Raw genomic sequence first — 144,179 nt, 5'->3', positions numbered from 1 at the left:
AACAGATTTAAAAAAAAAATAAAAAAAGGAAAAGGAAAAGAAAAACAAAAAGCTGCTTTACTGCAAGGATAGTTAAACTTTAGCTGCAAAAGAAAACTGAACCACAGTTCATCTGTGAAAAGATAAACATAAAATGAAGTGCTGTAGCAATTAGTATGTCAGATTCTTTTTTACGGTGTCTGGAGTTGCCCGTTCTTCTCTAGGTCAGATTATGCCAAGAGAGGGTCTTCAGAAGAAATGGTCTAACTTTCAGTTGTTAGTTAATGAGGACGGTTTAGAGAGATTTGATCCAGTTCCATTCAACTTCCTATGATACAATTTGCTCATTCTGGAAAAGTATATTTGCCTGTAGCTTCCAAACATTTAGAAACAGTGGCTGGATGTCCAGTCTGCAGGACCATGGGTGCTGATTGCATGCAGTTGGTCTACGTGTACACAAATTTTAGCACATCAGCAGCCTCCCTGCATGTGTGATAGATGATGCATGCGTACATATTTCTGCAAAGATTTTCATAGATATAAATACAGGAATCCTAAGTGCAATTCCCAGCATTATGAGATGAGACTGGCAGTGTGTGGTTGCATATTCACCCCTTCTTTAAATCAGATGGCAACCACAACTACTGTTATGAAAAGCTGCAGCAGCAGTAAATGCTTCTTGCACTTACCTTGAAAATTGCACTTTACCTCTTCATCCAGTGCAGGCAAACTTGGGATTAGTTGTACCTTCCTGTAAGGCAGCTAAAAGCAAAGCATCTAATTTCTCTGTGTCAAGTTCTGAAGTGAACTTTGTATTCATTTCAGCCCCACTAAATGTTTCCAATTACTGTGAAACAGTATTTTCAGTATCTTCATTACTAAAATAAATAAATCGTTATTCCAACTGAACCAAATCTGGTTTGTTTTCATCATTTCTTTCTTATTTTGTCTTGAAATGAAAATAGCAAGTTTTGACCTGCTCTAGTTACATTATTTCTTGCTTTTGTATTTAAACTTTGTTTCCCAATCACCATAAAATATGACCATTGCAAATACCATGATTTATAACTCCTGCTATGGAAACTTTCAGCTAAGAAGGTTTTCCTTTTTGAAATGTCTTGTATTTCAGTCTCTTTACTACAGGATAATTTGAAGTGACATTACCTCATTTCAGTTCCCTTCTATACATGTTACTCTTTTCTATAATAGCTTGAATGCTACCAAATGTTGACAATATTTATTTATTCCCATTTTCTGCAAGTTGTATAAGGCAAACCCAATGTTGTATGACATGTATAAGCCTAACTGTTGCAGCAGATGGATATTCAAGAAGCTTTAACATATTCAGTGAACGTGATAGAGTACAACTCTCTTTCCAAGAGATGCCAAAAACTGTGCAGGACCATGAATTCAGCGTGGATTCCGTATGTCAGATAGAACATTTGTACATGACTGCACATCTGCAATTCTAGCTTCAACCTACACAGACTTTGAGGTATTTCTCTTCTGGCCTACAAGATGGCACTGAGATCTGCCTTGTCTGAGGGAACCAGCTCACACCTCAGCTGAATTGCTATGTCAATTTTCAAGTTATGTGCTTCAAGTAACACATAATGGACAAACAGGGAAAAAAAAGGTAATGGTCAAAGGTTCAGTCTGACTGAAAAGTCTGGGTTTATTCAACATTAGGGAGAACTGAAATGAGATATGCTATGAGGTTCTTTGTACCTGCCCTTAAGCATAAATTTCTGAACTTCAGTCCTATAATTTTCTTTTTCTGAGCAGTTTAGAGCAACACTTGTTCCTTTCCTTGCAACTTAGTATCTTCAAAGTCCATTGAGGAATGCATATTTTACAGCTGGTCTGTGCCAAGCCACCAGTCCAAAACCTGCTGTTGCCTGCCCCAGAAGGAATAATTCTGCTCTCTGGAGTCAGTGTAGGCTGTGATGCTCTAGCATCTCCTTTGTTTTCTTCACCATTTCTCCTTCTAAGCCCTATTCTCCTCCAGATAATCCATCTCCAAAAAAAAAAAAAAAACTCCACGTATGGTTGACTAATTGTCATTCTTGCTTTAAAAAAAAAAAGGGCAATTCCTTTACGTTTATCTAGCACAAAGTTGTCCGTGATTCCCCCATACTCCAATTCCAACTTCAACAGTATAGGAAAAATAAATTATATATAGAAAAAATGGCATATGTATCTGGTTACAAGAGGAAGTACAAAAGTTATTGATGAAGCAAGCCCTAGATTATCTTAAGAACACCCACGGGATGGTGCTGAGACTGTAATAGACTGTGCTGAGCACATCCTGCCAGGAAGGAAAACAGTGCAAAATACCCTAGATCTTGTTCGGCAGGGTGCTGAGCACTCTTATTTCTTGCTGGAGGTAATGGGAAAGTACATAGAACTTAGCATCTCACGCACATGGGCCTGACACAACTCTCTGCTGACAGTAACTCAGAAAATCCTTCTCATCTTGGCTCAGTAGCTCTATCCGCATACCAACTGTTGTCTCTTTTGAGACACTACTCTGAGCATGCACTCACTGTGATCAGTCCACTGACTTCAGTTTTATATATGCGAAAATTAGAGCAGAACTGGAATAAAGCCTTCATATAAGTCTTTTGAGCAGACAGTTCTGCTACTGGGCCACTATTCAAAGACCACGTCATTTTGGGGAAAATTCATCGTCTTGGAAGAGTGTGCAACATTTAATTGTAGTGAAAAACAAGGGAGTACATTACCTTGGACTCCTCAGTCCTTGTCTGGACTTCTCTGTCTTTGGACACATTTTTGCCTTCATTTCACTGATGTTTGCCAATTTATTTAAGAATGTTTTCCTGTGCTTGCAAATTGTTTTAGGTTCAAATTACCCTTGTCTAAGTTCTGCTAAACACAATAAGAAAATTACTCACTCATCGGGTGTTCATTACCTACCCTGTGGTTTGGGGTTAGCTTTAGTAAATCATCTAACTATTTTCAAGGTGTTTTTTAACCTAAGTTTTCCTTAGATTTGTGCATCTGCATTACTTAAAAAGAAACCATTCCGCATACATGGACAAACAAATGAATGCCAGCAGTCATTCTCTAAATAGCCTTTTAGGGCAATCAGAAAAGTGTTATCATTATACTTCTGGAAATATATGAAAAGCAACCCCTAATGCAACCCTGACATGAAGGAAAGAAATCCACAGTCAACACTGCATTCTTTCTTGTAAAGACTTTGTCAGGCTGATAAGTTGCTGTAATGGCACAGAGAAAGGATGAATATAATTCTGGGAAAAGGAGTGTATAGTAGAAGCTTTGCATATAATAATGGAATTGAAATGCATTATAAAAAGCAATGAGCGACAGATAATTTTGTCTATATGAGGACCATTGTAACAGCATAAAATAACTGCTTGCATTTTGATAAGGCTGTTAAAAATCTGAAGAAAGTAACAACAGCAATAATTCTTTTTAAATACCTAACTTTTTGGTAGCCCATTACAAAACTCTGTCCAAAGCAAAAGTGCAATAGGACACTAGGATGATCAGGAGGGCAGCTAACAAAGTTTGAATTGAACTAATGAAGTCTGGATGGAACTAAGCTCTGGCTTTGCGGTGTCTGGTGGGTTCATCAAAGACATCCAGCAAACTCTGACAGAGACAGTGTCCTTGCACTTACATGGCCTGCCTCCTCCATGTTTAGAAAGCGTGAAACACTTCTGAATTGAGCTCTGCTGCATGCTTTGTTCCTACAGCTTCTTTTTAAAATAAGCCCACAATCAATGCAATTAGTGTAACAGAGGAAAGGTTGCTTAGAAGATTTAAATACCAGAAGCCCTCCAGATAGACTTTGACTCACTAGTGAACATGACAGGGGAAGTTTCCCTCTATGATGCTATAATGGTGAGATTAACATTTTCCTCTTTGACATTCTGGATTTATTGCCTTTAGGGTGTTGGCATATGTTTTAGAGTAAATTCCCAAAAGTGAGGTTATGCTGCAGCAGCTCCAGTGGTCTGGGGTTTATTGGGAGAGGTGATGCTAATTAAAAGGATAAACTAAAATATATAGCCTTCCCAAATGTGGCAAGACTTTTATGATAACAGTTGGTCAAAGTGCATTCTTTATGAGCCCACAATGTGCTTGACATTGTGCAAGGCATATCTTCCGGCAGAGTAACAGCTTATTACAATTAACAGATCACAGTTCAGCTCCAACAGTTGACCTCTGTGTTTCAGGTCAAAGCATTTTAGATCACTCTCTGCAATGGCTTGAATTTTATATTAAACAAAGCAAGAAAACAAAAAACTGAGGAAGTCTGTCATTGAGAAAGATGGTTTGACGCAAGAATAAGTCCTGCAGAAACTTTAAAAGCAGAGGACCACATTCTTAAGTAACAGAGAAAGCAAGGTTAGTATGAAACATAGAGCAAGGAGCTGTGAGCAGGGCTAAGATGACCTTGTGTCATTGGTACCAATAGCTCTATCCCACCCTCCAAGTGTTCCAGAAGAAAGAATTCTCCTCCCCACTGATATGGAGTTACCCTTCTCACCCAGCTCACACACAGAACTGTTCATCCCCCTACTAAAGGTAAAAGAAGAATCATAGAATCCTAGAATGATTTGGGTACAGCTCTTTCAGTTACAACCTTCCACTAGACCAGGTTGCTCAAAGCCCTGTTCAATCTGGCCTTGAACACTGCCAGGGATGGGGCAGCCACAGCTTCTCTGGGCAACCTGTGCCAGGACCTCACCACCCTCACAGGGAAGAACTTCATAATATCTAATCCAAATCTACTCCCTATCAGTTTCCTCAGTAAATCTGCACACTCTGAGACCCATGTGGCCTTTGAAATAGTTACTGCCCTCCTCCAAAGGGGACTTGGAGCTGGGCAACATGCAACTGGTTCATCCATCCCATGAGCTGTAGGGATCCTACAGTCATCACTAAACCTGCTGCAGGGCACAAGTGGTCAAAACAGAGCTCTTTGGAAATGTCAAAAAATAGAAAAGCTTCTAGTTATAAAAGCTTTTAAAAGAGATTTCATCCATTACCCTTCAGTGGAGTTTCACTAAACCTTTGGGTTTTTCTCCCTTGCCTGTGCAATCAGAGTAGGATCATAGAGGAAAGCATTTCACTTCTGCATGATACATTTCTGTTCAAAAGGAAAAAAAGAATCCCAGGGGCATTAGCCTGTACCATACTCATGGTAGGATTTTGCTTACTCTTAAGTGGTTCTTCCCTTTGGGACTCTTGGCTAATAACAGACCATACATTCATTCATTTCTGATAAGGAAAACTGTGCTCTTTCTTTTTCATCCTCCTCAGCAGGGAAGGGGACGCCATGGGCCATAAACTTCCTAGTACTTCACAAGCACCCTGGGATTTCAAAACTGCTTGTCACAATATCGTAACAGCTTTGCAGCTATAGCGTGTATCATGTATCCAACAGTTCAGGTAACTTCCCACAGCATTTACTCCAGAGAAATTGCTACAGTGCTTACGTCTGCATCTTTGGCATGATTTCCCTCAGAAAATCCAACCACTTAACTCCCTAAAATAGTTGCTTAAGAACAGAGGCAGAAAGAACATCTCTTCCCCTAAGATACAGGTTGTTTCACTCCAGATTACATTTTGCCCTTAGTGCAAGCCCATGTATTTTCAAATGACCTCACCAGTGAAGGTTCCTTGAAATCCAAGACATGCTTGTCTATGAACTCTCCTGCCTTTGAACTCAATGAACCAAGGGGGTGGAAAAATATTTTCTTTTTATCAGTTTTCAATGTTTGGCTTCCACAGCATTGTCCTTAACCCTTGTGTTATTTAGGAGTTGCATATGACAGAGGAGTGTGCCGAGGAAAGACAAGGGTTACTACTATGAAGTAATGCACTATTCTGGATTCATCATTATATCTCTGCTGATGGCTTCCTCATAAAATGAGCAAAACACATCTCTAAGGAGAAGCACATCTGAAGGTCTAAATGAAGCCTGCAGTCTGGTCTATACCACCCTTTGTGATGGCTGCTGCTGGTCCCTGCTTTCATCTCTTTTCAATAGCTGAGTTTTCAAAAACTTGGCATTTTCTCGGGTTTCTTGGGACTTGTCCACATGGGGAGGCAGATTGAAGTAGCTCCAGGATCACAACTCTGGTGACTGAAATTTCGTGCCTGGTGCCATCTGAGATCCACTTAAGGGATCTTAAGGCATTTTCTCAGCATGAGAAAATAACCCTGATAAGAACAGATCTAAATTCACCAAAAGGTAAAAACGTCCCACTAAGGCATCCATAGAAGGCCTTCTATGTCACTTCCAAAAGACAGATAATCACAATAATTTCAATTCTTCTGTTTAATATACTCATGAAAAAAGCCTATCATGACTTTGTAATTACGTATCCTACAACGCAGTTTGTGGACTTGGATATGTTACTAGCTTGCTTTGGACAGGACTTTTTTTCTTTCCCCCAAGACATATCAAATCCTGCTTCCTAGAAAATGAGGTCAGTAGGTATCCCTGGAAGTACACGGTCACCACCAGATGAAGGCCAAGTCTAATAAGCCCTTCCCACCATATCTACCTCTCTGTTTTTATGACTCATAGTGACAGAAGCTATGTGGTCCTCTCCTCAGTTTTGGTATTTCATTATTCTTTTGTTAGAATGTTTTCCTGATCTTGAATTCAAATCTTCTTTGTTACAGCTGAAGTTCATTGTTCATCATTCACATTGAGAAACATGGTGATGGGACTATTTCAAACACATCATTTAAATAGTTGCATGCTCTTCTGATCCCAGACAAAATCAGACTCACAAAAACCTTGCTCAGGCCAAAAATGCACAGAGGTATTTTGACAGGAAAGATATCACAGCAGTACTGCATTTATTACAGAAAGAAAAACAACCCCAAAACAAAAAACCAAAGAAACTCTTCCAAAACCAACCAAACAAGGAAAAAAAATCCAACAACAACAACAACAAAAAACCCACAAAACTGAAAAACTGAAAAACAACCCTGAAATAAAATCAACCTAGTGACCTTGTGAGGTCCTATTGTTAAACTCTACAAGTATAATCTGTTAATATATAGCACTAAAACAACCTTAAGTCTGCCTTATATGAGCAGTAAGCATCTACTTCTGTTTAAGGTGTGTTTTGAGTTTAAGGTGTCCCTTCCCCTCCATTTCCTTCCCTTTTCTTTTTCCTTTTCTTCCTTTCCTTCCTATAACAGTCTTCTTGTCAGGGAAACCTTTTATAGTTAGACTTTCTCAAAAGCCTTCACACCACACACACTCACAATTTCCATCTGGGTGAACTTCAGTTGCTGAAATCAACATTGCAAACATAGGTGACCGCTAAAAAAAATACTACAAAATATGTTTAAGTAAATTTCATTATAGGATTGGGATTTTGGGCTTCTCTAATTTTCTTTTATAACATGGTTCTAAATTAGGCTTTCTCCACTCCCAAGTCAGCAGACCACATTGCAGTGCCATGATTACAGCTTATACATCCTTCAAAATAAATAAATTTTATTTAACTTTGGCATGGATGTAAGAAAACGATGTCTGCTTTAATCAAAAGAGACATAAAAAGAAAAGAAGATCTTCAGACAGTAGAAGTTACAAACTTCTGTTTCCTGCAGTTCCATCCTATAGTTTCTTTAGTGTCTTATTTTACGTTGCAGCCCCTCACTTGAGGGTGGTTCTTGTCTGGATTATTTCCTCTCCACTCAGGCAACCTATTTTCACAAATCTTACAATGGCTTAATATTTACAGGACTTTCATCCACCTGTTAAATTTATTTAAAATTGAGCAACAGGTTCAAAAGTTACTGGGGCAGGGACTGAGGGACCTGACAAGCAGACAGATGGATGGGGAAAACCACATTTTGAACAGAATATGTGCAGAATTATAAAAAACTGTGATAAACCCCATTGTTTTGATGAGAAAGGATAATTGATACATATATTTCTTGTATTCATGAATGCTCTAAGGAATTTTCCCTTAATTTTTTAACCAGTCCTTTCCAGTCTTTGCTATTTATGAGTCCTTGCCTCATTTTTTGATCCATCAGCAGAGTAATGGCAATAGGATTCTTTCATCAGCATATAAATGTCCCCACCATCCTTGGGTTTCACTAATCACACCAGTTTTTTCACAGCAGCCTCTCACCCAAGCATATATAGAACACCACTGGAACTGCACAGCTTCCAAGACTGAGTGTTGTGTTTTGCTGAAATAGTGAAATGCAATACCAACTGCTAGATATAAAACAGAGATGTCAGAATTTGAATCACCTCATTTAGCTGTCTAGAAATCACATATCTCCTCTAAAGCAGTCATCCAGGCTCCCTCTAGAGTTCACGAAGAGAGATCAGCTTCTTCACAGAGCAGCCCATCCAATGCAAGGGTAGGTTTGTAGGGTGAATCTCCCTCTGGTACAATACCTACATAACAAGTTTAGACTAGATGCCAATATTTAATAGTTTAAATTTAAGTGAGTTGAATCCCATTTACTAAAAGTGAACACTGTAAAACCCTATAAAACATGGGTATCAGAGATACTGTGAAACCTAAGGTCGAGAAATCAGTGACTTGGCCAATTGATTATCCAAGCCTGTTGGACCTGTACTTTATTCAGGCAAGGGGAGAGAAATGACTGGCACAACTGCTGTTGGGTACCCAAGTAATCAGTTCAAATATGAGACTTAGTGATGAATCTTGAGCATTTTCTGTATTCGGGCCAGAGCCTTAATCACAAAGTGGTCCATCCCTAGGAAATTAAGTCATGAATGCTCCTCTTAAGTGGAAAGGATGAGTATATTTATTTAAAAATCAGAGTGACATCAGGATAGCACTCATGCCTTACTCAACCTTGCAAGTGTATTTCCTCTTAGGACAATGAGTCACTTTTGGAAAATGACCATAGATGTTCCTTTCAGGTAGGCTACAGAGAGGTGTCATGTTAGGTATGCAGGAACCACATACATCCTGTGTCTCCAGCACTAAAAACTCACTTGGATGAGAAATCAAAATGCATCGTCTACTAGCACACAGTAGCCTCAGTTGCAAGAAGGCTGGATGATTCCCACGTTAACTCACTGGGTAACATAAATTGGGCATTATGCTGGGATGGTCAACAAATAGTAAGGAACTGGGGGGTGGGGGTTATAGGGTTTTCTAATACAGAGTCATTGCTTTAAGAAACCAGGCTAAAAGCTACGGTAAATAAAAACTGAAATAGAATAAAATAGTTTTCACAGAAGCTGCCACACAGGATTCACTGAACTGAATATTAGTTGTCTAAAATACAAGCTTCTCCTTTCTGCAAATTGTGCAGATTACGTGCTCAAAGGTATTGCCAAAACATTATGCCTCACCAAGTCACCTTCTAGAAATGCTGACTCTCTCCACCAACTTGAGAGCCTAGAGTTACATCTGCCACTTTACCTGGAGATGTAACTTTTAGACATAATCTCAAGTGAGATAGACTAATCTTTGTGTAGTAGCATCACATCAGTGAATGAAGACCAAAAAGACTCTTCCTTTGGTGGTTTTAAATCTGTTGGTAAACAACGTCTTCTTTTCCACCTTCCGGAATGCTGTGGCTGTTGCAGGAGAAAGAGCTGCCCAGCCTTTCATTTGTGGTTAATTCCACGTGAAGAAATCAAGCCATGCAGAGACTACAACTTCATTTTAGATGCCTGAATCTCAGATTGAATGTCACCTCTAATTTTAGGTGTCTTAATATGCAAGTTGAATCCCACCTAGTCCTACAGGTAGTCTTCCAGGAAGGGGGGTTCTTAGTTTTTTGGGTTTAAAGTCATTAAAAATCCTAAAGAAGGGGTTTAGTTTCTTGGCTGACCTTTGTGTTCCAGGAAGATAAATGACCTGAATAACCTCCATACTCATTCAGTAAGCTGGCGGCAATTCTCTGCAGTCTCTGACCATAACTCAATCCAATACAAACAAGTTTTTCTCTACCATTTAATACAGCTTCCCTCTTCTCTCTGGAAATTTTTTTACATTATGCATAAGGAAATATATATGACTCTGTATTCAAGTAATAATCTAAACTTCTGCTTTCACTATGCCTAATGGAGTTAATTTGGGACCCACTCCCCTTGAATGGACCACTGTGGCCCAAATCTGCTCAAGGCCAATTTATACTCATCAGTGACAAAACTGTTCTTTAGCTCACACAGCACTTTTCCCTTTCACCCCTCACTGACTCCCCTTGTCTCATCTCAAACCCACAAAGGTTTATGGTCTAGCCTGAGATGTTCTGCTTGACAGCCACAGTTCCAGTACTCACCAGCTTAAGCAAGTTTTTAGAGCTGCCTCCCTGGATGCACTTGTGTGTGCTGGTGGACTCTACCCTCAGGAAGGCAATGAAATGCAGATTTTTAGCAACCAGTGCAGATTTTTAGCAACCAGCACAGATTTTCAGCAACCAGGACTTGGACAAGTGGTTTAGTGAATTGCTAGACACTGATTCACCTCTTCTGGAAATGGCTTAGTTCCAACCAGTTGAACATCTCCAGCAAAGCTTAGTTAAAAATTGCTGTCATCTCCTAGAAATGCTGGACCAGCTTGCTGTTTCAAGACTCCTCTGTCCATGTAGCATTTTCCCTACTGACTTCCTTCTGGGTTTTTTCAAGGCTATCTCCTGGGAATAAGGATCTTGATCTTTATCATCTTCTGTAGTCAGAAACCCTCTTGAAGTTAATAAGCATGCAGTGTCTTCAGCTGGAGCCTGAGCAGCAGCAAGGGACAGACAGTAAAAATAGGATTAATTTCACCAAACTTCAGCCATTGACTTGTCTAGCTGAGACTAATCTTCTAGTCTCCCCCTAGAGTCATGAGAGAAAGAAGACAACACTCTCTTTCATTCCCATCCAAAGATAACCATCTGAAATATCCTACGGAAGTATTTTCAAATATCTGAATTTAAAGAGATAAGTATTACTATATGTTGGCCAATCTTCATATAATTTTCTGTACTCCAGGAAGTCTCTTTCCTCTCAGCTAAACATTTGTTCCTCTCTGAAAGTTAGGCATGTAGCAAACTCGCTTTTATGTTAAACACATTTCCCCCTCACGCACATTTCTGGCGTGGTGAATTTGGGGTTTTCTCCCTATTCCCTGCTCTCTACCAATACTATTTGGCATAAACAAGGTTCTGTTTGTCCTTAATATCTTCTTGCCACTGCACATGCATAAGTTTATACAAATGGATGTTCACATGCGAATAAAATCTAGACATATGCATCCGGAAACTAGACATGACTCAGTTTATCACATTATTTGGCAAAGGAAGAGAAGGAGAAAAGAAATCCTAAAGAAGTATTTTCAACCTTGTCCCAGTCTTCAGAACCAACCCAAAACATCTCCACTTAAAACTTTCCACTGAAAAAATATCAACTGCAATATATAAACAAACCAATAAATGCAACTGCACAGCACATCGGGCAATGACATTGCTCTTGCACAAGGAGACTCTGAAATTTTAACATTTGTTTTCCTCTCAAACTGGAACAAAGTCAACATATTTAAACTTTCCTGGGAAACATTTCAGTTTAGAAAGGTCAACTTTTCATCTCAACACGCGAGATTGACATCAACAGACCGATGAAATGCTTCCCTTTCATTTCACATTACCCACTGAGTCAAGCTAACGCTACATAGAAGATGTTGCTTTGAGACTCTCATTCTGCTATGAGCCTTCTGGACCCAGTTCTTTGGCAGGGCTCCTTCTCCAACGATGCGTAACATTTTTTGCTTTAATTTCTTTGTTGCCCCAAATGGCCAGAGCTCAGACAATAGCACAGTGCTGCCAATATGACTAAAAATTTTCTGTGACTTTATGTATATAATAACGGGATACAGTGCTGGCTTCTTGCCTAATTCTGACCATCCACAGTCTTCTGCTATGAGCAGCTGCCATTTCACTGAAGGATCAATTTTCCTGTACCAGAGGGATTCAGTGGTTTGAACACAATTCTATAGTCTACAATGACAGTGCTGCAAGGCACTCCAAAAGGCATGGGTCTCCCTTAAACCCAATGTCCCACCTGCTAGCCTGTTGTGGATATATTGAATAGCACAAGATACCCCAGAAAGCACTGCCTACATTTTGAAAAATTAATTCTGCTCCTACTGTGAATGGATATTATTTAGGATAAACAATTAATAAAACCTGCTCTAGACAAAGAGAGGGAAAGTTTGACTTAGAGGGGAGAGAAAGTAATGCTTGAGCTGCAGCTGCATGAATCTTTTGTGGCTTCTTCCCTTCCTCACCATACTTCCACAAAACAGGTCACTTGTCTCTTTATTGACCCTCTCTTTATTGACCCACATGGAAAAGGACTCCATTTGTTTCATTGCTTCTGGCAGGGCAAGGCACACAAATCCATCCTTCTTTACCTGTTTTGACATTAATGAGCATTTATTCATTTACATTTACTGGGAGATGAGAGTTAACCTAGTTGGCTTACAAAGTCCTAAGTTCCTAAGTCCTGTGACACCCGCAGCTTTTTTTCATTATCTCCTTTAGCTCTCCCATCCATTCTCTGATATGTGAAATAATTATATCCTGAAAGTGTGAAACCAGAAGATAATTCACTGCTTAGTTCACTAGATCCAGACCATGCACCATGCAGGGTTCTGTAAACAGCTTTTACTGGACTGGTTCAGCCTCTGGTCAATGCTGGGCATCCAGCTCTTCCACAGACCTTCATGGACATGGCGAAATATCACCTAAAAAGAGGCTTTGAAAAAGGCTTCACTTCAGTGAAGCAAAACTGCAAAAATTTAATGACTTGCTTGAGTCTTGGGACAGGACATGATTTTTAAATACAAGCTTGCAAAAAAACAAACAAAATTATAATTTATCAAGTGAAAACCCAGTGGAGAGAAGGGGAGATTGTTATGGAAATAGTCTCCTGCTACAGTGGTCAAACAATGTACTTTTTAATTAAAATCTACCATATGATCCAATCTGGTGCTCAAAAGAACCAATAAATGGATAAGCTGTATGACTGCCCACAGACTAGGTTCCCTGCCTGTGCTCCAGCATCACTTCAGCATCGCTGAATCACTAGAAAAGTAGATATGAAAGGGACCTTACAGCATCATCTGATCCCCCCTCAAGCTAAGAACAACCATACCTCAGCTATCCCCAAACAGATTTATCTTTTTGTCCATAACATCCTAAATTTAGATTAGTACCTACCTCTTAGGCAGAAGAGGATAAATTTCCACCAGCTGAGAAGCTGAAAGACTGTCTCTCAACTAGGATCACATGGAGAAAATTGGAGAAAAGAAAGAGGAAGCATGAATCTTCACCAGTCCTCAACATGCTCAGTTATAACATTAAGACTGATGATTCAAATACAATATATGTATTTATTGTTTTCACAGTCCTGTACACAGAGAGCAAGCCCAGAACACACTGGCAAAGACAGTTCTGTGAGAACAGATTTGTCTTTGAGATATGAGAGTTTGTAAGAAGAGTTCTCATCTTTTTGAAAGGTAGGACCTTGCTTCTGACTACATGAATGCTGAAAGAACAGGAATTCCTGCTTTGGAAATTTTATTATAAAATGAAATTTAATTTTTCACTCACTTCTGCTAAAGTAGCACTATTTATAACCGAGAAAAAGTTTTTAATAGAGAAGCTGGAAAATGTTCCTAAACTGTAAATATCTAAAATCCTGGAAAAAAAGTAAATGTTCCAAAGACTGGTGTGTTTCTTTTCTTTTCATTCTTTCCCTTTTTTTTTTTTTTTTTACTTTCCATTCTGGTCACTTATTCTTATGCTTGGCTGAGTTACCTTGTTGAAACATGCAAGAGCCAACTTCCACTATTTCCTCATGCAGCAAAAAATGTTTATGGGCTGTAACCATACAGTATCCTGGTGTATTTCATAGATGGCCTTTAGGTACACAGTTCATGCAAGTGTAGAGCAAGCTAAAGGAACATGAGGATGTCTCCAAGTTCTGTCTGAAGAAAACAAGTTTAAGGAAAACCCTAATTCACAGCTGTCAGGTGTGAAAGAAAATAAAGTTTTCAGGAATAATATTAAAAACATTTGCATTTCACACATGTTAAACAAAATCTTTTCTGTTTCTCATTATTTTATAACATTTCTATCTCTGCTGAAGGAAAGAAAAAAATCCACAACTTTATTCAAAGTCTGTTTTTGTAGTACAGAGACTTTTAGGAATTGTACTGTGACCTTTTACCTTTTAATACATGATTTTAAAAGTAGTGAAAAACATAAAAACAAGAACTCTAAGAACAATAGGAAGTGCTGAATAACATTCAGAGGTTCATTTTAAGAGGCACTTTTGCCAGGAAAATTAATTTGTTTGTAAAATATTATCTTCCTAACTGTTGACTAACTACTTCTATCTACTGAAGGGGATGGATCCTTGAATCCCCTTAAGGCTCACAAATTCCTAGGGAACATGACTGAAGCTGGTTTGGAGTATTCCTAATAAGATCTTTGGTGTTTCTTTATTAAACAAATGTATTGTCCTTTTGAAATGGAAGAAGTTGGTGGAAATATATCAATTTGGAGAAGGTGCTGCTGGATGGAGGAGACATTTTGTTCAGAATCAGTCGTCTGAACTCCTCCTATAGCCAATCAAGGCACCCATGAGAAGCACAGGTTCAAGCCTTCGCATTAAAGGACAGAAAACCAGCCTCTCTGGTCAGGGAATAGGGTTCTCCTTGATTTTTACCAGTTCTTCTTAGGTTCTGCACATGTAGGATGAAATGCACAGCACAGAAATGCATATGAGTATTCCCACTGCTATACGCAGTTACAAGGGGCATCTAACTCTCAAGAAAATTTACTCCAAAGCTTGGTTCGGTAATGTAGATAGTTAAAAAACTCATGCATCCTCCTTCAATGTGTTTTTCCCAGATTTGGTTCATGAGATGCTAAGCCATCCCCGGCTCAGTTTCCTTGTTCAACAAAGCTGTGAATACTCTCAAGAAAGACTCCTTATGCACAAATGAAAAAGTTATGAGTGTAATAAAACAGTATATTGGTGTGGATGGGGATGAAGGTTGTTGGAGGCTTTGTTTGCTCTTTTGGGTTGGTTTTTTTTTAGGAGATTTTACCTTTATTAGCCCTTGGCTTGAAACAATAGGCACAACTGAAAGTCACAAAAGACAAATAACATAACCTGCTTTCTCATTAACAGATGATAATGGCTGAAAAACTGCCCAGCAGATGCTCTAAAAACTACTTGCAGTCTTGAAGATATCAGAAAAGTGCATGAAATTTCTCCTTTGGGAACTCCCACCCAGGTGACAGGTGTGTGTCAGTGACCGTACAAAGGCAGAAAAACTTCCCAGCTTTTTCAATTAAAATATTCCTAATTAATGCTGTAAGAAATTATTTTGTAATCATTCTATTTATTTTGGCTAAAGGAGCTTATTAACTTAATTTTTTCATCCATCACAATTCATTCATTCCCAGCTAGCTTTCATTCCCAGCTAGCAGACAAAAAAGTAACACAAGATGAGCCATTTTTCTGTGTTTCTAACTTAGAAGGTTAGGAGGACCACTGATTGAAAAAGGATGAGAAAATATTGCTGTCCAGGCTGAGCAATCAGAAATCAGAGAAGAATAGGTGCTTTTCAGCTGGAGAATGTAACTTCATTAGAACTGAGCATGCAGATACTGTTTCAGTCCAAGAACTCTGTGGAAATAAAAATAATAGATTTCCATTCTTGATATACACCATTAGTTCACTTATTTCTGGATATCCTGTCTCTTAACATCTTCCTTGACTAGTAATTGCAAATCAAGAACCTACAAGGGCCTGTTCCCAGGATGTGGAGTACGCAGTTCAACATATATTCTCATAAATGTCATCTGGACATTCATGGATTAATTTTCTAAGCACCATCATGATTCATTAAATAATCAAGAAGGATTTTAATAAGAAAGTTTGAGGTTTAGTTTAGTAAAAGAAAAAAAGTATAAGCTACTCCATATAAAAATTTGGAGGTTGTACAGCTTTGCTCAAAATTGGAAAACAAAAAATGATCAACCCCATTTTCCTTCATAGAAAACAGCTGCCTTTCTCCTCATTCTTCAGTTCTAAAAGTCCCTCTGGAAACTTGAAAGACAATGTCTCTGAAGAACTTAATTTTATTTTAGAGATACTTAATGAAGGGCTCTTGTCAGTTAACATTGAAGTGATTGAAAATTTGAGGTCTGACTTAGCTGAATGACTTTGGTTCTTAGTTCAGTGGAGAGATATGGATATCCCTGAAAGGAGATTCATCTCATCATAGGATGAGCTACCTTTATTTTGATAAAGGAACCAAACAGCCACCTTTGAAAGGGGGGAAAGGGGAGTGGTGGTATTTGTCTAGCTAAATACAGGCATTTGCAAGGTGAAGTGTCTTCACCTGAACTGGTCTCTCAGGGCTCCCTCTGAGAGACCTGGAGTACATTACCCCATTTTTCTCACTTCCTAAAAGCTGACCTCTAAAAAGATGAATCACAACCCTGAATTCCTGTTTTAAACTATGGAAAAAAATCAGTGCCCTCGCAGGTGGGTTCATGCATCCCAAGTGTCCATGCACAGACCATGGGAAGCTCCTATGCATCACAGATATCTGACTTTCATAAAGCTGGAGTGGGATATGGTCTGCCATAAGCAATATGGTGTGAATCCCACAGAAAATCTTCTTTTACACTGCATTTCTTAGAATAGCAGTTATGAATTAGATGGGGGAAAAAACAACGTCCAAAATAAATAAAGAAAAAAAAGATGAAAGAAAGAAAAAAAATCTCAAAGAAATAGCAAGTGTCAGGGTACAACTAGTGTATATGGTCCCCCCCTGAAAGAAAAGTTTATTTTAATATAACATTCTTGACCAGGAACTGGATAAGGCTTTCTAGAGTAAAGATGTGTTTAAAAACTTCTTTTGAGAAAAAAAAATAACTGTTTACATTGTTGGAGAACCAAGATGAGCTTCCAGGGGAAAGAGGAAGGGTCTTAGCTTTAAGTGGTTTTTATTCTGATCAGAAACATTACTCTTATGGGAGATCTTGCTGAGTGCACAAAATTCCTCTGCCACACATTATAGGAAGAAGTAAAGCTGGTATATTAGGTATTGCAGGTTCTCACCACGTTCCAACAGAGAACGAAGGGAGACAGTACCTGGACACATGGATGCTGTCTCAGAGAGAACAAAATGGAATAAGACATCTGAGAAAAAGGAAAGGGAAGGGGAGGAAGATGGGGAAGTGGAAAGAGAAAAGGAAGGGGATGAAGAAGGGAAAGGAATGGTAAAGGGAAAGGACCTGTGAGATTTAGATTCAGTCTCTTACACTGGCATTTCTATGTGATGTTTAGCAGATTCACATACCATTAAACAAGATCATTACTGTTTTTCTTCCCACACTGTCTCATTTCAAAGTAAAGATGTCAGACCCCTCTCTTTCCCTCTTGCTCTGTTCTTTGTCTTTGCATTTTACATTACTGAATTTGACCTTTTTGCTTAGGGACAGCTCTTCCAGGTGATGACTATTACTCTGAATTCTTCTGTGATTTCTCTCCTTCCAAATTTGGTGTTGCATTAAATTTTAGATGTTTAATTTGCTCAGAAAAACACTAGATTAGTCTTTCCTGCAAGAAGATTATTTGATCTTCCGTCCTGGTTTGTAGCAAACCTGTATTAAGTTGTCACTACAATTATTTTCAATCCAGTGGAAATATTTAAGTGCCAAAAAATATGAATTTTAACCGATGATTTAGATTCTAAGTAAAATTTATCTTCTCTAAGTTGAGTGCCTAAAAAGATAGATGAAAAATGCTGAGCTGATAACCCCAGATTATCTTTATAGTAAGGGGAAAGAAACAGGCACCTGCAGAGCACAATTTGTCCCATCATTGTCTAGGTTGGCTGAGATTAATTACTTCAAGACAGACACTTCTCTTTATCTACCTAGGGGTGACTGGCTCAGAGGCAAATGCCCAAAACACATCTAATATAGGAAAGATTAATACAATTTTAATATTTCCTAGTTTGCTTATGATATTTTCATTAAAAGGCATTGCCAAATGCTTTGTCAGAACCAAAACACAGCACAGTCTCCTAATTTTCCCTGATCCTATTATCTTGTCAAAACTGAAAGTATTGACAAGTAGTTTGACATGATTTGTTCTTGACAGATCACTAGTGGTTGTTTTTCATTACCAAATTAATACTTCCAGGTGTTCATTAATTTATGATTAATTCATTCCAGTATACTCCCAAAACCTGAAGCTGGACAACATCATCTGCACCTTCCATAGTCCTCCTTTCTTTTTCCTCTGCATGAACATCAGTTGTATCTCTGCCTTCCTCCAGGCAACTGAGATTTCTGTCTAATCTAATATATCAAAGTACTCTTTATCTAACTGTCTTCTTACAACATCTTCTTTTATAATCCTCTAGGGAAAAAAAAGGGGGTTTGAAGAATCTTATCAGAAAAACACTGGGCTTTTATTCAAATAAAATGCAAAGAAGCTTAAGAATATTTCAGTCTTCTGGAGTCTCATTTCAGTGACGTAATGAGCTTATCCTAACTGCTTATTTTCTTATTGCTTACATATCTACAGATTCTTCCCTAGCATTTTTATTTTTAGGACATATGGGGACACACACCATATAAATGGAAATTCACTTTTCAGCTCTATCTTTCCCATTTGTATCCTAAAATGCTTTCACAACTCAAGTATGTTCAAACATTTACCTTTGCTCCCACTCCAAGTATCTCTGGAGACAATCTAATTCTCACACTAAAAGGCTTTTAAAAAGGAAAAAAAAAATATATATTTCTACCACAGAGACAAACTTACTAATGCTTCTCAAAACTTGTTTTCCATTGTCTTCAAACTGTCTCACATGAATGCTCATGCCAGAGATTTGTAAACCTGCAAAAGAATCTAAAAATGGCATGACAGATTTTACACTGGACTCTAAATGGATTTTTGCTCAAGATTCCACATCAAAATGATTTAATGAAACAGAAGAGTGCAACAGCAGATTTCTATTACGTTGCTATTTCAGGGTCCTGGCAGTCATATTACTAGGTATAGTGCACACAGGCAGAAAGACACTTCCAACTTTAAACTATTTTTATACTGCACAAGATCAAATCAGCTAGCATTTTTCTGTGCTTAACAACTTTGAGCTGAGGTACAAGAAATTCAAGCGATTAACTGCAGGTATCTCTTTCCTGCTGTGAATGTACCAGTATTTAAAGGGTGGCTTAACAAGAAGATAGAGACTCCTTTTTTACAAGGAGTCGCACGGAAAAATGGGGGGTTCTGGGCACAAGTTACTCCCAGGAAGATTCCGAATGGACACAAGAAGAAAATGTTCCACCACGAGAACAATCAAACATAGAAATAATCTCCCCAGGGAAGTGGTGACTCTCCAGCGATGGACACTGTTAAGATTGGGCTTGGACAGGGTGCTGGGCCATCTAGTCTGGGTTATGCTTTGCCTGGAAAGGTTGGACCAGGTGATCCTTGAGGTCCCTTCCAACCTGGGATTGTAGTATTCTATGATTGTATGTTTCTATGAATGTCCTTCTGAGTATGTCATAGGAGTCCTGAAGCAGTCAGCTATTATTCCCCTGTAAATGAAGGGAAGGTTGCTACTGTCTCTCACTCTTGAAAAAAAATATAAAAAATTGTTTCATTTTCTCCTCCCAGACTGTGTTTAAAATCTCTCAAGTTTTCTGCTGGCCTTCCTCCAGGCACTTTCTGGTTTGCTTGAGTGTTATCCTGCAGTCTTTCCCTAAGAGCAGGCACTCCACTCAGATTGAGAGTCAAAGACTGTTGGGACCATCTTTAGTATCTCACTTAGCTAATGATAGCTTGGAGGTGCCATAGCAGGACTCAGAGCACTCAGTAATGATCTATGGGAAGCCCAGAGCATTCAAGTGTCCCTTGAGAGATTCCCAACTTATTGCCACTTCTGTGCTACGGTGTTGGAAAAGGATCTCCTACTGGAGATCCTACTTTTTGAACTCGAAACCACACTCTGAAGACTGACCTGTTGTGTTTCATGTGAGTGAGTCCAGAGGAGGCCACAAAGATGCTCTGAAAGCTGGAACACCTCAGCTATGGAGACAGGCTGAGAGAGCTGGGCTTGTTCAGCCTGGAAAAGAGAAAGCTCAAGGTAAGACTTTACAATAATTTCTATATTTAAAAGTCCTATTTTGTATATTAAAATCAGAACTGCACAGAGATTAAATTACAGACCTTCCTTAGTATGTAGGATTCAAAATCATCTTTCCTGATTTTAGAGGTGGAAGCAATTTTATTTAACCTTAGGGTCTTGAGTCAGTTTGTTCAACACAGGTGCTTTCTTACACCCAAGATGCGTTGGACACCAGTAGTGTTGGCAGATATAACAGGCATGTACACCATCCCACTTTCTTGAGTAAAGTACATACTTTTCTCAAAAGTTACAATTTTATCTCCATTATGGAGATAAATGTTGACAAAATAAAGGCAATTTTCTTTGGTGCCAACATGTTCCAGAACAGGTTTTGGCTAACTGTCATCATTTGACACTCAGTAGAAGCAAGACTGCCAAGTGCTGGCTTTCTGAATTTTCAGCTTGGAATTGGTGTGAGAGAGGAGCAGATGTACTGTTCTGGTTCCTCTCTGCAAAGTGCACCTTCAGCAGAAAAGCAAGCCAGCCTGCTCATGAACCCAGCCACAGCTGACACAACTGGTAATCTTCTTCTTCTTATGCCTCTGTCATTTTCCTAGTTTCTTTATTTTTATTCAGGAGGAAAACAGGAAGAATGGCAAACTTTAGGGAAATTTTTAACAAAGATGCAAGAGGACCATCATTCATTGCATTCATCTAGCAGGGGGAAAAAATTTTGTTGCTTCATTAGCTAAGAAAATAAACCCAGAGTTATTTTAAGAAGAGGAAAATGCACAGAATTATGACCTAACCACAGAGTTTCACTGTGTTTCTTCTAGTGTGTAAGTGCTGGTATTTTTGCTTTATTGCTGTACCACAGAATGCTTTATTTCAGAGTTTATGTTACAGGACAGTAAGAAAACAGCCCATAATCATGTGTTGCTTAGAATAATTGAATACTTCATTGAGTCTGTAGTGACTGACAGTGAAAATATACAGGCGGGGTTTTTTTGTTTGTTTGTCTCCAATATTTCCTGATGCAGCCTGGAAGCTTCAATCAGAGATGACTTATAAAAAGCCATCCACTTTGATAAAGTAGACTTTATAAGGACTGAAAGACCAGACAAGCCTTTTCTCTGTTCATGAAAGAAAGGCATTCTGTAGTTCAAGAACTGGAAACAAAAGCCATGTGAGCTGAACGCCAAAACGCAGCTAAACCTTTTTCTAGCAGTGAGCCAGATATGAGAAGTAATAGATTTTTAGACACTCAAGACTCCATATTGAGAGGTAAAACCTTGCTCTCAATCAGATGCTTTTCCCACACCTCAAAAAGAGCGGGTGATCAGTGCTGTGGTAACAAGGGGAAATACTTCAGGCTTTGATAGCAGGGGCAAGCAATATAAACAGGCTCCATGACTCTCAGGATACTTCACAAGACCACCTCCAGGCTTTGTGGGAGCAGATATAACACTAAGATTGCCTGTTTCAAAGAATAGGAGCCAGGTTCAGACTGGTCCTGCCAAAACACAGGGAAAATGAAGAAAATGATGACTCCTGAGACTACAGCTTTTGATACTGCTGGGCTATCCTACCCCTCCAAGACCTGACTCTCCAGCTAAGCAGCCAGAGGAGTTCACTCATGGTATGGGGCAGATCCAGAGGAACTGACTGCACATAGGCACAGCTTGGGCTGCTGGAAGAGAGGCAGTGAAGATAAACAGGGGCATGGGGGACCAGGAGCATGTTCACACTCACAGTTATCCAAAGATCAGTCTTTCAGAGAGATAGGGACCTGGTCAGAGGCAGACTTGCCATCTGTGTGACTGGAAAAAAAACCTTCTGCTGTTTTGTTTGGGTATTTTTTTAACCACAGAATTGCTGATCCAGTTCAGATTAAAAATCCACCCGCTGGAGTACCCTAGCTCCAACGGTATTCGTAACTGATAGTGACTGAACAATGTGCTGTACTGGTAACTATTAGTAGCACTGCTACTACCGTAATTAACAGTGCTAACAAGTACTGAGGGTTTCCCACATACCTTCTCAGCCCTCAGTAACTCAGTTACTCCTCAGTAACTCCTCAGAGACCTCCAAGGGCACAGATGTCACATTAATGTTTAAAAGTCCTGATTTTTTTTGCTTTTGCTAATTCATTAAATCACATTTTGAATCCAAGGAGCTTCATAGCTTCAATGCCCACTTGTGAAAAGCCATCTCCTTTTGTTTGCTTTGCACCTACCCTGAAATTTTCAGTCTCATGTTCCAATCTTTGTATTAGGAGAGATACCAGATCAGTTGGATGGGGCTTTGAGCAACCCGCTCTAGTGAAAGGTGTCCCTGCCCATGGCAGAGGGATTGGAAGTGGATGAGCTTTAAGATCCCTTCCAGCTCAAACTATTCTATGACTGTTTCTATTTCCCAGTGGCCCTCTTAATGATTTTCACAGATCTATGTCCTACCTATCACCCTTCTCTTCTTCACTACCCTCTTTTCTAGGTTGAAAAGTCCAAGTCTACAGCAAGCTTGTGTTGACAAGCCAGGATTCAACCCAATTAACATAAAAATTACCAGGGCTTGAAGTCACTGACATTTGCAGTCAGTGTTTTCCTAGATAGAGATGCAGTTCTGTTCAGGATAAAGGTTGAAGATCTTCCTAGATAGTTTGCAGAATCAAATGAAATATTTAATTCAATGCACCAAGCACAGACATCCTGGCAAGCTGCAGCTTTCCGTTGTCTCCAGTGTGCAGCAGTAAGCTTAAACAGCCTCACAAAGAGAGCTTGTTTCCTAGTTGCCAGCACTGCAGGTTTCAGGCCATCACCTTTGAACACTTATCAGAGCTGTAATGGACTGTGAACTCCAGGGCAAGCTCATGCCAAGGCTGTTCATGAGAGCTGCTCACATGCTCCCTGAATGCTCAGCCAAACAGACATATCAGAGATAAATAGAGATTTATGAGGGTGAGACGCCTTATACTGGTTTATGGTCCCAGGGAACAGGTTACAAGCTCAGGAACTGTAAAGAAAAGGTACATCCCTCATCATTCCCCTCTCTGACTCAGCAAGGAGCTCTCTTACAGTTAGTGATAAGGTGATTCTAGCTTCTTTCATTGCACTTACATAGGCTCTTTGCATGCTGACTCTGAGCACATTACAGCCACTGCAGCAGAGTCTGCTAGCTCAGTTTCATACCTGTGATAAAAAAAATAAGTATTACTTACCAAGACCACCTTGTCCATCAGCAATTGGATGCAATCAAAGTTTAGAGGGTCCCTGCAGCTGTAGTGTGCTGTGGTTTTGATGCTGTTGAAGGTGTCCCATTCTGCAATATGTGGGAAGCTCTGTTTCAGGCTCCCTCATCCACAAGCTCCAGAAGAAGTCTGAGAAGCTAGTCAGATTCCCCACTATAGCCAGACTTCTCCAGCTGTTTCAGCTCCATGACGGTCCATCAAAGCTGCTTCAACCCATGCCAGCAAAGTATCTGGCCCACTTATTTACATGCATGACTCCATGGTGCAGCTGGCAACTGTGAAAGGGCTCATTTGGAAGGCAGCGTGGCTGGGATCAACATCACTTAAGCGATAATCTGCTAATCAGAGCTTCTTCTGTTGCAGTAATGCTCCCATCTCGTCATTCCATGCTGGCAGTTTTCTTCTGCAAAGCTTGCCAAGTTTTTTCAGCCCCTGGTAGTTTTTCTTGCTTACCTCTGAACTGCAGTTTGCTCGTGGTTCTGACTGTAGGCTGGATGGCAACACGAAGAAAGGACAATTTGATTCAAGCTCAGAGACATCCAGGCTGTCACGCACATCACAGGGGAGAGGGAAAGTAATCTTTAAACAGAGTAAAAGAAGACCTTGTGCATATGGAAAAATTATGCAGGCTTGAAGCATTTGGTTCTCCCTTAGGGTAAGAATGAGATTGCTCAGTGGTGTTCAGAAATCACTGAAATAGCTAACCTGTGATGAACAGCAGGGAGGGTAACTACATGTGAAATCTAATGTAAAACCTCTCAACTCACATCACTATTTTGGAAGATGGAGCTGGTAAATCAAAGAAGACTCTCCCTAGGAAGGAAATAAGAGTGCAAGCCAGAAGTGTCATCAGTTGCTGCTCTGCACAGAAGATAAAGCCATGGTGAATGACGTGAAAGGCAAATCAGTCGCTGGCATGGGGAAAACCTCACCTGGGAAAGAGATGAGTTTACCCCTTTCCTTCTTGTGCTCGCCTACCTATCAGGGGTTTTTTTCCACAGCAGAAGAGTGAAGAATCAGAGTAGACAGTGCTGAATGCCGATGACTTCTGCCCAGCTCTAAGACTGAGGGACTGACACAAAACTGTGCAAGTTAGAGCTGTGTTTCCCAGCCCTACCCTTGCTTCAGAGCTCATACTCTGATCTCCATCCTTCCCATGTCCATCTGGGCTTATAGCACCAGCTCAGACCACGCCAACAGCAAGGAGAGCAACAGAAGGGGAGTAAAAATAAAACCCAGGATGCTTTGCAGAGCTTATCTGTCCCACCTTCACTTCAACAAATGCTGGCATTTTCAGGGCTGCTTAGAAGAGAAGCTGGGAGACAGTCAACCACATCACCTGGCTATTCCAAAAATGTAACTAAATGGAAACTAAGTCCATTGCTTAGGAAGGTGGTCCATGCACACCTTCAGTCTTGTTTCATGGAATTGCTTGGAAAAGCTTAAAAAGGACTGAATCAAATCTGTTTCATAATGAAAAATAGAGGAGTGCAGCTTTTTTTCAGCTGATGGTCACTGCCTGAAGCCACTGGCTACTGCCTCTGCTGCTGGTTTCTTTGGTAGCCCAACTGTTAATTTACCAGGCTTGTTTACATTAGAAAATGCCTATGGATCTGACTGTTTTCAGGGGAGAACTCTTCTTCACCTCCAGTACTCCTTTGTCTGCTCTAATGTAAGCTCTCAACTCCACACATCTCATTTCCCTCTTCTCCCAAACCAGAGTCTGGGAGAAGATATTCCTATTTTACACAGCAGTAAGAAGTTTTGATCTTCCTATTGCTACACTTTCCGCATCTTCTCATGCAGGGCAACCAACCCCATGGAGATGACTAACTGCCACCTACCCAGACCAGAACCTCCTGCTTTGGCATGACACAGAAACCTCGTCTCTCATCAATCTAGCTGTTGGTGGCTTGATGCACCACTTCCCATGTGTGGCCCAATTTCTATGTACACAGGTAGAGGTACCCTGCTGACTGGAGATATTCAAGGTCTTGGCTGTACATTTCCAATTGGAAGGAGTTACCACTGAGAATAAAGGCCATAGGTGAAGTCAACATAAATGACTCATCCCATGAATTGCAGGTTCATCAGACATTCATCCGCTCTCGTGGTCTTCCTGAATACATAAACCTTTTCACATGTTTGAAGGCCCTGGGTAATAGCTCAGGAATGGACACAAGTGTAAAAGAAGATGGACATGGCTGCTATAGCAACTTGTAAACCATTACCACAGAATGTTATAAGAGGTGTCCAGGCTCTTTAGTTCACTTCTGACTACAGATCACAAGCAGATCACAAGCAGTCCTTCATACTCCTACCTAAAGAGATAAAAAGATTTTGCAGAGAAAAGTAAGCTACTTTCTAGAATTTATCTTTAGATTTCTTCCATAAATACAATTTTTTTTTTACCAAGATTAATATTTTTGCATAAATTGATTTCCTATTACATGAAGACAGGGAAGCAGGAGGAAGCAAAACAAACCAGAAAACTGCTGAAAACTGAAACATTGTTCTAGGAAGTGTTTTAGCAATTTAGACTCTCACCTCCAGTTCATCATGAGGGTTTATTGGTTGCTCACTCAGGCTGCACGAGAAAAAGAAGCATATTTTCCCTGTCCTGCTCCTCTCTTGCAGGGCAGCCCTGATCCTGGAGTGCTAAATACTGATTAAGAAATTCATAACAAGTACTAGAAAGACAGCTTAAAAAATAAAAAATTGATTGTTTTTCTTAAATTTTGGGTGATTAACCAATGGTTGATGCTATCTTTCAAATAGAGGACAGGGAGAATGTAATCTGCCACCCCTGGAAGCCTTGACACCAAGATGGTCTGGCTTTCTGGAGAATATCTCCCAGGGAAAACCCCCTTTGAAGCTGACAGTGGTGCTGACTGAAAGGTTGTGAGTGGAGCAGTAGCAGAGAGCAGAGCAGAAACCCACTTGTATCTAACAGCCTACCCACCCATCTACTGGACAAAAATGCTCAAAACTTGCCTCACTTCATCCAACTGCATTGCACCTACTGGTGATAATGATGGGCAGATGCACGTGCAAATCCAAATATAACATATGCAGCAGAAACTGCTAGATAAAAGAGACCCCACCTTTCTTCAGTTTACCTAATTGGGTCTGTGTTTTGTCTGGAGCTACTGAGTGAGAACATCTCTAATAGTGTTTTCAGTGTTGTGGCACCTCTTAGGTGTCACTGTTCTTGAGTCCAACTGCACAAACTCATTTCTGACCTCTTCTATTTCACCCCTTTTCTCACACCTCCTCATTGATGATGTGGAAGCTGCTCTCCCCCTGCAATGCAGCTTCAACAGAGACACTGGTTTTGGCACTGAATACCCAGCCTTGCCTTTCCTTTCCCACAAGGCAGATCTTCAAGCAAGACTATCCAAGGTACAAGGAGCAGGAGATTTGAAGCAAGACAGTCTCATCCAGGTCACAGAGGCATTTGACAGCAAGGATGCAGAGGTCCTGATCATCGCTGGCAATAACAATATGGGCTGCTCACTACGGTAACATTGCACCAAGGCTAAAATGAGGCACCAGGAGCTAAACCATGGAGGGACTCATTACTTACTCTCAGGACCCTTATATGTATGTTAATTTTGCTTTGACAGAGATTTCCACCTTCGATTTTGTCCATAAGACCCAGAGCACATGTTTCCCTAAAGAGCCAGCAAGGAAGCCATCACACACTTCTTTCATAGTCATCCCAGCCAAGAGTTACAACTTTAACCTTGTGCAAGCAGCACCAGGTGTGAAGTATCAGGCCTTGTTTTCACTCCTTTTCTCTGCTCACATTGGAAGAAAGCAATGGCATCAAAACTCTCTTCTTTGCAATCCATACAAAACATACAGCAAATATAGCCAGAAATCCATGGTGGCCATTTTGCCCAATGCACAAACTTAATTTAGCCAAAGTTCCTTCTTGTATATTTTGGCCTTGACTTTGCCAACAAAACATGAGCAATAGCCAGGAGGAACACAGGGCAGGAAAGGCCTCTTACCCTCTGCAGTACTTGGTCATTGGACCTGCTTCTTACACAGTGTGGGATTTTTGTAGTGTTGCTGCCAGCACCAGGCATGTCAGACCTTTGCCTTCCCAGTCAATGGCTTTGGTTGATGTAAGTCATGATGTTTTGCTGAACCTGAGTGACCCAGGAGAGAAAGGACAGGAGGCTTTTTATCCAGGATGGGATTCCAGCTCCTGCAGAAGGGAAGGATTCACCCAACTGGGAAGAAAACAATCCAGGGAGAGGATAAGTTTATTATTAGGCTGTGTAAAAGTTAGCTACAAAATAAAGCCAGTTGCCAATAGCAATCATTTCTGGCAGAAACCTTAGCCCGTTCAAACTGGGCGCTACTTTTTGGGGGGTGGGAGTTTGCTGTTTTACATCAGTAGACGGATATAAACACTTGGAAAGTTTTGTTGTAAGAAGCTGGAGAAACTAATTTCATCCCATGCCATCCCCAAGGGTCTCCTTAAAATAGCAACATTACAAAGACTTCTTTCAGCACCACATTCCTTCTTGGTTCAATATCCACACGTCCATGGATGCAACCTGAAAGAAAACCAAAACAAAACTTAGCTGTGCAAACTGCCTTTGCCGTGACGAGAAAGAAGCCTGGGACCTTATAACAGCCCTCCAATATCCAAAAAGCACCTACAAGAAATCTGGAGAGGAACGTTTTACAAGGGCATGTAGGGTCAGGACAAGGGGGAATGGCTTTAAACTAACAGAGGGGAGATTGAGATGAGATCTGAGGAAGAAGTTCTTCCCTGTGAGGGTGGTGAGGCCATGGCACAGGTTGCACAGAGAAGCTGTGGCTGCCCCATCCCTGGCAGTCTTCAAGGCCAGGTTGGATGGGGCTTGGAGCAACCTGGTCTAGTTGAAAGTGTCCCTGCCCATGGAAGGGGATTGGAACTGGATGAGCTTAAAGTTCTCTTCCAACACAAACCATCCTCTGATTCTGTCACTGATCTGCTAAGGAGAATGTCCTTAGCATTAGTCACCTGGTGGAAAGACTTCCAAGCAGGGATCTCATTCATCATTCCAAACAAAAGCATGTATCTGGAAATGCAGAATACATAATCTTGCCCTCAAAAGACTGTACAGAGAGAAAGGATCCTCTTGTAACCAGGCCAGAGAGAATACACAGTGTTTGGGGATGGTGGGTGTTAAGAAAATCATTTTTCCTGTGGCACCTGCTCAAAAAAAAAACTTACAGCAGTAGAGCTGTTTCTTGCCTGACTTTTTATAAGTCACAGTTTCCAAGAATGTCAAGGCCTAAAACTGCAAGAGCCAATTCTCTGCACCTCATGAGTCAAGCAGCTCCTTTATATGTAGGGAAAAGACTTCAGAGGTTGTTTTAGGGTCATGTGAATGGTGAAGATGCTCACAAGTTCACCTCTGGTACAGGGAGTCTATGGACATGATTTACCATGACCTTAGAGGACAACTGTATGAACAACCAGTATAGTCCTGCTCTTCAGCTGTGTCTTGCATTCCTGATCTACTCAGAGGATAGAGAAGAGAGTGATGAGTGGAACAGGGTAGCATCCAGGAGATGCCAGGAGACTTCTGTAGATCTGACCTCATTCACAGCAGTGGCAAAAATCTATGAGTAATGCTGAGCTGTGAACTAAGTTTTAATTCTTACAGCTGCATCTGATAGAGGGTACCTGATAGACAGTACCTTGTTCATCTTCAGTTGTGCCTTGCTTCAAGTGGCCGGAGGAGGGTTACAGCTACTGCTTGCAGAAACCCACCTGTAAACCTGGCTGCAGTGCCATCCCTCCAAAGAATAGCTCTGGCCCTAGCACCCCCCATCCTCTCAGAAGGTTACAGGAAGGGAAAAATTAATCATACCCCAACTGCTGTACCTGGCAGGGGGCTGTCTTTGGATCTAGGGAGTCCTGAGGTGTGAGTTTATTTTGCTTGTAGGTAAAGGGAATGCAGGAAAACACCTCTCATAGCCTTTGTGACCATGAGAGCAAGACGTGGCCAAAGTCAGATTTCTCTGCCATGCTTCTTGGGCAAGCTTTAAACAGAAAAATTTCTTCTTGTGCATCTTCAGCAGTTAGGTAGTAATATTTAAATTAATAAATAGTAGCCGCAAGACATCCCCAGTCCAGTCCCATAGCCCATACATGAGGGACCAGATAGAGACAGGGTACCAAAATCTGGATGCAGACGTTCCTTAAACCTTATCACCACCTCCTCCTCCTGGTAGCAGCAGAAGGTGAGGGTATTTTAATATACAAGGCTTTTGAGTGCTTATTCTGTCTCTCTAAGAGAAAAAACAGCAAGGGAGCTGCGATGGGGCCCCTGAAACTTTGCAGTGGATTTTTTTTCCTCTTTCTCAGAATGACTATAGAGCCCTGAGTACATATTTGCTCAGTCCACCCCGCACTTAAGCACACAGACGGCTCCCCTGGGGATAAGGGGTCTCCTCCCATTCCATCCCCCAAGTTGGGCACACTGGGCTGACACGAGCCATACCCATACCCAAGAAACAAACCCCAGAAGAGCTGGAAATACTTGCCTGGAGATTCCCCAAGGAATCCCTCCCAAACCACCACACACCCCCCACCCCTTCTTCAGCCCCTCTCCCCACTAAGTATCTTTGTGATACATTCCATGCTGCAAGAGCTTGAAAAACATATTTGGGAGATGTGAATGGGGTGGGGTGTGGATGGCTTTATTGCTTTTAAATCTCCCTCCTTCAGCATCCCACTCCCCATCTGCTCCCTTCACATTTCTCCCTTTCCCCTTTCCCTCCTTTCTCTAACCCCATCTCCCCGCATTCTCTCCCTGACTAGAGGCCCATGTCCCCCGACAGCCGGAGGGAAGGGGATTTGACACAGGAATGGACCGGGGTGGGATGGGTGGGAGGGATGCAAGACTGACCCCGTACTTCCCAGTCCTGGCACCACCAACCAATGGGGGCCAGGCCGAGGGGGAGGCTGTTACACCGGCCCCGCTCCTCCCGCTACCGGGGAGACCCGCCGGGGCTGGCGGGGAGAGGCAGAGGAGGAGGAGGAGGAAGAGGTGGAGGAAAAGATTGCATCAAGAGCAGAACTTCCCTCCCCGTCACCCCCCCCCCTTACAGGAAGCCCTACTCTACCTTCGCCTTGGAAAGAGCCCCTTTTCATAAAATTAGCTGAAGGCACCTATTCACAGCCATGGGGCTGTGAGAGAGAAAAAAAAGGGGGAGGGAAAAAAAAAAGCAAGCAACAACCGAACTGTAGAGTTTGGTTGTGGGGTGGGATTTTTTTTCCTTTTTCTTTTTTTTTTCTCTGCTCCGAAAAGTAAGACAGAAATGCACACAGCTCCACTCTGCGAAAACTTGATGTTTTTACCGTCTGCTCTCTGACAGACCTAGAGAGGAGGTTGGCGCGCTTTTTTCTTTATTATTACTTTTTCTTTCTTTTCCCTTCCTTGCCTCCGTTCAGCTCCTCTAAAATAACCGCAAAAAAAAACCCCAAAAAAACACCAAACCACGGAGGAAAAAAAAAAAAAGGCAACGGGGGGGAACGGATGGGGGGGGGGGGGGGGACAGGGGTGGGGGGGACGAGAGGACAAAAAGGAGATAAAGGAAGAAAAATTAAGGGGGAGGGGAAGAAAAAAACTAAAACACCACCACGAGTCGATTCCCAAAGTTCCCCAAGGAGCCACCCCGGAGCGCAGAACCCCGTGTCCGCCTCCGTGTGTGTGTCTGCTCGCGTGTTGCACCCGTGTGATTTCCAGCCCCCTCCCCTCTTCGGTTCTCCTCCCACGTCTTAAAAATGATAAGGGGATGGTTGCTGTAGCTTGCTTTCGGCTCTTGAACAAAACCTCTGGCAGCTTGACTTTGGGGAGATTGGGGAGGGGGGAGTGGTGGTGGTACTACACATATAAATCTTTCTTTTTCCTTTCTTCTTAGTTTTATGAATGAAACCGTCCGGCTGAGCTGGGAGTAACATCCCTGCCCTGAAACTCCTCAAAATTGGTGAAATCCAGGCGGGTAGCAGCTGAGAAAGGGGGAGGCAGTGGAGCGGCGGCTCCCCCGGGTACTGGGATGGGGGGCTCGGCAGCGACGTGATCCCCGTCCCGGGCAGCCCCGAGAGAGCAGCGAGAAGCTGCGGGCTCTTCTGCCAAGTTTCTGAGGGCTTATCCTGGGCATGGGACGGAGGACGCGGGTGCGCGAGTAGAAAATATATATGTATCTACCCATATATAACACAATAACAGCAATAATAAAACAAAAACCCGAGGATTTCAGAACATTTCGCGGAGTAGAGTGAAAAGCGTTCCTGAAGAGGGAAGAAAAAAAAATCTAAAATAAACTATTTAAAGGGGGTGGCGAAGGAGGGGGAGCGATATTTCAGCCCCATGCTTTCATGCCGTACTCAATCGGCTTTTTGAAACTGCAGATCCTTTGAGACAGAGAAGGAGAGAGAAGCAGAAAAATAAACCACCCCTATTCGTAACTAAAACGCACTGCAACCTTGAAGGCTGGCAGAATAAACCTATTGTGGAGCTGAAACGCGCCGGGATATGCAAGGAAAAAGCCCCCAGAGTACCACTGTTTGCGAAAAGGTAATAGCTAAGTGAGAATATTTCCAAGTTTTCGCTTTTTTTTTAACTTTCGACTTTGCCGTTTGTTTGCATGCCGAAAGGAGAAGGCGAAAGAAAAAGGAACCAAAGCGCTTTCCCTTCCACACACACCCCCAAACCCCTCTGAAACTAAAAGATAAAATTACTGGATCTAAAAATAAAGCAGTGGTTAAAAGCCTCCCCCACCCTCTCCAATCTCCCACCCCTTCCACCCCTCTCTCGCCTTCTCCCTCCCTCCCTCCCTCCCTCTCTCTCCCTCTTTCTGTGTGTTTGCGTTTGACAAAGAAATTATTTGAACTTCCCACTGCCTCATAAAAAGGAAACAGAAGAGCAGATTTGACATATGGATGTGATTTTTTCTGCTACGAGACAGATGCACACGGAAAACAAACAGCACCAGGGGCTGCAGCTCTGAAGGGAGTGAAGTTGCTCTGCTTCACATGGGCTCCTCGGCTGCGTTTCGGGAGCTGCCCAGATCTCCAGCCATGAGAAAACGGAGCAAAAGACCGGGGTTTCTTGTCATGTGCCTTTCTGGCTAAAACTGTGGAAACAAACAAACAATCAAACAACACACATATTCTGGAAGGGGGGGCGGGAGGGAAGGAGAAGGAGAAATCATCTGCAACGCTGGAAGACCTCTCGTCCTCCTACTTCCCTGAGTAAGCTTGGATGCTGGAAGAAGCCTCTTGGATATGGGATCATATCTGGTTTATCACAGTCTCGGTTTGATCCTCTGCTGCTCCGTCCTGAGTTCAGTCTACGCTCTGGTGAGTCCCTCAATCTTTCCCTTTCATATTCTTGAACGATCTTGCGCGGCTGTTTCCTTGATGAGTAATTTACTGTATCAAGCATTTAGAAGGCAGAGCGCTGGGTTTGCTTTTCTATTTTTTTCAGCCTTGTGGCTTATTTCGCTGGCAGATAGTGTGTGCAGTTGGTCTCAGAGCTGCTGCACCAGATGAAATTAAAATGTCTGTATGTCTGTGTTTCCAAAAGAGTTTGAATCACTTTTAAACCACTCCGGACGGGAAGGCGTGCAGTTTGACAGGAGTCTGGGGACAGCATTTAGGGGATCATTTAAAAGACACGTATGGGTAAAGAGCAACTTCTCCTTTCCTTTTTCTTTTTTTTTCTTTTTTTTCTTTTTTTTATTTTTTTTTTTTTTTTATTCACTACCCCTCCCCAGGACACTAAATTTAATTTTAATTCAGTTTTCTTAATCTGCAAATCTGCTTAATCTCAGCGAAACAGTACCTTCCTCTTTGGGATTAAGTTTGGAGAGGACTTTACAATGTAGGGCTTGCAGACAGTTTACACTCAGAAGCATGGAAGTAGTATTAACCCTTTAGTACTTGTCACTGTTTTCACCTGTTCCTGCACACACTAGGAGAGAATATTCCAGAGGTAGCAAAGGCCTGAAGTCTGTTAAAAATGCCTTGATGCTAGCAGTGGGGAACGGGCAAAGAGCTACAGACCCCCCTCTGCAGCCCAAAGTGGTCTCCAAAGCCCTTCTGCAGAAGTGAAGGGAAATGTCATACGGAATTGGCTACCACATATTAACGCACAGATGGGCATGCTGCTCTGACACGTGCTTTCCTTGCTTTCTCCATCCCTGGAACCACCACTGTTGTTACTATTTCAAAGTGCCTTCTGGTGTAGGAAGGGGCATGACCACAACCTAAAGCGGTGTCTGCTTTCCACGAGGGATGGAGATGTGTTTGGAAGAGAGTAGGCTTACCCTGACCCTGGCTACAGCCAGGTCTTCACTAACCCTCCAGGAACCATCACCCTGGGTGCTGTCCCCTGGGTTTGTGACCTTGTGCAGGGCTGGTGAAGGGGTATTGCCACCATGCACCCAGCATCATGCTAGAGGGAAATATCTCATCAGTAAATGAGAAGAAACAGCTCCTTGGAAAACAATCATTGTTGCAGTCCATCCGTGGCTTGTTGTATTTCTAAGCACAAATAAACCTTGCAAAACCCAAAGAAAACTGGGGAAACTGGGAGGACCACTTGTAGATTTGTTAAGTTTTTAGTGCCGTTGAAGTTTCTACCCTGTTCTGGGGTGGCATTAACATGTCCATGATCACATCTGACTTTGGGGATGTATCATGACAGTGTAAGTCCTGCAGCACCTGCTAACTCCACCTCCACAGCTCTGCTGCCGCTGAAGTCAGCACCAAAATTCCTGCTAGATTTGGTGTCTTTGTTGGTAATGTTGACAATCAGGTTCATGAAACAGACAGATTAGAGCTCGGCAAACTTCAGGACCCAGAAAAGACAGGCAAGGCTTCAGAGTGCACCTCCAGTCCCATTCCCGGTTTACTCCTCTCTCTCAGTACATCCCAGTACCTCCAAGAGGGTGCTGAGGAACAGCCAGTGAACCAAGCATCATCCGTCTATGTTCCCAGTGGCTGTTTTATTTTTGACACCCCCTCACAACAGACACTTTCAGATCACAAGCCATTTGATCAGCAGTACTGGTAGGCAACTGGATCACAGCTGAGTGTGCCCAGTGCACCAGTTCAGGGTGAGATGGACCTGGGCATAAATCTGGAATAGAATCATAGAATCACAGAAGGACAAGCAAGCAGGGGACTTCACTGGGAAGGTTAGGGAAGGAATGCACAAGGGTATTTGCTCTTTTGCATTTCCAAAAGCCTGATACCCTCCTGTACTGATATAGGGTCCTGCCGCAAGAAACCCCATTCAGTTTAATAAGGCCCAGACTTAACTGCATGTTTCAGACACTTCCTGTGCTTTTCAAACTCAGTACTGACAGCTAAAAGACTTGCCAGAAGGCTTGAAGAGTGTCCTGAGAGTTCAGGGGCTGAGATGTTGTGTGTTCCTTCTGGCATCCCCTTAAGCAGAATAAGTAGTTCAGCCCCATGTCACCCCACTATACACCCACTTGCAAGGCAAGGAACAACTTGTAGGGTGCCTAGAGCCCTGCTTATTTTTGCTGTAGTTGTTTCTTTCCCAAACTAACTTGATTTTTAAGTGAATCCCAAAGACACTGCATGGTGTTGACTGCATATTTCAGCAAGGTGACGTCTTGATAGCTACACTATAAGAAGGGTCGTATATATACTTGATATTTGGCTAGCAGGTCTGAGTGTGTTTTATGTGCTGCTATCAACAGAAGTCACCAAGTGCCTCGTTCTTAGAAGCAACAAGCAAAAAATCAATGGGGGGAGTAGTTGCAGAACGATGGGGATGCAGGGACTTAATTTAGAGACAGGCTCCGTGGCAGCTTTGAGCTAAGCTAAAAGTGGTACCCAATCACTCATTCCCCCAGCAAAGCAAATCAAAGCTATGTTGTGAGTTTGAGTCAGGAGGATTTCCGCAGCCTGAGGCAGACTGAGCTCAGAGCTTCGGGGCGCAATTCACATGTCTGAGGCTGGAAGACTTGAGTCTTGAGAACTGTGGCCCTAATTGCTGGGGTCTGTGCAGCTCGGTCGTTTTGCACTTGAGAGTTGATGATGTCGAGATCGGGCAGAGAATTATGCATCCCAGACCTGAAGCTGTCACTCCCATTATGCCTTTTGTTTGCCAGCAAAGATGATAGTAAAGGAACTTTTCGAAGCAAAAATGCTGAAGTAGGGCTTGGAAATGGTTTCTTTGATTGCCTGTGCCACTGATACATCACGGGGCAGGATGCTGGCACTGAATCACTTCTCCACAGCATGCAGGCTGCGTGTCCCTACATTCACTGTAAACCAGGGTGGGGGAATAATGCTGTGGGAATGAGTCCTCACAGTTAAAAGTGTCTGCAGAAATTGTGGCCCCTTCCATGGGCCTGCGGCCACACAAAATCCATACCGAGATCAAGATCTCTGCCTTGAGCTGTTGAGGGGCAGCTGAGAGGGACAGATGGCTGTCTTTGATGTGGGGAGAAGCACTGGGTGAAGATCTGCCCTCCTCAACTACCCAGAGAATTGCCATGTGGATAACATGATTAACACCTGCTTGAACACTGAGGGGAATTTCACCTGTCAGTTGGCTGCTTTGAGCCTGAAATCTTGTGAGGTGAGGGTGTAAATTTGAGTTAATTCTGCTATTTGGTCCAAGGGCTGGGTAAGCAAGATTGTCCTGAGCCAGATAGCCCTGTAAATATTGGCTTGAAAACATGATGTGTGCAAAAGGAGCTTTAAAAGTAGGGTTTGACATCAGCAGAGCACGGGAGAAGTTAACATGTAGGCACTATGATTTTATTAGAAAGGTGCTGTCTTGCAGAAAAACCTCCTTGTGTCCCAGTCCCACTCCCAGGCAAAATCTCCACTGTTTGGTCTGCTGACGCCTTCGGTTTTCACTTTGTTTCCTTCTATTGCCCTTCTCAGCCTGGCAGTCCCCAACCCAGCAGTCATTAGGGAAGGTATTCTGCATAATAATGATGACAATGGGGACAGTGATGATGACGATGACGATTATGATGGTGATCATCGTCCACAAGTCATCTGCAGAGCCTTGGATCAGAATAGCTCCGTTTTGGGAAACAGGTATGAGCCTGAGCTGGCTGCAATCTGCTGAGCAAAACAGGACACAGGGGAGCAGATCCATGACAGATATGAAAGGGGTAGCAGAAGGGACCCTCCTTTACTGTGTGTGGGTCTTGCTTTTCAGCAGTGCTCAGTGCCTTGTAGAAGGTGCTGCGCATTAGGGGGATGCTTTTTGGCAGCAGAACGGTCTCAACGCCTTTCTGTTTGCTGCAGCCTGTGGTTCCCCAGCCCTGGCCCCACTCAGGCTGCTTGGGCAAAGCTGAAGCTTCCCTCCAGTTTTGCAGAGAGGCTGTAGCACTCTCCCAGAAATTCAGGAGGTATCATTAGGGGGATTTGAAACCTTTTCTTGCAGATATAACCCAAATAAAATACAAGCTCAGCCGGGTCACCTGGAGGAAGCTCCCAGCCTCTATTCGCAAGGAAGCTGCATCCACACAAGCACTGGTGTTAATCTTTGCTAGGAAAGTCCAGAATAAATAAAAAAGTTCCTGCCAGAGTGATACTTTGGTCACTAACTAGCCAAGACCCCAGTGCACAGGCAGCAAAGCAGCTACATTAAGGAGGTGCTGGTCAGTTTTTCAAACTTTGACTTGTTTCTTGTTCCTTTGATCAGACTCACATTTTCATAGATCAGGAAAAGAGAAGGGTTTGAAGTTGAATAATTTATATCTGGAAGGGAAAGAGTATCATATTCTGATGCAGAATATGTCCCATAATAAAAAAGAATAATATTAATAAAATAATCCCATATAGAGAACCTGCAAATCCCAGCTAGCTATCTAACTTCATTAACTAAAGACAGGTTCCAAGTGCAGGGAAACAATGTTTGAAATTTTCATTTCTCCACACACACTTGGGAGCATGCCCATCCCTACCCCGTGTATTTATGAAAGATACCATTTTTGTTATTGTACATTAGGATTAGCAGATATCCCCTGACTATAAAATACTCAACCACAAAATATAAAGCAAACAAGCGTCTGCGTCAGGGTAATGCATGGGCTGTGATTTCATCCAGCGCAAGCCAAAAAAAGTTCAGCTGCCTGGTGGCAAGTCTGACCTGAGCAGGCTGGGTTTGGGGTGAGCTTCTTGCATTGGGAAGAGGAAAAGCAACCGGGCAACTGTGCACACAGGGGTGTCAAGGCTGGAGGAAATGAAATCTGAGGTGTGCCTTTCAGGTCCAGGCAGTTGTTGTTTGGTTTCTGGCCTCCTAGAAATAGCCCCGGAGTGGTGCTTTGAGATCAGTGGGATTATTCCGGCTGGGATGGTGTGTCTGCAGTCCCTGAGATGGGTACTCCCAGCCCAGACAGCTCAAGCAGAGACAGCTGCTGCCCCTGCCACTGTCACCCTGCACTCCCATGTCCCTTTGAAAAACGATGCTGAGAGTCATCCCACAGCTGTGCATCTCATATTGCCTATCTTCCTCGGCTGTGTGTACTGATAAGTGGCTAGGCTGTAAAGATGCTGGCTTTCCCTCTGCTTGGGAAGGCACTGCTCAGCCCCTCCATTAAATTCAATTGAAATCAGTCCTTGGTTTGGAAAGTTATTTGGGGCACAGACACCACACATCACACAGAAACAGCAATATCACAGATATTACGGGCAGCTTCTGACCAAGCAATGTGGGGTGAGGTGGTAAAGCACCTCTTGTGGAACTCGGATATAGGGCTGGGGAAATCCAGCTCCCTGGATTTGGTGGCAGAGCTATGGCTCCAGCTAAACGCTGCAGTCCTTGAATTTTCCTTGTGCCCGAAGACCAAAAGGAAGAAATAACAGAGCCAGACTATGGTTGCATTCAATTTAATCCACCCGCAGAAACTATCCCTCATTACTGCTGAGCAGCTCCATCCTCATCCCACACTGCTGGGAGAGGGAGAAGAAGTACAGCATGTATTTAGGTACAACAGACTGTGCAACCCTCTTACCACAGGGCTGTCACTGGGCTCATCTCAGTCTTTTGAGCTCTGAGCCCTCCAAAGTCCCTCACTCTCTGACACTGTCTGGATCAAAGAGAGAAGCCAGCAGGGATTCCCTATCCTTTTTGATGGGCTGTTTCTCTGCAAAAGGGCAAGCGTAGTAGGGTTTGTCTGTCTGCTCAGCTCCTGCTGTAACTGGTGTCTCTCAATTAATACCATTATTAAAAAAAAATAATTATTCCTTAGGGCAAGCCCTGACTGAAAGGAAGAACTCAACAGAATCAGTCTATGTTAAAGATTAGACCATATCAAAGATATTTAGCTCCAACATGGAGAATTTGCTTTCTCCCACTGTATCAACAGAGATCTTGACCCACAAAACTTCAAACTTCACTGGGCCTTGTGAGAGCTGCTGTACTAAAGATGATCTTTGTGTTGGTGGCAATAAATAAATTACCCTCAGGCCTGAAACTCAGCCAGCAGAATACCTGCCTTGTTGGACTGAGCTTTGCCATCTTGTGTCATGGGAAGAAAACACCCAAATTCATGCTTGATGTACCTAGCTTGTAATTAATCCCTTTATTTACAGGGGCCAGACTGACCCTTGCCAGTGATTAGAGGGGCTGTGTTTTAGGGTTTTCTTTTCTCTTTGGAAGTTCAGCCCGAGCTTCCTGATTTTCAAGAAAGGAAAATTTTGAACTGATGGCATCACCTTAACAGATTGTACTTTGATCCTCCTGTAACACAAATCCCTCCAACAGCATTCAGGTGATTATTCAGTTGTTGAAATCTTCTGCAAGGCTGGTCTGTCTTTCTGGATATATTGTTTTCCTTTTATCCAGCAAAGCAGAAAGTGGACTTCTCTGCCCCTTTTCTCTCTCACCTCTCCAGCATCCCTCATTCAGTTCATTTTAGCAGCACAGGGGCTGTGTTCCCGTCTCCCTTCCTCCCTCCTGACCATATGCACCCTTCCATGAGCCGATTCAACTCACTGAGCTTGCACAAAACTAACACAAGATAGAAAAAAGAAAATAAATGTAGAAGGCTTGTAGCTGGGTCAGTGAATGGAATCTACACAACAAAGGCTTGGATGAATCCCCAAGTCACAGGAGGGAGACACTGGGTCACGGGAGTAGGGTCGACACAGGAGCAGCCAGCGATGTACATAGGTTTGCCCTGACACAATGGTTGTAGAGTTGTATTATGCTGGCATAAAATCCCCCAGATCCTCCCTTTCACAGACCCACACTTCACCCTCTCCCACTCCTTGGCAATAAATACATATACCGCAACTTGAGCTCAGTGTAGGCTTCATGCTCCTTCTGAAGCTCCCCTCCATCAGCCACACCATCTGATCAATAGCACACTTGGAAGAGTTTTCATCTGAGCAGATGAGTCCTGCACATAGTGCCAAGTGGTGGTGCAGGATATAAAAGGTCAGGGGTATTAGATATGACCACAGTCTTGGGGTTTTGGGGGGAAAAATGAGTTTAGGCTTGTAGACATAAGGTGTGCTGTGCCACTTGGCTTCAGGGCCAGCGGACAGGACCCAGGCTTTGTATTTAGAAGTGCAGACATCAACAGGAACAACTTACAAGACTCAGAGAGTACAAGCTGAGAGACAAGCTGAGAGACAACACAGCTGGTATTCAGTGACCTACTTCCTGTTTGCAGGGACAGTGAAATGGTCAAGCCAAACCATTTCTCCTATGTCTGTATCAAGGCAGGTGTTGAGCCAGGCAGGACAAAGCATCGTGCCCTAACCCACCTCTCTGACCCTACTGAAGTGCAGAACGAATGAACCTTCAAAGTCCAAAGGCGCTTGGTGTCTTTGAGTCTTTCTACCATAATGACCTTAAGGATCAGCTGCCTGTCAGGTAAGGACTGATCATCAAAAGCAGACCTGGCCTTTTGGAAAAGCCCTCCTCCTAGATCAGTGTCTGGGGCAAGGGCTGGAGACAGGAGTTGCTGTCTCAGCATGCAAGGCAGGCTGGTTATCTCATTTTTCACAAGGCTGCCCTGTTGCTAATCAGGGTTGCTTGATGTTATCTTTACTTCAGTCTCCCTTCCCCTCTCTGCAAGCATTTCAATGTATTTATCTGCTTGGTCTTACCACACTGAAAGCAAGAAGCAGCCTCAATTGCACCTTTAAAGGCTGGTTTGAAAGTCACTGGGTGTCCTTAGAAAACCTCTTGTCCACTGAACTTTGGGACCTAAGTATCTTTTTTTCTGTATGTTTTCACAGAAAAGTGAGTGGTTTGCAAATCCTAGCTCATTCCTGCTGTGCTTCAAGGGAGGAAGAACTTTGTAAGGAGCAGGAGATGGTAGGGAGCTACCACCTCTTGGGCACATAGCAGAGGACAAACATTGAATTAACCAAGATTCAGTGGGGTCTGGGGGACTCTGCTGCTGTTCAGGACTACTAGTAAGTCATTTAATCATCATCTTATTACTTTGATATATTCACCTGGTTTATATGCCTTGAGCACTCAAGGGATTGCAGCATCCCTGGAGAGCCCCAGGCCCATCCTCTATACCGTCGGTGGGAATGGTGCTGGTAGCAGGCATGGAGTGGGACATTTTTTAACTCAGGAGGAAAAGGAGGGTATCAGAAGCTGGAAGGACCCTGGCCCTGATGTCTGGGAAAGGCTGGGACTGCTAGACCCAGGAGAATCATTCGAACCTCATTTTGTTCACACTTCCCTGTCCTGTGCTGATCCCCTGCTCCATCTCCCCATTGCATGGACAGCCTGTTCTGTCATTTCTGTTGCTTTCTTTCACAAGACTAGGGAGAAAGCAATAGTTGTCTTGACCAGCCTGGAAGGCACATGGTGACCCCTCTCTGTAGGCACATGGAAGCTCACCAAAAGGCAAAGCTTATGCATAAGCTCGCTCATACCCAGACTGTATCACTGCTGTTTCCGTTACCCACAAGACCTGAGAATAGACTCCAGTATACTGGTGGGGCCAGTGGCTCCTGAAACTGTTCAGCCATAGGAAACAATAGGCTGACCTGTAGAGTAACTAACTTACTGATCTTGAAACATATTAGGCAGTGTCTGATCTCCTCTAGAAGGAAATACCCAGTAGCCTCTTTTGTTTTGCAAAGATACAAATAAAAGTTCAGAACTCAGTGAAAAACACTGGACTGATTTCCATGAACATCACATACTCTTTCCATTTATCCCACTTTTAGTGCCTACACCCCTGCCTTGCTTCAATGTTACCTTGACTTTCTTCTTGACTCCTATATTCCAAACCATTTCTCCTTTCAGACACTGAGCTATAAAGTAGCTTTGATACACCGGCTATGGTGGGTGATTGCAAGGAAATTACCTCTTTCTCCTGGATGCACTCAAAGAGTAAGATCAATAAAGCAGCATTACGTAGAGTATCTATTTCATGGTCAGCAATTTCACTCAGCTCAGTAAAAATGCAGCAAAAAAAAGATTAAAATAAAAGCAGGAGGGAGTTGATAATAGATGGGACTGCAAAGAGATGACCAACACATGAAACTTCAAAAGCTAGAACTGGGGGCTTATCAAGAGCCATCAGCTTATGAAGCCTTTTAACATCTCATAGTTGATATCCCTGAAGTTTTCTCTGAGCTTGTGTTTTCTTCCAGTACCCTCGAGGTTACACTCATTGAATGACTTGCTCTAAAATGGCCTTTTCAGTAAGGACAGGAGACAAAGAATTGAGATTTTGCTCTTTCCATTGACGTTCTGTGTGCTTTCAGCCATTTCTTGCTCCCTATGTGCAGCAAAGGCACAGAGGACTTGCGGGGAGTGCAGAGGAGTCTGCATTTGGAAACATGCTTTGTTCTTATTGTTCTTCTCTGAAAAGGATAAAAGAGGGAGAGATGGCTCTATAGGCACTAAGGCGTAAATGTTTTCCCAGCCTAAACAGCCATGGTTGCTAAAACACACACCTAGGTGGTCAGAGGGTCTGATTTACTGTATATAGTGCAGACGTGGCTTATTTTCACTCGTAATAAATGACCAGGACTGTTTACTCAGGCTAGCCACTGGATGGGGACAAAGCAGGATAGGTCTGATTTCCCTTGCTTGGCTTTAGATGTCAGCAATGGATGCTCACGCATTTTGGAGCTGCCCCATATCCTCAAGGGACCCCCTCAACTGCAGAGCATCCCACCACAGACAATCTGTGGCTACACCCCACAAAACCTGGGTGGGCATCAAGGTCTTATTTCCTCAGCTGGCAAAGCCGTTATATATGTGTGTATATACAAGTGAGCATGTGAGTATAACTGTACAGCCCTGACTCATGCCATAGCATTGTTAAAGAGCCTTGGATCATCCCACCATATGATCACACTGCAGAGTACCAGCTTCATCCCCAATTCATTTCTCACCACAACTGGTGTTTCTCCATCAGGCTTTCACCACCACAATGAAGCATGTTTGTTGTTGTTTTGGGGTTTTTTTGTTTCATTCCTGGGATCAGATTTTCTCTGTGATTTGCCTTAGCCTCATCACAGAAACCACAAATCTCAAGGGGTCAGAGCCTTCTGCTGGCGTAAATCAGTGGTGTTCCTGTGGAGTGAAGAAAGGCCAAGAGAATCTCATCTGAAGTCAATCAGTGTCACTGCAGAGAAATATGAAGAGCTGGAAGGTAAATTGGAGAAGCCCAACTGGCACATGCTGGTCCTGGTCTCCTCGCCCTGGGTTGCATCTGGACAGGAAAAGAGAGGATTCTGCAGATTGAGACATCCGGGCCAGATGACAAGCCCCAGTTTCCAGATGCTTCTCCAAACTGTGTTCAGCCATGCTTCAGTAGCTTCTTTTGTGGCTGGCTGCCTTGTACAATGAATGCCTTCCTGTGAAAGCATTTAAACAAGAGCAGTTTGGGGGGGATCTGAAAGGAGGGAGTGTCACTCTTGTTTCTGGCTATGGTGACAGTAGGGACAGATGCTGACAGACTGGATTTTTCAAACCACAGGACAAGGATTAATTCAGCTATAGATTTGTGTCCATTCTTAAAGAACGCTAAATCATGATATCTGAATCTCAGAGACTTGAGCAAATTTAGCATCAGCACTTAAAGCAGACTGTGCAATGCGTACTTGTTTTTTCGTTACTCCTACCAACATTTTTATCCTGATTTTCCCCTTGCATCTCTTGGTGTCATTGGTAATGTTGGTGTGATCAACAAATTGAACTTTAAGTGACTTTTGCTTGTATTTTGTAGAGCTGGAAGTGGGAAATCAAGCCATTCAAAGTTGCAGCTACTGTGTACTTCTAGTTTACTCTGCCATCAGCAAAAATTACTCAGGCTTATAGAGAAGCAGGGGGAGGGAGAGTGCTTCAGCTGCTGAAAATGGAACAGAGCCAGCTCTTGTTTTGCACCCAGGTAAGGATCCAGCCGTAGTTCTTTGCCAGCAAGTCTGAGCACAAAGAGGGTCTCCGCGAGGGTCAATGCGGGCATATGCTTGGCTGCCCTGACTCAGCACTTCCCAGGGCAATAAGGGCTCTTAGTTACCCAGATAAGCAGAAAAATGGCCAAGTCAGAGGGACTGGCTTGAACAGAGGGACAAGCCAGTGGACAAGCCAGAGGGACAGTCAGCAGCCTGACTGCCATCCTGTGAACAGAGCTGGGTGGAGGAGAGGTCTGAGGTGGAGTAGGAGCAGACAGCCCAGGTGAATCCCTGCATCCTTCCATTTGCCAGTTTTCCTGTTTCTGCTGACATGGAGGTGAATCACCCATCCCTTCTGTAAATGCTATTCCCCCAAATCTGACCCAAATCTGCTGTGTAATAGCGGTCAGCATTGTCACTGGGACCACGCATGGGTGAGTGTCTGTAGGGCATGCACAGAGACCATGAGCATGCAACTAAGTCCTTTCCTTGCTACAGTCACATCCAAGGCATCAACAGCTCCAAAACAGGGACTCCCACCACCATCCACCACCCAGTATCACTGAAGTGTTGGGATGCTTCTACTCTCACAAAAGATGAATGGATGCTCATTGCAACATGCTCCAGCACTGATTTGGCCTCTTTCCATGGTCACAGCCTGTGCTTTTCACTCTGGGGAACTTTCTCCCTCCCCTCCGTTTCTTGCTGAGGCATGAATGGCCACTACAGCTTTTCTCCCTGCCATGCCTTTCCCTGTGGCTGCTTTCAGCTCCAGGTGAGCAGCATGTCAAGCCCTCCAGTGTCTCCTTTCCATGCCCAGCAAAAGGAGGAGATGAGGGGGATGCTGGTGCTGACTGGCTGGAGCTGGGAGGACGTCATGCCCCAGAGCTGCCTGTACCACACTGAGGGCTTAATGTGCCGTAATCACAGAGCTGGCCTTGTTGTAACAGCACCCCAACCATGCACAGCTCCCGGCTGCTGCTGGCAGCTCCCTCACTCCCTGCCCACAGTTGCTGCTGGTGGTTTTTTTGGCATGGATTCCCCCCCATACTCCCCAAGCAAAGAGAAAAGGGGTTTGCAGGGAGGAGAGGAGGGAGCAGGGTGTGGGGCTGTGTCCTATCTCAGGCACCAATGTTGCTGACCCTATCAGTTGTGAATCAAGACATTAATCAATGCTATGGGGCTTAGGATAGGGTCAGATACCTGTGGTTTGAGGCGTGTTGGCAGGACTCGGCATTGCTGGAGTCATAATACCACACACTGCTCATGAAAGAGCAGAGCTGTGACGTTTCAGGAGGAAGGGACTGGGGACGGAAAGGGAGAGGTGGTTGCTGATGGGGGTGGGAAGGGAAAAGGTGAAAGAAAAAAAGAGAAAGAAAGAAAGAAGAGAAAGAAGAGAAAGAAAGAAAGAAAGAAGAAAGAAAGAAAGAAAGAAAGAAAGAAAGAAAGAAAGAAAGAAAGAAAGAAGAAAGAAAGAAAGAAGAAAGAAAGAAGAAAGAAAGAAGAAAGAAAAAGAAAAGAAAGAAGAAAGAAAGACAAGAAAAGAAAGAAAGAAAGAAAGAAAGAAAAGCACAAAACAAAAAAAAAAACCCACAAAACCAAAACCAAAACAACAAAAAATCCCCAAATCCACCCTCTCCAGGGTTTCCTGGTTGCTTTGCTGACAGGAGTATGAGAAGAGGGCTGCCTGCTTCATAATCTGCCTGCTGAGCCTTTGACTTCCCTCTTGCACCCTCTATGCAGGGAGTTTGCTGCACATTCCTTCCCACAAATGCTAACAAGGAAGTGACAGTATGAGAACATGAAGATTAATTACACCAATCAGGCAGGAGAAGTAGCAGAGGAGGGTCTGAAGGCAGGACCCTAAATGCTGGGCCAGGAGCATGGGAGAGAAATAAATGGGATTCCTCTTCCTGGGAGCTTTGGACCAGAGGAGACAGGGTCCCTTCCCCCAGGACTGAGCCTGCTTTGCTTTCCAAGGCAGCATGGATGAGGCTATCAGATGCGTCTGGCTTTCAGAAGATGTAAGATGTTACAAAGCTTTAGAAGAGCTGTCAGAAGTTCAGGTTTGAGTCCACCCAAGCAGTTTGCAGAGCTTTAAATCCTGGTTTCTCCCCAACCCTGACAGGACACAATGGGTGAGTTCACAGCATGGTAAAGAATCCCAGGATCTGCTATGACAAGTCATAGGAAGATAGAAGGATACCAGCCAGAGTGCAGACACATCTGGGGCCTGCCCTCAGAGAAGCACGCTGTGGTCCCCAGCCTCACAGCTCCCATCCAGCCTTCTATCCTCCCAGTCCCTGAAAACACAAGCAGGAGAGCTGGCCCAGCCATGCACAGCACTAAGGGGAAAGGAACCACAACACCATGCTGCAAGTGCACAAGGCTGGGGGAGTGGAGGGTGTAAAGAAAAAAAGAAGTCTGTGTTTGTGATCAAGACCTGAGCTTGCTGTGAGTGATCTATGGGAACACCTATGTGAAGTTGTTTTCCCTTCTATCTCTGATGCCTAGAGAGAAGAAGGAGTCCCCATAGCAAGCATTGCATTGGCCACAACACTGTCAGACTTGCTCAGAAGTGAGATGGCTCTTGCTTTTGGAGGCCATAGCCTCTCCATCTCCAAAGGAGGCAGATAATCCGGTTTTCCTCCATAGACACCAGAGATTCAGCAAGGAGAGGGATGCAATACCAGGCACCTAAATCACTGCTTTCTGCCCTGCACTCTGGAATGCCTGGGAGGTGAGCTCATAATACCATGGATATCTGTACTGAGGTAAGATGAACCACTTGGTTGTACAGGGGCAGAGCAGGCCCCCAGAGTAGACTCTGTCCATCTACCAGGTCCCATCAGTGCAGACTGACTGATGCTGCTTCTGCTTGTGGTCTAGATAGCCATCAGCCAGCCCCAAAGAGGAAGTGCTAGGCAGAGCCCAAGCCTGTTGGCTTAGAGTTGCATCATTCTCCTCTTTTTTAAATTTGGGTCCTTTACCTATCTCTGGTTTTGTAGATTTATTATTGCATCTTTTAACCACGGTGGGCTTTAGGCCATCCTCCCTAGTTTTAAGACAGTAATGTTGCGTTTGTGGAATCGTGGTTAGCGACATCAGCAGGATGTTTTCAAAGGCTTCCTGCTTTCCATGAACACTGTCTCCTCTGAATCTGCCTTGGTAATTTATGACAACAAAAGACCTTGTAAGTCTTTTCCCCTCTGTCATATAGAAAAAAAAAACTCTCCAGCCTCTGCAATTCAATGGACATCTCTTTTTCTTGCTAATGAAGGAGGATCTCAGGTATTACCCACAGTGCAGTGAAGGAGACCCTGCCTTAGCAACCCATTTGAATGATTACAGGTGGAAAATAATAAAAAAGAATATGACAGTGGTTTCAAATGTCACGAGCTTTTCAAAAAGGGAAAACTTTAATTTTTCTTCCTTTCTCTCCCCTTATTCTGGCACTTTGGGGTTAATCATCTCCAGCTTCCTTCTGCTGCCATGGCAGGTAAATGCTTGCTTTTATTTTGAATGTGATCTGTGTATCCCCCAGCATATCCAGACTTATAAAACACCAGATAAAGGAGTGGGAATTCGCAGTCCTGATACATGGCTGGCTGTCCTTGTCCTTAAAGGGTAGGGGGAAATGTGTCAAAAAACACTATTATCTTTTTCCTGCATGTCCTTCAGCAATTCACCTTCTTGAAGGAGTTGACAAAGTAGACATCTAAAGAGTTTTGGGGGAGTTACTGAAAGTAAAAGCTCTTTTGTTGTTTTTCACTTTCATCATCTAGCCAGTCACTCTCTGTGGTAGAGGAAGGTGTCAGGGCAACTTAAAAGAAAATCTCCTGTGTTTTCACTCCTCCGGGGTTTACTGGGTTTTGTATACGAACAGGTGTTGAAAGGAAATAAATTTCATTTGGTCAGTATTTTGGGGAACTGTGCCCGTGGTCTTTTGTTACGTTTGTGATGTTCAGCATTAGGATGTTGACGCTGATGTTTCCACGTTTACATTTGGGAAATGCATCTTTGGAAAGAACATAATCCTGCATTTTGTGCACAAATTTAAAAAGAAAAAAAAAAAGGAGTCCTAAATGTGACTGAAAGAGGACAGTCACAGTAAGAACCACAGAGCCAAAAGTGTGGTCCCTGGGGAATGCAGACTGTTTTGGATGAAGTGAGTACAGGTAGTGCAAGTTGCTGTGAGCATCTCATGGGGATATTAAGGAAGCTTCTTTCTTCCCCAAATGCTCCTGTTTCCTCTTGGCTGTGTTGGAGCTGGAAGCCTTGAAAGGCAGTGACTACCTTGTGTTCTGGTGCAGGTTTGTCCCCCCTTCCCTCAGGCATCTGGGCAGGAGACTCCTCTTGCATGCTCTGAGGTGTCTAGGTGTCTACCTGGGCTTTGTGGTCTGAGCTTATCCTTGGAGTTCCAGCCAATTCAGTGATGAGTCTGGGAAGAGATTCAGTTCATGTTACATAGGCAATGAAAGTTCAATTCATTTGCCATCATGTAGTCATAGAGAGGCACCCAGGGTGTCTGAGATATCTGCCAAGGTCAGGTAGACATGGCACAGGACCAACAGGAAGCCATGGAGCAGGAGCTGGAGGCCAAGTGAGGTACTGCAGAGCATCAAGTTGTACTTGACACCTTGTTTCTTGCCACTGAGCAGCCTTTGGCAAAGCAAGGTTTAGGATTTTCCTCTCTGTGGTCAGTGGAGCAAGACAGAGACCTGGAAAAGATGCATTCACCCCTCACAAGCAGAGTCTGTCTTTCTCTGTTGACTAAGCTGGAGGGACTTATCCTAGGACAGCTCAAATATATGTGGTGGATTTTGGCCTAAGTGATTATGCTGTACTAATTTCTGGACAGTTCCAATTTCTGGTCAAAACCTACAGCTGTTGTAGTAATGCAAGCAGTTGTTACCAATAAAAATCCCTCAAAGACTGCAGCAAGGCTGTGAATTTTATCTTTCCTTTCTGTCCAGAATATGGGGCTTCAAATCTATAATGATGTATTTTAAGTAAAAGTTTTACAATGCTTTTGCTGGGGAAAAAGGCCAGAAAACAGCCATTTATCTGCTTGTAAAAACTATTAAGTTCAAAAACCAGAAGGAAAACATCCACTTGAAAAGAGACTTCTGAGAAAATCATGGCAAGTTCCTGTCCCTGCCGTCTGTTTGCATTTTAATGTAATGCTGAAGTTGGAACAATTGCATGGACTCCTGTCCTTTTCGGGAGCACCTAAAGCCACAGACAGTACCTGCCTGGTTTTGAGTCTGCATCTGCAGTCCTCAGTTTCATTGGCAGTAATGAACACTGAGAGGTTTGTGAAAGGTGGATAAAAATCCCAAAGTCTTTCATTAATAGATATGCAGTTTTGATACAAGGCCCACACCTCCACCAAGAAATGAAGAGCTTACAAACAACAAGAAAGGTTGATAGCCACCACTCAGTCAACAGTTTCTACATTTCTGTGGCCAAGTTAGCCACCAATATTTCCTTCAGACCACTATGATTCAATCCTCTGACCTTTATTTAAAAATGCTGTATTTTACTCTGGTTCTGTAGCTTATCTGGGGATTGCTTGTCAAGACACTGTCAGCCCCTGGCTGTTGTGGACCATGGCATGGGAAAACCAGCTGGGATGGAGACAGAGTGTGCTCCTGGCCTCTCTTGAGCTACAGACTAGGAGGTGGGATTAATCTTATCTAGCTTTTTAAAAATTATTTCAATCACAAAGTGATTTGGATTGGAAGGGACCTTGAAGCTCATCCAGTTCCAATCCCCTTCCATGAGCAGGGACACCTTCCACCAGACCAGGTTGCTCCAAGCCCCATCCAGACTGGCCTTGAAGACTGCCAGGGATGGGGCAGCCACAGCTTCTCTGGGCAACCTGTGCCAGGGCCTCACCACCCTCACAGGGAAGAACTTCTTCCTCAGATCTGAAATAAATCTCTGGCAGCTTAAAGCCACTACCCCTTTGTCCTGTCCCTACCTGCCCTTGTCAAAAGTCCCTCTCCAGCTTTCTTGTTGGCCCCTTTAGGCACCGGAGCTGCTCTCAGGTGTCCCTGGAGCCTTCTCTTCTCCAGGCTGAACAAGCCCAGCTCTCTCAGCCTGTCTCCATAGCAGAGGTGCTCCAGCCCTCAAAGCATCTTTGTGGCCTCATCTAGATTCATTCCAACAGCTCCACAACCTTCTTATTTTGGGGGTCCCAAAATTTCTTGAAGTTTCTTCTACAGTCAGTCAGACCTCTCCTCTCACCCCATGTAAGGTGATTGTTCCTGCTTTTCTTTGTGGTCTACAGAAAGAGCTTTGAATGACATACAATGTTAGATGTTTAACCTTTATGTATATTGCTGAGGATGGAGATGGCTCTGCACCAGAATAACCTGTGTGCTATTCCTGGCTCTGCCAATCACCCTGAGGTGACTTTGAGAAGCCCCTTCCTTTTTTGGTTCTTCTATCCTTTGCCCAGCTTGTTTCTTTAGGCTTGGCTTTCAACCCATCCAGGTACAAACTGAAATCTGAGGAAGTTATCACCAAAACAACTTTATACCTTAATTTCTGTGCCTTGAGCCATAAGTTCCTCAGAGGAGAGATATATTTTGCTGCAAGCCTGTGGAAATATAAGCACAACAGCAGCAGAATTTTATCCATGGCCTCAAAATGTGTTTGTCCTACAAATACTAATGTAAATCTCTAGCCTCTGCCTCCCACAGGAGTCACTAATAGAGATCTATTGGTTTTAGAGTGGTGGCTGCTTTTGTTGCAGGCAAGCAGCCAAACCCATCTTCTTGTCCTCCCCCTCCAAGATCTCTTGTGTGAATTTAGTGTCTTATTTCAGAGGGGCATCTTTATTGTCAGTTTTGAAGGATCCTCAGCATTATATATATGGAGATGCAGACCTCATGGGCACTTTGGCTATGCCAGCTCCTGTTCAGAGGTGGTTGATGCTGGCAGAGCAGTAGTGGATGACCTGAGGGGAAAATGAGCATGGGGGCTGTTGTTCCTCAGTTCTACTTGCCCCTGTAGAGGACGGAGTCTGGCCAGAGAAACTTTCTGCTTTCTCATTGCCTCTGCTGCAGATCAACCCAGGATGGGAGGGAGGAGGGGTGTAGAAAAATCAGAGTTAATCGATTTGAGAGATCATTACAATGGGAACTGTGCACGACAGCTTTGTGGTTTCAGCAGCTGCTCTGAAATAACCATCTTCCCTCTCCCCCTGCATCTGAGTGCTCATGGATATTGTTTCATACTCCTGGTCAACTGAGTAGGATAAGCTGAGTTTGTGCAGGGTATTAATTTGTTTCCTCCAAAACTGACTCCTGTCTCATTTCTCATGAAATAGTCTACAAAACTTTAATATGCTTAGGAATTGTAGCCTCTGTTAGCCTTTGGGTAAATAACCATCCCTCATGCTATTTTTAACATGAAAATGCACATCTCATACACAGAACTCTTTGTCATAAGACTGCATTATGAACGGAGGTAGAGAAGAATTCAAGTATGGACATAAAAATGGATAGAAGTATCATTAATATAGCATTAATAACATTTTGGGAATATACTATGATCCTTCGGCACATAAACCAGTCTGCTCTAAATAAAGGCCAAGAATTTTCTTCCAGTGGTAGACTGTTTAATAGCTGTGTGTGACAAAATTTCTTTCACCTTCATCTGAAGCAGGTGGTGCTAGCCAGAATCAAAGGCAGGATGCTAGAATTCAAGATCAAGGGTATCACAACCAAGCATGGTTTTGCAGTTCCTTAAGGCAGAGGTCAGACCCCTGCCAGCTCCCAGGCAACAAAAGCAGAGCTTTTAATGTGATGTAGTCCTGAGAGTTCAAAGACTCCAGCAAGTTCCAGAACTCTTTAAAGAAGAAAAATGCTTTGCCCATGGGAGAAAGTTAAAGACTAGTCCACTCCATTGACACACCAAACTTGTGAGCTAGCACTGGGGTCTCTGCATTGAATAACCCTCAGTGGATCGCCCTCACATAAGAAAGTCTGGTTTGCTCATGCCTTCAATCATTGGAAGTCCTTGCCACAATATCTTGCAGCGATGAATCTAACTACTTTTTGCATGAGTGTCTCAAACCTGCCACCCCTGACTAACAGATGTCCCACAACTGCTTTGTCACTCCACAGTTCTTGCAGCCAAGCACAGCCAATGCTATTATGAACCATTCTTCTCCCTCCCTAGAAAGACTCAGTAGGCTTAAGAGGGTTCCCCACACCAGATGATGTGCTTAGCCTGTATCCACCTACCTGTCAGTGCATCCTCCATCAAGTTGTTGAGGACACATTAGAAGATTTTTGGCTCAGAGGTTATGCATCTGCCATAAGTACCCCTTTTGGTCATTGTTGCTGAGCATTCTTAGATGACAGAGTCCAGGAATAATGGTTTCTCATACATTCAGGAGAAGATGCCTTTGTCCCACTCTGCCAGCCCCATGAGGGTGGCCAAGCCCTGTCAGCCTGGATATTCTGAGGTGGCCAGGAGCAACACAGACCTCATGATCTGTGACATGGGGGAGAGAAGATGTCTAGTCTAGAGAAGATCAAGGAGACACATGATTACAGCCTTCCAAGACATAAAAGGCTTCTGCATAAAGTAATGAAGATTAAAAAAATGTTCCCCATGTCCTCAGGGACAGGATTGAATGATCTTAGATTAATGCAAAGGAAATCACATTGAATGTCAGGAGAAGCTTTTTAACAGAGAATAGTTGGGCAGGGAAGCACAGTGCCTCAGGAAGGGAGAGAGTGTTTGCCACTGAGAGTTTCTAAAATAGCTCCAGCACCTCACCAAAGCAATTACAACCAGGCTTATTTTACATATGATTAAGAAAACTAAGATTAGATTTAGATTAAATATTATATAGATTTACACGAGATCTTAAGAAGTTGTTCCTTTTTGGGAAGGGAAGGGTTGCCCAAAGAAGCTGTGGCTGCCCTATCTTTTGCAGTGCTCAAAGCCATGCTGGACAGGGCTTGGAGCAATTTGGTCTAGTGAAAGGTGTCCCTGCCCATGGCAGGGGTTTGGAACTGCATGATCTTTAAGCTCCCTTCCAACCCAAACTATTCTGTGACTCTGTGATAAAATAGACACCGTCCTTCCCACCAGACCTGTCTTAACAATTCAGTCGTGACATGATTTTCCCAAAGACCACCCAGCCTACAGCCTCTACCTTCCTCTCTGTACCCAAGACCTGTTTATTTTACCTTCCTTCTCTAAGGCAGCTTCCCAATGGAGGATATATTGAAGAAACATGATCAGGATCTTCAAAACCCCAAGACAATCCCCTCTGCACACAATTGTCTTTCAGGGAAGGAGAAGAGGAAGCAAACAACATGTCCTAAATGATTCACTACATTTTTAATGTGTTTCTGAGAGGTTTTTTTTGCAGATGATAGTGATGATTGGAGGATAAGATGAGCTGGCTTGCTATTTTAATGGCCCCATCACAGAATGGCAGTCCTCTAGGACAGGGAAGCCCTGTCAGCCTGAGTAGAGCTATCTAATGGAGTAAAACGTTGTGTTACTCTTTCTAAATGTTCTTGTCTGAAAGCCGATATCTGGGCTGTCAACAAAACCTTCCTTTCTCAAGCAGAACAAAAGCAATTTGCCTCCAGCCCGACTGGGTTTCCTTTGTTATGCAAGTGCCAGTGGTCTTCGAGTTTTAACTGTGTAATTACATTCTCCACAGCTGGCTTCAGTTCAGTGGGTTTCTTATTCCCAGTCCATGGCTTCCAGGCACTTGCACAGCATGCCAGTACCTTGAAGAGCCCTCAGTGTCCTGGAATCCATGTATGTGCATGGAGGGTGCAATCCGTGGAGCAGATTCCCAAGTATTCCCAGACCCAAGTGCAAGGCTGGGCTAATATGAGACAGTTGTCCATGGGAATGACCAAGCTGACAGCTGCTTTGCATCACTGGAGCCCTGCAAAATAGCTAATGCAGGCCAGCCAAATCGGTCTGTGTAATCTTCACTGTGTTTACTGTATTGGTGGTGCTTTACGGTGCATTTGTATCTGCTTCATGTACTGACTTCCTGGGTAGGCGCATAATGTCACTGCAGAGCATAGGCACGTGGGAATCTGGTGCATGAGCACAGCAGGGACTTGGACCAAATTCTTTTTGTGCTCAAAGCAGGTGATGCATGAGGAAATCTGTATCCTCTGAATCCAGACCTGATTTCCAGGTTTTGCTGATCTTTGCTCTCCAGACATAGAAGTGGATCTGCAGAATCAAGCCTTCTAAAAGTGTTGCAAGTTCAAACCCCTGAAACATTAGATATTTTCTAAAAACTACAGGCCACTGTCACCTGTGTATGAATCCACATGACAGGGAGAACCAGACTCCTCTGACCTGGTGCCAGTTCTGCTCCCTCATGGAAATAGCACCTGCCATGCTTCTGAGTAGTCCCGTCCAACATCTGTTTGGTTATGTACTGAGTAAGTACATAGGCAGCACAAGTGACATATCTTTTTGATTTAATAAATGTTCTCACTCCCCTTTCCCTCCTTTTTAAGGGTTATTATTTCTCCTTCCTCCTGTTTCACCCAGGGAAGGTTGGGATGCTGCCTTCCACAGAGCTCCCACGAGGTAGAATAGATCAGTTTTTAATTCTATTTCCTTTCCTTCTACTGCTGGGTTTGTCTAATAGTGTAAAGCACCTAAAAGAGATGGAAGACTGGAAAGAAAAGATTCAGATATATTTGCTAATACCCAGAAGGGTGGGAAACAAAGGCAGGCATCTGACTATGTATTTCTGTCTATCTTGCAGGAAAGAGCTTATATTCTTGTAAAAGTCATCAGGTTGGTAAAACTTGCAGCAGTGTTATTTTTGTGCTACACTCTTTAAAATTCAGACCCACACCAGCTCTGCATCATGGCCTGTGCCGGCTGCAGGAGGAAGTGGGGTAAATGCTGTCCCAGCAAGTCTGCAGCCTTCAAAACCCTCGGTTTTCTTACTTGGCCACAAAGCACTTATTGAGCAATTTAGGATTACGCAAAGTAGGTCTGCTACAAGACGTACTGTGTGCAGGTACACAGCATGCACCCCAAGAGCCCATTATCAGTGTCCAGCTCACACAGCATACCAGGCATTCAGGAAGGATCATAAATGTGCTCAGCAAAACCCTGGTATTCTGGTCCCAAGTTCATGCAGAGCTTCGTCAGTCCCAGGACCCAAAATATCCCATGATGGGCTCAATAAGAAAGGCTTAGTTTGACAGGTTGTCCTCCAAGCTGTATCTTTTCCTTCTTATCGTAGAGCTTCCTTCAAAGACAAGGACAATGACGCTCCTGTGTCATTCAGAAGGCTGGAGTAAAGGCTGAGAGGGGGCTATTTCGCTTGCAGTTGTGAACTAATGGAAAAAATACAGCTGCTGTTAGCGGGACATCAGATCTGTCACCCAGTGTGCCATAGGTAGAAAAAGAGATTAGTCAGTGGTGATAGGACTCCAATTTGGGAGACGCAGCTCAAGCAAGTTCCCTCCCTCTCACGCATGAGAGGGCATGAATACAGCAAGGACAAGGATATGAGCAGATGAAGGACAGGGAGTGTCTAGGATATGGATGTTGTGGGGAGGCTGAACCCTTGAATATGATGCCCCAGGATGAATGCAATCCCCTCAACCTGAAGTTGTGCCTCTGCCTGGTCGTTTCTCCATTTACACCCGTCACATGGGGGAGATCCAGGATCCCCCAGAGGCAGTGGCTGGAGAAAGGATGGAGCACTGCTCTTGAACCACTCTGAAGTGATGACGAGTGGAGGACACACAGCATCAACTGGATGGACAGCCTCGCTGAACCCCCCCCCTTCTTCATGTGTTCGCCTATCAACAGAAAGGAGCTGGGTTATATCTCCTGAGGATGGTCCAAGGGATCACATTAGAAGAGGATCACCTGATGACGGAGATGCTGGGTCTTGCTCTCCTGGTGGCATAGCAGGGTCTTTGTCTGGGTATCACTGCATCATTTTCTGATGGCAGCATTCTGATCTGTGTTGAGGAGTCTCTTTGGTGCATATTTAAGTAGCCGGTAAAGTATTTATGAAGCAGGATTGATCTGCTCTGTGGGCCCTCAAGGGCAGGAAGGGCAGGGGAGAAGAAGGAAGCAGAGGGAACACTGCAATTGCAGAGTCTGCCACAGTTTTCTGCTGAAATACACCCACAAACCCCCAAGGAAATGTTTTCTTTAAACACGAATGCTCCTGCACAAGTGTGGGCAGCCCAGACACTAGAACAAAGTTAATGGTTCAAACCAAACCTGACACACTGGACGGATTTCCTGTGTATCTGATACACGGTTAAGTGAGAGGTGCACATGTCAGTAATCACCATAGGCAGTGGTGTGGGGACCTGCAACACCAGGCCACCAGAGCAAGTCCAGTCAGTAGGCATAGCAGGGAAGATACAAGACCATGAGCACCACCCCAGACTTGTGTCTGGTAGGAGTCCTGTCTCATTTAATTGCAAAATTATTTGGTCTTTTTCTGCACAAACAGCCCCCACCCCACCCTCTCTTGGCTGGGATGGGCACATGCATTGGTGTCTTTCCATCAGTCTGTGGCTTATCCCTAAGGGCTTTCCTCCAGAAGGTAGATGAGGTGGAAAGGAAGAAAGGGCTGTGCTATCTTCCAAGCTGAGGCACTTCTCCTTTCTCTGGATGTCAGAAAGACAAGCACAACTCTCTGACCTGGTCACTCCAGCCCACACATCCACAGGCCAGGAAGGGAATTGCCAGCTGTCAAAACCTTTCCTAAATTGAACTGTCTTCATCCAGCACTGATTTTTCTCAGCTGGCTGAAAGCAACCTGCAGAGACTAGCCCAGATGAAACATCTTTCAGATACTTTCTGATAATTTTCAAATACTTCCAGTATCTGAAGTAGGAAGGAGGAAACCCTATTCACATCCTCACTGTGTTCACACTGCATCCAGCACAACATCACCCAATCCTCCCTGGGGGCCTCCCAAAACACACAGAAAACACTGCCTGTTCTTCTGTACTGGTGTAGTACTCCAGATACATTTGCTCCACATCTCTGAAGAGGGAAGACATACCCGAGAGAGCAGCAGGAAGAAAGACTGATCTGCACAGCTTTTTTTATGAAGAGCAGCTCTACAGCTCAGCAAACGTTCCTAACTCCCCTCTCTGTAGGTGGCCAAGAGCAGATGGCTTTGGAAGCATACAACAGGTCAAACGTAATGCAATGCTTCCTTTCAATACCCAAACCATACAAAGTTCAGGGACTTCCTAAGCAAGACTTTTTTCCCATGGACATACCAGACCTGAGTGGCTTTTTTGTTTATTTGTTTTATTAATCTCTCCAGCCTTTCCTTTTAGCATCCGCAGTGTTTCGCATCAAGTTTTCCAACTTTAACAGAACTTATGCAGAGTTTTGCTGATCATCACATCAGGCTGGTGGTATAAGATGGACACAGCTGATTTCTATAGTTGACTTTACCACAAATTTACTGGGGGCTCTTAGGCACACGCTTCTTTTCCCTAGGCATCCAGGGCACCTCTGTGTGTAGGCTCTGGAAACATCCTAGCTGACAACAGTCTAGATGGTCCTTCACAACTGTGCCCTTTCCCACCACATTATCTGCTGTGCCTAGATCTGTCACTTATCTCTATTTGATTTTCCGAACTAAACAGCCCAAATTCATTTCACCAGGAATAAACAGTGTGTCTGAGCTGAGTTAGCAATCCAGGTACACCTGGATGCTTCAGAAGGCAGAGCAGAAAGAGGGCATCAACAAATACCTTTTGATTCCTCTAAGGTCTGAGGAATGGGTACGTATTACTATCCTGACCCACAGTGATGGTTTGAAGCTGGGCATGCAAAAGTTCATACAGCAGATAATGATGTGTGGAACTTGTTGCCACAGCATACTCTGAAGAGGCCTTCATGGTCCTGTGGAGGAGCCCATCTTTCTCCACCAGCTATGTTCTTCACACAGACTTCCCCAAAGGGTGGGCTGAACAGGTCTGGAAGGACACGGTGTGTCCTTGATGCTGTGGAGGTAAACTTGCCACCTCATCCTGGTTTCAGCTTCTCTGGTTTTAGACATTAAACTGTATGGTGCCCACACTAGATACACTGGTCCAAGAGACCCAGCCATGGATCTTATTTATGTGCTTTGGAGCACAAGTGCTGCAGATGTCAGAGGGTCACAAGGCCATGGGACCTGGGTTTGGGGAGGGGAAAGGAAAGAAGGAAACAGAGGAAGATGGTCTGGCCCAGCGGTCCGCTGCTATCACCAAGCTGGCTGTCACAATAGCAGCACTGTTGCCTCGTAGGCTGGCTGAGTGATGGGATTTTGCAGGGCTGTAAATCACTTTCTTGGCAGCCCTGTTCTCCTGCCCTTATTGAAAAGGCTTAGGTTTCCCTCCAGCAGGAGTGATGGCAAGCTCAGGGAAGGGGGCGGAGGCCAGGTGCTGGAAACATTCAGTGGGGGCATCCCCAATTGCATACCTCTGAAATCTGACCCTGGCAGAGAAGTCGATGTGGTTCAACTGACTTCAGGACCTTGCTTCGCTGTGCTAGTGCCAGAACAAACAGCTGCATTGAGGATTCCTGGGCCATTAACAGTGGCCATCCACACTGGGAATGCTTTCTCCTGCCTCTCCAGGAAGGAGGGAGGGAGGCACCACATGCTGGCTTGTGCAGATCCCAGATACTTGCAGACAACCCCATACATGCTCGGCATGTGCGTGCACAGTGGCATTTGCACCAGGAACTTGTTCTGGACATGGAGGGGATGCATGCATCCTGAGTGATGTGTGGATGCAGACAGGCTAACAAATGTCCAGACACAAATGTCCCGACACTGAGGCTCAGCAGGACATTGAAACCCTCTCAGATGAGCACCCACACCTAGTGGTCTGGGCACACAGCTCTACAAAGTCCCTGGGGTGTGAAAAGCAGGTATGTGGTGGAGAAGACTTTCCACCTGCTAGGAAGAACCATGCAATATGGCTGAAATGGGATAGGGGTGTCTTCTGGAGGGACCTCCTGCCATGCGTGTGTCCCTGTATCCATGAGTTGAATGCAGTCTGTCCCAGGGATCCTCTGACTTAGCGGCACTAAGTACTTGGGAACAGGATACAATACTGAGAGGTGACAGCTCTGAGAGAGAGGAGGTGCAAGCAGCCCTGATAGCATAAACGTCTTCCTGTTAAGACTGTGTTATTAGCTTCATCTGATGACCCCTGAACAAGAAGGAAGGAAAAAGGATGGAGGACAAGAGCATAAAGCATCCAATGCTTCAGGTTTCTGGCTTGCAGTAAATGGGAGAGAGCGTTCACACTTCAAGCACAGTCCAGCCCAAGTAGAAGGTGGGGAAGGGTGGCATGTCCTCTGCAAAGGACAGGTGGGTAGTGGTGGCCTGGAGAGGCAGAGAGCAGGCAGAAATCTGAATGGGGATGAAATGACTCACTGAAAGAGGAAGACAAATTTGACACATTAAGTGATGGTGATATTTGTGTGTTGTTAAGAAAGGTGCTGTAATCTGTCAGTTGAGTCTCTGTTTTCTATGGGGTACTTTGATGCAATTCAACAGCTGCGTTTTTTGTTGGAGGGGCATACTTAAGGAGAAGACCACGTCCTTGAAAAGTTAGATGCATTGCCTGAGCTCGCACAGGGATTGAAGAAGAGCCCTCACTCACAGCATGAGCTGTAGATCTTTGTCTCTGGTCACCCATCACTCCACTGCCTTCCTGCTAACCTTGTGTGCACTGATCCCACATGCACACAAGTGATAGTATCAAGAGAGGAAGCTAGAAAACCCACAGTGATTCTGGTTGCACTGCAGGCAAAGTGCATTTGCTGGTAGAAAGCTCATGTTCTTGAACACACTGTTTACACCCACATACATGCACACAGGCACATAATCTATGCACAGTGCTCACTGAACATAAAGAGATGTGTAAAGTAGATCAAAGAAATCACATCCTAAAAACGTCTGTTTTCCCCTAAATGTTTTCCTCCAGTTAGTCTAGTGAAGATCCCTTCCAGTGAGTGTCCCCCTTGTGCTGATGCCATGTGTCATCCTTGGGGTTCCCCTACACCAGCCCAAAGGGGAAAGGCTCCCTGTATGGTGTGTGCTCATCAAAACACCCTTTGCATCAGCCATGTATTGCAACACAGGCTTTGTTCCTCTCTGGGTTTTATACTAGGAGGGTGAATTAATAGTTCCACACTTTTGGCAGTGGTGAAATGACAGGGTGTCACAGTCTCAACCACCAGCAGTGATCCCCTGTAGGTTCACTCTTTGTCCCTGAAGCAGATATATGCATGTAGCCAGCAGCTTTCTTACCTGCAGGTGACTGCTCAAGCCCAGCAATGGAGCAGGAAACAGGTCTCTGGCATGTGAGATCATGTTGTCATGCGGGGGGGGAGGGGGGGGAAGGGAAGGAATTAACACAATGGGGTTCTCTAGGACACAAGGTCCTACTGGCCATAAAGCCCCAGCACTGGTTGAAATGTGGCATGGTGACTCCCAGGCCACATGCAGTTGGGAGAGACATGGTCCAAGAGCAGGTAAGAAATGCACATGAGAACTGATAGTTTTTCTGTCCCCTGTATTGGGAAACTCAGACTACATAAAGGCCTTCTGAGCAGTTTAGGATGTGGATGGTGGGCTAAAACACAAGAGAGCCCCTGCTTCATCTTGCGTGCAGAAAGGGGGTTCCGTGGTCACTCGGGCAGTGGTAAGGCTCTTTCTTACTCACTTTGCATTGTTGCTTTATCATAAGCTGCCTGTGGGATCTTGGGCAGATGCACAGCACTTATCAGCAGGCATCAAACCTTCAGCAAGCTTCATCTGGCATGCAGGGTTGTGGCGAAGAAGAGGCGCTTCAGCTCTGGGTTTGAGGTATATAGCCTAATGTTCACAGGGGCTTTGCTAGAACATCCAGATTGTCAGTGTTCCCAGAGGTACATCCCCAGTGCCTGGTTGTGTCCACCATGCTGTCAGAGAAAACCATCAAGGTTCTACTTTTTGTCCCCCTTTTTGTTGCATAGGTCAAAGGGAGAAAGCAAAACTTGCTAAATGGCTGCTGCAGAGGTGCAAGCCGTTCTGAATAACCAGTGATCTCCCAGTTATCCCAGATCACTAAAAGTGTGTCTGTGACCTGTGACAGCCCCAAAAAGCCAGGGCAGATCAAGCACACCTGCATTTCTGAAGCCATAACCAGTACACAAAAATAGGGCTGTGCTACAGCAGCTACTGCAGCTGATCTGGTAGGAAACCAAAGTGGGTGTAGAGATGATATATGATCTGGTGCCAAGCCTGCCAAGACAAAATCACCACCTTCAAACCTTTCTCGTACATTTGAAATAGTTCTCTGAGGTCTGGGAGATGCTGATGCAATGGCAGTCCCAAAATCAGAGCTGGCTGCTCTCCAGGCATCTGCTCTGGAGGCACCAGTGTGTAAAAGGGAAAGAGAGGGGAGCGACACCAAGATGAAGGGGCAGAAATGTTCTCCAAAGCCCTTCAAGTGTGTGTGTGTGTGTGTGTCTATCTGTCTCCCTGTCTGTGTGCCACCTGCGGGGCAGCTGTGCAACATCATTCACAGCCCCAGATCATCAGAGATAATCCCTGTATTTCTTGTCTCTGCACTTAGCATTTATCATTGGTGGACTCAGAGTTAAATGTCTGGCACAATCCTGCTCTCCTGTGGGTCCCAGGGCAGAAGCTTTTCATGGCATAGCTGTGCTTGGGCAGGATTACTACAGTCTCTTTCAGACAGCACCACCCTGCCTCCCTGCACTCATCCCTATGCCAGCCCTGACCCTCATGGGAGAGAAGAACCCCTGTGGAGAGACAGTCCATCCTGCAGCTAGACCCTAGCTCTCTTCCTGCTTTTGCATTATTTATTATTGGCCATAGATGGCAGCAAATGTCTCAAAGCATCCCGCTGTGTTGGCTGGCTGCAGATGGGAGCTGCAGGAACAAAGGCACAAGCCAGGGAAATTTCTCCATCCCTTTGCTGTATGGGCATGGTCTCTTCTCCAAAAGGATTGGGGAGCAGAGGTGCAGGTCACCAGCTGTTTCACACCCTGGGATCTTCAGCTGAGCAGGTCTAGTGGTCACTAGCAAGCAAGCCCTGGATCTCCTCCAGGAGATGCTGGGATGCTCCAGGGTGCTGGGATGAACTGGGGGGACTGTGAGTGAGCCAGGCCTGGTGAGACCCTCAGTATTTCTCACCAGGAATGGTCCTGAAGATGACCAAGGCCTGTCTTGACAGGACAAGAGACAATGGTTTTAAACTGAGAGAGGGCATATTTAGGCATAAGGAAGAAATTTTTTATTATGAGGATGGTGAGACAGTGAATCAGGTTCCAGAATCCAGAATCTGGATGGTTCCAGAATCCAAAGAAGCTGTGGATGCTTCATCATTAAGAGTCTTCAAAGTCAGGTTGGATGGGGCTGTGAATAACCTGATCTAGTGAAACATGTCCCTGCCCATTGCAGGGGTGTGGACAATCATACACAGCCCCAGGATGGGGAACGTCCTGCAACAGGGCAGGAGCAACTGCAGCAGAGAAACAGCCCTGGTTTTGTTCCTTTTGCCAGTGTAAATGCAGTCATTGAGTCTAGGTGTAGAAAAAGATGACAAAACTGAGGGCTTTCTACATAGCCACTTCTATATCAAGGCACCACCTCTGTATCAAGACAACTTTGACTTCACCAACTCCCATTTTCCAGCAAAATGACAATCATTCCTGCTCTGCCAAACACAATCAGGTCAAAAGTCTACCCAGTCCCATGCCCTGTTTCCCATAGAGAATAGTCTCAGGTGCTTGGGGAATGGAATAAAAGACAGCTCTTGGCAGTGTTCCTTCCCCTTCTCCTGCCTTAGCTGCCATTTTAAGGCCATGAGCTCTGGAGGTTGCTTGAAGGCTCATGGTGTTTCACAGCCATTCCTCCATTCAGTTATTATTTGCCTTAGCAGGAGTTCCATGTGTTCTGCTTTCAGAGTGGAACCATCCTTTTCCATCAAGTTCCACACATCCCAGCCTGGTGAAGACACCTTTCTCCTCTGCAGTGTCAAGGAGGGAACTAATGATAGACATGAAGACCATCTGTCTGCATCTCATGCAGGTGCTAGACTTGCTGGGGGAGGCAGGCTGGGTCCCCTGTCATAGAACTAACTTCACATTTGAATATGGGTTTAGGCTCCTGCCTTGTCCAGGCTTGCTGGATGGCCTTGATGATGTCACTTAGCCTTCCTCTACATCTTGGTTTCTTCACTGTAAGAGACAAGGTCCTAACCCAGCTGTGCAGGGGTTGGATGTATCTGTGCATCTCACTGACCCTAGTGTTTCAAACTATATTATCTAGGCAGTGAAGCAAACACCTTCCCAGTCACCTCACCACCAAGGAGAAAGTTTTGCACAAACTGCTGTTTGCTGGATTACTGGATTCTCTCCCTCCAGCTCTTTGCTCTGCACTTCGTTATCCAGGCTCCAGACCCATGGCTGTTCTCCAGAGCCTGGAACATTGTTTCTCTGCCAGGTCCCATTCTCTTTGCAATCCTTCAATTATCATTTCAGGAATATAATCACCCAGGCAAGAGAGAGAGCAGGAGGGAGAGAGACTGAGCAGAAGCGTGAGTTCCCCCATATGTTTCCCTCTAGAAGCACAGAAGAGGAATGCTGTAGTTCTATAGGTTGGCTCCTGCAATTAGCACAGCCTGTGTAATTAGACCAAGATAGATGGTGCTGGCAAGGAAACACATCATCAGTCTAATTTCAAACTGTTATAAAACCAGTGGATGGAAAATGGAGAGCGTTCATTTGTTTTCAATTGAGAAAAGTGCAGGGTGAAGGTTGGTCCGCAGCTCCACCTCTTGCACACACGCGCACGCTCACACGTGGCTAAATGGAACCAGAAGGGAGCAGCGAACATACAGCTGTGACAAATCCTTTGCCTCCTCGGGACACAGAGATACTGAGGATTCAGGGCATAGTGTCAAAACCCAAATCAAAACTTTCTTTGCTGCACCCTTTGTTTATTTGTCTGCACTCTCTGTTTATTTACTTGTTTTTCTACTCCACATCTCCTTCTGATTAGCATTTCCAAGGAAGGTTGAGCTCTCCTGTGCTGGCCAATTTTGCATACTCTTTTTAATCTAGAATTTTACATTCTGAACAGTGAAGGAAGGTGGTCATTGGCATGGTCTGTGTCAGAGGAGAGAAGAGATTTCAGTTCATAGCTGTTCTCTTGAGCTGCATGTCTACACAGTATTCATCTTCCCTTGATCCACTGATTTATCTTCTTTTAATTCATCTCTTTACCAGCTTTATGGCCTTTTTCCCTTCTCACAGTGCTCCTTATCATCACTCTCCTTCATCTCTCCTCTCCCACCAAGCTCACCAAGCTCTTCCAGTCCACCCTTTTCTGTCCCCAGCTGCATCAGGGGCTGGACAGTCTCTTACAGTGCCTGGGGGTGCTGCTGCATTCATGACCTGTTACAGGATAAGACTGGCTGTCTCTGCCATTAGTACATGGTTCAAACAGAGGGAGGGGACAAACGTGGGGTCCAAAAATTAGAATCCCTCTCTTTCCCTAGAAAACAGTACTGTGATTGTCTCAGTCTAGATTTTTGCTTCTGGTTAGACATCAGACCCCTGTGCTGACTACAAATCATGCATGTCAGGGCCAAAGGCAAGACTCTGAGACTGTGTACTTCAAGTAGGATGTTGCCCTTTAAAGCACAGGAATCAGCTTTGTGCTGAAATGCCTCCAGCTCAGCAGGACATCTTCCCAGAATCAGGCGAGACATTCGATGTCCTGTCCTGGCACTGGGGAACTGTACGCAGCCTCTTGGAACACAATCCCACTCGGGTAGCCCACTTGTCTCTAAGTTTTGTTGCAGGCTCCAAACTCCTGCCAGGTCCAAGTTCACACGTGCCAAGTTCACTTAACCTTTTGTGCTCACCAGGAGACAATGTGTGGGATGATAGGGAATGGGTAGCATCTTTTTAAATAGCTCATAGTTACTTGCTATCCTCTCTTTTAGAAGCCTCTGGATGTTGGTGTGGAAAAGCAGTGTGCATATCTGGGCCTGGCAGGTTGGTGCAAAGAGAGCAGGCAAGTCAATTTGGGACCCAGATGAGACTGTGCAGTTGCTTAGTGTTATTTCTGTCATGGTAAAAGCAAAAAATCAAAATGGGTGGATGCCATTCAGTGTCTCCTTGAGGATTCCTCCCTAATCCAGGCAAGACATGAGCTCACAATCTCCAGGCTGGTTCCCCTCACTCCACTAGTGACAGACTGAGCTGCATGCCCAGAGGATCTGGATGTGGATGGTTTCATCTGTATTTTCCTAGAAGCTGTTGACTTTAAACCCAAATACCAGTAGAAAGCCCAAAGATGAAAGTTCCTACCTGTTCTTGGGGAGAAATCCATCTGTACTATCTCAGTTGCCCCATTGCCGGGAATAGTTGGGATCAACTTGCCACAACACTAGTCAGGAACACATTAATCGTGATCTGTAGATAACCACTGTCTGTTTTGGAGGCAGAGAGGAGGGTAAGGGATCGTTGGTTTATTTTCAGCAGAGTATTTCTGGAATGAAAATTGCATGGGTTCTGGCTTTTGCTAGCATATATTATTGCATACATATAAACCCACACTCAGGCATTGCAGCCCTTAGAGCACTTTCTTCACTGCAAAAAGGCTGAACAAGTTGTTGGTTAGCAAGGACACCCATTAGTGTGAGACATGGTCAAGAATATGTTTTCCTGAGGGCAGTTTAAGACCAGATGTCACTCTTGGCCATCAGATTGCTGTCTTTCTTGACAAGGGACTGCATAATTTTTCATCCAGCTGTCCAGCCTTCTAAAATGGGAGACATTGGGATACACCAAATAATGCCAGTGGTGTTTTACTAAGGAAGGATTTTCCATCTAAGCCAACAGATTGAATGCTATTTGTAGACCTGAAGACATTCTCTCCCACAATGTGGAGAGGTACCAAGAATTAAGATCTAGTCTGCTAAGCTTTTCCCAGTAGTCAGTGAAGGCTCCTCCAATGGGAGGAATGATTTAGGATGGACTGAATCATCCTCCAGAGCCCAACCTTTGTCTTTTGCGGTGCACAGGAGCTGCCACAAAACTCTACTCCTAATGTAGGTGCTGTGGTATGTAAAGGTAGATGAGAGGTGTCCATGTTGTGGGAATGGTGTTTTTAGAAGGAAACATTAAAGTTACATTCAAACCAGAAGACCAAATTTACACAGGAGAATTATGTTCCTACCAGTAAATCCTTCCTGTTTCTTCAAGGTATTGAATCACTCTTTCTCAGCTCCTGAGCTATGTGCTACACAGCATGGTCCCATATTTCCCACACACATCCTCAGCATTCACATGACATCATTCTTCTGCCATTTCAGATTGTTCAGAAAGTCTTACAAAGTGCCTCAGTTGAAAGTATTTCTCACAGTATGTGGACCTGTGGGACCAATAGGGACCATTATCGTGGTTCATGCCAACTAGGTGGACTGACGCCACCAAGAACAACATTTTCCTTGCCATGATCCTCTTCCGAGGCTTCAAGAGAAGACCAAATCCTTCAGGGTGGATCGAATCACCATCACATTTGGTGTGGGGAAGCAAAGTGCTCTTGGACCGATGCCTAAAGGGAATAGTGTTGCTATCAGTTCTCCTTCTCAGTTCCCACTGAAACGGATAAGCTAGTGCCAGAGGGTGGGTGAAAGGGAGGAGGGAGATAGTGGGACAAGAAACATGTCCATCTTCTGCTCAGGTACTGTAAAAGCCTAATGAGATCCTGAACACCTTGTATGTCTCTAGAAACCTGAGATGTATCCTCTCCTGCATGAGGAGTGAAAGCTGTTCCAGTTTGTTTTCATCCCTCTTCCATTTGCTTTACTGAGTTTGATCCTGCTTATAACTAAAGACATTTGGCTTCTGTCTCAAGCTGTCGACCGTGTTGATAGAAGTGGTTTCCTGTTGCAGGTCTTTGTTTTGAGTGACCAGCTTTCCAGATGGCAGAGGCCACATTTCCCCTTCTCTCTTTCTGAGGCCTGTTTCCCTTCTTGTTACCTGCCAATTAGGACTCATTACCCACTGGGGACAGCTGCTTTGGGAGTTAGAAGACCATGACTGAGGAGCTGAGTGTCTTCTGGCAGTAACTGTAGGATGTCATTGCTTTTGCTGTACTGTTCACACAAGGAGAACAGAGAGCTTGATCAGCTGAACCCAGCTGGGGTCTTTTTACCCCAGTTCCTGTCTCCAAAGAGGCTAAAACCCAGACTTTTCATAAGACATGGAAGAAACACTGTTGTGAATAGATGTGGTATAATATCCATCCCTTTCCTTCATCTGGGTTTGTTTTCTAAAAATCAGCCGTCAGAGGAAAGGAAGCGAATCAGTTTGTGATACTGCAAACTTGAAGCTGAACCTTGCAATCAGCTTTATTAACCAACAAAACACCCAGAGTCCCTGAAATGCCAGGTTGAAGAAAACTAGCATATACTACATCCATGATTGATGCAATGATCTATTAGCATAAGTTACCAAAGCCAAAAGGCTTTTCTGTGTATCTCAAGGCAGAATTTGTCTCCATTATTTCAGCAGAAAAGCCCCTTTCTCACAGTTAAGATGGGGCACCTCTTTTCCAGGAGACAACCACTCTGCTTTTCCAGATGGAGAATAGTCTGTGCCCTGTGCTAAAATTAAGGCACAGACACATGTATATACATCAACAAAGTCACAGGACTGGGTGTGCACGAAAATGCACAGTGCTCTGCTGAGTATTTCTATCTGGGGAAACAGTAATTTGATATTTGCACGTGCTGATATCCATATCTGTCTAGATGTTATTGGACACAAATCACGTATTGTGATTGTGAGAACACTGGTATTCTGAATCAGTCTCTCAGTAAGAGATCCTACCCCAGCATAGTCCAGCTGACGTCAGTGGGGTGTCTTGATTTACATTGCCTGAAATTTTGGGCCCATTTGCTGTATCTCTAGTTGGTTCATTGGGGCTGCCAATGATGGGAGAATTTCTGTCATTCAGCTGTGGTAGGCATTGAAAAATAGCATGAAGGACTCAAAAGAAATATAGCACTGGTTTTCCCAGCTTCAGGATGAGACACAGCAAAGAGAAGATGTAAATGGATGACGTTGTGTTTCTACATGTGTACAAGATTTGCTTGGGTTTGGGCAGCCCTAGACCAGCCCTGGAAATATGATGCATAAATATCCCTTTTTTTCCCTGACATGAGACAAGGAGTTCAACTTTAGATTTGCCTGAGATGACTGTATCAGGGGTCAGCTTGCTCTGTGTGTGACCAACACATTGAAGGGCACCTTGAGATCTTGAGGGGAGTGGTAGCTGGCTGGGAGGACTCTCCCCCCAGCGATGGAATCAGCCTGGGGCGACAAGCTGATTGTCCTGGTGTCTCTTACATGCCTGGAGATAAGGGCAATGAACCCAAGCTGAGGAACAACCATAAAAGGTCAGCAGAACCAGTGGGCCACAGCTCTGGTGTCAGTGCTAGCACACTCTGGCCTGAAGTGCCAAACATCATGGACAGAACCTGAAGGTTAGGGTCAGAGATGATTGCATATGACCACCACAGAGTAGGGCTCCAAGCAAACAGGATCACCCCAAACATTGATTGAGTGGGTCACCTGCTGGTTGCTGGGAAAGCAGTCAAGTGCAGAGCATTTTGTCAGTAAAGCAGGAAATGGAGAGAATAAGGTTTTCGGCTAGTGATGACAAGTCGCATGCATCCTGGTTCCAAAAAAGGAGCAGTGGCCTTTGTCAGGGCAATACTGAACCCAGAGCTCCTGGCAGCATCTTTAAAGAAATGTCTACAAGTCACAAGCAAGAATATTCCCTGATGGCAGAGCTGGAGGATTTCCAGAGCCACAGAACTTACTCCTTTTGCGTCTGATAGCTAAGTTTCCCTTTCCTCATCTTCCCAGCAATAATAGCAGTTCACCTGGTAGGTAAAAGTTTGGACCAGGTGATTCTTGAAGTTCCTTCCAACCTAGCATTCTATGATTCTATGACCTGTAGAATACAAATTCAGGCCTAACCTGCTTGACTTCAGGTTTCCTTTCATTGTTTTGTTTCCCATTTGCATGTAATCATGACCCCAGAGTCCTCTTTCAGTCTCATCTTCTTGCTTCATCTCATAACTTTCCAATATCCTCCCGATTCCAACAAAATTCTTTCCCCTCTGCTTCTTGTTGACACAGTTTTAGCCTCCAAATCAGGATGTGAGCAGGCAGTGTTTGTCGTAATCTCTCAACCAACCTCACCCCACCAAGAATCTGTTTTCAAACAGACAAAAACTCATTAGCTCTTTTATAGCCTTGTTGATGCACGCTGGTGGCTGAGTTGTTTCTGAATCTGAAGCGAGTTTCTGGAAGAGCTTTCAACAGTAGAGAATTGAGGTGCTGGGGAGATTAAATACAGTGAGATATTTTTAGGTGGTTTTTTTTTTGTCTTCTCATAAATAATGATAATCTGCTTTTGTAAATGCGGAAACAATCAAGCGTAGCAGAGAGGCTTGGCTGCAATGAAGAGACAAGTAAGTCATTTGTACTGAGGCAGGAGACAAGGTTTCAAGTTCAAGCATCACCACCATTTGCAGGAGAGCCTGGTGATTAGCAAAGTGGAATTTGCACAGGGCAAACAGCAGCAAATAAATACTAAATCTGAGATCCAGCCAGGGGATCTGCTATACCCCACCATAGAGCTCTGTCTCTGACAGAGTACTGGAAGGAAAACTTTGTTGAAACACTTGTTAAGGAAGCTATCTGGAGCATATGTCGCTGCGTAAGCCATTTCTGTTGTCTTTATAAACTCTGAGAGTGGTGGTTAACAAAAAAGAAAAACAAAACACACACGAAAAAACCCCAAAATAAGAAAGGGAATGGTATTTTAAACAGCTATTCTGAGACTTACAGATGAAGAGGATGGAAAGATGCAGGAGGAAGGAGAGCAATTCACCCACCTCACTTTCAGTGGCAAGGGTGGGAACCACTCCCTCTGAGCTCATATCCCAGGCTCCCTTTATAGCCAGTGAGGAAAAACAGGCACTTTTAAGGCATGATTCATGTGCCCTGTTTACGTGTCTACTTTAAGAGGAGATAAATCATGCCTGGTACTCCCGTCAACAAAACGACGTCTCTAGTAAACTAAACACTGCCAGTGCCTGGACACCAGTTGGGAGTTTTTCCTTAGTATTAAATGCGTCTCACCTTCAGCATAGGGTGGCTCCATCCCAGCAGCATATCAGGGATGGTACTTATCCTGCTGTTGACCCATGCCCAGGAATACTCTGAGAAAGCCTAAACCGAAGGTGTGCCAGGGACCAAGCAGACCATTGTCTTGGTGCCTGCCTCAGAGCCAGAGGGGTTCCCCAGCAATAACTCATTCACTAATGAACACAAATACCATCTATTTTAAGCAGATGTCCGCTGACGCTGAAGAGAGCCCAAGGTGACTAGTTCCAGTGGAGACATCTGCATTTAGTCAGCTAAATCCTTTCTAAATGTTATTTTAAAAGACTGTTGGCAATTTATACTTGTCTGATACTTTTTTTTTCCAAAGCACAGTAACAACTGGGAAGACAAGCGTGAAAGCAAATAGAGGAAAATAATACATGCACAAACACTCTCAGATACATGCATTCCACTATGATCCTTGTGCTTTGCACTCCCAAAGGCACTTTTAGATAGATTACTTTTAAAAGCACCAGCCAGACTATCTAGAGAAATGTACTGTGATTTTTCGAGGGACCTTTAGGACCCTTCTGTCAGAAGATGCTGTGATTCTCTACTGTATTTAAACAAGCACTTCTTGAAACTTCCAGCGTCCTGGGATATGTGATGTGGCCAGGCTAAGATGGGAAGTGGGCCTTTTAGGTGAAATTTTTCTCACTTAGAATCTCACCATGGCAGAATTATGTATTTCTTCTTGCTCTCATTTCTCTTTAACTTCAATTTTATCCTGTAATGTGGTTCAGCCCTTTTGCCCAGGTGTTGCTTCTCTTGGTAATAAGTCATTTCCCCTTCTAAAGCATATATGCATTGGATCATATCAAACTCAGTTCAGCCACCTTTCTGTTCTGGGCTATGAGATGCACCCAATTGGCCAGCGGCCAGTCACGGTGGCCTTGATGCTTGGGAATGTACAAGTACAGCAAGGAAGTTACAGCAGAGGTGGTCCTTCTCCATGACAACATTGTGTCATGGAAGTACCACTCTGCCTCAGTTTGGAAGCTCTGCCAGGCTGAAGAGCAATCTGCTGCTTCACTAATTCATTTCTTCTTTATACTCAGTACTGCTGTGCTGTTGATCAAAAACCATCTTTTACCACCATGATTAAAAGGGGTTGCAGATCTCAAGAGACTGCTGAACCCCAGAGAGAAATGGAAGCAACACATTTCTAAGATCTAAGATCTGAGATCCAACAGGTAGTTGGAATAATTATTTACTAGTACTTCAAACCAGAGAATAATGCAGCACATTACTGTACTAACCACTAATTAAAATTGCAAGCACCCAGCTGAAGTGGCAAGATGCATTGTAGCAGCTGGTTAGAAGATTTCCCTCAGCATGTTATTTTCCCAGTGGAAAATGGTTTCTTGATGAAATGGGAATGTTCATTGAAAACCTTTTTTCATAGTAAAAAAAGGTCTTTTTTTTCTTCCTGTAAAAAACATAAAATTTGTCTTCTTAATTCACAAAAGGAAAAAATTTAAGCCTAGGAAAAAATCAGCTACTGAAGACAGACATATTTGGCTAATATTTGTAAGCGTATATTTGTTTTTTATAATGAAAACTCACACAAGTGCAAAGAAACAGCAACATCCTTACAAGTGCCAATTTCTTTTCTTGCAAAACTAATTGTTCTTCAACTTGCTCTGTGCTTTTTCCTTATGGCCAAAATCCACAGTCCTATCAGCAAAGGAAAACAAAGGAAGACCCCAGAGTTCTGGCAACAAGTCCTCCGTGTGTTAAAGCATTTTACCTAGATCCAAACCAGTGATCCCTTATGAACTGGCCTTGCAGCTTCTAGGAATGACATAATACTTCGGCATCCTTTTGATAGGGTTTTCTCTTGGGAATCTTCTTTTCTAAAGTTGCCACCATGTATTGCTCAGAATTGCTGCTAAAGGTGAAAGAACATGCCAATGTTAATACTGTTATTGACATTTTTGTCTTGAGAAGAGTCTGAGGATGCAAAGTATATGAGAAACTTTCACAGTATTCATGCAGACACCCAAAGTGTGAGAAGCTTTCTGCATCCTTGTAGATAATGGAGGTACTATTCACGCTGTCCATGTATGTGAGGCACTATTTAGGTTCACCTAAAAATAGACATTTAAAATAGAGTTGATCAATCACGGCTATAAAGTATCCGTTTCTCCTCATTAGCTTCAAAGGAAGTGCAGAGCTTGAATAGAAGTATCTGAGCTTTTGGCACTCAAAATTGCATGGATTCCAATAAAGTTCTAGACGTATCTGTAACTGAGAGTATCTACCTTCCTTTTCATGTTGTATCCCACCAGGCATTGCATACCCTTGTTATAGCAGCTTCAATTTCTTCATATCCTTTCATGCAAAGTTGCTTTTGGCACAAGGAGGAAGAGAACTTATCTCAAATCCAGACTTCTGTCACTGCCTTGTTTCTCAAGTCCCTTCCACCATTTTTGGAAACCTATAACAATCCCTTATTTTTGCCTGCTTTTATTGCTTCAGCATTTGTCTACTGTGTAATTTCACACTGTTGCTTAGTTGATATAAGATCCATCATGTTTGCCCACTGGGGCTTATACAGCAGGGTATATTATTTCTTCTGATAACCTACCTTACCTCACTTCTTGTGCTTTTCATGGAGACCTGACTAAGCCTGATTTTGCCTCTGTTTATGGGTAGTCTGGAGCAGCACTGTCCACTGAAATCAGTCACTTGGGTCATAGAGGGGTCAAATGAGCATTGACTCATGGAGCATAGGCATCACACAATCTGCAGCCAGGGCTGAGAACAGACATACCTATGAGGCAAAGGTGCCCAGCGACATCTGTCTTGTGTCTCATAGCAAAAGATGAAAGGTATTTGCTGAGCAAATTCAGCAGAGAGACAAATAAGACATCTAGAACACTTCAGAGGTTTATCAAACTAAGGAATTTGTTGTTACAAGAGAGGTATGGAAACCAAGAGCTGCAGTCAGATCCAGGGAAGTGAACATTTGAAGAGATAGCAAGTATTTCCAGTATTACAACTAAAAACAATAACTTGGGGTGGGGGGAATTAGGGTTGGAGAGAATCTTTAACCTCAGCCTGCAAGTTTCTAATGATGAAGGGCTGGAAACTACCTGCTCAGAATATCTACCCCAGAATAACATCTTCAGATTATCTCTTGGTTTTCCCAAAACATCTGCAGGTGGCTTCCAGTTTTATCCACTCTTCAGTGATCTCTATACTCCTGGCTGGCCTAGTTTGCCATGCTGCAGTGCAAAGCTGAGAGGTGCCTGGACAGGTAAAGGGTCCATCACACCCAGTCTGCTCCCCTGATCTGGATCTGCTCTATCCATCTGGGTAGACTCCAGAACAGGGAGAGAAGAGGCTCTTTCTCTTCTCCAGGAAACATCTGACTGTCACAGATTGTTACAGCCAAATAAACAACATCACATTTTAGTCCAACAAAGAAACACACATAAGCCCAGGTGTTACCGAAACCCCAATTTAGGATGCCATTCAATGAAAATAGGCCTGATGGCTCAGTGCCTGCAACTACCAGCAAGTGCTGGGAGCTCACCAGTGGGTAGTGGGAGCATGGCGATGTCATGAAGAAGGACCAATGTGTTGGAGCTGCAGTGGGGCTATAGGATAAGGTGGGAAAACCCAGAGGGGCAAGACATGTCAAGACTGTAATAATAATATGGTTTTCCGCTGTGGCCTGTTTTAACTCTATTTTATGCCAGAGTGAGTAAATGCTGTGGGTCTCACACACAGAAAAAAAAAAAAAAAACAAAAAAAAAAAAAAACAGGATCTCCTTGGAGATCTTGGCACAATTTAGGAGCTCTTTTCTGCTCTTTTCTTCTTCCAGGGAATAGGTTGGACCAGTTATGGTGTAGACTACTCTGCTGGGAGATCATAGAATCATAGAATGGTTTAGTTTAAAAGGGACCTTAAAGATCATGTGGTTCCAACCTCCCTGCCAAAGTCAGGGACACCTTTTACTAGACCAGATTGCTCAAAGTTGCATCCAACCTAGCCTTCAACCATTCCATCCCAAGCTGGCTCCACATAGGCATAGTGTGGACGTTTTTTGCTGGAGCAGGCTGCAGTGGGGTTGACAGTCAGACAATGACTGCTTACCACTTAGAGAATTGATCTTCACATTGTAGAGTTATACGAGGTGCTGTAAGGATTTCCATCCCACTCACTTTATTTTGGGCCAAAATGTGGGCTCACAAAAAGTTGCTCAACAAGACTTTTTTGTTTTGTGAGAATTGATTGTTGCAGACTAATTCTTTAGATACAACAAGTCCCTGTGGACTTCAGAGCACAGGATTTGAGTGCCTTTGGGGTTTTTTGCCATCTAGTTTGGGATTAATCTGGGCCATATTCATTAACTGGCACACAGAGTGCAGCTGCTGTCCTGTACGCTGCTGCAGAGACTTGTTAGTTTTCTGGTCTGCTGGTTGAAATACTGATGTCAATGTGACAAGTTTTTGCTGACATTACTTCTAATCTCCTACAGAGAAAACACACCTTCAAACTAAGAACAGATGTTTGGATTGTTTTGGGTTTTTATTGCTACTAGAAACTACCTTGATTTGAAGGAGTTCTGCTGTCACAGTGGTCTCAGTTGGTTTCATGAATACATTGTAGACAAGAGAAATCTGGTTTTCCTGGAAAGCTGAGTACCATGAGAGTGCTCTACAGCTGCTCTCCAGGAACAACAGCTTGCTGGTGTCAGCGTCCTCTGGTGCAACAGCTACAGTACCCATAAGACTTTGACTGCCTGAGCAGTTGTATTTTGCTCTCTGTTCTTATCACACTGACTCACAATGAGCAGGACCAGCCCGTTGCTGTCTTCTCCAGCAGGTAATTATCCACATGCAAAGGGCATCAGCCTAGTCTAATGGTTTGGCTGAATATTCAGCAAGTCCTGGGTAAACATCTAGCCTCCCAGACAAATGGGAGGAAATTTCCTTCAAGGAAAAAAAGAAAATAAATGGGGAATTCTCATCTGCAGAAACCTGAATGTGGGCTGGAATGTTTCCTCTGTTCCTGCAGGAGCTTTCTCCCACCATCCTAGGACTAGGACCCAGAATGGATCCATTCTCCCAGGACCTCCTGGAGCCCTAAGAAATCTGTACTCCTGCAAACACAGAGCTGTTTCCAGCTCTCTGTTTTTCAGGTCGCAGATATTTGCAAGATATGCTGAGATGACTTTCTTTGCTGGCTGTGGGTTTTTTTGCTTGGGACCTTTGTTTCCAGAGATGCTAACAGGAGATACTGTCAGGTATTGTGATAGGCAGTCTGTTAGTTATCTGGGTAAAAATGTGACAGTTACATATACATACATACACACATACTGTTCCATACATTAATTTCACTATGAGATCTTCCTTTCCATTAGACCAGATGGTCTTTGTGGCACATCTTAGGTGGAATATGAGATGTAGACTTGTTAATGATCATAAAGCCTTCAGTAGTCTGCTAAGATAAAATGTTTCAATTGCACAGACATTAAATGATTTTCCTAAAGCTATAAAAGAAAACATTGTCTGAGAAGGGGCTTCACCCCTGCTGTGCAGTGGGGAAAAGAGGGGAAGCTCACCCAGAATAGCAAGGAATAGAAACAAAGTTTCTGGTGTTCTAGTGTAGGATGGTCCTCAATGGATAGGCCTAATTCTCCCTGTGCATGTCTGCTGTGACACTCTCAGTCACAGTGATGAAGGGCAAGTGCACTGTGATGGCACAGGGGCTCATTCCCCCAAGAGCCTCCTCCACATGCTGCACTCTCTGCAAAGCCTCCTAGGACAATGAAGCAGATGATGCATTACTGCAGAAAAAACTGGGAAGACCTGAGAGTGCCTCTAATGTGACTGCAGAGGGGAGCCAAATCCTTGTGTACTCTGCACGGCTTTCCTGGCACCAGCCAAGGAATGCTGGCATGCCAGCTCCTCCAGAGCTATTAGTGGTGCTGTGCGCTCCAGGGCTGTAGAGAATACGTGTACTGTGTTGCAGCCGCCCTGGAGATCCCACTAGGGCACACTCTTCCATGCCACCCGCCTCAGAGCTCTACTGCACCAGAGCAGGGCTAGGGTTTCAGCCCTGTGGATGGGAGTGTTTTTGGCTGGCCAGAAATTCAGGTCCTCTCCAATTCCTGCAAATCCCCCCTCCCAACCTCCCCTTCCTGCTCTGAAGGTTTGTTTGCACTTGCCTACGTGCAGCTGAGGAGAAGTTCAGGCTAGCATCAAAGCAACAGGATTATGTGCAGCCTGTCTCAAAGGGCTGGCCACCCCAAACACCCTGCACAAACCACAGCACTTCATATGTCCTGTCCTGCTAGGAGTCTGAAGCCTGTACTGACTCTCCCCAAAGCCATTTAGATAACTGGACCTGAACACACAATGCTATCTAAACTCTCAGCATTCCTCTAGGTACCTGCAGGTCTTGGTTCCACTGTAGCTCCGAACCTGTGTCTTGTGAGAAGAACTTATAGTGAAGGATGAGTCTCTATGTACCGAAGATATTTTCAACAGAGGCCAAATCAGCCTATCCCAGACTTCACAGCTTCCTGCTTTCGGACCCTGCATTTCTGATTTCAACCCTGAAAAATCAGTGGCTACTGCTATAAGTTTATGTATAAACTGGAAAGTTTCCTGAGTCTGGGTTCATGACTGTCTTAGAAACTAAATGCTAAGCATCATCCCTTGAATGCTTTTCACCTGAGTGAAAGAGCCCTCTCTCCCTAGCTCAGCCATTGTGCATCAGGCATCATTCCCACATGACAGCTTGGATGCAGCCATTCTCTTTTAGAAAGTGCAAGAGTTTAACAGCAAGGATGTGGGTTGTCCCATGCACCTAGGGGCAGAGGATGGTGCAGGACAGTTTGCTTCACCACACAGACACAGAGCATCTTTTCTAAGTGCAGTTAATCTGCCACTTGGCTGAAAGAACACCTAGACAACAGCCATAACCGATATCCTTCCTGTGGCTGCAGAGATGCTCAGACACATGGATAGCCAACAGCCAGGCCTTAACAGCCCCACCTATTTAGGTGATATTTAGTTTGAGAGGTGATCTCTTGCCCTCTGGAAATGATTATTTCTCTGCACTGACTTCTAAATTTAGGTGATATGAAGACCATTGATGCATATTTATGAGACCACATAGTCACAGCAGCCTGACAGCTATCATGTCAGCTGCCCCTACTGAGAGCTTATTTTCCTGACCAAATCCATGCTGGCATTTGTCCTTGCTGTGGCTTAACCCTGTGTTGCTATCAGTCACTAGTACCTGACCTCAGCTGCCAGACATGCTGCTCAGCATGTCCCACACAGGAGGGTATATGAAGATGTACCTCAGAGAGAACAGATACTGCTGTTTTGCTGTGATCTATCTGAGCCACCAAGGTGTCTCTGCTTTCGGCTGTGGCTGCTGGCACACGCAGTGCAGAGAGGGGAAATGGCATTCAGCCCGTACCTGCCTGGCCCACAGCCTTGGCAGAGCATACAGAGGGCACAAATTCCTCATCTCTTTGTGGTCCATATGCGGCAGCATCCTACCAGCAGACGTGACCTGGCACAAGTAAATCCCAAACCGTAGTACTGGGACAGGAGACTGAGGGATGTGGTATTGACCAGTTGCAGCAGAAACATCTCAGGAGCATCCACTAAGCCCCTCTATGGACATCAAAGATGGGAAAAATTAGTTTAGCTTCCAGCTGACTTCTTCCTCAAATAGGAGAGAAGAACCGAGGGCTGCACCAAGCCAGCTCTGTTGTGTCTCTCATATATCTATGTGTGTCTCTGGCTGAGGAGTCGCTGGAGGCTGGACACATCTGCATGTTTGGCACTGAGAGAGCAAAATGCACATAAGGTTCTGAAAAGGAGGAGGTTAGTCTGACCTAAAGGCTTTGTGGTTTCCCAAGTCTCTAAGCTGCAGGGCACAAAAAAGAAATCAATAACAGCCTGGAGCAGCTGCATTGGGAATTCAGTCAAGCCTTTGAGCAAAACAGGCTGATGATTTGCCAATGAAAGGTTTTGGAGCAGCAATTCAGACGGCAGAAGCTGTTTTCTCATTCCCGTTGCAAGCAGAGCTCCCCCTGACACCAATGGAAGCGAGCTTAATGTTTTTATGGCTTGTTACTGCTCATTGTAGCTGTCTGCTCTGAAATCTGTCTTTTCCTCTCCTGCCACCAGCCCCTCTCCTGGTGAGACACATATCCACAGAAAAGATAGAGGTAGTCAAAACAGATAATGGTAGGAAGTGTGAGAAGGCTTGCTGTGCCTGGGAGAAACTGAGGCAGTAAGGCTGTCACTTCTGCTCACTTTTCAAACTCCCAATGACGCAGATGTAGTTACCTAAAAAGCTTAGATTTGAAAAGGTATGTACGTACTGAACATCTTCAGAGTTCAATGCTAAATTAGTAAGACCAAGATCATTTGGGACCCCCAGGTGAGGCTTTTTTTGCCTCTTGGCAAATGCTATGCCCTGTAAGTGGTAAGCTGTGATTCATTAGCTAAACCAGGGAGCATGTTGGCCCTGTTCCTTTAAGTGACCTTATAGGTTTCCTAACTTGGACTTAGCTCCACATCTTATTGGGGGGCAATATTGAGCCATTCTAGGCTTAAGAGCTATGAGGAACATGGCAGGGCTACACGAGCAGATGGGATACAAGGGGATTTCAATGCTGAAGCAGAGATGTCCTCAATGTAGTACCTTTATATGGAGATCTAGTCCATGAAGTCAGTGGACCATAGAGCATTATGTGCTTCAATTTATAGCCTGGCATTGCTCTTTGTCATTCTACCTCTTTTGTCCAGACCAACCTCCCTTTTTTCTAGATGCTCCTCAGCGCTGTCATGAGTTTTTCAGTGGTCCAACAGTCATGCTACAGTTCTATGATATTTTTGCCTTGCTCCACACATCACACTTCAAGCCAGGAGGACTGGCCAAACTCTTAAGAACAGTGTTCTCCTCCCCACCCCTACACTCCAAAACCATCCAGCATTATTTAGTCAACAAAGGGGTTTAAATACCTAATTGATCTTTAGATAAGTAATTTCCACTCTCTGACTTCATATTCAGGACAGACCTGACTCAGGTGCAGAGGAGGGCATTGCAGCCTCCAGCTCTTGAGAGATTTTTTGCAAGTCACATACACACACACATGTGCACACACCAATGCAGGAAAAGATTGTTTTGGCTTGATTTGAAAAATATATTCATATCTGTGGTATTGGATGAGTATGTCCAATACATTGTTTCAATATGTGAATCTCTATTTTGCCTAATATTGAGCATCTAAAGACTAGTGAGGTGTGATAGTGGCACACCAATTATTAGTACTCATGGATCAAAGTCACCAGAATGTTTTTTGCTTGTATTACTACTTAATAGAGGTAATAATTCTTACTACTAAATAGCAGGTGTTTACTCATAGACCTTGCTTATAATTGTCACCTTAAATGCCTTTCAATTAGACACTCCACTGGGAGTTTGTAATTCTTCAGCATTAATAATATTGACCTGGTTTCAAAGAAGCAATTTTAGTTAGATGTGAAATGGAGAGAATCCCATTTCTGTGCAGTTTGGAGAGTTGAATAAAGACTGTCGGCATCCTCCTCCCAAGCACACTCCCACGAGGCATATTGTGCTTCAGAACCCCGGGCTCTTTTGTTGCTGGTATGAGAAATGAAAGTTAAAAGTACTCTTTTTCTAGAGCTCTCATTTCATGATTTGATACAGATCTTTCTCCTGCACTTCTTATCAGTAGTTTCCACTGTGGGAGGATAACAAGGGAATATGTGTCAAGAGTCCGTTAAAACAAATCTCTTCGCATCCTTGGCCCAGCTGACTGCAACCACCTGTCTCGTCTGAGGAAAATTCTGAGTACTTGAGCAAAAGACTGAACTTAAACTCCCTCATCCAGAGAGGGTATTCCTAGAAATTATTTAAAAAATTAAAAAACAAAAACAAAGCAAACAACACAAACACAAAAAATCCAAACCAGCAAACAGTGCCTGAAGCTTTGAGAACCAGGAGAGAAAACCGAAAGAGGGAATTGCTTTTGAGAGGTGCAAAAGGGGAGACAAAGGGGAAGGAGCTGGATTTCCATGAAGAATCAAGAAAAATGCATCTGTTGCTCTGAGTGATGTCACCTGTCACATAACTGAAACTGACTTTCTTAGATAATTTTGGGACCAGACAGCCTGTACTCAGATGATCTTCCTTGTGTCTGAGATAGGAACATGGGAACGAGGAAAAAGGTGTCCATTTTAACAAGAGAAACCCTTACGTACTCCTTTTGGAATCTTATTTTGGAAGACAAAATCATAAAATCACAGAACCATAGAACGGTTTGGGTTTGAAGGGAACTTAATGCTCATCCAGTTCCAACCCCCTGCCACAGGCAGGGACACCTTCCACTAGACCAGGTTGCTCCAAGCCCCGTCCAACCTGGCCTTGAACACTGCCAGGGATGGGGCAGCCACAGCTTCTCTGGGCAACCTGTGCCAGGGCCTCACCACCCTCACAGGGAAGAACTTCTTCCTCAGGTCTCATCTAAACCTCCCCTCTTCCAGAAGGGAGAACCATGTTGAGACGTGGTTTCTATTATTCATGGGCTGGGAGGACAGATTTATGATTGAGGGCAGGACTATGTCCTACTCTTTACAGGGCAATGAGGCACTGCAAAACAGGAAGGAAATCTTCTCAAAGGCATGTAGACACCTCCTAGACATGGAAGGTCTGGGTCTGAGGGTAGGATGAAGAGTGGGGACCAGCCAGCTTGGTGAGGACAGCTGCGGGAAGGGCTGAGACAGCCCTGAACACAACATGAAGTTATTCAGCTTTCTGTATCTGCAGTGCAGGGTCCTTGAGACTGGATAACCAGAGCAGAGATTCTGGAGTAGGCCGTGGTTTGGGTGATGTGGTCAAGGGATTAAGTCAAAACCACCAACTTCATTTACCCTCTGGGAGACTGGGAAAAGCAGGTAGAGGGCAGAGCAGCTTGTGCACTAACCTCTCAGTGCTTCCCCAGCTTGTGGCTAGAGTGCTGTTTCATCAGGGTCCACCAAGCTCCTCCTTCCCCTTCACATCAACTCCTTTTCCCCCCATCCCCTTTCTCATTTGGCTACTTCTTGGGTCTCCACATCATTTCACCCTTCTGTCTTCATGCTCACTTGATCTGATTGTCCCATTCTGGTGTTTATAAGCTCAGTCTTTAAAAGGAGTAAGATGTCTTTTGAGGTTGATTCCCATCCTCTGTAAGTAGGATGAGATGAGGGGCAGACACACATCTTGCTTCACAGGGCAGGACAGCAGCACAGAGAGCTCAGCTCAGCACCCACCTGCCCAAGCTCTCACAACTGAATTCCTGCCATGCTGCATCATCATTATGGGTGATATTGGGTGTCCATGGGTGAGCACAGTAGAGCTCAGCGATAAAAACAGGAGCTCCTGCTAGGCTCACATCTGGTCCCACAACAGATGGGTAAATCCGATGTTTATTCCCCCAAGACTTAAACACTTTGCTGCTGTCATACCCCAACACTAGCATTCACTGAGCAAAGCATCTGCAGCTGGCAGAAGGGAGAAGATATCAGTCCCATTGCAGCAGCCCACACAAGCTGCAGACCCAGCAGCAGAAGTGGCTTCAGATCTGCTTTCTCCTGCTTGGGCCTGGCCTGTCCATGAGTCCAGGGTCTCCTACTACAAAACAACCGGCCTCCTCCCATCCTTTTCGCCACTCCGGTGTTCTGAGCAAACCACAGCTCCATAGGTTTTGCGACTAGCTGCTGGCAGTGGATCATGTCTCTGCTGCTTTCACTGCTGTATCTCCGGCTGGGCCAGCTGGTACTTTGGCTTTATTTATTTTTAAATCTTTCCAGCATTAACCTGAAAGGAAATAGGTTTCAAACCACATTATTTTTCCCCCCTAATGTTGGAAATAATGCCTATTCAGTTAAATTAAATCCTTCAGGCCAGAACAAGTACCATTCCCTGCTTGCCTCCCTCAGTTAGTTCCTCTTTGCAGCAAATTGCCCAGCAATGGACTTAGTTGTCATCTTCTTTTTTTCTTTATGGTTTTTATGCCAAGGCACTGACAGCGTGCAGGCAGAAGGTAAGAAGAGCAGAGCTAGCAGGAAATTAAGAAAGGGAATTAGATTATTTGGGCAATGGGCAAATCCAGCACTGCCCAAATCAGAAAAGAGTAAACACAGTTTATCTGTATTTACCCTACACTGTTTCTCCACAAGGGAAATGCTGTAAGCCGTTGCTGAAATATGAAGTGCGAGACCCTTATGGTCCAAGCACAAGCCCAGAGGAGCTTTTAGAGGGCAAGGGATGTGTTTTGCCTGAAATGCCAGTTTCCAGAGTCAAGTGGTGGGGTCACGATCTCCTTCTGAACCCAACAAGAAGTTTTGCTTGCCAGGGAGCACGTGTCCTGAGTGTCTGCAAAAGCCAGCATGCAAATCCAGCAAATCACAAGCATACCTGTATTTCTTCTGTGAAAACAGCCAGACACAGAACACAGTTAATCACCAGTTGAGTTACAGCCTGACAGATCTTACTTTGCTATAGGACTGGCAGCAGATTCAGTAACAGAGATTGCATAGGGTACATTTTGTCCAAGAGAGCACATACAAATCACTGGTCCTTCCATATTTGCCAGGGTTCATCTGGACCTTAATAAACCAGGAGGAGCCAGTGGCCAGGAGGTGCAGGTTTTGAGCAAACACTCATTTGCAAAGTATACAAAATCAGAGAAGACAAACTAGGTATCTAAGCCAAATCATAAAATAATCAAGAGAATCCATCCTCTCCCATCTAAAGGAAGGCATTTTCATGTACTAAAAAAAATCCAGGTATCCAGATCTAAGTTCTACACCATCCCATGTTGCCACTCCACTACTGACCAACCTCACACAATGCCTTGTGCTGTCAGCCACCTCCACACTGCCACCTTTTCCTGCTTCTGAGCAATTCCCCATTGCCATGAGCTCCTGACTGACACAGTTTTGGCTCAGCCCATGGTGATGGTTACATGAGGTCCTGCCAAAGGCAGATGAATCCCTACTCTATATCATTTAGTCATGCACCCTTGTCTGCATGCCTAGCATCAGCACCACATTGTCTCCAGCCCAGCCTGATGCTCTGATATCAGCAGAGGTATGCTCACCTGTAGCAGGTGCAGGTCTTGTGTTAGATTAATCTTCTAATTCTAACAGCTATCTTGACCCTTACAGAGTTTAGGAGAGGAGTTGTTCCTTCAGCAAGGCTGGAATAAAGCTCTAATTTTATTTCCTTCCCACTCATACCCTCAGCTCAATTGCAGACTGTTGCAGAAAAAGGACTTGGTTTATGATCTTCTATTGATTCAATTGGTGTTTCAGTTGGTCCCTTCACCCAGGCACTGTTAGAGGAAAAACATAAAGAAGTTTTGTCACACTCCCCAAAGACGATTAAATGATGGTACCTGTGTCCCCACACCAGTCCATCAGGTTCACTCCACAGAAAGATAGCAGTACCATCACACCTTCCAGAGGTGATCACTAAAATCAGCAGGGCTGGTTTGGAGTGTGACCTGCATGGTCAGATCCAGCAATGTCCCACCCTGTTCCCCCATCCTTGGGACCCACCTCCCTTTTCTACCATCACTGATGCTTTCATTTTCACCTTTTCCTTCTTTTCCCAGTTTCCCCTCCTGCCTGTACCCTCTTTCTGCTTCACATCCAGCAATTACCCCATCTACTGCTGTCCAAGATGGTGATCACCAGCCACCCCTTACCTGGGGCCTGTCAAGCAGCTGTGATGCTCTCAACCCCGACCAAGGAATCTGTTTGCCTTCAGCTATTTGCTGAGATGCTGCCAGGGAAGTTTCACAAAAAGGACAGTGTTATTTCTGAAAATGAGTCCCATAAACAAGGATGAATATGACCTCCCCGTTGAGATTTGGGGTTTACTTTAGTGGCTGGGAGATTAGCCAATGAAATGGAAATACCAGAAAACATTATCATAATACTCCATGGCCTCCTCTGGAGGCAAAGGAATGGGGGGGTGAGGGGAGGGAAAGCTGAACCAGAACTGATTTAACAGCCTCTAGATAGCATTGTCATTCCACCCTTCCCTGCTTGGCCTGCTTCCTGCTCTGCATTTCTGCTTTCTCTGAAATAAGGGGAGAAAAAAACACACTTTTTTTTTTCCTGGCAAAAAACAGCGCTGGGAAACTGAGAGGTGATAACCACTGAGAAAGAGTAGCAGATGGGCTTTGATCGCAAAGCTGGGGAAGCCAGAAAGGAGCCCCATCTCTTCCAGCTGTAGCTAGTCTGAAGCAGCAGGACTGAAGTGTAAAGCTGGCACTTAGCTGTGAGGTGCCCAGCCTGAATACTTCCATCTTGTATAAACATGATGCCAAGTAATCTCAGCACAGAAACTTACACTGAAAAAATTCAGGCGAGGACTCATGAAAAGGAATTTACTGTCTTTTCTTTTCAAGTGATTAACTTTTGCAGGGGCACAATGACCTTGATCTCATACTTCAAAATAGATGGATTTGGGAGATACACCTATCTCTGACACTACTTCTGACCTACCTCAGAGGCTTTTCTTGCTTCTAGAGCTCATGCCAGCTAAAGCTCTGCAATTAAACACTGCAGCTATCAATCTTGTTAGTGGTACCAATTACTGCAGTTGTCAGCTGCCCAAAGGGGAAAAAAGGGAGAAGAGGGAGAGGAGAGAGAATCCCCACAGCTGATCTGATTTATTTTAGGTGGTGGTTTGAGGATGGAATGAATTTCAGCTGATCTGTGTTTCTAAATACTCGATGACTATAAGGGGAACTCCTGGTAGACACTTCAGACTGGTAAATCTTATCCTGAATATCTCCAGTTGGCCAGTAAGGCAGGTATTGTATTTATAAGTACATATGGTGTTTGTTCTTTTTCTGTTGGTTAATCAATGTCTACAGAATGAAAAGTTTGGGGCTACAGATAAGTAGGATTATAGCAGGGTTTTTTTTGTTAAAAGTGAATGAAATATTGAATGTGTAAGCCTTTACAAGCTGTAGCTGTAGTGCTCAGGTGAATGAAGCACTTCTAGCACCTCTTGTCTACTGCTTCATAGTCCTGAGCAGCAGGTGTTGAGAATGCAGATTGTGCTGAGCATGTAAAATCAGACCAAACCCTGGATGTATGTTTATGTTCCTGCATGCTCAGAATGCACAAGCTTTCTTTGGATTTAGAAAAACAGCCTATAGGTTTATATGAAAACAGCCTTATTCAGTCAATCTTCCGTCCAAACAGACAATCCTTAGAAGCTCAGAATGCTTAGAGAAAGAGACAGCTCTTACAGATGTCACCTTCCTTCCAGCTTTTGGTGATCAGCAGTGTAAGATTGCTGATCACTGAAAATTTCTGCATCAGGAATTTGCATCCAAGCCACATATTTTAACAGCTAGGGATGGATATTTTTCCTTATTAATTTGTCTAATCCTATTTTGAATCCACTGTTATGATTGACTTACATACTTTCTCATATTCTTTTTAGACCTTCTTCTCATCATCTTGTGCCTCACAGGTTTCAAATTCTGCAAATCTGTGACTAATCAGCTTTGTACCATTGAGTGTCTCATAGCCACATCTCTGGCCACATTTCTCCCAACCCAAGGGATCTAAATCTACTCCGAAGTAGGGACTGCTTCACTAGCATTAGCTCCCACCTGTTATGAATGCCTGCAGCCTGTACTTCAGCACATCTGAAACTGAAGCCACTTATTTCTCTGCCTAGGGACATTCAGATTCCAAGAAGTTGGCATACATGATTGCTAATTACTTTAGCAAGGATGTCCCACAGTATTTCTGGATCAGGTGTTGAGACTGTTTGTTAGAAAGTTTTGTTGAGCCAGATCCAAGTAAGTCTAATATCATGAGTGCAAGTGTGTTGTAAAGAAAATGTTCTTGTGGCTTTCTTTTAACTTTTTGACAGCCAGGACAAAAGGGTGAGTAAAGCAGCACTGTCTTAAGATTGGAATATCCAGAGCAAGAAAATCAGATGCATGGGGAAAAGTAGTATTGAACAGTCAAAACTGTTCTAGTAGCCAAGAAGTCCAAAGCTGCTCTATGATTTCCAGTTGTGATTCTCTGCTCTATCCTAACTCCTGCCCCTTGAACCCAAGTCTGGGTCATTTTGGTATCTCATCTGGCAGCATATGGCTCAAGCCTCTGCCACTGGAGAGCTTCCAGCTTGGCTAATGCATTGAAATGCCTTAGAAGAAGGTTTCACAAGGGATAGAGACAGGGGCCATGGAGATGTTTTGAGGGCTGGAGCACTTCTTCTAAGGAGACAAGCTGAGGAAGCTGGGGTTGTTCAAGCCTGGAGAAAAGACTCCAGGGAGACTTTAGGGCATTGCAGAGCCTAATGGGGCCAACAAGAAAGTTGGAGTGGGGCTTTTGACAAGGGCAGGTAGGGACAGCACAAGGGGGAATGGATTTAAACTTTACAGAGGGGAGATTTAAATGAGATATTAGGAATAAATTCTTCACTATGAGGGGTGAGACACTGGAACAGGTTGCCCAGGGAAGTAGTGGATGCTCTGTCATTAGAAGTGTTCAAGGTCAGGTCAGATGGGTCTTTGAGCAACCTGTTCTCGAGAAAGGGAAAATGGATGACCCGGGGAATTACAGACCAGTCAGTCTCACCTCTGTGCCTGGCAAAATCTGGGAGCAGATTCTCCTGGAAGGCATGCTAGGGCACATGAAAAAGAGAAATGTGCTTGGTGACAGCCAGCATGGCTTTACTAGGGGAAAATCCTGCCTGACCAATTTGGTGGCCTTCTATGATGGGGCTACAAAAGTGATGGACAGGGGTGGAGCAGTTGACGTCATCTACCTGGATTTGTGCAAAGCATTCGACACTGTCCCACATGACATCCTTGTCTCTAAATTGGAGAGACATCAATTTGATAGGTGGACCACTCGGTGGATAAAGAACTGGCTGGATGGCTGTGTGCAAAGAGTTGTGGTCAACGTTTCAATGTCCAGCTGGAGACCAGTAATGAGTGGTGTCCCTCAGGGATCGGTGTTGGGACCTGTCCTGTTCAACATCTTTGTCAGTGACATGGACAGTGGGATTGAGTGTGCCCTCAGCAAGTTTGCCCATGACACCAAGCTGTGTGGTTCTGTTGATACGCTAGAGGGAAGGAATGCCATCCAGAGGGACCTTGACACACTTGTGAGGTGGGCTGATGCCAACCTCATGAAGTTTAACCATGCCAAGTGCAAGGTCCTACACCTGGGTCAGAGCAATCCCAGGCACAGCTACAGGCAAAAGGAAATTCAGAGCAGCCCTGTGGAGAAGGACTTGGGGATGTTGGTTGATGAGAAAATTAACATGAGCTGGCTTCAGTGTGCACTCACAGCCCAGAAAGCCAATTGTATCCTGGGCTGCATCAAAAGGAGCATGACCAGCAGGTCAAAGGAGGAGATCCTGCCCCTCTGCTCTGCCCTCATGAGACCTCACCTGGAGTATTGTGTGCAGTTCTGGTGTCCTCAACATAAAAAGGACATGGAACTGTTGGAACAAGTCCAGAGGAGGGCCACAAGGATGATCAGGGGACTGGAGCACCTCCCATATGAAGACAGGCTGAGAAAGTTGGGGCTGTTCAGCCTGGAGAAGAGAAGGCTGCGTGGAGACCTTATAGCAGTCTTCCAGTATCTGAAGGGGGCCTACAGGGATGCTGGTGAGGGACTCTTCATTAGGGACTGTAGTGACAGGACAAGGGGTAATGGGTTGAAATTTAAACAGCAGAGGTTTAGACTGGATATAAAGAAGAAATTCTTTACAGTTAGGGTGGTGAGGTACTGGAATGGGTTGCACAGAGAAGTTGTGAATGCTCCATCCCTGGCAGTGCTCAAGGCCACGTTGCATGAAGCCTTGGGTGATATGGTTTAGTGTGAGGTGTCCCTGCCCATGGCAGGGGGGTTGGAACTAGATGATCTTGAGGTCCTTTCCAACCCTAACTATTTTATGATTCTATGATTCTATGAAGGTGTCCTTGTGCATGGCAAGGTGATTGGAACCAGATGGTTTTTAAAGTCCCTTCCAACTCAAACCACTCTATGATTCAGGACCAAAGGAGCAACATTGCCAGGCTGCACAGTTTTTCTAAGTCTCTTGAGAATAGGTGTCTCCTTCAAGTTGCAGGACCAAATGAAAATCTATTCTTGTTCATATAGCTGTTTACATACATGTCTTAGCCTTTTTGACCCAGGAGAAACACAGAAGGATAGGTCCTAAACATACCTCTTAGCATTTGAACAAGTTCTGGGGGAGGGGAGAGAACGGGGAGTTGTGTTTGGTTTTGTTGTTTTTTAAGGTTCTGGCAGGTTTTCTAAATTTAAGACTAGTAACCAGGGCTCAGGAAAGCTGAGGAGCCTTGGGGTCCTGAGGGTTGGATTCAGAGCTCTGGCCCAGCCGTTCTGACAGTGCTCAGTGACTTTATCTCCCTTCCTGGGAAGTAGAACTTATTTTCTGTCCTGGCCTGGAGACCATATGTCCTTCTGGCTGGGAGCGGCCCTACTCTCAAAGCGCAGCCAAGGAGCCAGAGGATTAAGCATGCAAGGGATGAATCATTTGAAATGCCTAAGGTCACATCCTACTCTGGCCACCGTAAATCCAGACTATAACTCCTCCAGCTTTGGTGGAATCATTCAGGGTTTGTGCAGATATAAATGACAGCAGAATTTGACCCAGAGGCTTCATGTTTCTAATAAGAGTTTAAATGTGGGATGTTGCCTTAACTATGGACAGGACAAACATCTGGAAAAGGATGGCTTTTTTTTGCATTAATGTTAATGCAGTTCTGAAACCAACTCCCACTTCTGGAGGATTTTTAGTGTGGATTTTTTCCAAGGACATGAAAAACTAACTTCTGTTTTACTCAGAGTCCCCTTATCAGATCTAGCTATCCATCTGTGTGTCCACTGCTGCACCAGCTGCTCAAACATACACTGTCCCTCTCCATAGGAGCACTCTGGAAATTGAATCTGAGTTTACTTCTAAGCTGGATTTCATTAACCCTAGTTATGTCATTTGTAATAAGTCTTGCTCAAGAACTGATTTGTCTTCAGCTGGTTTATCTTACTTGCTTTCCAAAACTAATTAACTCGAGTGAAGTAACCTTAATTCTGAATAGCAGCATTTTGGGGGAGTACAGCAAAATGTCAATAACCCCCCTTCAGTCTGTGCTTCAGAGAAACTGAAATGAGCAGCCACCTCCATAAGCAGGCTCTACAGCCCATCAACAGGTTTTCCCCCTCATCTACAGGTCACAGCTATCTCCACCAAGGTTTTGTAATCTTTCCTTTGCCTGCCTGTACTATGCATTGAGATTTAAGTCTGCTCCATCCATCAGGATGTGAAGCACTACCCTAGGTTTTGCATTGCACATTTACAGTGGCCAGTCCCACCAGCACAGTCAATATAATAAAATAAAAATAAAAGTTGCTTTCTATAAACCAGTATTGCAGCCTTTGCTTACATTATGCTTTTGTGAGTGAGTGTGCTAAATTCCTTACAAATACAGAGAGAGGAAACATCTCCTCTCATTGCATTTATAGCTTAATTAATCAAAACACACATGTATTAGGGAAACAGACACAATGAGAAGAGTGAATCATAGTGTGTTATCAACATCCTTAATTCAGGAGCCCTACAAGGTGTTGCACATGGTTATTCTTTGCTTTGAACTGTTTTGAGACAATCTTGTATATGAGGATTTCTCCCAGAGACACTCTGTCATGACTGGAGAGTACCAGGGATAGACCCAAACCTCAAAGCTTTCACATGGGTGATCAGGCACTGCAGGTCAAAGCCTGAAAAGGACTGACATCAGATCAATAGAGCCCACAACTTTCTTCACCCCCTTACATGATGCAAATCACAAAGCACCTGCAAAGTATGATCACCATCACCCATTCTGGTGGTGATGGAGATCTGGGGCAAAAACAAATGTGAGGGAAGGTTAAGTATACTGCTTTTTTAGGGGAGGGTGAGGAAGTAGAAAAGAACAAAGGCAGTATCACCTCAGTATACCTGGGATGGGGACAGTGAAATGTCCATGCATTCTTGCTGAAATGACATGCAAGAAGTCTTCCTAATCTCAGGCTCTATCTGGCAGTGGGGCTGGTCCCGAATGCCTGAGCCGGACATACAAGCTAAGTGCCCAAGAAGCACAGCAGAAAATGAAAGCAGCCATGTTGCATTAGATCAAAGCTCCATGCCCTATAACATTCTTAGAACAAACCTTCTCCATGGTGGTACCCCCAGATTACTGAGGCCAACCATTCCTGATGGGAATGTGCCAGCCTTATGAAGTAAGACTGTTTTTTCTGATGAGCAGTGAGTGCCTTTCAGAGCCAAGTATATCTCATATCAGGAAGAAACAAACAGAGGGGGGTAAAACAGGACCCTCCCTGCCCCCCCTTTTCTTGTTCTTTGACCCCTAAAAATCTTACAGGATGAGAAATCTTATTCTCCCAGGATGGTGCACATGGTTTTCCCTGAGCCTCTGTCTGGGGGGCAGATGCTGTCAGCTCACAGCCCTGCCTGGGACAGCCCTCTCTGCACATGTTCTTGGACTTACAGAGGTTGAAGGCCTGCATGCAGAGATGGAAATAGCACTGCATTGATGGTGGCAGGTTGCAACTCTTAAGAGGAAGAAAAGATACCTTGCTACAGTATTATTTACTAGGATATTTTTCCCTCTTAAATAGTAGTCTTGTCCCTGCAAGTAGGGGCATGCCAGCCCAGAAATTGCTGGCTTCCTGTGTGTGCATGTATATGATGTGAATAATTGCAGTGTGTGCTTCCTTTGCCATGTACATGGATGATTCCATGTGGCATCTTGTAAGAGGTGTTGCTTGGGACACTAACTGCTGAGCAAACGGAGATGCACATAGAGTAAGACTGGAGGAGGAGACTGCTGATATAAAGCAGATTATGCATTCGGATCACCTACATTATCTAATAATAAGCTTGTGTCCTGCTGCTCTTCACATACTGAGGTTTAACCTCATTTCTCCCCATCACTGCAGGTGGATGCTGATGATGTCATTACCAAAGAGGAGCAGATCTTCCTACTGCTAAAAGCCAAGGCTAAGTGTGAACGACACCTCAAAGCCAAGGTCCCCAAGGTGCATGGTGAGTGCTCCCACAGGAATCCAGACTGCATGGCTGGGGCTGGGCCCAGGCTCCTCCTTGCTCAAACCCAGCCCTTCCCCTTAGTCCCACACACAGAGCATATAGGTAGGTAGCTGCAAAAGACCCAGTATACCTTTTTTTCAGGTTAGGCTGTCTTTAACACAAGGTGTTGTAAAGCAAAGCTGTCACAGCCTGTTTCTTCTGCTCCAGAACTCCAGATGTCAAGGGGTCAGGAGGGTGAAAGAGTCTTAGTCATGGGTTTACATCCCTTATTGCTATTCCCAGAGCCCACTTACCATCACCAGGCAAAGTATGGGAGATAGCATCCACCATCAGTTCTCCCAAGATCCTTTGCAGCATGACACCAGTAGTACAGGAAACAAAGCATTCTTCCAAGAACATTTCTTTGTTTCCCTCTGACATACTCTCTCTGTTCTCAAGTAGGCCTAAGCTCAGTTAAGCCTTTTTCCCCCACTTCCTTTCTATTTTGAGCTGCAAAATCATTACCAGATGTAAAGCTGGAGGGAGAAGGAAGGGAGAAAGCTCTCTCATGTGGGTAGCAAAGTAATCATCTCCCATTGGGTTCTTTCATCAGTTTCAGATGTGCTAATTATTGGCACCAGGTCTGTGTGCTGAGCCATCCTGCACCCACTCAGCTACTCCTGGGTGGGCATGCTGTCCCATCTCCCTCTGTTGCCTGACTGACAAAGACAAGCTAGAATGTTTCCCACTTCCACTGTTGCATCTTAGAGATCTCTTTTCTACAGCCAGCACTCTGGGAGTACCTAGAGATATCGCCAGAAGAAGGAGGGTTCCCTAAAGCTAGCTGTGATTTCAGAACAGAGTTGTTGTCCACCTTGTGTCCCTCTCCTATTGCAAGTGACAAAAGGACAGCAAGAGGCCATAAAAGCCCAGCTTTCATTTTATTCCAGGCCTCCTGCTTTGCATCAACCAAAACCTCAAGCCACATCCTCAGTTGCTTCTTTGTCCTGTCCACCCAATGCCCAATTAACACCTCATTAAAAAACATATGTGCAAAGGCATTTCCTTCTGTTGTACTATAGACCACCTACTTACCTTGGGATCTGGTGATGTCCACCAGCTGGTCTTGCTCTCACACCCTATTTTCTAATTCTTTTCTATATGACTGTCAGCCTTTAGTATTTATCTCCTTAATTGTCAGGAACTGTGTTGGTAGGGTTGGGGAGATGCATGTGACTGACAAGCAGACTTTGGGCTCTTTACTATGGTCAGTTTGGTAGAGCAGAGGAAGCATAGCACTGGGCTTTGCAAATATGTCTTTGTTCCTGTTTTGAGACCTGGTTCTGTGATTGAGGCCAGCATTAGCTCTGCTTTTGATTGGAACAGAAAGAAATCTAATACATTTTCATTTAGATATCTCATGAACCCAAATCCTGGCTTTGGAAAAAAAACTATTCTGAGCTGCTCAGGCAATAGAACTCAGGCTCATTAATGCATTCTCTATTGCAAATCTCTGCCTAACCCCAAATAGCACAGCCAAGAGGAGGAATCACCTGTTGTCAATAATTACAACAGTAATACGGCTTTAAAGACTCAAAGCAATCATTAGCTTTAGATCTAAGTAGTTAGATCGAATCAATCTGTAAGTGGTCCTCTAATCCAAAGGCACAATGAATTCTGATCAAGCCTTTCCCCAGAAACATTTTAAGATGGTGTGAAAGAATCCTCAGTGGCAGCGCCTCTGCAACACCCCCAAAATTCACTCTAGCTCTTCATAAACAAGGCATCGATCAACAGACCATTTCTGAGGTGGTCTAGAGTCGGTGAGCACAGACAGAGGATTCTGCAATTTGCAAACAATCTTCCCACTATGCAGAACAGCATATCATCCACTGATTTTTAAGCTACAGATGCCTTTAGATACATGAAATGATAATGTTATATGGATATTTGAGAACAGACAAACTTGATCTTCATTTTGAGGTGTATCTGCTCTTTCATGCTGCAGGAGTCAAAGGAGATGGATAGTTTCAGATCCTCTTGTGGGGTTGGGGGTGACAGAACAAAAAGCTTTAATCTGTACTGTGTTAACTTTAATGTAATTAATTGCCTGGCTAAGGCTCAGAAGCTTTGTTTTTGCACAAAGGCTTCAGAGCCCAGGGTGAAAAGTGATTAGGTCCAGTCTTTTCCTCCTTTGATGATATGGAAACTGGGGCCTGCTTTTGATTTGTGTTAATCACCCAAGGACATATGGGTCTGCCCTTCTCAGCCAGATGGAGGACCTCATCCTATTGTCTCTTCCCTTGGTACAGACCCAAAAGAAAAAGCCTATTAAGAGCAACATGGTCTTTACAATTAAGATGCACCAGCCCCCACCTGCAGACAATATTTATGGGGGCAAAGTTGTTGTAACATGGAGCAATATAAACCCTGGGCAGCCACTCCCAGCTTTAAGTGTCCTGTGATATCACTGGGAGTGTTTCTAAGGAGCACCCTTTTGGGTGGCAGGAGGACTCTTCTAACTGCCATGGAGAGCTTGAGTTGTGTTATTACACCACCGGGTCCCCTATCTGTCTTGTCTTTGGATTTCTAGTGATGTAGGACAGAGTTGTCCCTCACAATGTATTTGTATTTTGGATCTGCAAGATCTAGCCTTTCCTGGAAGGAAAGCAAGGGATTCTGCAGGCAGGGAGATGTGCCCAGGTCCATTTGACCCTCAGTTTAATAATAGTGGCAGCCTATCGCATTGATGTGCCACTATATAACAAGTCTACCTACTGGCAATGACACTGCTGGTCCCCATGTTAAAGGGCACAAAGGGCTTTGTCTCCTTGAAAGGTATCCTGGATAGCATATAGCTATGCTCCTTCCTGTCTTGACAGCTCACAGTGCCTTCTGAAAGCAAAGCCAGAGACTTAACCCATGTCCCTGGATTTTCTCTTAATTTTCAGCAGTGTGAATAGGTCCCACTCCAAAGGCTGCTTCTGCTAGTATAGAACAGACTTATTTTATATTAGAGGTGGGGGAAGCCATAGATCACAGGGAGCAGTGCACCCGTTGGCCTGAAACAATAGAATCACAGAATCATTTAGGTTGGAAAAGATGTCTAAGATCATCAGCACCAACCATTAACCTGGCACTGCCAAGTCCACCACTAAACCATGTCCCTAAGCACCACATCTACCACATCTCTTAAACTCCTCCAGGGTGGTGACCCCACCACTGCCCTGGACAGCCTGTTCTGGTGCTTGACAACACTTTCGGGGAGTAAAATGTTCCTAATATCCAACCTAAACCTCCCCTGGCACTACTTGAGGCCACTAACTCTTGTCTTACCCCTTGTTACCTGGAGAAGAGACTGACCCCCACCTCACTATAACCTCCTTTCAGGTAGCTGTAGAGAACAATAAGGTCTCCCCTGAGCATCCTTTTCTCCAGATTAAACAACCCCAGTTCCCTCAGCCATTCCTCATCACACCTGTGCTCCACATTCTTCACCAGCTTCATTGCACTTTACTGGATATGTTCCAGCACCTCAATGTCTTCCTTGTTGTGAGGGCTCCAGAAGTGAACACAGTATTTCAAGTGTGGCCTTGAATTAGTCCTGCCCAGGGGACTTACGATCACAAGCTAACAACATGAAGGCTCCTTGAAGAGATTGTTTTCTCGCTGCAGAAGTCCTGCAGACTCCAGGGTTCAGTTGTCAAAGACTGGTGAGAGTCTAACTAGAAAGCAGCAAGTGCAGAGCTAGACAAGGAGGGAAGGGGAGGTCTGGGTAATTCATCTGTCTTTTACACTGGAAAAGAAGAGGAGCTTCACAGGTCTTCACATGTTATGTCTCTCTTTATTTTTTTTTCCTGGTTTTGGGGGGTTGTTTTTTTGTTTGGTTGTTTTTTATATATATTTTTTTTTCTGGGAGGTTGGGCTAGATGATCTCCAGAGGTCCCTTCCAACCCTCATGATTCTGTGATGTTGTATCCAGTCATCTTGCATGTTCAAGTCTGTGCTTGGTTTGTCATTCCAAAGAAGGAAAAAGGACAAGCTCACAGTGAGGCAGTAGTTTTGGGAAGATCATAAGGAAAGCTCATCATACTGTCATCAAAAGAAGAGACTTGTCCAACTTTCCTTACATAATTGCTTCTGGTGAGGGAAAATATTCATTCAGCTCTGCTTGAGGGGATCTAAATATATGTTGTTATTTCCCATAAACAACTATTTACTGCCTAGAATGTCAAAGGTAAAAAATGAGATCGAATTCTCTTCCATTAGTTATGCTTACCTATGTCTGAAAATACCAAAAAGCACTTGTGCAAGAACTGTATCTCAGCTGCCCAACCTCAGAATCTGCTTGTAGAGCCAGTATCTTCTGGGACAGCCTTTGACATGGAGCAACTCTAAATCTGGAACAACCCTGAGGACAGCTCAGTGTTGTAGGATGTTTGGGAAAGGAGAAAGCTCCTGCTTAAAACCCCTGGCCCAAGTCAACAAGGAGTGCTTTGGACTCGAGAGCCCCATGTCTCCAGGGAAGCTCTTAACCACAGAGATTACAGGAAAAGAGGCCTTTGCCCCATGGCTGTTTTACAGCTGCTTTGCGTTGGACACTTACACAAGCTCTGAAACAAGTAAAGACAGTTGTGTAGCCTGAGATCTGAGTTTTGAGCCTCTGCTCTGGGGTTTTGTCATGCACCCCTCAGTGTTCAGTGGTACAGCTTGTGGATAGAGTCAGAAGAGGACTTTGAGAGATGCATCCATTACTATAGGCACTCAGAGATATTTCCTTCTCATGGCTCTCTAAGCCATGAGAAATAGGCATGTGCACTTCTGCAGACAACCTCTGCTTCTCCAAGGAGCCTTCTGGGGCCCTCTTCTTGCAAACCTGCTCTCATCAACCCTTTGAGTTCATACCTGAGTTTGAGCAAGACTGAATAAAGCACTGTTCTGCCAGCTCAAAGGCAGCCAGATGGAAGAGGTGAAGAGGCAGCAGTAATGTCTCTCCTCTCAGACAAAGGGAAAATGGAGTCCCATGGACTCCTAACTGCATGTCATGTCTTGAACTGGCTCTGCCGGGCATCTCAATGACAAAGGAAAGGAGTGACTTCCGTAGAAGCCTGTATGGTTGATAAGACAGTTTGTCTAACAGGGACTGAGCAGAACTCAGTTATGCTAAGAGAGATGCTGTGTGTGTACACAGGGGTCAGTTTTCTTATCACCAAGAAGAATGCCTTCATTTGCTATTTCAGACTCCCTTTAGCATGCAAGTATGAGCGGGCCAGTAGTGCAACTGACTGACCTGAGAAGGAACCTTTTTGGAGGAGGCTTCCTGATCTGGATCATAATGCAGCCACATAAACAGCCATCACAGGGAAAGGAACAGTGCCAGGAAAGAAAGGTGTTGGTGTACTGCTCTGAGCATTACATGCTGAACGAATAAGCCAAATTGATTTATTCCTCATTGCCTTCCCTCCTTGCTCTCATGCAGGCCCACTTTACATCAAGGTGTGTATGCATCCCCTTAGTGCAATCAGATCTTGTCCTGCACTCACCCATGTCTATTCCTGTTCATCAGAAGCTGCCAGATACCACCTGGCAGAGGGCTGCTTGGATCCTGCCTCTGCAGGGGTGTGATCGTAGCCCAGTGTGATGATTTATTTCACTCCATGGGTAATTGATCTCTGTTTTAGGAAGCTGTGAGGGAATTTGGGACACCTTCATTATTATTTTTTTATGTTTTTAGATAGAAATATCATGCAAACTGGCATGAAAGCCTGCTAGGGCTTGTGACCTCATTCTTGGGACCTGATGCACAGGGATATTCAATGCCTCACCTCCAGTCTCAAAGGAGAGTCTGTGGCAGAGCCAAGGTTTGGATATGCTCATCTACTTCCTCTTCAGCCAGGGCACAAGCCACAAACCATATTTCCTTTTGTCCTGGAATTCCAGGTAAGGATACAAAGATTCAAATCCAGGTGGACAGAAACTGACAAAAATCTGTGGATAAATCCCACTTGACTGAAACTCAAAACTTTCATCATCGTTCTCACTTTAAAGCCTCCAGGTTTGTTTTGAAATAAGGAAAGTGCATTAGAAATTTCCTGCAGTGCAGTGGGTACCTGAGTTCTCTTCCTCTGTTGTACATCTCATTGCTGAGTACATTTCATGGACCACTTCTTTTCCTGGTATGAACTGGCAGATTCCCATTCAGTTTAGTGAGGGCATTGATTTATCTCAGATTCACTGATTTCTTCCACAGTTCAGCTCTGCAACTTATTTCTGCTCCCCTTCCTCCCTCTCCACCCCCTATTCATTCAACCATTTTACAAAGGGTAAAATTTAAATTTCAGACATATCCATGTGCCTTAAGAAATGAGATAGCCTGGATCAGCACTGAACCTCAATTTTTGCACTGTTATTTGCTGTTCACTCTTTTGCCTTGCAGCTACCAACTCCTAATGCATTTACTTGGCAATCACAGACTAGAAATGGCTACACAGATTAACACAAGAAGACACACCATGGGAGGGACCTGCGTGCACAGAAACCCTCCTTGCCCCCAAGAGAGTAAATGAGATTTTGAGGAGATTTCTGTACATCATTCTTCCATCACAGACTTGGATTTGGCATAGAGACATGCACTAGAACTGGTTCTTTGAGTGGAAAATGTGATCCTGGCTGTGCATGGACTTTATGAACTCTTTACCAGGAAGCAGCCAGCCCAGAAGTACTTTGAATAAAGTTCCACCATCCTCTGGAAGCAGGAAGACCTTGGTCTCCCATGTGTTCCACTTAGCATTGTCTTTTTCCCTTTGCTGGCTTTTACTTTCTCAGTTTATTTATAAAGTCCACAATTTTCCTCAGCCTGCACAATTATTGACAAGTGCCATGTCCCTCAGAGTGCAGTGCCAAAAGACAGCTGTTTCCAGAGCATTTCCTACCAGAGTGGCCAGGGAGTGGTTATGTTGTTCTCTTAATAAGCCTGCACCTTCACAAGCTTGATCAACACTGGCTTTGTCTTTGTGCCACAGAGCTGAACTTTAATGTACCTCCAGCTACTAAAAATGGCCATAATACCCAGTATAATAAATAAATATAAAAAGGTAATAAAACTAGAACTGCATGTTGTGAAGAAAGAATACAGTTGATTGGGAGTATGGAGAGTGTAGTGTTGTCCACCCATCTTGTAGAGACTGGAAAGAGACGTTTATTGGCAGGAGGCTTCCAGAGTCTGGAAGGAATGTTCACTGTCATGTCATGTGTTTAACTTTCATCTGATTCCTGCCCTATGCAATTAGATGTCAAAAGTAGTATTCAGATATGTTATCTGCTATTGTGGTTCAGCAATATTTTGTTCACTTGAAATAAACCAGATGCAATTTATTTAGATATGTGTCTGAGATGCATCTCAAGAGTTGAATTAGGGACTAAGGAGCATTAGAGTGAATAATAGACATGCCAAGTGTTTCTGAAGGGTGGAAACATGTGGTTACTATATGTATGATTGGTAGCAGTGTTGACAGTCCAAAAGAAAATCCTAGCAAATAAAAAGGTAAAAATTTAATACAATTCTAAACTTTCTTTAGCAATAATGGATTCCTGTTTATGTGTAAAGATTCAAAATTCCTTTTTTTTCCCTCCCTTTAAAAAGGCTAACTTTTCGCTTTAGGCTGTGTAATGGAGGGTGAGCTGCCTCTTGTACCCTTACAATAGATTATGTAGACAGTGTCATCTGTCCCCTGCCCACCTCCCAGGCATATCTCTGAGCCTAAGAATCTGCCATAGACTCTGATCCACAGGGTGACATGGGTACAGCCCCGCATGAACCTGTGCCATAGGGGGACAGGGCTGAGCCAGTCTGGTGTGATTCCATGCACCCCTCTCTCAGGATATGAGCATCATCTGGTACTTTTGGCTAAGGCAGTGAGGTACACAGACCCAAAATATTAAAACAAAAAACAAAACACCAAGAACAACCCAAACCTGTCCCTACAAGCATTTGGCTCCCTTTCCTCTTTTCTTTCCTTTTTTTTTTTCTCCCCTTTTTTTCTTTAAATTTAGTCTCTAGATGAAAGCCTTTTGGAAAGAACAGGAAACCCTAAAATTTCTGTTCTATGTACACAAATATTACATTTCAGGCATGGTGGGCAGCCTGATGCCACCCCAAAGTTAAACCTGGAAGGGGATGAAGTGAAATTCCCAGCCATATGCCATCAGACCTGCTTTTTTTTTCTTTTTTCTTTTTCTTTTTTTTCACCCATGAATTAAAAGCCTGTCTTCCCCTGGTTTGGAAAAGGAGATGGGACATTTTGTGGGGGGAGAAAGGTTTTTACACAAACCTGTTATTAGCAAAGGCCATCGGCAATCCTTTCTCAGAGTCCTAGGTGTTCCAGCTTGCTTCAAGATGGCTTGTTTTTATAGCAAATAAACCTATTTGCTAGGGAGAGGGGTTTATTTTTAGTTGAGAAGCTGTGTGTATTTACCTAAGGTACACGGGTTGTGCAACTGAGTTTATGGCATAATTGTCCCTAAAGGACCTATACCCAAGCCCAAGCTCCCTTTGGGCTTGCAGAAGCCGAGGATCTGCTCCTGGTTTTCTCTCCAGAGGCTCAAGCACCATCCCCTGATCACCCAGCCTGCCAGGATCTCCTCAGGGGTTCTGAGTAGCCTCAGGTGGCTTAGAAGTTAAGGGGGACAAAGGCATCCAGGGCACTCAGGATTTGCCATAAACACCCAGACCACTATAAACCCATATCTCCTCCTGCCCTTGCTATCTTGTTTCTGCTATTGTTTTTTGTTTTGGTTTGCTAGGTTTTTGGGGGGGGGGGAGGGGGATTTCCCTTCTCTTTCTTCCTGTTTCTCACTCAGTTCTTGTGGCTTTATGGTGTAGGGCCAGAACACTGGCCTAAAGTCTGTCATGCAAACATAAAACCATCCCTTGTTAGCATGCTCCCAGCACAGTTTTGGCCTGGGGCAGCTGTCACTTCTCCATTGGACACTTTGTGGGGGCCAGCATGGACCAGGAGACCTTTCAAGATAGCAGAACAGACAAGACTGTGAGGGGAAAGTTCAGATTCATGGCATCTGTGGTTCTAGGATGAATCAAAGAAGCACTGAACCCTACAGAGAGATGTCTTCTTCCATCCAACCTGTCTACCACCACTACCATTCAAGACAGAAGACTATGATGACTTTCAAGGGCTTGCAGCTCTTCACAGGTGGCTGCTTGCCAGTCACACTTGAATTAGAGCTAGCAAGAGATAGAAACTACCAACAGCTGGCCTATACCTGCAAAGGTTTATAGGTCAAGGACTTCCAATCCCATTAAGAAATGCCTACTAGGTGGCCATATAAGTCTTGCAATGCAAAGGAGGAACAGATCTCAGGAGCTTTCCCCTCTAAGGGCTGAGCATGCAAGGGGTGTTCTGCCCACTGAGCACTGTTACACAGACCAGCAAAGGTCTCTGAGTAGTATAAGTAGAACCTGTATCCATCCATCCATCCATCCATCCCTCTCTCCCTCCCTCTATCCCCTCCCTCTCCTTACCCTCCCCTCAGGCTGGTTAGCACACAAAACCCATACACACAGAGAAGTTCAGAGATGCATGCACTGGCACAGGACACACTGCACACAACTCCACTGTATGTCCCCAGCTACCCATGCAAATGCCCTTGGATGCATGAGGAACATCTTTTCCCAGAATAGACACATCCTCCCCCTAATTGTACAGCACAGGTCAACAACAATACACACCCTTCACTGCAGACATACCTACCTATACATATGTATATGCAGGTGCTCATACACACATGCTCTGACAGCCAAGTTTGCAATGCATCTGCAACACCAAATACCCCTATACAGAGCCACTGGTCCTCCAAGCCTCTCTTTCTCCCCTTCCTGTCCCAAAATGCTGGGTCATTTTTTTTGGTTGCTCCTCCCTGCCTGTTTCCAATCCCCAAAATGTCCTTCCCGTAATAGACTGACCACAATTGCACACCATATTCCAACTGTGGTCTCCCTGGTGCCTTGCACGGTGCCAGAATAAGTCGGGCTGATTTATATTCCATACCCCTAGATAAACACCTCAAGACCGTGTTTGCATTTATCCAGCTGCCAAGCAGCCTCACAGATGGTTTTAATGTGTTCTCCACATGTATGTACCACTTGCACAGAAATTGGAATTGAGTCTGGGGGAGAAAGAAAGGAGGGAGGAGGCAAGAGAAAAGTAGCAAGCAGGACAGAATAGCCTTCATTGCACCCTGGGGATGCAGTCTGAGCAGTGAGCAGGAATGGCCAAAAATATGCCTCTCCTTTCCTCTCTCTCCCACCAAAACAGCCTAAGATTTCTGACAAAGCTCAGGTGGGGAAGCAGAAATGAAGAAAAAGCAAAATAAGAGATGCATGTGTTGCACCACTTTCGGAAAGCACTCTGTGCCTGGCTTCAAAAGGCAAGTCCCACGGCAAAGGCACTAAACATAGCATTTGCTTACTCCATCCTGAATATCATATTGGCTTCTGATAATGACTACATTTCCATGCCCTGAGACTTCAACCCTCAGGGGTTAAGGAGAGTTGCACGGCATGTCTGTTCTAAAACTACAGTAATCTGTGCTGCTATAACTACTCTGTAGTATGGTGTTACTATAAGGCAGTATTCATGACAGTCTGAGCAATGGTGAGATGAATGGGTACCCTACAGTAGTAACCTTCAGACGCCTCAGGAACTGAGACACACACCCTGCCCGGAGAATTTTACAGTCTAGTCTTAGAAAATGTGCAAAGATGGTCTGTGATAAATGGCATGCCCATGCAGAGAAGTAAATCAGACTTTCTGACCTATATCTGATAGTTATATATCCTATTGCAATTCATATTAGAGGAACTTGCCACTCAGTGCATTTCAATGAGGCACTGAAAACTAGATCTACTTAGATGGTGAACTGACACCACATGCCTCATCTTCTCAGAGTGCTCATTTCATGGTGGTGATATGTCCTCTGCAGAGCTGGATGAGGAGGAGCTGTCTGGTGGTGACCTACATCCTTGCTCAAGCACAGCCCTGGGAAGAGAGTGGATGAAGGCAGCATTTAGCACCATCTCTCCCAACACATGTCCCTCAGACAGAAGTCTGTATTTTGTTGAGGGATTTGTTGCTGCCTGAACCCTTGGGGCTGCCTTCGGCTGAAGCTGAGGATTTGAACAAGCTGGATTGATGGGATGAGAAGTGAAAAACAATCTTATAGGAAATGCTTCAGGAAACTAGAGACCCTTATTGGTGCAGGGATATGGTGGTGGAAAATGAGGCTCAGCTCTGCATGGCTGAGTTTGTCTCGAGGAAGCCCTGAGCTGGGTGTCTCAAGGGATGAGTGCAGAATTACACTGGGAGGGCTGTTGGCATCTTTGTACCTGGGATGGAAGGACATAGTAACCTGGACTGGTTTAGAATTTCTTCTGCCCTTGGAAGTAATTGTCTCTGGTTTCTGAGACCTGGAGAAAAAGTAGATAACCAGCCTGAAAACTGAGATGGTTTTGGGAAGCACAAGTGACTGTGCTGATCATAAGACAGCAGCATATGCGATACTGAAGTCAGATGAAGATGCACTGACCTGCCCAAGCACAAGGATAGCAGAAAAAGCTGCAGGTGACATGGTGCTCTCCTCCTAGCCCCATTAATGCCACAGCTTCCCTTTGCTTTAATTATAACATTTAAAAATCACTGAGGGAAATGGAACTTACTGGCCTCATCACAAACATTACTCATCTGAAGGATACACACTTCTTTTAATTTCCAGTATAAGCTTTGTTCACTGCCAGTTTACATCTCTGGTTATTTTTGCATCCTTTCGCACTTCTGTAGCTCTTGTCCATTCATAGTGCTTACCAATAGGATGAGAAAAACCTTCTTTCTTGTTCTCTCTTGTTGGATTAAGCAGACAAAGACTTTTATTCTCCTCCAGGGCACCAAAAAATCTTTCCACCCTACCAGTCTTTCCAAAATGCTGGAAGACTTCTTTCCTTCCTTTCCAGCAAAGGAACTTAGGAGCTTTTCCCAGAGAGGTTATTTTGATTCACCAGTAGCAAGGACATCTTGGCACCTGTTAAACCTCTTCTAGCAGCTACTAAGGGATGAAAAAGCACAATAAGCCTTAAAAGACAAACCTTTAATTCCTACCTCAGCAGCTGACTTTTACCAACCTCATTTACCTGCCTGTGATAGGCTTGTAGTCAGGGACTGTGTTGGTCACCGATACTCACTTTCTCCGTGAGTACAACTGCTCTGTCTCCCTGAACTTGTATCAAACCATGGAGACAGAAGGGAGACACCAGGATGAGCCATCTGCAAAGCTTCTAGAAAAGAAAGAGTTCTTGCATCACTTCCGGCTACTCACACTGTCCAACAAAACTAATTTATTTATCACTAAAGTGGTCAGTCATGTCCTCTAAACAATGAGAAACTCTGGCGCAATTCCCACCTTCCCTGTCTCCATCCATGAGAATTATGGCTCTGAATTTAGAGGAGCTTCACCAGCATACATAAATGTCTGAGAAAACATTGCCTGAATGACTGATACACATCCAAGATGCTTGGGATGTGGGATATGTGTGAGATTTTCTTGTTTTCTTGGAAGTTTATGAATTCCTTCTGACTTACGTCTTCAGTGAATCCTACTGTTTCTTCCAAAGAAATAAATGTTTTGCATTCCCAGTTTGCTTAGAACATGTAGCTCTGTGTCCCAAACATGTAGCTCTGTGTCCCAAACCTACTCACCTGTATTAACCCAAACACTGTATTTGAACCTTCAAATTCTTTTTCACCTAAAAAAGACATTTTTGAGAGCTTTTCTATTGGCAGTTAGGATGAACTGGATCCCTTCTGGTTATCTATGCTTCTAAATACTGTGAAGTGTCCCAGAGAGACTGACTCATATTTAGCATGCCAAAAGCACTCTACTTGCAGGTGGTGCTTTTTTTTTTTTCTAATGACAGCTAATAAAAAAGGTTGTAAATTTTTTTAAATTTTATTTTAAAACATAGCCATCAGGAAAAATTGTCAGCTTTCAGATTTTTTTTATTGCTTTCCTGAAACTCCTCATCATTTTTCAGATTTCTTCTTGTAACTCAGTGTAGATTTCTTTTGGGAAATGACCTGGGAAAAGAAAAACAACAGAGAGAAGCCAAGTTGTTAGTACTGTTAATGTTTTTATAAACCAATAAAAAAATGTTGGAGGAAATATTTGGGAAAACAAACAAAAAGAAAAGTCTTGTTTGGATTCCAGCACAATACCAATGAAATATATGGTATTTTCTCTCATTTTATAAACAGCTCAGTTATTAAGTGACCTCTAGAGTGAGTAAAATAGGAGAAACTTGGAGGCAGAAGGTGCAGAATTTGGTCCCAGTAGTCTCAAGCTGGAAAAATTAATGATAAAGGTGGCTGGGTGGACCACATGGTGGACCACAGGAGACAGGGTGAGGGAGTAAGGAAGGGATGTTGGTAGTCATAAAATGATAGAATGGTTTGGGCTGGAAGGAACCTTAAAGTTCATATAGTTCCAACCCCATTGCCACAGGCAAGGACACCTTCCACTAATCCAGTTGCTCAAAGCCCTGTCGAGCCTGGCCTTGAATTGTTCCAGGGATGAGACACTTACCACCCTTGAGGCAACCTGTTCCAGTGCTTCACCACCCTCATTGTAAAAACTTTCTTCCTCATACCTAGTCTGAATAAATGCTCTTTTAGTTTGAAGCCATTACCCCTTGTCCTCTCAGAAGGTTGATGGTTTGTCTCCTTAGATGGAAAAATAGAGGTATTGGAGGAAGCAGTGAGAGAAGGACAGTGGGACTACTGCATGGGACAACAGGCGTGTACAGAGGGGAGAAAAAGCTTTTGGCTGTGTTAAAATCCAGGAAAGTGGATCAAACAGTCAGAAAGCATGTCTGGTCCAATATTTCCATTTTTTTAAATGTTTTCCAAGAGTTTCAATCAATCTAGAAACTTTTAAATTCTTTCTGCAACCAGGAGATCCAGAGGCACCTGGCTTGACCTGTTGATGTTCCCTCCAGCTTCCCCCTACTACAAAACAGTAGTTGGCAGTCCTTCCTTACCCAATTCCTCTCCCCTTGCCTTACCTATGGCACCCTAGATTGGCAAGAAACAGCCATACTGTGCCTAATTTTAAGTTATGTATGTGCCAGTTTGTTAGTCAATTGGCAAAGTTGGTTGCCAGGTGGCAGGTGCCAAATGCTCACCTGCTCTTTACTGATCATCTATCACCATGAAACTGGCAGACTAAGATGTCTTACCCCTCCTTCAAATTTGGCTGAAATGTGTTTTCCAAGCACAGAGTGGGGAGAGAGAGCCAGGGCATGGCAGAGAGATGAAGAGCAGACTACAGAGGCTTTTCTGTGTTGCAACAGTTCATGGTAACAATGACAGATTCATTTGCGTCTTTTCTTGGATATTTTCTGAAGATCAATTCCCACCAAATACTAATCAGGTTAAATGAATCAATTCCATGGGTCAATACACAGAGACAATAAAATATTTCAGATGCAGTGATAGTCAGCAAACCTGATTTTTTTTTCCCAATTTTTTGGGGGAAGCTGATGGCTTCCCAAAGTGTCCACATGATAAAACACCAGTCTAGAGGTGTCCTCTGCTTTTTGTAAGGATTGTGGGGATAAAACTACCCCAAAAGAAACAATTGTATATTCTGTTATCCAGAAAGCATTGTTTTCCTTTGAATGAGTCCATTTCAGATGTGTGTGTGTATGTTTACACTGTAAGGAGGGCGTACCCACCAGATACTTTTCCACATTAATATTTTCTGGACAAATATTGCAGTATGATACTAAATGAAACTACTTACAAGTGAAGGCTGACCTTTGTAAGCTGTTCTAAAAAGTGCAAGGTTTTTCTCTCAGCATTTCAGAGCATGACATTTTCTCCTCAGTGTTGTTTCTCCCTGGCATTCATTTTCAAGTTTACCTAAATCTATTTATTTGTAAAAAGGATTGGTTTTATTTTAGGTAAGGCCACTTTGAGTGCTAAATTAAATCTTCATTTACTTCCTTGTCTGAAAAAAAAACCAAACCTCAGAGACAATAACATTTTGTCCTAACCCAAATTCTGTGGGATACTTTTTTTTTCCTTTTTATTTTGATCCTTCCAGAGAACTGGAAAATAAATAAACCAGTTTTCACAGTGTAAGTAATCCTGAAACATAATGTGCCAAAGGGAAGGGCTTTCCTGGTTTCCATGAATAGGAAATCTAGTATTATTCTTCCTCTAATGTGACTGGAAGTGGAGCAAATGCAATAATCTTCTTCCTCTTTTTTATTAGAACAATACTGAGGAATTTAGCTCCCCTATCTTCACTCTCAGTTAAAGTTTTAGAAGATAGGCAGTGATTAGTTGGGTCCTCTTTATCAGTACTAAATTAAACATAAGAAATCAGCTGTTTAGAGTTTTTCTGTTGTTTTTCATAGCCTGAAATACCACCAAACTGAATTGATCACTGTCAGCTCTGACCCTAGAGGGTACAACACCAGCCAAAGGTCTTTAAAGCAATCCTGGATCCTTATTTAATCTTGTGAAAATACATTCATTATAAAGGATAAATTGCAGTTTGGTTGAAAGATTGCTAAGGCACTAGCTCTGATACTAATGAAACACATTGAGATCTTGGCCGTGCTTATCATTTCTTTTTAAGCCGAGCTCTTTTGCAGATAAGAGCGGTCTGTTTCATTTTATTTTGATTCATGTATAATTCCTCTCTGTCAGACACTTTATAGGCTGTTGATAAATTCCTTCATCAGCTGCCATGGGTATAGAGGGCAGATGTAGCTCTGAAACCAGACCTCAGGTATATTCACTGTTTTTTCCTCTTCACTTCAAATCCTCTACTGCAGCTGGGGTTTAATTGATAGGTGCAGCTAATGCAGGCCAACACAAAGGCATATGTAAACACCAGGTTAGGTCTGGGTGCATAGTCCTACCTGCCCATGTTGAATGTCTGCATCTGAATTGGAACTTGCTCCCTTTTGGCACTGGAATCTTATGGACGAAAAGCTGCAGAAATGGGTGGTTGACAAGCTGGAAGGATAAAAGAGGTGGAGAATGGGATTTGGAGTTCCCTCTTTTTAAAGCAATGTTGAAAATGAGGTCAAGTTCCACAGTTTTTATGATGCCTGGAGGATTTCTGAACACTTCTAAATGTGGCTATGTTCTGGCTTTGTCCCTTGCAGAAAGAATGAACAGACAATGAGGAAGATGAGACTGATGGAAGGGTGGGCACTCATCTTCCAGGGGAGTCTGTCTCCATCGCTGGTATCTCAGCTGCTTCAGAAACTGGTGGCAAATCCCATGGGCTGCAGAGCTCCTTGAAGACAGTCTTAGCTCACATAGGACATAACCTGGAGGCCTTGAATGATCAGCTAGTACCTCATTTGTGAAGAGAGAAGCAAAGCTTCTCAGCTTCTCATAATTATGGATCATTAAAAGACCTACTTGATTTTTTCTTAAGTTCTGGATAATTGCAAAATTACAATATGTACTTCTATACTTGCCAATTTTCAAAAAAAGAAAAAAGATTTGGGGAAAAAGGGCAGACATGGGGAAACTGGGAAAGCTCAGCCATGTCACCCTATGCTTGGCAGCACGCAACTTGTTAATTAGTGTGCATGCACTGCCAGCCAGTTAGCATGGGCACAGCTCCAAATCAATCAGTGCATGATTACACTGCATCTTGCACCATGAAATCATAGGAAAATAGAGGGACAATGGCAAAGTCATAAGCAAAAAGGCTGTCAGATGGGAAAGGATGCAAATCTTTACAAAACAGAAATTCCATTGTTTCACGCCTTATGAGGCAAGATAATGAAATATTCTCTATTTATAGTTAGAAATACTGCTACAAACACCTCTCTATAGATTCTTGCTAGTCTTAGTATTACTTAAAAGAACACCCAAATTCAGGCACATAAGCACATCTGAGAAAGCAGCAGAGCATTGGTATAGCATAACACCAGTTGGTGTAAATAATGAGTTAAAATTACAGCTGAATTTAGATTAATGGTATGTAGATATTAAATCACAGCCCTCCTACTCCCTGAACTGGTAGCTTTGAGCCTCACAGTAATGTAGCCACAGCATAATCCAGCTCCTTGCTAGTCTAGGCTCAGATATGTGCTGCCATATCAAGGCTATCCATAACCAAACTCACCTGGGTTTCTCCCTGTTTCCCATCAGTCTACATAGTTCTGACTGCTCAGGTCCTCTTGTCCTCCACTCTGCTCTCCTGTTCCATTTTCATTTCTTCCAGCCCACAAGTTAAAGCAGCTTTCTAAAATTATTGACCACTCTCATCAGATATTATTCCATAGAATCCTAGAATCCCAGGCTGGAAGGGATCATCTCATCCAACCTTTTGGCAAACCATGATCTAGACTGGATGGCCCAGCACCCTGTCCAACTGAATCTTAAAAGTGTCCAGTGCTGGGGAACCTGTCCTTCTGAAATAAAACTTGTGAGAAGTTGTACCTTCTGGAGCTAAACACTAAGAAGAAAATTGCACTGATGACTAAGAGCAGTGTTCTTGAACTGAGTGAAAGTATTGCCAGCTTTTTCAAGGACCGCCCTCTCCAAACAGCAGGACTCTGGAGGTCCAGTGACTCCTCTTTATCTTTGTGTCTCTTCCACAGATGGCTTCTGTCTTCCTGAGTGGGATGGTATCGTCTGCTGGCCTGAAGGTGTGCCAGGCAAAGTGGTGGCTATGCCATGTCCTGAGTACATCTATGACTTCAATCACAAAGGTATGTGTTGACCTTAGTATCAGCAAAGCCTGGTAAGCTGCAGCAATGGGAGGCCTGGGAATCAGAAAATTAAAAGTCCTCTTTAGCATCCCTGTGACACGGTGACTCCCTCCCAGTCAGGAGTAAAGACAGAGAAAGGGAAGTAAAGAAACAGCCATTATGGGTTTATGCTGAAAGAAAAGCTCTGTTTTAACCTAGACAATGACAAGTTTCCCACCTGCCCAACCCAGACTGCAATGGGGTCAGGCACTGATTGGAGTGTCTAATTAGGGTTATAAGCACCAATTGCAAGCTTACAACTTGGTAGTCTTGCAGCATTACAAATCTGTATTTGTTTGACGCTGCAAACTGCATACCAATAGAAACCTGCAAGATATTCTTCCAATTTATATTCCTCACGCGTTTGTTAATTCTAGCCCCTGATCTCTGCCCAGACCCCTATGGTGGGTTTCTGAGAACAACGCCAGTAACCAGAACATGTGAATTCTTCCCCATCTCACTTTCCCTCAGGCAGCACATTTCTTGGCTTGCTTGTGGTGCCGCAAAGTCTGTGCATGTTTTCAGAAGCAATTGAAGTACACTCGCTCCTCAGTGTATTTTCAAAGCTAAAGCATTCTCTTTTCTCAGGGAAAGCTGTGCACCCAAAGGCTGAAAAAATAGGGAATTAAGATGATATGTTCCCACAGAGCACTGATGCTCTTTTCAGAAAACAAGTAATGGTATTCCAGTGCACCACAGTTGCTCATAGTCTGGCCTGACTTTACTAGAAGGGTCTGTGAGCTGAGCCAGCTTAACCCCTGGCTGATGACCTCTCACAGGGGCACTGAACATGCACTTCACCTTTGAGGCCAGGAGAAACAGGCAATCCATCCTTTTTCTCTTCACAATCCAACATGACATAGATTCCCCACTGCACTGATATCCACTGGCCAAGTCAGCTAGTGTGGGAGTCAGATTAATACTGACAGATGAAGGTGCAGAGGTCTCTGTGAGCTCTCTCTGTAGTCACAGGACAGACAGATCTGTTGACAGGTTTCATGCCCGTTAACTGTAATGTGTAACTTCTTACACACAGTTCATGAAATGATACCCAGCAGCCCAAAACTCTGCACATGGATGCTTTCATCTGCCAACTGAAACCTAGGATGAAACTTTGCCCTCTCTTCTTTCTTCGTCATCATGTGGAGGGTAGCCATATTAAAATTGACCTTGAGATGCACTGAATATGTAAAAAAGAGAGCAGCATACTATAGTTTACTGCTTATTTTCATAGGGAGAGCTGCAACTCTGAGGATGATTTTGTGCCTTGGGACTTTTTAAAACATCTCTCCTTGGTTTGTAGACTCTATATCTTAACCTAAACTAAGTGCAACTTTTTGTTAGCTCCCTGGTGTTTCTCAGCTAGAAAATTGATAAAGTTGCCAAGGAGATGGAAACTGTGTTCTTGCAGCTGAGCTTCAAAGCAGGCAGGAGGCATCAAGGTTGATAAGAACCACCACTGGAAGAAGCTTTTCCTGCTCTACCAGATCTAGTCCTGTTTACTCTGTTTCTCATTTCTCTCCCAAAGGCCATGCTTATCGCCGGTGTGACCTGAACGGGAGCTGGGAGCTGGTCCCAGGCAACAACCGCACCTGGGCAAACTACAGTGAATGTGCCAAGTTTCTCACCAATGAGACGAGGGAAAGGGTAGGCAATTGCATTTGTGCATGGAGCATGAAGTGTTGGCCTCATCCATGGCTAACACTAGGAGCATTTTCTTATTTAAAACCCTTGATGAGCTATAGTTTGCTGCCTCCTCTTGGAAACTATGTCTGAGCTTGCCAAAGCCACATCTTTGTTTTGATGTGGAATTATTAGAACTTGAAATTGTCCTCAAAGCCAGAAAGGGTTCTTCCACCTGCCATGATCCCATTTGTAAAGAGATCTTGGGGAAACTTGAAACAAGCTCAGGGACACTAAGAAGTGGCTGGAGCTTGTTCCATGCACTGTGACTTCCTCTTCCCCACCAGGCAATAATTTGGCTACCAGGTTGTTACCAATAATTCCGATGTTTATGTGCTTGTCTGTGCTAGGAGATGTACAAACACAGACAAAAATGGTATCAATCAAACCGGTAGCAATCCTGTTTCTGTAGGTGATTAACAGAAAACCTCTTGGTTGAGAGGTATAAATGAAGGATCAGAAGTTTCTGCGTAGTCTGTTCAGTGGAGATGGGTAGCGACACAATCTTTTGCTAAAGCAAATTAACATATAAGAATGGATCTTGATCTAATTCTGGTGTAGTCACAATTTTGAAACAGAGACACCAGTCCAAAGTTAGAGAAAGGATTCCTAGCACATGGAGAAAAAAAAAGAAGGGGAGGAGGGGCAAGGAGGTATTGCCTATCAATACATCAGATCTATGTCCCTTATTTCTACACAAATTCAGGTCATTGGCAAAATAGTAGCTGGGAGAAATTTCCTATCTCTCTGTCTGTTTCTGAGCCCAGCTGGGACTCTGTGATACTACTGAATGCCTCCCAAGCTGGGTACATCACAGGAGTAATTCCATGCTAATGTGACAGCAAAACTGTCAGTGGAGTCACCTAAGAGGATGTGACCTTCTCATTTCTCAAAGAAAGAGATTTCTACCCACATGAGGTTGCTGCTCTGTTTCTGTATTTTGCAAAGAATTTAGCAGAAACCTTTGTTTTCTCATGGTACTTGGAAGATGTCCTCCTTGGATATGGCATTAGGGAGTGATCATTTGCAGCACAAGTTATTTTCAGACAGTGAAAGATAAAGATCCAACCACAAGCTTCACAGTGGGGAGCAGGCTTGAGGATGATACACAGTCCCTTTGGGAGAATGTTCTTAATTTTAAATCCAACCACAGCGTAGGGTTTTTTTTTGCCTTTTTTTTTCTCAGCAGTGAAGCAACATATGAATGAAGCTGTTTAGTGAGGAAAGATGTTATTTGAACATCTACATGCTTTATATCACACAGTCAAGTAACAGACAAGGTTGTGTACACCAGGTACTACTCCAGCTACTTAACAGCAAAGCATGTTGTCTCAGTGCCAGACAACATTGACATTTAGATCAAGTTTTCTGGGACTTACATTTTCCCAGTCCATACAGTGAAAACAACTATTTTAGCCCCAAGAGATTTCTGAGAAGTTTCTGGAGTAGGTGTTGGAGTCATTAAAATCTTGCTCCCACTAAGAGCTTTAGATATGGACCTATTGGAGAGGGTCTAGAGGAGGGCCACAAAAATGGTCAGAAGGCTGGAGCATGTCTCCTATAAGAAAAGGCAGAGAGGGTGGGAATTGTTCAGCTTGGAGAAGAGAAGGCTCTGAGGACCTGTTGCAATAGGATGAGGGGTAATGCTTTTAAACTATGTCCTGGGTTTAGCAGTAGCAGTTGATTTTTCTCCTTCTTAGCAGCTGGAACAGTGCTGTTTTGACTTTCAGCCTGGGAACAGTGCTGATAACACCGATGGTTTTAGTTGTTGCTCAGTAATGTTTACTCTGATCAAGGACTTTGTGAGTCTTATGCTCTGCCAGGGAGGAGGGGAAGGTGGGAGGAAGCAGAGACAGGACACCTGACCCAGGCTAGCCAAAGAGGTATTCCATACCATAGCACGTCATGCCCAGGATGTAACTGAGAGTTACCCGGAAGGGCTAGTGCTCTGGGGGGTTGGAGGAGGTATCGGTCAGTGCTCGGTCTGGTTGGGTGGGGCGAGTTATCGGTCGGCGGGTGGTGAGGTGTTGTATTCTGTTCTCTTCCCTTGTTATTTCCCTTATCATTATTATTATTGGTGGCAGCAGTAGTGATTTGTGTTATACCTTAATTACTAAACTGTTCTTATCTCAACCTGTGGGAGTTGCATCCTTTTGATTCTCCTCCCCATCCCTCCACGAGCAGGGAGAGGATAAGGGGAGGGTGGGTGAGAGAGAGACTGCATGATTTATGGCTGACTGGGTTTAAACCACGACAAACTAGAAGAGGGAAAATTCAGGCTGGATGTGAGGAAGAAATTTTCTACGTCGAGGGTGGTAAAATACTGTCACAGGTTGCCCAGAGAGGTGGTAGATGTGCAATCCCTGGAGATATTCAAGGCCAGGCTGGATGTGATTCTGAGCAACCTGATCTAGTTGAAGATGTCCCTGCTCATTGTAGAGGTGTGGGACTAGATGACCTTTGAAGGTCCCTTCCAATCCAAACTATCCTACGATTCTGTGATTCTAAGTTACACAACTTCTTGAACTCTCCGAAGTAATTGTCTCCCCTGTTCAACCCCTCTCAGACATGTCCTGAGGTGGGAGTTTTCTGCTGCAGACTTCATCCAAGCAACTCTCCTAGATCTCCCTTAGGGAAAAGAGATCCATTCTTTTAAACATCCCATGCTGGCAACTAGGACTTTGTCAAGGTAAAACTGCAGGAGAAGGGCACAGGGAAGAAGAGAGCTGTGCATTTTTTACTAGTACAAGGAGGAAATAAAGACCACAACCCCCAGGCTGGTAAAAAGGGCTGAAAGCAGTCTGTTGTCCTGGGTTTCATGTACCTGTCTCTGTCTGTGTCCCCTGAGTGGTCACTGCACAGATAAGGAACGTGGACTGTGCTTCCTAATGGACAGATATTTGATGAAGTGTCATGGTGCAGGAAACTGCATTTTTACACTCAACATCTGCACTTACTTGGAAAATTACTGCTTCTCATAGAATTGTACAATGGTTCAGGTTGGAAGGGACCTTAAAGCTCATCCAGTTCTAAACCACCATTCCATGGTCAGGGACACTTTCCACTAGATTAGGTTTCTCCAAGCCCCATCCAACCTGGCCTTCAACACTGCCAGGGATGGGGCAGCCACAGCTTCTCTGGGCAACCTGTGCCAGGGCCTCACCACCCTCACAGGGAAGAATTTCTTCCTCAGATCTCATCTAAATCTTCCCTCTGTCAGGTTCCTTGTCTTGTCCCTACCTGTCCTTGTCAAAAGCCCCTCTTCCAGCTTTCTTGTAGGCCCCTTAAGGCACTGGAAGCTGCTCTAAGATGTGCAAAGAGCCCTCTCTTCTCCAGGCTGAACAAGCCCAGCTCTCTCAGCATAGGAAAGATGCTCCAGCCCTCAGAGCATCTTTGTGGCTTCCTCTGGACTCGCTTCAACAGGTCTACATCCTTCTTGTGCTTCCCCAGTTTTGGAATTATACCTTGATTAACAAATGTTTTCCAACAGCATATATTACTCACTATGATAATCATTATTAACCTTGCAAGATGTTGCTTTCCTCAGTCCAGCCCTGCACTGATCTCATAGGGATATAGCTGCATGTGGTCATGTAGTTGCCTTGTTTTACCATACAGGTGGCTTCATTTTAGTAACAAGTGAAGCAATGCATACACGCTGTGGGTCTCTTGGGGGTCCTGGTATGAAAAGCACTCTGGAAATAAAACAAAAAGAAAATGAATAACCATCTTTTATTTCTCATTTGGGTGATGTCTTCCAGAGAGCAAGGAAGGCCTCTTGTCTTTCACACCCAAGAGTGGCTCTGAAGCACTGGTATTAATAAACCTTTCTTTGATTATTTTTCTTTTTGAAGTAAATATGTTAAGAGATGTCAGAATTGGGGAATTTGGCAAGATAGACTAGTCGTCTTTAGAGAGAGATTGTTTTCTATTATTATGTCTTCCCCTGGGGAACAACATCTTTGCATCACTAGTAACAGCTGCATTTAACCAACGTTATGAAAGGAGATTGTGGGCTGACTCCCAAGTAGGACAGCATCTGAACAGATGCAACCAGACGAACTTGTAAGAAACTATGCATTAGAAAGCGTTAGGAAAAATGTCTGTCTGTTACTAGATATATATATCTGCATTACTATCCCTAGAAATAGGCCTATATTTATAGATAGGCATATGTACAGATACACACACTTAAATAAACACCCACGTCCATGCACACACGCACACATATATATGTCTATGTATGTTTGTTTAAGTGTGTAGTGTTCCCATTTTAGCCACTGTGGGATAACTGTAAGATTCACCAAAGCAGCAACCACAGGGCCTCAGAGAAAGTTTGCATCTTTTGCTACCTTTTCCTAAACCATATGAGTAGGATTATTTCACACGGAGCAGCATGGAAACTGTTTTCTGAAATTAGCAAAGTATGCTAAAGCCATCAGAGTCAGGAGAATTAACAGCTCATAACTGCCCAGTGAGCAATTGCTCTTGGGTTGTTTTCTAAGGGAAAATTAGCACTGCTAAAGGACGCTGGATTGACAGCACTGAAGATTGATGTCCTCTCTTTAGCCAGGAAAGCAGGTAGGTTGCAGCTAGCTATTGAAGTGTGATTCCCCAAATACCTTGCAGATAGTGTTAATCTTGATGCAAACAACCATGTCCCCCTCATGGTCTGTAGAAGGCAATTGTTTAGCAAGGATTAGTAAGAAGCTTTGTGGAAAGATGTCTTAGCAGCATGTCATGGGAAGACAAGACAGTTTTCTTTGCATCTTTGGGGAGTGCTGAAAGCCACCACTACACCACAGTCTGTATATACTCTACCATATTCTTCTTTTAAGATAACACTTCAACAGTGAAGCAGAGATGGTGGAAAATCTTGCTCTCCAACTACTGCAGGAGACATGTATGGGCATCCCCCATCCTAAATATACCCTGTATCTTCAGCAAGTCTCCCTGCTCTGAACAGATGAGAGATCTATGGCTTCCCACCCCAGCACCCTGATCAGCCTTTATTTTCCATCAGTGTTTAAAGAGAGAGGGTGGGACAAAAGAAGGAAAGGGAATGTATTGGCCAGTGTTCACTCTTTGAGGAAGGTGGTGTGGTTAAAAACCAGCTGTTTATCTGTCTCCTGTGTGTTTCACATTGCTGAACCGCAAGCTGCTGAATGCTGGGAGAGGTATACAGCTATACAGCACCGCTACGTAACCACCAGATGACAGACACATAGGTGTGTGTGTATATATATATTCTATATATATTCTGTATTTGATCTGTACTTAAGCATCTGTTCATGGGCATGTAGAAGACAGGGAGCACAGATAAAATGACCTAGGATCTAGCCCAGATTATCCATTTGCTTACAGCCTTCATAGGTTCCCTTAAAAACGGGAGGGCTACCTGTGTTCTTAGAGTTCCTCAATCTTTGCATAAAACACAGCACACATGGAAAGTTCTGGTGCCCACCTGTCATGACAAAGCAGCTTTGAGGCAATTTCTCTCCAAAACCCGTAGTAACACTTAGACTACAGCCCCCTTCCACACATCCCAGCCAGCGGCAGCACCTTTTAGCATGGTGTATTTTATCATCACCTTTTCAGACATTACAGGCATATTTCACTCAATAAGCAGAAATTTCCTTCATTTCCCATATCCCCCAAAACAACACTAATGCCAAACATGGGTTTTTTTTAGGCAAGTCAAACCCAGCCTGTTTTCAAGGATGAGCTTAAGGGCAAACGTGACCTACATCTCCTGAAATCATGGGGAAAGGAAATAAAAGCCAGCAACTTGGGAGGTTAGCTCAGCTTGGAAACCACCAGCCTAGCAAGATGGACCATCCTAAGATCTAATCTCACTGCAGCAATCCTGTCTTCATCTGCTACTGCTTGTTTAGATCATGGTGGGTTTACTGCTTCTAGGGAAATCAGAAAGGCCTCAAGACTCCATGGCATGTCAAACACAATGGGAAAGGCACAGCATGTTGCAGGGCTGCTTTATCTAAACTCCGTTGTTCAAACCAAAAATCTTCTATGTTTGGCCTTTGTTCTTGGAGCTCTCTGGGGTCCTTTTAAAAGCAAACAATTTTGTGTAGCCTCAAACTGATGGCATAAAACTTGTTTACATAGTTTATACTGAGTTATACAGATGAAATGCCATCAGTGTCATACATCTGCACCATGAAAGATGGGCAGATGTTTTAAGTATGTGTAGGAATAAAAAAAAATGCATCTTCAAGATGTGCTAATTTTTGCAAGCAGCCCTGTAATTCACTCCTTATATCATGCCTATACTTTTAGTCTAGAGGCTTTGGAAATCACTGACTGTTTTATGCCTTTTGCAAAATACCCCTTCTCTCTGCAATTTAGCTTTTTTTTTTTTAATCATGTCTATTGTAAAAAAAAAAAAGGCAAGAAAAGCAATGAATAAAGCTACTGACAGAGTCTTTCTGGCATTGCTTATCATTCAAAGCAGTAAAATGCTTCCCCTGTTAATTTCAAACATGTCATTAGCAACATCTGAATCAGCAGCTTTGTAAAACTTTGCAGATACTTGATCTGGAAAGCCCTTACATATGCTTCCATCCTTATATATTGCTAATCCCACCCTTCAGTATAGCCTGCCAACCCCTCAAAAGACCACTGGATCCATTTCAGCTTCACAACATAAATGTTGCAGAATCTTGCTTTTGTCTAACAAAGGGGAAAGGAAAAGGATGAAAGGAGAAAGCAGGATACAGGGCACAGTTCAGTGATACTCAAAATGGAGTTTGCCACCAGTCATCTAGAAAATATGTCTCAGTCACCCATGTCCCTCTCTGTGCCACTCAAAGGAAACAGGACATATGAAGAGCAAAGCCCTGAAGTTTTCAGACAGATGTTGAAACAGAGGTGACTTTTATGCCCAGAGTTAAGTGCGGTGTCCTAGGGTGTATAAGACAATCACAGGAGAACTGCAGATACCACATGGAACCTAGAGGAAACCCATTCCCTTATGTAAAAGCTGCTTGAAGCCAGACAGGACACTTGGGTGTCTAAAATGACATGTGTAAAGACAAATTAATTAAGTCCTAAGTGTTGCAAGACCTCTTATCTGAGACTCAAATGGATGTGACTTGCTGTATAAATGTAAACACCTCTATTTGAGTTAGCCATTCCGGACAATGCTTGTGACAACCCAGCCAGTACAGCTGATGGCTGAGGGCACCATCCTCTTGTTAAAATAGAAGCACCTCTTTCTTACAGCTGCTGGGCCCTTCGGTGGCCAACTCTGATGGAGCCATCAACATCATAGACACCTAAATTAGAGGACGACATCCGCTTTGATAAGCTCATATAACCATACTAGAATTTGAGGGAGCAGAAATACCATTCACACAGAAGGTCCTACACCTGGTTGCAACGGAAGAGTAAAAGCATAGCCATGGTTTCTCAATGGACAGGGCCTCAAAAGTCCTGTGCCTGGTGCTCTGATGTAGCTTTGACCTGTCCTGCAGCAGAAAGCGGTTTTCTTTTGGATTCAGCTCAATGCAAATTATCTCCTTATTGGTGGAAGTGGGCAAATTAGGAGTCAGATTAAGCCCCAAGCACAGTATGAAAATGTAACAGCCAACTACTCTGAGGGTCACACACCTGGAAGATGTCCAAACCTCAGGGAGTGGAGAATGCAAGGATCCTTGTGGGAGGGGACCACATCCAGCACATGGATGCCCACGGTGGCTAGGTTTTGTTTATTTTGTTTTTTCCATGCATCTCTGAGCTCGTGCAGAAGCCACCTTCAGCTCTGTATCGGTTTCCTATTCTCCTAAAGCTGCCAGGCTGTTGTGAAGTTTCTACCCTGAGGTCAGGCTGGTGGAAAGCTGAGAGGCAAAGGGGAGCAGAGAGCAAGTCTTCCACCAAACCAAGAGGGAGGAGGGAAAGGGAGATCTTGTTACAGGTCAATACAGGTGAAACAGCACTTAATATTTTTTGCAGTTTGGTTTACTGTGAGTCTCTGAGTTATGGCTGGATCGAGATTGGGAAGGCAGGACCAGGTGAGCTAGCCCACTGCAGGAAGATCATTTCACCTGGCTATATAAGACAGATGGCTGTGGTTTGGTGGAGCTTTGTGATGTGTGACCAGAGGGGATGAGGGCAATGAGGTGCCCTGAGAATGCACAGTGCCTGAGGGCACCACAGAGCATGACCTAGAGAGGATACATGGTGCATGACTTGATCAGAAGTCACTTTTCCAACCCCAAAACCAGCTCAGCCACGACAAGGGACCTCATCCTGCCCAACATCCTTCAGGATCAACCACAACTAGCTCAGCCTTGTGAAGGGAAGGTTTTCAGAGCACTCCTTTGCAAGCTCTGTTGGCAGGGGAAGTGGACAAGTTGGGTACTCCTTTGGGAGATGGCAAGTGGAATAAGCACAGGAAAAATTTAAGAAACAGGAAGAAAGACGACGGGGATCAGATCTATCACACAATTTTCCCACACCTTCCCCATATTATGTTGTTCCCAATGTTGTATTATGCTCTCTTTATAAGAGCAAGTAGTGGTAGGACAAGGAGGAATGGCTTTAAAATGACAGAGGGGAGACTGAGATGAGATCTGAGGAAGAAGTTCTTCCCTGTGAGGGTGGTGAGGCCCTGGCACAAGTTGCCCAGAGAAGTTGTGGCTGCCCCATCCCTGGCAGTGTTCAAGGCCAGGTTGGATGGGGGTTGGAGCAATGGCAGGGGGTTGCAACTGGATGAGCTTTAAGGTCCCAACTCAAAGCATTCTATGTTTTTTTTTTTTCCAGGATTTATCCCAGCAGGGCATGGGATGGGGTGGGGATAGGGCAACTTTCAAGGACACCAGTTTTGAAACGATGTTCCATAACCTTGATTTTGTATTGTAGGTGTTACAGTATTTTGCTGATAATCTCAGCCCCTGACATCATAGGTATTGAGGTTTTGTCCAAGGTTTTCTTTAGCTTTTTCTCAGCTTTTCTTTTTTTCAGTGCACATTTGTCAGCAGTTGAAAAAGTGAAAGATTACTGCAGGAGTCAATCAGAAGATTTGGTTAAAGTATCAAACTTTTTAACCCGGGGTCTCATGGTGTGGCAAGGCTGGATTTTTGCAGGGTGGGTTGCTTCTTCCAAAAGATCTGCAGATGACCATTGATGCTCAGCCTATCTTCAGGGTGGATTTATAAGATAAATCAAGCAGAGCTCCTGCTGTGGCAGGATGCTCTAGTAAGTAGTGTGCTGTCCTGAGACTATGGTGGTCCAGGTTGTGCCCATGGCTTGACCATGTATGACCTTTGTGGTCTTCTGTGTATTATTTAAATTGCCATCCATCTCAACTCCAAAAGAGAGTGTTCTCAGACCATGGAGGTGGTTGTTTCAGCTGGCAGATGACTCAATATTTTGTTACCTGGAGGACCTTTCCTGATTCAGCATTGTGGTTTCCACCAAGCTGGGACCTCCCTTGTGCTAGGAGATGAATGAGACCTGGAATTCTCTTTAGAGAGTTGTGGTGGCTTTTTTTTTTCCTCCTGGGTAAATTCGAGTCTCACCATTCCTGAGGATGAACGCTCCTAGGAACTAGCAAGCATGAGCTGCCCTCCAAGGAGCTGCCCTACGCAACCTTTCAGAGAACCTCAACCTTTTGCTTCTGAGCCTTTCCCAAGGACCTATGCCCCTCATCCAAAAAATCACATTCCTTGAAGGCTCCCCATCATGACACAGGGTAAGATTTGTGGCATCTATCTATCTATGCAAGCAGGCACACCAGCATGCATGCCTGCATGCATGTGTATGTCTTGGCAGTTCTGACTCAATATCCTTTCAAAAAGAGGCCCTGTGGTTAATCAGAGGAATTAACCACAGCCTCTGAAAACGTCCTGCCAGCCAATCGGCAGGCCCTCCCCAAGACCATTGCTGCTACAACGGTGTCATTGTCCGATGGGAACATGGATCTTTCTGGTTAAATTTCTGAATGGGTCTCAGGGGCGCTTTTGTTCATCTGGGCATAGTAACACCTCACAACTAATGAACTGCAAAGAATCCTAAACCTGGAGTAGGATTTTTTATTTTATTTTAAATTTTCATCATTTTCCAGTTCAACAAGGATTCCTGCTTGGCAGTGGCAATGGCTTAGAAGGGAAGGAGCTTTTTTTTCTTTTTCCCCTAAAGCTCTCAAATCTGCTTACAGTGGCTTTTTAGTGCCTGCTGCCTGCACAGATATATAGAAATATATATAGAAATACACACGCACTAGGTTAATATTGCCAAGTGCACCACTCTACCAATGGAAACCGCAAAGAAACATTCACATATCTGGGGATTCTGATGTAATAGGGCTGAGGTTTCACATTCCAGGACAGCATTTCTAGCTTCAAATAAAAATCAGAGCTGTCATTCACAGCTCAGCATTACTAATGTTATTGTAACCCAGTGGGTGGGGTGAGGGAAAAGCAGGAGGAGGCAGGGGAAGAGGAAGCAAAGAGAAAGATGCTGAATTTGTTGGTTTCTTTGGGTTTTATTCCTAATTTCAGATGATGAAAGGCAGTACAAGCTAGGATGGTGGCAGATGTTTTAACCCTTTTCAGGCAGATTTCAGTAATCCCTGAGTTAAGCTGTATGCCCCAGCACAGGATGAAGAAAAACATCTCAGTATTTAGTGGAAACCTTAAGGTTTCTAAGGCCAACTCTAAAATAAAAGGGGGCCAGAAGAACTAAACCCTGCTACAGGATTAACTACTATAAGCTCTTCTGTGACAGGAACATTTCCAATGGGGCTTTGGCAAGCTAAAGTTGTGTCTGGTTTGGATAACTGCAGTCACTGGTTGCTTCTGATTTAAAACAGAAAGATGAACGCAGGTGATTTTTTTCTCATGTCCTGCAACCAAAATATATCCTCCCCCAGTTTTCTGTGGTGGATTGACACTCCACCAACATGGACATTGGTCATTCAGCAATGGTATGGCATAGCCTTATGACTAAATTTTAAAGTTCCATAAAAAATCCCAGATCAGTGGGCAAAAGTTGCCAAGTGATCTCTGGATTTGGCTAAGAGTTTGTAAAGCGCTTTGGGTTCCTTTGGGATTAAAATGGTGCAAAAGTCCCAGGCATGGGATTAACCCAACTCCATCACTTGTCCCTTGCAAAAATCCTGTCTCCCTGCAGTCATCAGGAAAAATGAATACTGCTTTCAAAGCTGATCTTACATCAGAAAGGTGACAAGAAGTATGATTGCCAAAGGTTTCCCAGACCCTAAGCTGTATGCCCGTAGCAAGTATGATAGCCTGAATCTCTGTGCTGCTACCACGGTTGTGTTACTATGCAGTAGGATGCGTTCTAATGTGACGCTATTTTTTCCATCATTTGTACTGCAGGAGGTCTTTGATCGCCTCTATTTGATTTATACTGTTGGATACTCCATCTCTCTGGGATCCCTCACAGTTGCTGTCCTTATCCTGGGATACTTCAGGTAGGCGGCTCTGTTTCTACCTAAGTGAGTTCTCACTAGACTGGAAAAACCTCAGGCTTTCCTAAAAGATAAAACTGGGGTAGAATGTGCTTCTTCAGCAAGCCACAAGAGGCTGCATCTGTGCTTTGGGCTGTGTTAGTGGCACATAGGTCAAACTTCTTGGGGGATGGTGGGTGGGATGTCTGAACTTCTTCCTTTTGCCTGCAATTGAGTTTTCTAGATCCTCTCTGTAGCAAAGGGGAAGAGAGTCAACTTCAGGAAGAGCTGTGTCTCACTTGGAAGAGTATCTGGGGTTTTCCATCCCTATTACCCCTTCAGATGACTGGCTTAGGTTTAGATGACTAATGTTTAGATAACTAAGGTTTTGTAAGGGGAATTCCATTCTAAACCCCAATATTCATGAAGGATAGACCAGTTGAATGTGACCCCATCCAAAAATGACCACTCACCCTCCTAACTCTTATTGTCTGCTATCCCTTTCCATCACCCCTGCCAGTGGATGGAGACCCCTAGATACATCTTGAACCCACGCCACCCTTTCCTCTAGCCTGGTTGTTGCATCTTCTTGCTGCCACAGAGACCATGGGATGTAATGAATGAAAGGAGTTGCTCATGGCTAGAAGTTTGTCCTTTGGGAAACCATACCTGATGAGCTGCAGATAGAGCGGGTGCTGACCCTTGATCCCCTGAGTCCCAGATTTGATTCCCTTCTGTGGTTGGCAGTATCTTCTCCTAGCAGACAGCAGGACCCAGACAACAGCTGTGAAGAGAAATTCTCCACACAGCAAACGGCCACGTGGTGTCTGCAGATAGATAGGCTCAGCAGCTCTTACCATGCAAGCTCAAGCTAAGCCCCAGACACATACCACTGGGAATAAAATGTGTGGCCTTTGGCTCTAAAAGTGCTCAGGCATCTCTGTGAACAAATTGAGGTCAAGGGGATTTACTTGGATAGCAGAGCATCCCAGTACCTGAATTTGTGACACACTAGAGCCCAAGGGGACTGCAGATCCCTCCTGGAGACACTTAACGTGATGTAGTCCCAGAACCTATCCCTGCCACCACCCGCCTGTCCTCTCAACCCATTCCCTTCTGTTTTATTTCCCACTGGACAGTGATAGGTTGTTCAACTATTTAATGTTCATGTATGGAAGAGTACTCCTAGTTTCAGGAGATATACTCTGTCTTTACTCATGTAGTCAGAGCTCTCCATTTACAGCCCAGACTACACGGGCAACTTGTCTTTGTCCCAGGGATCAAAGCAGCAGCAGGGACCAAGCCAGATTTTATTCCAGGTAACACAAAATCCAGAAATTCAGTGATCACCTTTCAAACTCAGGGGACAAAGCTCATCTTCTTTTGGGCTTTGACATTTTATTTCCATTTTTGGAGCTGGGGATTTAAGTGGGTATGAATTTATTCCTGCATGGTTAGCCAGGCAACTGAGCTATAGAGGGCAGAAGGGGACCTCAACAGGTCAGTTAATCCTTTCTTCTCCCCAAAGGCATGACCACTGTTTCTAAAACCTCATAAGTACGAGCCTAACCCATTCACTTCGTACCATCTGGCTTTTTCCTGAAAAGGATCTTAAAGCGCTTTACAATCAGCATTTGGGGTCATTGCTGCCATTGCTGGGGTGGAGCCCAGAAACTGTTCAACATGACCAAGCAAAGGATAGCATCTCTAACTGAAACAAAGCAGCCGAGCACCCTATAGTAACTGTTATAGTTCCTACTAAAATTGGAGTAGGCGCAAAGATTAGCAGTTTACAAGAGCCTCTGCAAGGTTTTTAGTGGCCACGAGGACTCTAGGCTTTGTAGCTCATTTCCTCTACACAAAGTGCAGATAAATGTAAAGTTTTCAAATGCAGGGTTTGACTCTGAGAAGGGTTTATTTGTCAGAGGGATGGATTTAACAGTGAAAGGGACACACAGAGGATACACACGTTAGTATTGGTGACCACTGTGCATGTATCCCACCTTCTGTCTGTACATCTTGGAAAATGACTGCATGTCTGATGCACACTCATTGCATGTACACTGAACACCAGGGACATGCCCGCCATGCACGCACTACACAGCTATTGTTGGCTCACTGAACACACATTGCACACCAGATGCACATTCCCTGAATGTACCCTGCACACTGGATGCATGCTAACTGCACATACCCTACACAGCAACTGCGCGTCCACTGCATTTGTCCAGATGTTCACCAGATGTGCAGACACTGCACATGTGCTTCATACGAATGCACCTCTCACTGCCTCCAGGTGCATGCACACTGCACACACACTGCACTCCAGATTCGCATACACTGAGTATGGACTGTGTACCACATACCCCCCTCCAGCTGCATGTGCACTGCACAACCACCATCCTCCGGATGTAGACCCACTGCCTATGCTGCCAGCTGCATGCATGTTCACTACCCATGCCCAACACAGGCAAAATGCAGCCCTATTTCTCCGCAAGATTTTACAGCCAGAAATAAGGGAGTTTAAATGAGTACAGGCACAGCATCGTCCTAATGCAAAGTCAGAAGCAGTGTGCTGCAGCCAAAACCCTGGAGATGTTAATTCATTTACCAACCCCACGGGTGAACCGTGAGCACAGGGTAGCAGTGGCACTAACACTGCTTCCCATGGTGGCACAGTGCTGATGAGAGGAGCTGGGACTCTCCAGAAGCAGAGGTGTCCCCTGAGACAGTCCAACAGATGGTCTAAAATAATCCAATCCTTCTCTGTCTCCTCCTCCAGACGTTTGCACTGCACTAGAAACTACATCCATATGCACCTGTTTGTCTCCTTCATGCTGAGAGCCGTGAGCATCTTTGTGAAGGACGCAGTCTTGTACTCTGGGTCAGCTTTGGAAGAGATGGAAAGGATCTCAGAGGAAGACTTGAAATCCATTACTGAAGCACCTCCAGCAGATAAATCGCAGTTTGTGAGTATCACTGGAGCAGACTGTTCACCAGGCTTCGTGCCTCTGTCCTCTATTGAACACCTGGCCACTTTCACGTGGATTTTCCACCCTACTGAGGGACACCAGCTCCCTCTCTTTCCCTCACTCTCCATAGCCTCTCTTCATCCCTTCCCACTCCCTCTCAAAGGGTGGCTTTACCCCACTGTACCAGAAGGACAGGAGAGACTTGAATTGCAGTCAGGGTTTTCCTCTCATGAAAGTAAAGGATTCCAGGTTACTGTGGAGTGAGAGGTCAGCTTATGAATCTATTAAAGATTAGTATGTCCTGGGAGTCTCTACCAGGTCTCCAATCTTGCTGCTTAGGTCTGTTCAGAAAACACCTTGACATTGTGGTTGAAATCGCCTTGGAGGACCAGTCACCAAAGCCTACAGCAGCCATCTAGAGTGTCTTCACAGTTACTGATGAAAGACAGTCAGCCCTGGAGGACCCTGTCTTGGATGTCCACAACAGGATGGGTTGACTCACCTTCAACACGGTGCCCATATTTCTCCATGGGCTGAGGAGGGATTCATACTTCCAAGTGATGTGACTTGCACCAGGTCACCCAGACCAAGGCTACAGCCCTTTCCTCCCTAACATGGACAAGAAACACAGGGAAAAGATGAAACACAGCTGCCTTTGAAAGTGTGTGTGACCCTCACCACTGGAACTGGGGGGAGAGTAGGATGAGGTCAACATCTCCACAGGTGCCTTGTACTCCTGCATCTCCCAGCTCATTTGCTATTGGACACACTATGTCAAGCGGAAGGGAAGCTTTCTTCTCAATTGGTCATCTCTTCTGTTCTGCACTGATTTTTTCCCCCTTGTGAAAGCCCTGGAACAGAATTTTCTGATTTATTTTTTTCCTTTCTCCATCTTGTTTTCCATCCCATTTTTGTAAAGTATGGTTTTATGCAGAAAAAGAATTTTACACCATGTTCCCCGCATAACCCTGTCTTTCTGTGGTCATTGCAGGTAGGCTGTAAAGTAGCGGTTACCTTCTTCCTTTACTTCCTGGCAACCAATTACTACTGGATTCTGGTGGAAGGGCTCTATCTCCACAGCCTCATCTTCATGGCATTTTTCTCAGAGAAGAAGTATCTTTGGGGATTCACATTATTTGGCTGGGGTAAGTTATTGATGCTCCTTACAGCTGATCTGTAAGAAGCTTGTTGGAGGTGTCTTTGAAGCAGATAGTACATATACATAAATATAGGAGAGGGGAGAGAGGAAGGGTAAGCACAAGGAGAGGGGAGAGAGGAAGGTAAGACACAATGACTGTTGCAAGGACAGGTTAGCTCTCTTGTAAAACCATTATCATTTGTAAATTGTCATATTTAAACTGTGGCACTTCCAGGATTTCTGGAAGGATCGGACCAAACTTGGAGTGACAACATATCTTGCCATTCTTCCAGGGCAGCAAATGTCTGCATGTGACAGCTGATTTTAGTGCACCTTCTTAGTTATCCCCACCTCTGCCAAGTGCCTCCTGCTGAGAAACAGGCACTGGGCTGGAGGGGCAGAAAGTTGCATGAGGCTGTGAGCATCTGTTCCCAGTGGCAGACCTAAGCTCTAATTTCCTGCCTCATATCTCAGTTGGTTTAAAAAGCTCCTGAGGCGTCATGAGTGTTGGAACACCATGAGAAACCTGCAATCTGTGGGGAAGACTTTTCTTTTTCCTTTTCTTTTAACCTGGGCATCTTTTCCTTGGAGTAAGGAAAAAAAAGCGGGATGTGAGTGCAGGGAGGGTGCTCATTAGCAAAATACTTTGTGGGCACACACATTTCAGACAAGAATGTGCTTTCTGTTCACTTCTGGCATTAGCCTTGGCTTGCAAGGAGTTATGAGATGCTGTTAAGCTGAGGACAATATAACAACTGCCCACAGTTGACTGAAGTGTGTGGACTAGAAGGGAGAACAGGAAACGTATTATAAAATCCTTGAGGATACAACTAAAAATAATGGGGTGTAGGTCTACAAACGAATTTACAGCAGGAAAGAACTGTTCAGAGGTGTCTATGGTTATCTCTAAATTGTATGGACAAGGACCACTTCCCCAGAAAAGACCAAAATTTACTTGGCCACATCCTGGCTGCATTTTAGGGCAAGATTAATGTGTGCACCACACCATCCACATTCCAGAACATGATTTGTTCTGGATTAAAACCAGTCTCTAAAAGTGGAGTTCTGAGCAAACCAGTTAGTGCAGAACTGAGTTTATGGAGAACTGAAGGATTTTGCTTTGGGAGATCAAGCAAAGGATTCAGTAACACAGGGCAGTCTAGCCTGCAGCACTCTCTTCAGCTTTCCTCTTTCCAAAGTGTCATATGGGCAAGAAGGGGACCAGAAGCTCCTTGCTAACCTCATGTTCAGCTGGTGTATAGGTCAAAAATTGGTGGTGCTGTCATATGATAAAGATGGGAGGTATAAATATGAGTCCCAAGGTGGACAACCATTTCTCAGGCAAAGTCTAGTCCCAATCAGTTGGTAGGTACCCGTAGAGTACTGAAGCACAAAAGGGTCACAGGGAGCCTCAGAGGGTTCAGTGAAGGCTGAATAGATTGGGATTTTAAAATCCCTATTTTTACAATTTCTGTAGAAATCCGGGGGTGTGAAGTATGTCGATGGTGAAAACCCCTTGCCACCTTGGGAGTTGAACTAGACAATCTTTCCAGGTCCCATCCAACACAAACCATTCTGATTCTGTGTGTGATTCTGTGTAATATTTTGGAGACAGGTCATTTCTTACTGCAGTCACAGAGAGGACTTTAGATGTCACCTCTTTTTTAAAACAAATCCAGAAAAACCCCAAACTCATCCTCTTTCAAACCTTCAAGGTACATAAAATTTGCTTCTCAGAAAATGGCATTAAATTGTACAGAGCAAACATAAAAAAACAATTCCCTAGAGCAAATTCTGGAAGAGGGAAACAGCTGGAAAATAATGCCATTATGTTTAACAAGAAAAACCAACTTGATGCTGCTCGTAATGTAGCCAAAGGAAAACAGTCTAACAGGCATGGTTTTCTCTCATTAATTCTTCCAGCCACTGCCAGAGTATAATCGTTTTATCAGAGCAACCACAAAGCTAAAGTCACACCTGTCACAACACCAATCACCCATGTGCTTCCAAAAGTTTGAGGCTGCTCAGTTTAAATTCCTCTGGAATAAGAATATAGGATCCCTCCAGTTGCATTCAGTTTTTCTTTGTTTTGATTAGCATGATAATGTACACACACACACACACACGTATTGTTTTGATAGCTATTGGGCAGTTGAAAGGGCAACCCAATCCAAGACCCACCAGATACAGTGGAAGAACTCCAGTTCACTGCAGTGGGCACTGGATCCTGCCCATACCACAGAAATGAATAACAGGGAATCAGTGATAATGATAACCTTCCACATAGGACAGAAAACACAAGTTTGCCCCAAAAGCTCTGATTTGTTGTTTGTCTGATTGCATAACAATAAACAGTAGTGCATTTATCCTGCCTGGAAATTTCCAAGGTGGGAGCAACAAGCAAAAATCACCCTACAACATCTTATTTCCAGACTATTGAAGAAACCAGAACATATAGTTACTCTTTGATGTCACACTCAAAGATTTCTGTTGAGTCTTTTCCATCCACATCCTCATTGGCACAAGGGAGTACAGCTCCTTAAAAGTCTGCAGCACCCTTCTTGCAAGGGAGACACTGATGACAAAAAGGAACTTGTTCCTTGCCAGCACCCAACAAAAATAAATAAATAATATTATGGGCAACAATAAATTCCCCAGCAGACTTCAAGTTCCCTGCAGCTGTTTTATGAAGGAAGTCTAAGAAGCATGACCAATAGCTAGAAAACCCAAGCTGATTCCACTGGCATTTTTCCTTCACACTGTGTTAATTCACTGCCACTGGCTGGACTGCACTGGCTTGCAGCTACGGTGCAAATGAGGATTGCAGGAAGACCTGGAAAGACAGATATATCGATGTGGTACTGTCAGATGTGCTCAGGTCCAAAAACCCCACGATGGTGAACCCTGAATATTTATCTAAGTAGAAATCATCCTTGACTGAAAGCATTCATTCCTAACAGGGTAAGAGGCAAAAGAGAGTATTACTAGCACTATTTAATATTAAGAAACTGTCACACAGAGAGGCAGAAAAAACACATGCATTGTTCCTCGGAGAGGTTTTCAAATAGCAGGGAAATGAGACCAGATTTCTGTAGACCTACATAAGGTCTTTATTCATAAGCTTTCTTCTAGCAGTCACTTTGCAGCCACCTCCGTTACTCACAGCTTTGATACATGCACGAAAGCCACTTTTCCAGCTGCTAGCAGACATGTACACAAGAAAAGCAACAAAGGAAAACAAGGGGTTGGAATGCCCACCAGACATTCCCCAGATTGAGGTTTGCACATTTTCCAGCTGCTGGGGAGATACCTGACTTTATAGCACCTGCATTGTACACACTGTGTGTATTGACTGGAAATGCACAGCGCATACAATGTGGATTCTGTAGAAGTCACTCACAGCATCACCGCCCGGTGGGGTTCATCCTGTGTCACACTGGTCATGTACATGGGGTACATAAGTGCAAGGGGGAGGACACTCATGCATCCATCCACACCTGTATCTGTCTGCTCATAACCACCCAGGAGATCACAGCCTTTTTGGAGACTTGCTTTCCCTTCTCTGGTGAGGTGGCCAGATGCATTTAATCACAAATTACTTTCCTGCTCACAGAGTTGCATCCTCACAGGTTTCTTGCTGTTTCCAGACATCCTTGGATGTCTAGCTTTGAGGACTTCAGTCCTGATTTGGGGGTTAATGTTTCTCCCATCAGTGAGTGCTATGAGTGCTCAGCAGGAGGGACTGTCAATCTTGGGGCATCAGAGACCAGAACTTTCAAATGGAGACACCAGAAAGTCAGTTGTCACCCTCTGAAAGTAAAAGACATGCTGGAGGCCAGGCTAAACTTTCTGAATCTTCATGTTGAAAGACTAGATTACCACAGTGGGAGAATTAGATCTAGAAATTACCTGACAGCCCAAGCACTCCATGATATGTTGGTGTAGAAAGAATCTAAACATGAGGCAGAGGAAAAGGAGGGAGAGCATTCATACCACTATTTGTGAACTGAAAAATGTTCATGATTGTTAACACTGCAAAAGAAGAACGATGTAAGAGACACAGAAAGACAAACACAGCAATAAAACCGGTGCCAGGAATTCACTTGGTGTATTTTTGCAGAAAATATCAAGAATCCTTTTCCTAAGCTTGCCTGAATGAAATGAGGCAGCAGCACACATGGATTTTTTTTCGGAGTAAACCCAAGATAAACCCACACATAGGGATTTATTTAGGAGTAATTATTTTATTCTGTATATTTTATTGTCGCTAGGAACCTTGAACACAGCACAGGATTAGTATGAATAGGGACAGTATCTCTTCTGAAGTGCAGGACAGGCTAAAGAGGAACAAGAACATGTCAAACACATCCAAATCTCTGAAACAGTCTTTCAAACTTAGAGCTTCACAATGGTGGGTGAACATCTACTGCCTTGCAGGCGGGCAGCAGGCATGTCAGCCTCTCAACACAGCCAGTTTCTCAGTTGATATAAACTGGAATATCATCGATGATATCAGCACAGTTACATGCATTTAAGCCTTTGATATCTCAGCTAGTAGTCTGGAACATGCACATATTTTTCATAGATAGGAGATTAACAGAGAGGAGGAAACAGACAGTGTTTGTTACAATAAATCATCACCCTCCCCAGGCCCTAGGCTTCAGCACGCTCATGGGTTCCCAGTGCAATAGGTTAAGTATTCTCTTTCCAATGCCAGCCATTGCAGGGGATTGTAGAGAAGGGTACATTCCTTATAAATGTATCTTTGTAGGCAGCAGTGCTGCACTGGTCCTGACTGAGACTCTGTGTTTAATTATTTATGCTTTCTTATATTACCATGGCATTTAAAGTTTGAACCAAGATAACTGCCCCGTTGTCCATGTGTGTATGAGACAGGCATCCCTGCTCCACACCCCAGCTTAGGAAAGCGCTCGTGGTCAGGAAAGCCTTTAAGCACCCTAATGAGACTTAAGTGCATGCTGAAAGTTAAGCGTGTGCTTATGCATGCCGAGCCCCAACGAGCTTAGACTGTGAACAGCATATTTACAGTCATCAGTGATAAATGTTGCCTTTATTTATTTTATTTTTTTTTTCTCACCTGAAAGGGGTTATTCTTCTTGAATTTGTGGAAACTACTGTGGATTTGATCCTGCCTTGTAAGGGAAGCCAGTAGGGGACTCAGTTGTACAAATAAAGCAGAACTGGACCCTAAAGAAAATAAATAGAAGGTTGCATTTGGTTATTGGTGATTCTTCATCTTTTCACAGGGAAAAGATGAAGCCCAGTGTAACTGTGCTGAAATAAGGATGGTTTATTTGGGAGTGAGACTTTGACTAGAATATTCTGCAAGCATTACTCTAAATTCTAGCATTTATCTGCTTCATGCAGCAAGTCTCTCACTTTTAACAAGGTTCTAATCCATCCAGCCCTGCACTGGGAGAAACGGTCTGAGCGTGACTCCAGATACACCTTTCTTTGATGTCAGGGGAAGGGAACAAATACCTTGGGAAAGGTGTGATGCACTAAACCCTTCTCTGCTTCAAATGGAATGAATGGGCTAGAGCAGGTATCAGTTACCCAGGTACAAGCACTGCAGGTTGTGTACCTATAAAGTAGCATTAGAGAAAGGCTCGGGACATGATGATTTATCCTGTCAAGTCCATGACCATCCCAGGCAACACCACATGGCTATCTCCCAAACACAAACCAGGAGGTAGCTTAAGCCTGGACCACTCCTGGGATTTTGGAAAACTATTTCAAAAGCCAGGAGAGTTCAGTAGGGTGGACATGCCCAGACTATGACATTTGCCTTCCAGAAAACGTTCCCTGCCACTGTTTGCTTTACCATTTGGCCTACAGAAGAGACATGACACCAAGACCAGGCTTTCCTGGTCTAATTATGCTTAAATATTTAAAGTTGATTCTTCCACCTTCCTCTATCCCACTCCACCTGGGCTTATGGTAATGGACCTCTCCAGTCCCCGTTCTCACCTCATTTGACCTGTCTTTTTTTGCAGGACTCCCTGCTGTATTTGTTACAGCATGGGCCAGCGTGAGAGCCACTCTAGCCGACACAGAGTAAGTTGCATTGTGTTTTCTTTTCTCTCTTTTACGCGCTACACTTTTGCGGGGCTTTTGGCAAACCCAGAAGAGATTCCTGCCATGAAGTTAACAAACTTCTGGGGGCAAGTGTGGCAAGGAAGGACAAAGTGCCTGCAACTTTCCCAGCTTTCCTTTCATTTTACAGAATGTGATAAATGTGAACACTTGCAGCTGTTATCCCTGGGGCTAAAGGGTACTTCTTCACAGCTAGGCAGGGAGAGGACAGGGATCTTTAAAATCCTGAATGAATGGGAATGAAGTTGAGAGATAACAGGCTCAGCACAGTGTTGATGAGGTGAGGAAGCTGTAACTTCTCCCTGCAGGAGGTGTGGATGCCAGCATGTCTTTAGGTTTAAAAAGCATTTGTACAAATTCATGGAAGATAAAATCCTCTAGAAGTCTTAGTTTTTCAGTAATGCTCTGGCTCAGGAAGCCATCCTGAACAGCAAACTGTTGGAAGGAAAATCTAGAAAAACATTGCTACCTGCTTGGGTGGAACTGCTGTTTCACCCTAAATATCAGCTTCTGGGTACTGTCAGAAGCAAGATACAGGTCAGCTGCTTCTTTAGTTCTACACATGCAGCCTCATGGCTTCATATTCTTACAGTGCTGAATGAAGGTTCCATAGCATCCAACCCTCAAACCCCCGAACAATCACATTTTCTCCCCATGATGCACAGGCTTGACTACACAATGGGTTTCACCAGCCCATGATCTGCCAGCGAAAGTGTGGGGTGCCCAGGTTGCTTTTCAAATGTCTTTCCCTAGGAGGACACTGGTTTCCAAATGGGATATCAGCTCCAGGTTTGGAAGGATGGAGTAGCACAGCTACTGAGGCCTGATGCATCTGCATTGGCACAGGCTTATCCTCGTCTTTCAGTCAGCACTGGTGGTTTCTCTGCCCCTGCCTCTCGCTTTCCTTGAATAGCTGCCTGGGCAGTATTTGGCCAGTGAAATGAAAACTGCAGCTGCCCTGTGGGGGCTGTCTGGCTCAGATAAAGAAAAGCCTGTGGCACTCCTCTCTCTGTGGTTGGAGAGAATTCAGAGTAATTAACACTGAGTGACCTTATTTAATAGCTGCTGGAAACTCCTGGGAGGAAATATTGTTCAGCCCCTTCTTGGCAGATGGAATAGCCCAAAATCCACACCACCAACAGTTTGCCCTTCCAGTCCTCACTTGGATAAGGGCTAAAGACAAAAAGGAGATAAAGGTTTTTGTGAGGCATGGCTGGGTCTCATTGCAAGAGCAGGGCTGAAGGAAGCCCAGGAACTGAATGTAGAACCACAATGTTGTCCCCACCACCGTGTCTTCAGACAGGACCCATGCAACATTATGCGGGTTTATTTCAAGGGGTAATATTTGGCCATTTCAGCCTCTTGTTTTCATGAAGACTGTAGTTTTTTACAGTAAGAAGTGGAAAAGGGTGGGTTCCTGCCCAGAAGCAGGAACAGGTCTTTGTGGCTGTGAAAAGAGCTGTTCCCCCATCTGGAGAGCATAACTTTAAATGTGTCTAGTAGTGATTTCAGTTTTGTATATTATAACAGCAGGAGAAGGGCCTAATTTTAAAGCCATGACAACTGAAGGCAGGGCTAGAGCTAAGTCCTTCCACCACATCAGGCTTTGGAGGAACCCATTCTTTCAGGGTGGATTTATCCAACAAGACTCTTGACTCTTGCTGTTTGTAACCAGTGGCTTCCTAATGGGATGTCAATTTTTTCTCAGGTGTTGGGACTTGAGTGCTGGCAATTTAAAATGGATTATTCAGGTGCCCATCCTGGCAGCTATCGTGGTGAGTACTGGGTGATTGCAAGGGGTGGAAGCAGTGCTTTTGGTTGATGCAGGCCCAGTGGGAAGAGTTGAGCCAGACTGCCCTACTCACCCTGTTAACACAGCTCCTACCTTAATACCATGGAGTCTCTATGTATCCAGTTTAAGGGATTTATATTTTACCTGCCTCTAAGTTTGATGGCTGCATACTGCAGAGGGCTTATGAGCAACTTCAAGTTTTGCTTAGGGGAGAAGAATGACACAGGAGTAGGATGTTAAAATCATTAGTTAAACACATATTCAAGCCAGTATTCCCAACTCATGTGATATAGGGGGAACCCCTCAGGGTTCATAATAGTTCTCAGCAGGCACTTCCAGTGGGAAGAACTGGAACTTGATTTCCATAACTAGACCAAACCTTTTCCCCAGTCATGCTTCAGTGTCATCAGATTGTCTCAGACAGTCTTTCTGAACTGATAAAAGCTTTGGATAACTCAAAGGTGGGGATGGAAATTAAACCATCCCAGCTATGACTGGACATAATAATAATCACTGATGGAGGATTTCTTGAGCCCCCACCCAACAACCAGAGGGAACAGAAAGTATGTAAGTAACATTACCCAGACAAAGGACTGAGCTCTCACAAGCTGAAGAACTCATTATAAGATGCGATTATCTGCACAAAGGTAATTTGATGGGTAGCGTGTGTTTGCCAAAGGAGGGTCCTAATTAGCTAGAGAACCTGCTTTCATAGTTTCCTTTAAATACCCTTTCTTCCCCCCTAGTCTCTATGGTTCTCCATTATCTTCTGACGGTTACATGAGAGCATGCAGAAAAGCTTGTCCAGTCCCACACATCCTAGGTCCTCTTTGCATTCATCCGTGAATCTCTCTACAGTCTTCAGAGGGTTTTGCATCAAACTGTATATAATTCCTTACAATTCATAAATCAGGAAGCCTTAGAAGATGATCAATGTGGGTGAGAGAAAAATCAGACCATCTGCATATAAACAGCAGAAAAGTTTCTGAGGTGAACATGCTCATACATGCGATTAGGTGAGCTGCTTTGGAGTTGGGAACTTTCTCCTTCATCAGAATTTCCTTTTGGTGGAAATTCTCCACCTGGCTCTAGCAACTAAATCTTTATCTTGGAAGAAACGAATCACCAAGCCCACATTGTAGTCCTTGGAATTGAAATAGTAGGATGGAGAACAAGGTTCAGATAGTTCAACTAGATGAATGCCAGAAACCCCATTGCATTTAATTTAAAGCCCAATTAGCAGAGGAGAAAGAGCTCAATTAAGGCTCATCCTTGTAAAAACAATGTTTCTCCACGAGGCTCTGCTGTGCTTGTACCCTGGTTATTTGCAAATGCAGCTATTTATCATGCAAAAATATTCTGTGGGTTGTTTCTGTTTAATTTCTGTGGGTTCATATTGTTCACTTGGCTGCCTTTTCAATTCCCACACTAGCCTGTCATATGTTGCTGGTCTAACTTCGGCATTCTCTGGATGTAATGCAGAGAATTTGGAGGCTGAGTGGCTTAAAATCCATCCATTCTGTTGGTAGCTTTGATGTTATTCAGTAGTCTGGATTGCTTTTGAAACTTAGCACTTTTCAGGAAGTCAGAGGAGTTTCCTTCTTGACTGTGATACAGTTGGACATCTTCAATTTAGCCAATAAACGCAGAACAAAATCCCACTTTTGAGCTTCTGAGGCTAGAAAACCTCATATGAGAAACAAAGCCTGCCCTTTTTTTTTTTTGCTTTTCTTTCCCTTTCAGATTGATTTCCAATGAAAATTAACTAAATGCCCCTGGCTGTATGCTTCTCTGCCTGTCGGTCTATCCGTCTCTCCCTTATATAGCTTTTGTGCTAGTCAGTAAATTCCAACTAAATGTAACAATGGGAATGGGTTGCATGGATGTTAAATTCCCACAAACCTCATGAAAACAGTTGAGTAGATATGGGAGAGAAATTCTACTAATGCCCCTTCAAGGGAATGGGTGTAGTACAACCTTACCTCCTTTTTAACACAGAGGAGAGCTGTTCAAAATGAACTTGCACCTCGTTAAAGGAGAAAGAATCCAACCACAGAAGACAAAGCCATAGTAAACCAGGCCGTGTTCATTCAGTGGCTCAGGGAACTACTTGTTTTAATAGTGAGGATAATTAAACGTTGGAACGACTTAGCAATGGTTGTGGTAGGATCTCCGTCATGGAAACACTGAAACCCAGATCTGCTATAACTCAAACAAAAATTAATACAAGGAGGTCTTATGGACTGCATTTTGCAGGAGATCAGACTAGAAGTTCACAATGGTCCCTTCTGGCATAAAACTATGAGCCTGTGTGTGGCATGGCAAGTTGTTTCCTTGAAATGACACTATACTGGCATCTGGGAAGTCAAATGACTGCTGCAAGCCTCAAAAGAAACCCATAGGCATCAGTATTAGCCCAGCAACATAGATCAGCCCAGTGGTCAGTTACACAATGGTTCTGTTTATGGCCTTCCATAGTCCAAAAACAGGTTAGTCTGGGGCAGCAGCAGATATAAACCCAACCCTAGTGCAACCAGTCTCTGAATAGCTCCAAAAAGCTGAGAATCCTTCAAACATGTCTTTATTTCCCCCCTCTGGTAAGTGGCAGTGTAGCCATAAAATGGTGCCATTGCCTTTTGCAGCACAGGTCACCATGAGCATGTTCCTGTAAGACTGGATTAGCTCAGTTGAGCAGCTGTCCACAAGATGGGCTGATAGAGGTGGCTCCCTGAGTAGGAAATAGGTATTACTGTCCTTATCTAGTCCATACTAAGTGCTCTTCAAGAAGAGCAGTTAGCAGTGTACATAGAACAGAAGTTTTACAGTTCTACTGCCTTTCTGCATTCTTGATCTGTTGTGTCTGGTTAGGGCTACTCCATGTCTTTGTCATGGTGCAGTTTCCTTACTCTTCTTTCCTTTCACACAAGAAAATATGGAAAGGCATCTTACTAATGCTTCTTTTAGCCAGAGTATCTGATTCTCGGGTGGGCTGCAAGAGATAAATATAACCATATTTCAGTCTGCTCCTTAGACCCCAAGCTAAGTTTGGGAGATTTACAAGGCTATGAAAATTACCCATATTTCTGTATGGAGTTTTTAAAAGAGATGATGTGAAAAATACTGACAGTTGTCTGTAGTCCAAGCCTCAAAATGCCTGATAAGCACTGCCTTATATACTGATAACATATCCAGTTATCAAGTATCTGCCAGGCTAGCTAGCTCAGATATATGTGTATCCATGTGAGATGCCCACATCTTGTCAGAGACAGATATTCCCTTCTCTCTCTCAACCATTCAGGTTGTACACAGCTGACTAGATCCCATCAAACCCTTTGGGGTCTTTCCTGGGGAGATCATCCCTTCCACAGGACAAGCTCCCCTAGAAGGAGCTTTACACACAGCATGATCAGGTCACTGCCACAGCCCCTTGACTCATCTTGGGGAAAGCATTGTCTGAACACCATTATCATTGACTGCATCTTTATTAACAGTTATCTTTTTTTTGTTGTGTTGTTTCTTTTCCCCACCTCTTCCAGGTAAATTTTATTCTTTTTATCAATATTATCAGAGTCCTAGCAACCAAGCTACGAGAGACGAATGCAGGGAGGTGTGACTCAAGACAACAGTACAGGTGAGTCACATACCCTTTCCACTTTTGGGAAGATGTCAAAGTCTTTGTTTCACCCCTTGACTAGAGAAGGAGCCTAGGGTGACTAGTTAATAGTGTCTACACTGTAGACACCTAAAATAAGGTGAAACGAATGCTGTCTTCCAAGTCTGGTAATGCAGAAAGAATCAACAGCAGTTCAAACATCGCCTAAACTTTTCAAATCCAACCGGGGGGGACTTGCCTTGTAGTTTAAAGAAATTAATTCCATCTCCAGCCAATTTGGCCTTGAAATAAAAGTTCAAAAATAAAAGCATTGCATTTGCTGTTGGAGTCCCTAAAACTTGTATCAGTTTATTTATTATTTTCATTTCTCTCCTGTACTTTGTAGAACTTGGTCTATTTCTCAAATCTGCATTTCAGCAGAGGTTTCAGTGCCTTTGCTGAAAGGAAAAAAGGATTCCTGACTCTTTGCTGGCAACCTGGCATCTCCCTGCTTGTTTTATTTTCCTTTGTTCTGCCAGCTCTTCTCTCAGTAATTTAGGATATTTGTAGCATGGTCAAAACTGGACAGAAAAAGCAGATTGTTGAGACACCTTGGCTGCTTGTTTGCTCCTGAGGCTTCCTGTAATCTCCTGAGCTGGCTGACCAGCATGACTAGCAAAGGCAGGGAGTAGGGGCAGAAAGATTTGGGCTGCAAACCATGAGCTCATTGCTACCATCTCACTCTCCAAACACAAGACGTTTCATTTGAAGCAGGAATGAGATTTGGCAGGAAAACACCTCTCTATTTTGCTTTGCTGCCCTGTCAGGGCTCTGATTTATCTATTTGTTTATTTCCTCCTGGCTGAAGCTTGCTATTAATTATGGTTTGGATGCAACCTTCTCCTTTTAATATGTTAATTCCCCCAGCGGTTTCCATTTGCTGGACAGAGGAGGCACCAGGTCTTTCTGGTAATGATGTCCGCCCTTCTCAGTCATTGCCTGCACTTGGTGACTTGCTGTAACTCTTGGCAGAATGTTTAATCCTTCAATTAATATCACTTCCAGGCAAGGCTGGTTCCCTCAGGAGCAAACGCAGCCAAGTACTCAGGGTTGCACTGGGCCTCCCCCCAGTCCCCAGCACAGGTCCTCTGCTGAGGTGGAGCTGCTTCATTAAAAAGGGGCTTTCCAAGTGAGACTGACGATTACAGATTTACTGATGTTTTAAGATGAAGGTATCTGTGTTATGTCATAACAAGCCTGTTTCATGGTTTTTTACAAGCCTTCCTAAAAGGCACCTACAAGAAAGCTGGAGAGGGGCTTTCAAGAAGGGAAAGTACAAGGGGGAATGGCTTTAAACTGACAGGGGGGAGATTGAGATGAGATCTGAGGAAGAAGTTCTTCCCTGTGAGGGTGGTGAGGCCCTGGCACAGGTTGCCCAGAGAAGCTGTGGCTGCCCCATCCCTGGCAGTGTTCAAGGCCAGGTTGAACGGGGCTTGGAGCAACCTGGTCTAGTGGAAGGTGTCCCTGCCTGTGGCAGGGGGTTGGAACTGGATGAGTTTTGAGGTCCCTTCCAACCCAAACCACTCCATGATTCTATGATGACAAGGGGATTTAGTGCCAGTCAGAGGCTGAGTGCTGGAAGCAGCAGCGCAAAATTCTTCCCTGTCATCTTTCCACCCTGTACCCACGGTCCTGAGCCAAAGAGAGGGATAGTCTGAGGCTGAAAAAGACATCTCAGAGTCTTAATCTCCAGTACATAGAGCATCACATGGGGACATGTGTGTGAAGAAGGTTACACTAGCACATCAGCACATGCCTGAGGATGGAGTGAGTTGTGTCACATGCCATAAGAGGAGTAACAGTTTGAAATTGCTAGGGGACACAGTGCCTGTGTAAATGTAACATATCCAGACCTTGTCAAGAGGACATGTAAGGAGGTATGAAATTACATTCAACTTGTGCCCAAGGTTTGAGGTGGACAAGTTTGACTGGGAGGTTTACTCCACCCACTAATTTCCTGTGTGTCTTTCTCTCATTGCTATAGGAAGCTGCTGAAATCTACCCTCGTCCTTATGCCTCTGTTTGGCGTTCACTATATTGTTTTCATGGCTATGCCATACACAGATGTGTCAGGGATTCTTTGGCAAGTTCAAATGCACTATGAAATGCTATTCAACTCTTTCCAGGTACTGTAACTGTTAAACTTTGGGGAAGAACTGAAAGAATTTCAATGGGGTGGGGAGAGAAATGAAAGTGTAAGGTTGTCTTTGGAAGCAGGGCTGTTTTTACAATACACCAGATTTCATTCACAAGGTGATTTGACAGTATTTTAGCATCAACTATGTTTTACATTTGCTAAACACAACATAGAAAGGCTCAGTGTGTTCAACAAAAAAATGTTCCTGATGAAAGATAACTTGCCCCACAGAATAAATCCCTTTAAATCCAGGTTAGACATAAGCTGGTAGAGATCCACAGAGACATGTTGCTTCAAATCAGCTTCCTTTTTGCTTGTCCCAAAGTTGTCTTTCACTCCTGTGAATGGATTCCTCAGTTTTAGGTTTTAGCAAAAGGCAGGTTCAGTTATGGGACTTGTCCTATACAAGACAGAGCAGCAAGAATATGTAACCCTCTACAAGCAAAGCAATGTTTGATTGTTACTGCACACCCTTCCCTGAGAGATTAACTTCTGGTTGGTATCGTCATGGTTGACCAGTGTGGATGATGAAATGTGGACAGCGGGTCTGGCCAGGTGATGGCTTAGAGAAACTGCAAGAGAGATGGGGAGCAAGCTTACATTTATGTGCTTCCACAATCCCTGTTGGATGTAGATAGGATGAAACAGTAGGTTATCTCAACAAGACCTGGGTGAGCTATTGGCCAACAAAAAGATGTAGATGGTTTGCTCACATCTGAATTCCTTTGCTGATCCCATTAAGCTCATTCTGCTCCACACACAGGCTACCCCACTTACAGCCAGAGCTGGAAAAGCCCCATCAGGACCACCTTCCACTCTGACATCCTGCAGCAGGATGAGCTACATGTAAAACACGAGAAAGGTTTATCCAGTAGTTTGTAAACATGCCCAGTGAGGTAAATACTGCCAACTTCCCAGGCATCCATCAGCATCTTGGAACCTTTGCAATAGATCTGGGGGTGAAAATAGTCCCATGCTTAAGCCATAACTCGGAGGGCTTATAAAGTCTATCTACTTTGTCAGTAGTCTGCAGGAAAATGTCTGTATTGATCTGTCTCTCATGTGCTACTAAACAATGCAAGATTTCTTACACATATTATATATTGCATACTATGGATGTCATTGATTTCAGAGGAACACAGGGATGCTGGGCAGTGTCATCAGAAAAGAAATATTCACGTGCAGAAAGAGTAACATTAGTATGTTGTTTCTTCTTCCTTCTAGGGATTTTTTGTTGCCATCATATACTGTTTTTGCAATGGAGAGGTATGTCACCAGCTTCTTAATTATTTCTCTCCTTTGTTACATTAGTTTCACACACACATGGTAAGGCAGATGCATATCAACATATTGTCACTTATTCTAGAGACACAACCCTGTTTTGCGCTCAATGAAAGATCTGTCAGCGCACATAGAAAGCTCATATCCTTGGTTTTGACATATAAGACATCCAGGTCAATATGTCACCAATAAATATCCTACTGGAAGTAGCTAATGGAGGGGGGGAAAAAGTGTTTTTCTATTCTTTTCCTAGCATGGTGCTGTTTAGTGTTGCTTAATTTGAGATCTGTGGCAGGGAGAAAAGTAGATCAATAGAGTAGCTGCCTAACCAGCAAGCTCTTTGGATTGCCCAGGCTTTTCTGACCTTTATTCTATTTCCAAAGTGATATTCTTTAATGTCTTTTTTTTTTTTCACTAATTCCCTCTGTTCCTGCTAACTAAGAAACTAGATGGTCAGTGGCTGTACACTGACAAAGAACAGAATGTGGCCCAGCATAAGACTGGTCCAGCATAAGGCTGGCTTGGCCTAAGTTTATGGATTTTAAGGCTAAACGCAACTACAATACACTGCTTAAGTTTTGCAGCATAAAACCGAGATAAAATACCTACCATAAGGGGAGCTGATCATGTCCCTTAACACTGGGAGAGAGTCAAACATATTTCAGTTAGATGTTTTCAGCTATTTAAGCTTTCCAATGTCAAATATTTCATTTGGAAAGGGCAGATTTAATGTGAATTTAGTGTTCCTTCCAATTTCAATCCCCAGAATGTTTCTCACCCACGCTATCTGTGGATGCTACCTCCTTCTGCCCCTCTCTGCTCCTACTTACGCTTTTTTCCCCCCTTTGCCTCTCAGGTCCAAGCAGAAATAAAGAAGTCATGGAGCAGGTGGACATTAGCACTTGACTTTAAAAGGAAAGCACGAAGTGGGAGCACAACCTACAGTTATGGACCAATGGTTTCCCACACCAGCATCACAAATGTAGCCACAAGAGGAGCACTTGCCCTCCATCTCAATACAAGACTTATACCAGGGACCCTCAATGGACACCGGAATTTGCCAGGTTATGTAAAAAATGGCTCCATTTCTGAAAATTCCATGCCTTCTTCTGGACCAGAGCAGTACAACAAAGATGAGGAGTACCTGAATGGCTCTGGGCTTTACGATGGAGACAGACCTACAGTACTTGTTGAAGAAGAAAGAGAGACAGTGATGTAAAGAGAGAAAGAGACAAAAGAAACAAAAGGATGAAAAAGGTTCCTGGAGAGCATTTAGTGGGCAAAAGAGTATCAGGCCACGCATTGGATGCCAAGGGTTTCCATACAGTTTCTCTGTTCTGTGGAACGAGAAGTTAAGTTATATGGGAAAAAAATGTGAGCCACCAATGTGGCCAGCTGTCGATCACATACATATCCTCAAGTGATCTGTCTCCCTGGTGTTAACAGAAGCAGGGCTATCCAGATCCACAGCCTTGCTACTGTTTAACAACTGGGATACTGGGAGTTCATAAAGGAGGGCTGCATAGCAGCAATGTGGTCCATGGACCTCTTGGAGAGTGTGAGCAGCCGAGGAGAACAGGACTCTCACCCAGTAAAACAAGAGTCTTGCAGGGAGTGTACAGTGCCATCTTCTTGTGAGGGTACAAGCCACCCTGAGCATCAGTGTCTTCAGTTTGGTTTGCTGTTTCCCTATAAAGTCTGCCTGGTAACACACACAACACTGATCAAGATCCATTGTGGGGTCATAGCTGTCCACTCTTTCAGATAAGCACTCAATGCATACAGCTCAGTACCACTGGTCGCATGTTCTTCCCTTCAGCAATCACACTCCTTGGCAAAATGCTCCTCTGGGGTGAGCAGGGTTAACAGCTCATAGCTGCTGAACGCAGGCAGACAGCTCTGTTCTCTCCCTGACCTGAGTCCCAGTAGCAAGCCAGCAACCAGTGCAGTTCCAGGATGGAAAATGTGCTTGTCAGAACGTGTGACATTTTTGTTCTTCCAGATGCAGAAGAGAGAGGGGCCCACCAAGTGTGTTGAGGCAGGGTGGGGAATTTGCAAATCATGGGTATACGTGCCTATGTGTGTGTGGCTAAAATCAGTTGAGAGGGTAGCTAACTCAGCCCTCCCTTTCTGTGGGTGCTCATGGAAACAGGCTTCAGTCAGTTTTTAAACCTCTAAATTGCTTCTTGTTCCGCCCTCTGAATTTCCTGTTTCTTACTAGCCAAAAACCTCATTAGGAGAAAGACTCCATCAACAGTCTGCCTGTGTCACCCAGCAGCACAAGCGGCTGGATACAGCCAGACAAACCTAAGCTAATGAGATCCAAAGGCAATATTTGCTGGATAAAAGCACAGGAATTGCTCATGGATGGTTACCTTTGAACATCTTCTAAACTTTCCTATTCTTTGCATTTTGATCACACACACATGTATGAGCACCAGGTCAGAGTCTTAGCTGATGTTAACAAGTCTAGCTTTAACCAGATGAGAAAATGCTGTTGCTCAGATGAGGAAATGTTATTGCAGTTACCTCTGAAAGGTAACTGCACAAGAAAATGCCTTCTTCTTACAGGAGACAAGGGCCAGGAAGATTTTGCCACCATGCTGTTTCCCTTGCTGGTGATTTCTGCAGGGTGTACCAAAAGGTTGTTCTCTGATGCAGATCATCTTTAGCAGCAATGAAGCGGTACAGTCCTTGTTGGCCAACTGTGTGTTGTATTGGGGCTGCCACAACAGCAGATCATCTAGCGAAGGGATCTCTGACATTTTCCAAGCATGATATAAGATTGCCAAGAAGTGGGAAATCAGGAACAGTGACCAAACTTCCTGTTGCAGTACATGCTTCCCCAAAGGAAGGACTCTTGCTGAGACAGCCTGGATCCTCAGTTCAGCCCCCGTCA

The 144,179-nt window shown here is 44.0% G+C and overlaps 1 protein-coding gene across 1 annotated transcript; it reads left to right on the top strand.

The window, feature by feature from the left end:
* Window positions 1-32,664: 32,664 nt before the first annotated feature.
* Window positions 32,665-142,645, top strand: PTH1R (parathyroid hormone 1 receptor). The gene is made up of 13 exons (XM_005143973.3): window positions 32,665-32,776; window positions 91,142-91,247; window positions 108,928-109,038; window positions 110,606-110,724; window positions 122,121-122,215; window positions 124,974-125,160; window positions 126,155-126,308; window positions 132,319-132,379; window positions 134,127-134,193; window positions 137,747-137,841; window positions 139,847-139,988; window positions 141,224-141,265; window positions 142,137-142,645. The coding sequence occupies exons 1-13, from the start codon at window positions 32,702-32,704 to the stop codon at window positions 142,497-142,499; spliced, it is 1,617 nt and encodes a 538-aa protein (XP_005144030.1). The 5' UTR covers window positions 32,665-32,701; the 3' UTR covers window positions 142,500-142,645.
* Window positions 142,646-144,179: the final 1,534 nt, after the last annotated feature.

Source organism: Melopsittacus undulatus, chromosome 1, assembly GCF_012275295.1.
Source record: "Melopsittacus undulatus isolate bMelUnd1 chromosome 1, bMelUnd1.mat.Z, whole genome shotgun sequence".
NCBI lineage: Eukaryota > Metazoa > Chordata > Aves > Psittaciformes > Psittaculidae > Melopsittacus > Melopsittacus undulatus.
This window is presented reverse-complemented; position numbering and strand designations above follow the sequence as displayed.

What these genes read in the sequence shown, in the direction of transcription:
- PTH1R (XM_005143973.3), top strand. Translation starts at nt 32,702, where the DNA reads ATGGGATCATATCTGGTTTATCACAGTCTCGGTTTGATCCTCTGCTGC. An exon ending in CTATGACTTCAATCACAAAG is followed by an intron (nt 109,039 to 110,605) that starts GTATGTGTTGAC and finishes TCTCTCCCAAAG; the next exon opens with GCCATGCTTATCGCCGGTGT. An exon ending in CAGCAGATAAATCGCAGTTT is followed by an intron (nt 125,161 to 126,154) that starts GTGAGTATCACT and finishes TGGTCATTGCAG; the next exon opens with GTAGGCTGTAAAGTAGCGGT.